Below are 124,314 nucleotides of genomic sequence, written 5' to 3' on the forward strand. Positions count from 1 at the left end.
TTCCCTCACTACCGCCCACACACCGCCCCCAGCCTGACCCTCACTACCACCCACACACCGCCCCCAGTCTGACCCATACTACCACCCGCACACTGCCCCCAGCCTGACCCTCACTGCCACCCACACACCGCCCCCAGCCTGACCCTCACCTCTACCCATACACTGCCCCCAGCCTGACCATCACTGCCACCCACACACTGCCCTCAGCCTGACCCTCACCTCCACCCACACACCGCCAACATCCTGACCCGCACTACCACACACACACTGCCCCCAGCCTGACCCTCACTGCCCCCCACACATCGCCCTCAGCCTGACCCTCACTACCACACACTCCGCCCCCAGCCTGACCCTCACTACCACCCACCCATTGCCCCCAGCCTGACCCTCACTGCCACCCACACACCGCTCCCAGCCTGACCCTCACTGCCACTCAAACACCTCCCTCAGCCTGACGCTCACTGCCACCCACACACCGCCGCGAGCCTGACCCTCACTGCCCCCCACAAATCGCCCTCAGCCTGACCCTCACTACCACACACTCCGCCCCCAGCCTGACCCTCACTACCACCCACCCATTGCCCCCAGCCTGACCCTCACTGCCACCCACACACCGCTCCCAGCCTGACCCTCACTGCCACTCAAACACCTCCCTCAGCCTGACGCTCACTACCACCCACACACCGCCGCCAGCCTGACCCTCACTACAACACACATACCGTCCCCAGCCTGACCCTCACTACCACCCAACACACCGTCCCCAGCCTGACCCTCACTACCACCCACACACCGCCCCCAGCCTGACCCACCATGCCACGCACACACCGCTCCCAGCCTGACCCCCACTGCAACCCACACATCACCCCAGCCTAACCCCCACTACCACCCACACACCGCCACAGCCTGACCCTCACTACCACCCACACACCGCCCTCAGCCTGACCCTCACTACCACCCACACAGCGCCCCCAGCCTGACCCTCACTACCACCCACACAGCGACCCCAGCCTGACCCTCACTACCACCCACACAGCGCCCCCAGCCTGACCCTCACTACCACCCACACACCGCCCCCAGCCTGACCCTCACAACCACCCACACACCACCCCGAGCCTGACCCTCATTGCCACCCACACACCGCCCCCAGCCTGACCCTCACTACCACCCACTCACCGTCCCCAGCCTGACCCCCACTACCACCCACACAGCACCACCAGCCTGACCCTCACTGCCATGCACACACTGCGCCCAGCCTGACCCTCACTACCACCCACACACTGCCCCCAGCCTGACCCTCACTACCACCCACAAATCGCCCCCAGCCTGACCCTCACTACCACCCCACACCGCCCCCAGCCTGACCCTCACTACCACCCACTCACCGTCCCCAGCCTGACCCCCACTACCACCCACACAGCACCACCAGCCTGACCCTCACTGCCATGCACACACCGCCCCCAGCCTGACCCTCACTACCACCCACTGCCCCCAGCCAGACCCTCACTACCACCCACTCACCATCTCCAGCCTGACCCTCATGCCGTCCACTCACCGCCCCCAGCCTGACCCTCACTACCACCCACACACTGCCCCCAGCCTGACCCTCACCGCCACCCACACACCATCCCAAGCCTGACCCTCACTACCACACACTCACCGCCCCCAGCCTGACGTCACTACCACCCAACCATTGCCCCCAGCCTGACCCTCACTGCCACCCAAACACCGCACCCAGCCTGACACTCGCTATCAACCACACACCACCCCCAGCCTGACCCTCACTACCAACCACACACCACCCCCAGCCTGACCCTCACTACCAACCACACACCGCCCCCAGCCTGACCCACACTGCCACCCACAAACCGCCCCCAACCTGAACCTCTCTGCCACCCACACACCGCCCCCAGCCTGAACCTCACTACCACCCACTCACCGCCCCCAGCTTGACCCTCACACCAACCACACACCGCCCCCAGCCTGACCCTCACTACCACCCACACACAGATCCCAGCCTGACCCACACTACCACCCACACACCACCCCCAGCCTGACCCTCATTGCATCACACACACCACCGCCAGCCTGACCCTCACTGCCACCCACACACCGCCCCCAGCCTGACCCTCACCTCCACCCACACACCACCCCGAGACTGACCCTCACTACCACCCACTCACCGTCCCCAGCCTGACCCCCACTACCACCCACACAGCACCACCAGCCTGACCCTCACTGCCATGCACACACTGCGCCCAGCCTGACCCTCACTACCACCCACACACTGCCCCCAGCCTGACCCTCACTACCACCCACAAATCGCCCCCAGCCTGACCCTCACTACCACCCCACACCGCCCCCAGCCTGACCCTCACTACCACCCACTCACCGTCCCCAGCCTGACCCCCACTACCACCCACACAGCACCACCAGCCTGACCCTCACTGCCATGCACACACCGCCCCCAGCCTGACCCTCACTACCACCCACTGCCCCCAGCCAGACCCTCACTACCACCCACTCACCATCTCCAGCCTGACCCTCATGCCGTCCACTCACCGCCCCCAGCCTGACCCTCACTACCACCCACACACTGCCCCCAGCCTGACCCTCACCGCCACCCACACACCATCCCAAGCCTGACCCTCACTACCACACACTCACCGCCCCCAGCCTGACGTCACTACCACCCAACCATTGCCCCCAGCCTGACCCTCACTGCCACCCAAACACCGCACCCAGCCTGACACTCGCTATCAACCACACACCACCCCCAGCCTGACCCTCACTACCAACCACACACCACCCCCAGCCTGACCCTCACTACCAACCACACACCGCCCCCAGCCTGACCCACACTGCCACCCACAAACCGCCCCCAACCTGAACCTCTCTGCCACCCACACACCGCCCCCAGCCTGAACCTCACTACCACCCACTCACCGCCCCCAGCTTGACCCTCACACCAACCACACACCGCCCCCAGCCTGACCCTCACTACCACCCACACACAGATCCCAGCCTGACCCACACTACCACCCACACACCACCCCCAGCCTGACCCTCATTGCATCACACACACCACCGCCAGCCTGACCCTCACTGCCACCCACACACCGCCCCCAGCCTGACCCTCACCTCCACCCACACACCACCCCGAGACTGACCCTCACTACCACCCACACACCGCCCCCAGCCTGACCCTCACCTCCACCCACACACCACCCCTAGCCTGACCCTCACTGCCATCCACACACCGCACCCAGCCTGACCCTCAATGCCGCCCACACACCGCCCCCAGCCTGACCCTCACCTCCACCCACACACCGACCCGGCCTGACCATCACTACCACCCACACAGCGCCCCCAGCCTGACCCTCACTACCACACACTCACCGCCCCCAGCCTGACCCTCACTACCACCCAAATATTGCCCCCAGCCTGACCCTCGCTACCACACACTCACCGCCCCCAGCCTGACCCTCACTACCACCCAAACACCGCACCCAGCCTGACCCTCGCCATCAACCACACACCACCCCAAGCCTGACCCTCACTACCACCCACACACCGCCCCCAACCTGACCCTCACTGCCACCCACACACTGCGCCCAGCCTGACCCACACTACCACACACACACCGCCCCCAGCCTGACCCTCACTGCCACCCACACACCGCCCCCAGCTTGACCCTCACTACCACCCATACACTGCCCCCAGCCTGACCATCACTGCCACCCACACACTGCTCTCTGCCTGACCCTCATCTCCACCCACACACCGCCCCCAGCCTGACCCTCACTACCACACACACACCGCCCCCAGCCTGACCCTCACTACCACACACACACCGCCCCCAGCCTGACCCTCACTACCACACACACACCGCCCCCAGCCTGACCCTCACTACCACCCACACACGGTCCCCAGCCTGACCCTGACTACCACCCCACACCGCCCCCAGCCTGACCCTCACTACCACCCACTCACTGCCCCCAGCCTGAACCTCTCCGCCACCCACACACCACACACAGCCTGACCCACACTAACACCCACACACCGCCCCCAGCCTGACCCTCACTGCGTCACACACACCGCCCACAGTCTGACACTCTCTACCGCCCACAAATCTCACCCAGCCTGACCCTCACCTCCACCCACACAACGCCCCCAGCCTGACCCTCACTACCACCCACACACCGCCCCCAGCCTGACCCTCATCGCCACCCACACACCGTCCCCAGCCTGACCCTCACTGCGTCACACACACCACCGCCAGCCTGACCCTCACTGCCACCCGCACACCGCCCCCAGCCTGACACTCACCTCCACATACACACCACCCCTAGCCTGACCCTCATTGCCATCCACACACCGCACCCAGCCTGACCCTCACCGCCACCCACACACCGCACCCAGCCTGACCCTCACTACCACCCACACACCGCACCCTGCCTGACCCTCACCGCCGCCCACACACTGCCCCCAGCCTGACCATCACTAGCACACACACACCGCCCCCAGCCTGACCCTCACTACCACACACACACCGCCCCCAGCCTGACCCTCACTACCACCCACCCATTGCCCCCAGCCTGACCCTCACTGCCACCCACACACCGCACCCAGCCTGACCCTCGCTATCAACCACACACCACCCCCAGCCTGACCCTCACTACCAACCACACACCGCCCCCAGCCTGACCCTCACTGCCAACGACCCACCGCCACCAGCCTGACCCTCACTACCAACCACACACCGCCCCCAACCTGACCCTCACTGCCACCCACACACAGCCCCCAACCTGACCCACACTACAACCCACTCACCGCCCCCAGCCAGACCCTCACTACCACCCAAACACCGCCCCCAGCCTGACCCTCACCTCTACCCACACACTGCCCCCAGCCTGACCCACACTGCCACCCACACACCGCCCCCAGCCTGACCCTCACCTCTACCCATACACTGCCCCCAGCCTGACCCGCACTACCACCCACACACTGCCCCCAGCCTGAACCTCACTGCCACCCACACACCGCCGCCAGCCTGACCCTCACTGCCCCCCACAAATCGCCCCCAGCCTGACCCTCACTACCACACACTCCGCCCCCAGCCTGACCCTCACTACCACCCACCCATTGCCCCCAGCCTGACCCTCACTGCCACCCACACACCGCCCCCAGCCTGACCCTCACTGCCACTCACCTACCATCGCCAGCCTGACCATCACTGCCACTCAAACACCGCCCTCAGCCTGACCCACACTGCCACCCACACACCGCCGCGAGCCTGACCCTCACTGCCCCCCACAAATCGCCCCCAGCCTGACCCTCACTACCACCCAACACACCGTCCCCAGCCTGACCCTCACTACCACCCACACACCGCTCCCAGCCTGACCCCCACTGCAACCCACACATCACCCCAGACTAACCCCCACTACCACCCACACACCGCCACAGCCTGACCCTCACTACCACCCACACACCGTCCTCAGCCTGACCCTCACTACCACCCACACAGCGCCCCCAGCCTGACCCTCACTACCACCCACACAGCGACCCCAGCCTGACCCTCACTACCACCCACACAGCGCCCCCAGCCTGACCCTCACTACCACCCACACACCGCCCCCAGCCTGACCCTCACTACCACCCACACACCACCCCGAGCCTGACCCTCATTGCCACCCACACACCGCCCCCAGCCTGACCCTCACTATCACCCACTCACCGTCCCCAGCCTGACCCCCACTACCACCCACACAGCACCACCAGCCTGACCCTCACTGCCATGCACACACTGCGCCCAGCCTGACCCTCACTACCACCCACACACTGCCCCCAGCCTGACCCTCTCTACCACCCACACACTGCCCCCAGCCTGACCCTCACTACCACCCACACACTGCCCCCAGCCTGACCCTCACTACCACCCACACACCGCCCCCAGCCTGACCCTCACTGCCGCCCACAAATCGCCCCCAGCCTGACCCTCACTACCACCCCACACCGCCCCCAGCCTGACCCTCACTACCACCCACACACCGCCCCCAGCCTGACACTCACTACCACCCAGACACCGCCCCCCAGCCTGACCCTCACTGCCACTCACACACCGCCCCCAGCCTGGCCCTCACTACCACCCACACACTGCCCCCAGCCAGACCCTCACTACCACCCACACACTGCGCCCAGCCTGACCCTCACTACCACCCACACACTGCCCCCAGCCTGACCCTCACTGGCACCCACACACCGCCCCCAGCCTGACCCTCACCTCTACACACACACCGCCCCCAGCCTGACCCTCACAGCCACTCATACACTGCCCCCAGCCTGACCCTCACTACCACCCACACACTGCTCTCAGCCTGACCCTCATCTCCACCCACACACCGCCCCCAGCCTGACCCTCACTACCACCCACACACGGTCCCCAGCCTGACCCTGACTACCACCCCACACCGCCCCCAGCCTGACCCTCACTACCACCCACTCACTGCCCTCAGCCTGAACCTCTCCGCCACCCACACACCACCCACAGCCTGACCCTCATTGCCACCCACACACCGCCCCCAGCCTGACCCTCACTGCGTCACACACACCGCCCACAGCCTGACACTCACTACCGCCCACAAATCTCACCCAGCCTGACCCTCACCTCCACCCACACAACGCCCCCAGCCTGACTCTCACTACCACCCAAACGCCGCCCCCAGCCTGGCCCTCACAGCCACTCCCACACTGCCCGGAGCCTGACCCTCACTACCGCCCACACACTGCCCCCAGCCAGACCATCACTACCACCCACACACCGCCCCCAGCCTGACCCTCACCTCTACCCACACACCGCCCCCAGCCTGACCCTCACTACCACCCACACACTGCCCCCAGCCTGACCCTCACTGCCACCCACACACCGCCCCCAGCCTCACCCTCACCTCTACCCATACACTGCCCCCAGCCTGACCCTCACTGCCACCCACACATCGCCCCCAGCCTGACCCTCACCTCTACCCATACACTGCCCCCAGCCTGACCATCAAGGCCACCAAAAAATGCCCTCAGCCTGACCCTCACTACCACCCACACACCGCCCCCAGCCTGAACCTCACTGCCCCCCACACATCGCCCCCAGCCTGACCCTCACTACCACCCACACACCTTCCCCAGCCTGACCCTCACTGCCACCAACACACCGCCCCCAGCCTGACCCCCACTGCCACCCACACATCACCCCAGCCTAACCCTCACTACCGCCCACACACCGCCACAGCCTGACCCTCACTGCCACCCACACATCACCCCAGCCTGACCCTCACTACCACCCACACACCGCCCTCAGCCTGACCCTCACTACCACCCACACAGCACCACCAGCCTGACCCTCACTGCCACCCACACACCGCACCCAGCCTGACCCTCGCCATCAACCACACACCGCCCCCAGCCTGACCCTCACTACCACACACACACCGCCCCCAGCCTGACCCTCACTACTACCCCACACCGCCCCCAGCCTGACCCTCACTACCAGCCACACACGGTCCCCAGCCTGACCCTCACTACCACCCACACACCGCCCCCAGCCTGAACCTCACTACCACCCACTCACCGCCCCCAGCCTGACCCTCACTGCCACCCACACACATGCCCCAGTCTGGCCCTCACTGCCACTCCCACACCGCCCACAGCCTGACCCTCACCTCTACCCATACACTGCCCCCAGCCTGACCATCACTGCCACCCACACACCGCCAACAGCCTGACCCGCACTACCACCCACACACTGCCCCCAGCCTGAACCTCACTGCCACCCACACACCGCCGCCAGCCTGACCCTCACTGTCCCCTACAAATCGCCCCCAGCCTGACCCTCACTACCACCCACACATCGCCGCCAGCCTGACCCTCACTACCACCCACACACCGTCCCCAGCCTGACCCTCACTACCACCCACACACCGTCCCCAGCCTGACCCTCACTACCACCCACACACCGCCCCCAGACTGACCCTCACTGCCACAAACACAACGCCCCCAGCCTGTCCCTCACCTCCACATACACACCACCCCCAGCCTGACCCTCACTACCACCCACACACCGCACACTGCCTGACCCTCACCGCCGCCCACACACTGCCCCCAGCCTGACCATCACTACCACCCACACACCGCCCCCAGCCTGACCCTCACTGCCACCAACACACCGCCCCCAGCCTGACCCTCACTACCACCCACTGCTCCCAGCCAGACCCTCACTACCACCCACACACCGCCCCCAGCCTGACCCTCACTGCCACTCACACACCGCCCACAGCCTGACCCTCACCTCTACCCATACACTGCCCCCAGCCTGACCATCACTGCCACCCACACACCGCCAACAGCCTGACCCGCACTACCACCCACACACTGCCCCCAGCCTGAACCTCACTGCCACCCACACACCGCCGCCAGCCTGACCCTCACTGTCCCCTACAAATCGCCCCCAGCCTGACCCTCACTACCACCCACACATCGCCGCCAGCCTGACGTTCACTACCACCCACACACCGTCCCCAGCCTGACCCTCACTACCACCCACACACCGTCCCCAGCCTGACCCTCACTACCACCCACACACCGCCCCCAGACTGACCCTCACTGCCACAAACACAACGCCCCCAGCCTGACCCTCACTGCCAACCAAACATCACCCCAGCCTGACTCTCACTACCACCCACACACCGCCCCCAGCCTGACCCACACTACCACCCACACACCGCCGCCAGCCTGACCCCCACTACCACCCACACAGCACCACCAGCCTGACCCTCACTGCCATGCACACACCGCCCCCCAGCCTGACCCTCACTGCCACTCACACACCGCCCCCAGCCTGACCCTCACTGCCACCCACACACCGCCCCCAGCCTGACCCTCACTACCACCCATACACTGCCCCCAGCCTGACCATCACTGCCACCCACACACTGCTCTCAGCCTGACCCTCATCTCCACCCACACACCGCCCCCAGCCTGGCCCTCGCTACCACCCACACACTGCCCCCAGCCAGACCCTCACTACCACCCACACACTGCGCCCAGCCAGACCCTCACTACCACCCACACACTGCCCCCAGCCTGACCCTCACTGCCACCCACACACCGCCCCCAGCCTGACCCTCACTACCACCCATACACTGCCCCCAGCCTGACCATCACTGCCACCCACACACTGCTCTCAGCCTGACCCTCATCTCCACCCACACACCGCCCCCAGCCTGACCCTCACTACCACCCACACACGGTCCCCAGCCTGACCCTGACTACCACCCCACACCGCCCCCAGCCTGACCCTCACTACCACCCACTCACTGCCCCCAGCCTGAAACTCTCCGCCACCCACACACCACCCACAGCCTGACCCTCATTGCCACCCACACACCGCCGCCATCCTGACCCACACTAACACCCACACATCGCCCCCAGCCTGACCCTCACTGCGTCACACACACCGCCCACAGCCTGACACTCACTACCGCCCACAAATCTCACCCAGCCTGACCCTCACCTCCACCCACACAACGCCCCCAGCCTGACCCTCACCGCCACCCACACACCGTCCCCAGCCTGACCCTCACTGCGTCACACACACCACCGCCAGCCTGACCCTCACTGCCACCCGCACACCGCCCCCAGCCTGACCCTCACCTCCACATACACACCACCCCCAGCCTGACCCTCACTACCACCCACACACCGCACACTGCCTGACCCTCACCGCCGCCCACACACTGCCCCCAGCCTGACCATCACTAGCACCCACACACCGCCCCCAGCCTGACCCTCACTGCCACCAACACACCGCCCCCAGCCTGACCCTCACTACCACCCACTGCTCCCAGCCAGACCCTCACTACCACCCACACACCGCCCCCAGCCTGACCCTCACTGCCACTCACACACCGCCCCCAGCCTGACCCTCACCTCTACCCATACACTGCCCCCAGCCTGACCATCACTGCCACCCACACACCGCCAACAGCCTGACCCGCACTACCACCCACACACTGCCCCCAGCCTGAACCTCACTGCCACCCACACACCGCCGCCAGCCTGACCCTCACTGTCCCCTACAAATCGCCCCCAGCCTGACCCTCACTACCACCCACACATCGCCGCCAGCCTGACGTTCACTACCACCCACACACCGTCCCCAGCCTGACCCTCACTACCACCCACACACCGTCCCCAGCCTGACCCTCACTACCACCCACACACCGCCCCCAGACTGACCCTCACTGCCACAAACACAACGCCCCCAGCCTGACCCTCACCTCCACATACACACCACCCCCAGCCTGACCCTCACTACCACCCACACACCGCACACTGCCTGACCCTCACCGCCGCCCACACACTGCCCCCAGCCTGACCATCACTAGCACCCACACACCGCCCCCAGCCTGACCCTCACTGCCACCAACACACCGCCCCCAGCCTGACCCTCACTACCACCCACTGCTCCCAGCCAGACCCTCACTACCACCCACACACCGCCCCCAGCCTGACCCTCACTGCCACTCACACACCGCCCACAGCCTGACCCTCACCTCTACCCATACACTGCCCCCAGCCTGACCATCACTGCCACCCACACACCGCCAACAGCCTGACCCGCACTACCACCCACACACTGCCCCCAGCCTGAACCTCACTGCCACCCACACACCGCCGCCAGCCTGACCCTCACTGTCCCCTACAAATCGCCCCCAGCCTGACCCTCACTACCACCCACACATCGCCGCCAGCCTGACGTTCACTACCACCCACACACCGTCCCCAGCCTGACCCTCACTACCACCCACACACCGTCCCCAGCCTGACCCTCACTACCACCCACACACCGCCCCCAGACTGACCCTCACTGCCACAAACACAACGCCCCCAGCCTGACCCTCACTGCCAACCAAACATCACCCCAGCCTGACTCTCACTACCACCCACACACCGCCCCCAGCCTGACCCACACTACCACCCACACACCGCCGCCAGCCTGACCCCCACTACCACCCACACAGCACCACCAGCCTGACCCTCACTGCCATGCACACACCACCCCCAGCCTGACCCTCACTACCACCCACTGCCCCCAGCCAGACCCTCACTACCACCCACTCACCACCCCCAGCCTGACCCTCATGCCGTCCACTCACCGCCCCCAGCCTGACCCTCACTACCACCCACACTCCGCCCCCAGCCTGACCCTCACTACAACCCACTCACCGCCCCCAGCCTGACCCTCACTACCTCCCAAACACCGCCCCCAGCCTGGCCCTCACTGCCACTCCCACACTGCCCCGAGCCTGACCCTCACTACCACCCACACACTGCCCCCAGCCAGACCATCACTACCACCCACACACCGCCCCCAGCCTGACCCTCACTACCGCCCACACACTGCCCCCAGCCAGACCATCACTACCACCCACACACCGCCCCCAGCCTGACCCTCACTACCACCCACACACTGCCCCCAGCCTGACCCTCACTGCCACCCACACATCGCCCCCAGCCTGACCCTCACCTCTACCCATACACTGCCCCCAGCCTGACCATCACTGCCACCAAAAAATGCCCTCAGCCTGACCCTCACCTCCACCCACACACCGCCAAAAGCCTGATCCGCACTACCACCCACACACTGCCCCCAGCCTGAACCTCACTGCCACCCACACATCACCCCAGCCTAACCCTCACTACCGCCCACACACCGCCACAGCCTGACCCTCACTGCCACCCACACATCACCCCAGCGTGACCCTCACTACCACCCACACACCGCCCTCAGCCTGACCCTCACTACCACCCACACACCACCCCCAGCCTGACCCTCACTACCACCCACTGCTCCCAGCCAGACCCTCACTACCACCCACACACCGCCCCCAGCCTGACCCACACTACCACCCACTCACCGTCCCCAGCCTGACCCCCACTACCACCCACACAGCACCACCAGCCTGACCCCCACTGTCATGCACACACCACCCACAGCCTGACCCTCACTACCACCCACTGCCCCCAGCCAGACCCTCACTACCACCCACTCACCACCCCCAGCCTGACCCTCATGCCGTCCACTCACCGCCCCCAGCCTGACCCTCACTACCACCGACACACCGCCCCCAGCCTGACCCTCACTACCACCCACACTCCGCCCCCAGCCTGACCCTCACTACCACCCACACTCCGCCCCCAGCCTGACCCTCACTACAACCCACACGCCACCCCCAGCCTGACCCTCACTACCACCCACACACCGCCCCGAGCCTGACCCTCACTACCACTCACACACCGCCCCCAGCCTGACCCTCACTACCGCCCACACACTGCCCCCAGCCAGACCCTCACTACCACCCACACACTGCCCCCAGCCTGACCATCACTGCCACCCACACACTGCCCTCAGCCTGACCCTCACCTCCACCCACACACTGCCCCCAGCCTGACCCTCACTGCCACCCACACACCGCCCCCAGCCTGACCCTCACCTCTACCCATACACTGCCCCCAGCCTGACCATCACTGCCACCCACACACTGCCCTCAGCCTGACCCGCACTACCACCCAAACACTGCCCCCAGCCTGAACCTCACTGCCACCCACATACCGCCGCCAGCCTGACCCTCACTGCCCCCCACAAATCGCCCCGAGCCTGACCCTCACTACCACCCACACACCACCCCCAGCCTGACCCTCACTACCACCCACACTCCGTCCCCAGCCTGACCCTCACTACCACCCACACACCGTCCCCAGCCTGACACTCACTGCCACCCACACACCGCCCCAGCCTGACCCCCACTGCCACCCACACTTCACCCCAGCCTCACCCTCACTACCGCCCACACACCGCCACAGCCTGACCCTCACTGCCACCCACACATCACCCCAACCTGACCCTCACTACCACCCACACACCGCCCTCAGCCTGACCCTCACTACCACCCACTGACCCCAGCCAGACCCTCACTACAACCCACTCACCACCCCCAGCCTGACCCTCATGCCGTCCACTCACCGCCCCCAGCCTGACCCTCACTACCACCCACACACCGCCCACAGCCTGACCCTCACCGCCACCCACACACCACCCACTGCTTGACCCTCAATACCACCCACACTCCGCACCCAGCCTGACCCTCACTACAAACCACTCACCACCCCCAGCCTGACCCTCACCGCCACCCACACGCCACCCCCAGCCTGACCCTCACTACCACACACACCCCACCGCCAGCCTGACCCTCACTGCCGCCCACCCACCAAACTCAGCCTGACCCTCACCGCCAACACACTGCCACCATCCTGACCCTCACTACCACGCACACACCGCAACCAGCCTGACCCTCACTGCCACCCACACACCACCCCAGCCTGACACTCACTGCCATCCAAACACCGCCCCCAGCCTGACCCTCACCTCCACCCACACACCGCCCCCAGCCTGACCCTCACCGCCACCCACACAACGCCCCCAGCCTGACCCTCACTACCACCCACTGACCGCCCCCAGCCTGACCCTCACCGCCACCCACACATCACCCCCAGCCTGACCCTCTCCTCCACCCACACACCGCCCCCAGCCTGACCCTCACCGCCACCCACACATCACCCCCAGCCTGACTCTCACTACCTCCCACACAACGCACCCAGCCTGACCATCACTGCGTCACACACACCACCGCCAGCCTGACCCTCACTGCCACCCAAACACCGCCGTCAGCCTGACCCTCACTGCCACCCACACACAGCCACCGTCCTGACCCTCACTACCACGCACACACCGCACCCACCCTGACCCTCACTACCACCCACACACCGCCCCCAGCCTGACCCTCACTACCACCCACACACCGCACCCAGCCTGACCCTCACTACCACCCACACAGCACCACCAGCCTGACCCTCACTGCCACCCACACACCGCGCCCAGCCTGACCATCACTACCACCCACACACCGCCCCCAGCCTGACCCCCACTGTCACCCACACACCGCCCCCAGCCTGACCCTCACTACCAACCACACACCGCCCCCAACCTGACCCTCACTGCCACCCACACAAAGCCCCCAGCCTGACCCACACTTCCACCCACACCCCGCCCCCAGCCTGACCCTCACTGCCACCCACTCACCGCCCCCAGCCTGACCCGCACTACCACCCACACACCGCCCCCAGCCTGGCCCTCACTGCCACTCCCACACCACCGCCAGCCTGACCCTCACTGCCACCCAAACACCGCCCTCAGCCTGACCCTCACTGCCACCCACACACCACCCCCAGCCTGTCCATCACTTCCACCCACTCCCCGCCCCCAGCCTGACCCCCACTACCACCCAACACACCGTCCCCAGACTGACCCTCACTAGCACCCACACACCGCCCCCAGCCTGACCCTCTCTGCCACCCACACACCGCCCCCAGCCTGACCCCCACTGCCACCCACACATCACCCCAGCCTGACCCTCACTACCACCTACACAGCGCCCCCAGCCTGACCCTCACTACCACCCACACACCGCCCTCAGCCTGACCCTCACTAACACCCACACACTGCACCCAGCCTGACCCTCACTACCACCCACACAGCGCCCCCAGCCTGACCCTCACTACCACCTACACAGCGCCCCCAGCCTGACCCTCACTACCAGACACACACCGCCCCCAGCCTGACCCTCACTACCACCCACCCATTGCCGCCAGCCTGACCCTCACTGCCACCCACACACCGCACCCAGCCAGACCCTCACTACCACCCACACACCGCCCCCAGCCTGACCCTCACTACCACCCACTCACCGTCCCCAGCCTGACCCCCACTACCACCCACACAGCACCACCAGCCTGCCCCTCACTGCCATGCACACACCGCTCCCAGCCTGTCCCTCACTACCACCCACTGCCCCCAGCCAGACCCTCACTACCACCCACTCACCACCCCCAGCCTGACCCTCATTCCGTCCACTCACCGCCCCCAGCCTGACCCTCACTACCACCCACACACCGCCCCCAGCCTGACCCTCTACGCCACCCACACACCACCACCAGCCTGGCCCTCACTACCACCCACACTCCGCCCCCAGCCTGACCCTCACTACAACCCACTCACCGTCCCCAGCCTGACCCTCACTACCACACACACACCGCCCCCAGCCTCACCCTCACTACAACCCACTCACCTTCCCCAGCCAGATCCTCACTGCGTCACACACACCACCGCCAGCCTGACCCTCACTGCCGCCCACCCACCAAACCCAGCCTGACCCTCACCGCCAACACACTGCCACCATCCTGACCCTCACTACCACGCACACACCGCAACCAGCCTGACCCTCACTGCCACCCATACACCACCCCTAGCCTGACCCTCACCTCCACCCACACACCGCCCCCAGCCTGACCCTCACCGCCACCCACACAACGCCCCCAGCCTGACCCTCACTACCACCCACACACCGCCCCCAGCCTGACCCTCACAGCCACCCACACACCGTCCCCAGCCTGACCCTCACTACCACCCACACACCGCCCCCAGCCTGACCCTCACTGCCACCCACACACCGCCCCCAGCCTGACCCTCACTGCCACCCACACACCGCCCCCACCCTGACCCTCACTACTACCCACTCACCGTCCCCAGCCTGACCCTCACTACCACCCACACACCGCCCACAGCCTGACCCTCACTACAACCCACACAACGCACCCAGCCTGACCCTCACTACCACCCTCACACCAACCCCAGCCTGACCCTCACTGCCATCCACACACCGCCCCCAGCCTGACCCTCACTAACACCCACACACCGCACCCAGCCTGACCCTCACTACCACCCACACACCGCCCCCAGCCTGACCCTCACCGCCACCCACACACCACCCCCAGCCTGACCCTCACTACCACCCACACTCCGCCCCCAGCCTGACCCTCACTACAACCCACTCACCGCCCCCAGCCTGACCCTCACCTCCACCCACACACCGCCCCCAGCCTGACCCTCACCGCCACCCACACAACGCCTCCAGCCTGACCCTCACTACCACCCACACACCGCCCCCAGCCTGACCCTCACCGCCACCCACACAACGCCCCCAGCCTGACCCTCACTAACACCCACACACCGCACCCAGCCTGACCCTCACTACCACCCACACACCGCCCCCAGCCTGACCCTCACTACCACCCACACACCGCCCCCAGCCTGACCCTCACTGCCACCCACACACCGCCCCCAGCCTGACCCTCACTGCCACCCACACACCGCCCCCACCCTGACCCTCACTACTACCCACTCACCGTCCCCAGCCTGACCCTCACTACCACCCACACACCGCCCCCCAGCCTGACCCTCACTGTCACCTACTCACCGCACTCAGCCTGACCGTCACTGCCACCCACGCACTGCCCCCAGCCTGACCCTCACTACCACCCACACACTGTACCCAGCCTGACCCTCACTACCACCCACGCACTGTACCCAGCCTGACCCTCACTACCACCCACACACTGCCCCCAGCCTGACCCTCACTGCCATCCACTCACCGCACCCAGCCTGACCCTCACTGCCATCCACTCACCGCCCCCGGCCTGAACCTCTCCGCCCACACCGCACACAGTCTGACCCTCACTGCCACCCACACACCGCCGCCATCCTGACCCTCACTACCGCCCACACACCGCCCCCAGCCTGACCCTCACCGCCACCCACACAACGCCCCCAGCCTGACCCTCACTACCACCCACACACCGTCTCCAGCCTGACCCTCACTGCGTCACACACACCACCGCCAGCCTGACCCTCACTACCACCCACACACCGTCTCCAGCCTGACCCTCACCGCCACCCACACACCGCACCCAGCCTGACCCTCAATGCCGCCCACACACCGCCCCAAGCCTGACCCTCACCTCCAACCACACACCGCGCCCAGCCTGACCATCACTACCACCCACACAGCGCCCCCAGCCTGACCCTCACTACCACCCACACACCGCCCCCAGCCTGACCCTCACTACCACCCACACACCGCCCCCAGCCTGACCCTCACTACCAACCACACACCGCCCCCAACCTGACCCTCACTGCCACCCACACAAAGCCCCCAGCCTGACCCACACTTGCACCCACACCCCGCCCCCAGCCTGACCCTCACTGCCACCCACTCACCGCCCCCAGCCTGACCCGCACTACCACCCACACACCGCCCCCAGCATGGCCCTCACTGCCACTCCCACACCACCGCCAGCCTGACCCTCACTGCCACCCAAACACCGCCCTCAGCCTGACCCTCACTGCCACTCACATACCGCCGCCAGCCTGACCCTCACTGCCCCCCACAAATCGCCCCTAGCCTGACCCTCACTACCACCCACACAACGCCGCCAGCCTGACCCTTACTACCACCCACACACCGCCCAAAGCCTGACCCCCACTGTCACCCACACACCGCCCCCAGCCTGACCCTCACTACCAACCACACACCGCCCCCAACCTGACCCTCACTGCCACCCACACACCGCCCCCAGCCTGACCCTCACTACCAACCACACACAGCCCCCAGCCTGACCCACACTGCCACCCACTCACCGCCCCCAGCCTGACCCGCACTACCACCCACACCCCGCCCCCAGCCTGACCCTCACTGCCACCCACTCACCGCCCCCAGCCTGACCCGCACTACCACCCACACACCGCCCCCAGCCTGGCCCTCACTGCCACCCACACACCGCCCTCAGCCTGACCCTCACTGCCCCCCACAAATCGCCCCTAGCCTGACCCTCACTACAACCCACACACCGCCCCCAGCCTGACCCTCTCTGCCACCCACACACCGCCCCCAGCCTGACCCCCACTGCCACCCACACATCACCCCAGCCTGACCCTCACTACCACCCACACACCGCCCTCAGCCTGACCTCACTAACACCCACACACTGCACCCAGCCTGACCCTCACTACCACCCACACAGCGCCCCCAGCCTGACCCTCACTACCAGACACACACCGCCCCCAGCCTGACCCTCACTACCACCCACCCATTGCCGCCAGCCTGACCCTCACTGCCACCCACAAACCGCACCCAGCCAGACCCTCACTACCACCCACACACCGCCCCCAGCCTGACCCTCACTACCACCCACACACCGCCCCCAGCCTGACCCTCACAGCCACCCACACACCGCCCCCAGCCTGACCCTCACTACCACCCACACACCGCCCCCAGCCTGACCCTCACTACTACCCACTCACCGTCCCCAGCCTGACCCTCTCCGCCACCCACACACCGCCCACAGCCTGACCCTCACTACCACCCTCACACCACCCCCAGCCTGACCCTCACTGCCATCCACACACCACCCCCAGCCTGACCCTCACTACCACCCACACACCCCCCCCGCCTGAACCTCACCACGATCCACACAGCGCCCCCAGGCTGACCCTCACTACCAGCCACACACCGCCCCCCAGCCTGACCCTCACTGTCACCTACTCACCGCACTCAGCCTGACCGTCACTGCCACCCACACACCGCCCTCAGCCTGACCCTCACTGCCACTCACATACCGCCCCCAGCCTGACCGTCACTGCCACCCACGCACTGCCCCCAGCCTGACCCTCACCTCCATCCACACACCATCTCTAGCCTGACCCTCACTACTGCCCACACATCGCCCCCAGCCTGACCCTCACTACCAGACACACACCGCCCCCAGCCTGACCCTCACTACCACCCACCCATTGCCGCCAGCCTGACCCTCACTGCCTCCCACAAACCGCACCCAGCCAGACCCTCACTACCACCCACACACCGCCCCCAGCCTGACCCTCACTACCACCCACACACCGCCCCCAGCCTGACCCTCACAGCCACCCACACACCGCCCCCAGCCTGACCCTCACTACCACCCACACACCGCCCCCAGCCTGACCCTCACTGCCACCCACACACCGCCCCCAGCCTGACCCTCACTGCCACCCACACACCGCCCCCACCCTGACCCTCACTACCAACCACACACCGCACCCAGCCTGACCCTCACTACCACCCTCACACCACCCCCAGCCTGACCCTCACTGCCATCCACACACCACCCCCAGCCTGACCCTCACTGCCACCGACTCACCGCCCCCAGCCTGATCCTCATCGCCGTCCACACACCGCCCCCAGCCTGACCGTCACTACCACCCACACACCGCCCCCAGGCTGACCCTCACTACCACCCACACACCCCCCCCGCCTGAACCTCACCACGATCCACACAGCGCCCCCAGGCTGACCCTCACTACCAGCCACACACCGCCCCCCAGCCTGACCCTCACTGTCACCTACTCACCGCACTCAGCCTGACCGTCACTGCCACCCACACACCGCCCTCAGCCTGACCCTCACTACCACCTACTCACCGCCCCCAGCCTGACCCACACTGTCACCTGCTCACCGCACTCAGCCTGACCGTCACTGCCACCCACGCACTGCCCCCAGCCTGACCCTCACTACCACCCACGCACTGTACCCAGCCTGACTCTCACTACCACCCACGCACTGTACCCAGCCTGACCCTCACTCCCACCCACACACCGCCCCAGCCTGACCCTCACTACCACCCACTCACCTCCCCAGCCTGACCCTCACTTCCACCCACGCACCGCCCTTAGCCTGACCCTCACTACCACCCACATGCCGCACCCAGCCTGACTCACACCACCATCCACCCACTGCCCCCAGCCTGACCCACAACGTCATCCTCACACTGACCTCAGCCTGACCCTCACCGCTGCCCACATCCCGGCACCAGCCTGATCGTCACCACCATCCACCCACTGCCCACAGCCTGATCCTCACCACCATCCACCCACTGCCCCCAGCCTGACCCACGCCGACGTCCAAACACTGCCCCCAGCCTGACCCTCACCTCCATCTAAAACCGCCCCCAGCCAGACCCACACCAACGTACACACACCGCCCCAGGCATATCCCTCACCGTCGTCCACACACCCCCCCAAACCTGATCTTCACCGCCGTCTCCACACGGCCTCCGGCCTGACCCTCACCAGGGGCTGGAGGGAGGCAAATGTAGTTCCTCTCTTCAAGAAAGGAATTAGGGAAATTCTGGGCAATTACAGACCAGTCAGTCTCACATCTATCGTCTGCAAGGAGTTAGAAAGGATTCTGAGGGATCGGATGTATGACCATCTGGAAGAGCGTGGTTTGATTAAAGGCAGTCAGCACGGCTTTGTGAGGGCAGGTCATGCCTCACAAATCTTATTGAGTTTTTTGAGGATGTTACTAGGCAGGTTGATGAGGGTCGAGCTGTGGATGCTGTGTATCTTGACTTCAGTAAGGCATTTGATAAGGTTCCCCATGGTAGGCTTGTTCAGAAGATCAGGAGGAATGGGATACAGGGAAATTCTGTTTGGATACAGAATTGGCCGGCCAACAGAAGACAGCGAGAGGTAGTGGAAGGAAGATATTCTACCTGGAAGTCTGTGGTGAGTGGTGTTCCACAGGGCTCTGTCCTTGGGCCTCTACTGTTTGTAATTTTTGTTAATGACTTGGATGTGGGGATTGAAGGATGGGTCAGCAAGTTTGCAGATGACCTAGAGGTTGGAGGTATCGTTGACAGTATAGAGAGGGATGTTGTAGGCTGCAGCGGGACATTGACAGGATGCAGAGATGGACTGAGAGGTGGCAGATGGAGTTGAACCTGGATAAATGCGAGGTGATGCATGTTGGAAGGTCGAACTTGAAAGCTGAGTACAGGATTAAGGATAGGATTCTTGGCAGTGTGGAGGAACAGAGAGATCTTGGTGTGCAGGTACATAGATCCCTTAAAATGGCTACCCAAGAGGACAGGGTTGTTAAGAAAGCACATGGTGTTTTGGCTTTTATTAACAGGGGGATTGAGTTTAAGAACCGTGAGATCTTGTTGCAGCTCTATAAAACTTTGGTTAGACCGCACTTGGAATACTGGGTTCAGTTCTGGTCACCCTATTATAGGAAAGATGTGGATGCTTTGGAGAGGGTTCAGAGGAGGTTTACCAGGATGCTGCCTGGACTGGAGGGCTTATCTTACGAAGAGAGGTTGACTGAGCTCGGAGTTTTTTTCAGTGGAGAAAAGGAGGAGGAGAGGGGACCTAATTGAGGTATTCAAGATAATGAGAGGCATAGATAGAGTCGATAGCCAGAGACTATTTCCCAGGACAGAAATTGTTAACACGAGGGGTCACAGTTTTAAGCTGGTTGGAGGAAAGTATAGAGGGGATGTCAGAGGTGGGTTCTTTACACAGAGAGCTGTGAGAGCATGGAATGCGTTGCTAGCAGCAGTTGTGGAAGCGAGGCCATTGGGGATATTTAAGAGACTGCAGGACATGCATATGGTCACAGAATTTGAGGGTTTGTACATTAAGTTTACGTTCCATAAGGATCAATGGTCGGCACAACATCGTGGGCTGAAGGGCCTGTTCTGTGCTGTACTGTTCTGTGTTCTATGAAGTGTATCTGTACCTTTCGACCATCTGCACCCTGTACTGACAGATAGTGCTCCCTCAATACCTTAGAAACCATCCCCCAGTATGTTTATCCCCAAAACACCTCGTAAACCTGTTTGTCAACTTTCAGCAGAAGCAGCCTCAGGGCATTGAACACAGACTGAATGACTCAGTGACGCTTGGATCAGGTCAGATCAAATTCTCAAGCAAACAGATGGCTGGGGATATTCAGTAACAACGGTGAGGAGAGAGAGGAACAATTCACATTTCAAGGGACCCTTACTCAAAACGGTCTGTTCTGAAGGAGCTTTCCCGCAGAAATCACTGGATTGAAAGGTAAACTCTGTCTGTCTCTTTCTCCCTCTCCCATCAGAGATGCTGCCGGACATGCTTAGCTTCTTCAGCAATCTCTGTATTGATGTTTCAGGTCTCCAGCGGGTCCGTACAGATTGGTTTTAGTGTTGAATTCTCAAGCTTGCTCTGTTCAAGGGATTGAACCCCTCGGCTACAAAGGGGGGTCAGTTACCTCAGCTAACAGGTTTGTGATGTCAACATTGTTGGTTCAAACTCTATCATGTCTGAAATTACCATGAAGGCCCCTGATTCTCAACCTCGCCCCTCCCCTGAGGTGTGTGACCCACCAGGCCTCTCTCTCTGACAGGACAGCAGCTCTCGGGTCCTCCTGGTCTATACTAACTTCCCAACTTTAAAAAGGACACTCCAGGAAGAGAGCTCTTTACATGGTTCAGGTCAAAATCCTGGAGCTCCCTCCCTGACATCACTGTGGGACACCCAAGGACTGCAGCAGGAGAGTACAGCTCACCCCCACCTTCCAGGTAACTATTAGAGGGGGTGGGAATCACATGCAAGCCCCATTTGAAAATAAGTTTATTACAGGGTGACGGTGGATGGTCACTAAGACTGTTTCTGTACCTGTGCTGCAATCAGCATAACGATGAAGCAAAGGGTGGGTTGAAGATGACAATGATAGCCTTTCGTAGGTTGGTGTTTATTGGAGTTTGTATCGACAGTATGAATGTTTGAGCACTTATTCAAGGGCATGCAGGTAGCTGCCAGAGGAAGTGATGGGGGCTGGTACAATTGTGACATTTGAAAGCCATCACGACGAGTATGTGAATAGGAAGGGTTTAGAGGGATATCAGCCAAGTGCTAGCAAATGGAACGAAATGAGATGAGAATATCTGGTTGGTATGGTCGCGTTGTATAGGAGGGTCTGTTTCCAAGCTGTGCATCTCTGTGACTCTGTGCCTCTGAATAGTCTATTACAGAGAGTTTCAGACAGGGCCTGGTTTCTGTGTCTCGCTCATACTTCCTCAGAATCTGCAAACCCTATGTCTCCACATTTCCACAAGACTCCATGAAATAGAAAAAAGACGGTCAGTGCTGAGGGAGTGCCGCGCAGTCTGAGGGTCAGTACAGAGAGAGTGCTACACTGTCAGAGTTTCAGTACTGAGGGAGTGCTGCACTGTCTGAGGGTCAGTACTGAGGGAGAGCTGCACTGTCAGAGGGTCAGTACTGAGGGAGTGCTGCACTGTCAGATGGTCAGTACTGAGGGAGTGCTGCACTGTCAGAGGGTCACTGCTGAGGTAGTGCAGCACGGTCAGAGGGTCAGTACTGAGGGAATGCTGCACTGTCAGACGGTCAGTCCTGAGGGAGTGCTGCACTGTCAGAGGGTCAGTACTGAGGGAGTGCAGCACAGTCAGAGGATCAGTTCTGAGGGAGGGCCGCACTGTCAGAGGGTCAGTACTGAGGGAGTGCTGCACTGTCAGAGGGTCAGTACTGAGGGAATGCTGCACTGTCAGAGGGTCAGTACTGAGGGAGAGCTCCACTATCAGAGGATCAGTACTGAGGGAGTGCTGCGCTGTCAGAGGGTCAGTACTGAGGGAATGCTGCACTGTCAGTGAGTCAGTACTGAGGGAGTGCTGCACTGTCAGAGGGTCAGTACTGAGGGAATGCTGCACTGTCAGAGGGTCAGTACTGAGGGAGAGCTGCACTATCAGAGGATCAGTACTGAGGGAGTGCAGCACTGTCAGAGGGTCAGTACTGAGGGAGTGCTGCACTGTCAGAGGGTCAGTACTGAGGGAGTGCAGCACAGTCAGATGGTCAGTACTGAGGGAGTGCTGCACTGTCAGAGGGTCACTGCTGAGGTAGTGCAGCACGGTCAGAGGGTCAGTACTGAGGGAATGCTGCACTGTCAGACGGTCAGTCCTGAGGGAGTGCTGCACTGTCAGAGGGTCAGTACTGAGGGAGTGCAGCACAGTCAGAGGATCAGTTCTGAGGGAGGGCCGCACTGTCAGAGGGTCAGTACAGAATGGAGTGTTTCACTGTCAGTGAGTCAGTACTGAGGGAGAGCTGCGCTGTCAGAGGGTCAGTACTGAGGGAATGCTGCACTGTCAGTGAGTCAGTACTGAGGGAATGCTGCACTGTCAGAGGGTCAGTACTGAGGGAGAGCTGCACTATCAGAGGATCAGTACTGAGGGAGTGCAGCACTGTCAGAGGGTCAGTACTGAGGGAGTGCTGCGCTGTCAGAGGGTCAGGACTGAAGGAGTGCCGCGCAGTCTGAGGGTCAGTACTGAGGCAGAGCTGCACTGTCAGTGGGTCAGTACTGAGGGAGTGCAGCACTGTCAGAGGGTTAGTACTGAGGGAGAGCTGCACTGTCAGAGGATAAGTGTGGAGGGAGTGCAGCATTGTCAGAGTGTCAGTGTGGAGGGAGTGCAGCACTGTCAGAGGTTCATTACAGAGAGAGTGCTACATTATCAGAGGGTCAGTACTGAGGGAGCGTTGCACTGTCAGTGGGTCAGTACAAAGAGAGTGCTACACTGTCAGGGGATCAGTACTGAGGGAGTGCTGCACTGTATGAGGGTCAGTACTGAGGGAGAGCTGCACTGTCAGAGGATCAGTGTGGAGGGAGTGCCGCATTGTCAGAGTGTCAGTGTGGAGGGAGTGCAGCATTGTTCAGAGGTTCATTACCGAGAGAGTGCTACATTATCAGAGGGTCAGTACTGAGGGAGCGTTGCACTGTCAGTGGGTCAGTACAAAGAGAGTGCTACACTGTCAGGGGATCAGTACTGAGGGAGTGATGCACTGTATGAGGGTCAGTACTGAGGGAGAGCTGCACTGTCAGAGGAATAGCGTGGAGGGAGTGCAGCTTTGTCAGAGGGTCAGCACTGAGGGAATGCTGCACTGTCAGAGGGTCACTGCTGAGGTAGTGCAGCACGGTCAGAGGGTCAGTACTGAGGGAATGCTGCACTGTCAGACGGTCAGTCCTGAGGGAGTGCTGCGCTGCCAGAGGGACAGTACTGAGGGAGTGCCGCACAGTCTGAGGGTCAGTACTGAGGGAGAGCTGCACTGTCAGAGGGTCAGTACTGAGGGAGTGCAGCAATGTCAGAGGGTCAGTATTGAGGGAATGCTGCACTGTCAGAGGGTCAGTACTGAGGGAGAGCTGCACTGTCAGAGGATAAGTGTGGAGGGAGTGCCGCAGTGTCAGAGGTTCATTACAGAGAGAGTGCTACATTATCAGAGGGTTAGTACTGAGGGAGCGTTGCACTGTCAGTGGGTCAGTACAAAGAGAGTGCTACACTGTCAGAGGATCAGTACTGAGGGAGTGCTGCACTGTCTGAGGGTCAGTACTGAGGGAGAGCTGCACTGTCCGAGGGTCAGTACTGAGGGAGTGCAGCACTGTCAGAGGGTCAGTACTGAGGGCGTGCTGCACTGTCAATAAGTCAGTACTAAGGGAGTGCAGCACTGTCAGAGGGTCAGTACTGAGGGCGTGCTGCACTGTCAGAGGATCAGTTCTGAGGGAGAGCCGCACTGTCCGAGGGTCAGTACTGAGGGAGTGCTGCACTGTTAGAGGTTCAGTACCGAGGGAGTGCTGCACTGTCAATAAGTCAGTACTGAGGGAGTGCTGCACTGTCAGAGGGTCAGTACTGAGGGAGTGCTGCACTGTCAGAGGGTCAGTACTGAGGGAGTGCTGTTCTGTCAGAGTGTCACCTCTGATGGAGTGCTACACTGTCAGTGGGTCAGTTCTGATGGAGAGCTGCACTGTCAGAGGTTTTGTCCTGAGATTGGGCCACACTGTCGGAGGGTCAGTACAGGGTCACTTCCACACTGTCAGAGAGTCAGTACAGAGGGAGTGCATCACTATCAGAGGATCAGTGTGGAGGGAGTGCAGCATTGTCAGAGGGTCAGTGTGGAGGGAGTGCAGCATTGTCAGAGGGTCAGTGTGGGGGGAGTGCAGCATTGTCAGAGGGTCAGTGTGGAGGGAATGCAGCATTGTCAGAGGGTCAGTGTGTGGGAGTGCAGCATTATCAGGGGTTCAGTATGGGGGAGTGCAGCATTGTCAGAGGGTCAGTGTGGAGGGAGTGCAGCATTGTCAGAGGGTCAGTGTGGAGGGAGTGCAGCTTTGTCAGAGGGTCTGTGTGGAGGGAGTGCAGCATTGTCAGAGAGTCAGGACGGGGGGATTGCTATGCAGGGAGAGAGTCAGCAATGATGAAGTGCATACTCTCTGCTGGTCAGTGCTGATGGATGGCCATGCTGTCAGAGTGTTGCACTGTGAGAGGGTTACTACTGAGGGAGCGCTGCACTGTGAAAGGGTTAGAACTGAGGGAGCACCGCACACTGAGGGGTTTAGTACTGAGGGATCACCGCGCTGTGAGAGGGTCAGTACTGAGGGAGCGCCACACTATGTGTCCGATAGTCAGTACTGAGTGATTGCTGCATTGCCAGAGGGTCAGTACTGAGAGAGTGATGGACTGTCAAAGGGTCATTACTTAGGGAGCGCTACTTGGTCAGTGTGTCAGTTCTGAGGGTGTTGTTTCAGAGGGTCATTACTGAGGGAGTGCTGCACAGTCAGAGGGTCAGTACTGAGGGAGAGCTGCACTGTCAGAGAATCAGTGTGGAGGTCGTGCTGCACTGTCAGAGGGTCATTTCAGAGAGAGTGCTACACTATCAGAGGGTCAGTACGGAGGGAGCGTTGCACTGTCAGACGGTCAGTACAGAGTGAGTGCTGCACTGTCAGAGGGTCAGTGTGGATGGAGTGCAGCATTGTCAGAGGGTCAGTAGTGAGGGAGTGCTGCACTGTCAGAGAGTTAGTGCTGAGGGAGTGCTGCACTGTCAGAGGGAGAGTGCTGAGGGAGTTCTGCACTGTCAGAGAGAGACTGCTGAGTGAGTGCAGCACTGTCAGAGGGTCTGTATTGAGGGAATGCTGCACTGTAAGAGGGTCAGTACTGAGGGAATGCTGCACTGTCAGACGGTCAGTTCTGAGGGAGTGCTGCACTGTTAGAGGGTCAGTACTGAGAGAGTGCTGCACTGTCAGAGGGTCAGTACTGTGGGAGTGCAGCACTGTCAGAGGATCAGTGTGGAGGGAGTGCAGCACTGTCAGAGGGTCAGTACTGAGGGAATGATGCACTGTCAGACGGTCAGTACTGAGGGAGTACTGCACTGTCAGAGGGTCAGTACTGAGGGAGTGCTGCATTGTCAGAGTGTTACTTCTGAGGGAGTGCTGCACTGTCAGAGGGTCAGTACTGAGGGAGTGCTGCATTGTCAGAGTGTCACTTCTGAGGGAGTGCAGCACTGTCAGAGTGTCAGTCCAGAGGGAGTGCTGCACTGTCAGAGGGTCAGTACTGAGGGAGTGCTGCACTGTCAGAGGGTCATTAATAAGGGAGTGCAGCACTGTCAGAGGGTCAGTACTGAGAGAGTGCTGCACTGTCAGAGGGTCATTACTAAGGGAGTGCTGCACTGTCAGAGGGTCATTACTAAGGGAGTGGTGCACTGTCAGCGCATCAGTCTGAGGGATTCCTGCATTGTAAGGGAGTCAGTACTGAGTGAGTGCCACACTGTCAGATGCCCTGAATGGCCTAATTTCTGCTCTCATGTCTTGTGGTCTACGAGGAATATCTGGAATTGTTCAGTACATTGCTGCTTCTGCGTCCTACAGACCCTGCTCAGCAATGATTCCCGTGTCCAGATTCCAGAGACTGGGTTCAAACAGACCGCCTTCATTTGGTTTTTGAACTTGAAGAGGTTCCATCCTCTTTTCCCAGGGTTGGAGGGTTCGGTTCACGTGACTGACCTGCCAGCTCAAAGGGATATTTTCATGCTGCAGGGCTGAGGTTTATTCCTCAGCTTCCGTCTGCTCATCCCAAATGGATCCCACTGCCCCACACTCAGCACAGTCGTGTGTTCCTTATTTCTGAGCTTCCCAATGCTCATCCACTTCCAGAATGACATCCACACTCCTCCAAACCGTATTGCAGGGTAATTGCCTGGGAGAGAGGAGGGCTAAGAGGGGAAATAAAAATCTGAAAGGACCTTACAGTGACATTAAGGGTGAATTGATAATGAGAGAAAGAGTAGGCTGTGGAAGACAGTGAGAGTTTGTGCATGGACCCAGAGGGTGTAGTGAATGGATGCATTTTGTCAGTGCTCACTGGGACAGGGTTGATAATAAATCGTGGAGATGCTCTGTGATATAATTAAATGAGTAAACATATATATAGAGAGAGAGATGGTTCTGAGTGGTCTGGCCTTCTTACAACCCAATAAATCTCCAAAGACGGTGGAAATGTATCTCAGTTTACCGAATGAGGTGATGGAGGAAGTAGCAGGTACACGAGCAAACATTTCCAAATCCTCTCTGGCCACAGGAGGGGTGACGGCAGACTGACCATGTGGTACTGTTATTCAAGAAGGAGCATGGGATATACCAGGCAGCTCCAGGCCAGTCAGGCTAATATCGTGGGTGGGACGTCTGTTGGAAGCAATTTTGGGAGATAGAATTAATCAGCATTTAAAGAGACTGGAGTTCAGGAAGAACAGTCAGAATGGTTCTGTTAAGGGGAGGTCGGGTCTGACCAATGGGATTGCACTGTTTAAGGAGGTGACCAGGTGTGTAAATAAGGGCAATACTTTCCTGTCGCCTGCTTGGAGGTCAGTGAGGCTTTTATCAGGACCCATACCGGAAACCGATAGTGAACATAAAAACTCAAGATCCAAGGAATTTGGCGCAGAATGCTGAGTGGCAGGAAGGAGACAGTGACGGCCCAATGAGAAATCTCTGTCCGTTCATGTCTCACTGTTGGGGTCTTGCTGATGTGGCTGATAGAAAAGATTTAGGTTTGAATGGTGGATGGTTAATCATTGGGTTCATGAATGATATGAAGATTGGTTGGGTGATAAATACTGAGGAGGATAGCCTTAGGTTACAGAAGGATAGAGATGGCCTTGTCAGATGGACCGATCAGTGACAACGGGTGAGGTGCCTGAAGACTGGAGGGTGGTTAATGATGGGCCATTATTGAAGTAAGGCTGCAAGGAACAGCCATTGTACTATGGAGCTGTGAGCCTGATGGCAGTGGTGGGTCAGCTGTTGGAGGGCATTCTGAGAGACAACTTACATACATTTGGAAAAGCAAGAATTGATTAGGGATGGTCAGCTTGGCTTTGTTTGTGGAAATGGTGTGTCCAAATTGATGGAGCTTTTGAAGGGATGACCAAGGAGACAGATGAGATGTTTTCACATGGGAGACTGCTTAGTAAAAGGTTAGATGAGATGACATCCAGGGAGAGAGGACAGCACGGTCCCTCAGTGGTTTGATTCTAACTCCCGGTGACTGTCTGTATGGAGTTTACACATTCTCTCTGTATCTGTGTGCGTTTCCTCCGGGTGATCCAGTTTCCTCCCAAAGCCTAAAGATGCCATGGGAAATGTAGCATTCCCGGGATCGAGTAGAGGATGTGAGTCTGGGTGGGATGATGTTCAGACAGTCAGAGTGGGGCCAATGGACGGAATGGCTTGCTTCTACACTGTAGGAATTCTAAAATTAATCCAGAGAGACAAGTCATGTTCTGGGAACATGGGCTCCAATCTTGAACAGGGGTGGATGTGGGTCCTTACCGTCTGAAGGGGTTTGAACACAGTCTGAGGGGGGAGCTGGGCTGAGCCCTGAAGTGTTGAGGGTGTGAATGTTTTGTGGAGCTACTGTCTGAGGGGCTTTGGGGGTTAACACAACAAAGTGGTGCTTTCAGAGGTACTGAGGGGGCACTCTCTGAGGTACTGAGGGAGCACTCTCTGAGGTACTGAGGGAGCACTCTCTGAGGTACTGAGGGAGCACTGTCTGAGGTACTGAGGGAGCACTTAGATATTGAGGGAGCACTTTCTGAGGAATTGAGGGAGCACTTTCTGAGGAATTGAGGGAGCACTTTCTGAGGTATTGAGGGAGAACTATCTGAGGTATTGAGGGAGCAAAGTCTGAGGTACCGAGGGAGCACTTTCCGAGGTACCGAGGGAGCACTTTATTAGGTATTGAGGGAGCACTATCTGAGGTATTGAGGGAGCACTATCTGAGGAATTGAGGGAGCACAATCTGAGGAATTGAGGGAGCACTTTCTGAGGAATTGAGGGAGCACTCTCTGAGGTACAGAGGGAGCACTCTCTGAGGTACTGAGGGAGCACTCTCTGAGGTACTGAGGGAGCAATATCTCAGGTATTGAGGGAGCAATATCTCAGGTATTGAGGGAGCACTGTCTGAGGTATTGAGGGAGAACTAAGCAAGGTATTGAGGGAGAACTAAGCAAGGTATTGAGGGAGAACTAAGCAAGGTATTGAGGGAGAACTATCTGAGGTATTGAGGGAGCACTTTCTGAGGTATTGAGGGAGCACTATCTGAGGTATTGAGGGAGCACTATCTGAGGAATTGAGGGAGCACTATCTGAGAAATTGAGGGAGCACTATCTGAGGAATTGAGGGAGCACTTTCTGAGGAATTGAGGGAGCACTATCTGAGGTATTGAGGGAGAACTAAGCAAGGTATTGAGGGAGAACTATCTGAGGTATTGAGGGAGCACTTAGATATTGAGGGAGTACTTTCTGAGGAATTGAGGGAGCACTTTCTGAGGAATTGAGGGAGCACTATCTGAGGTATTGAGGGAGAACTATCTGAGGTATTGAGGGAGCACTTAGATATTGAGGGAGCACTTTCTGAGGAATTGAGGGAGCACTTTCTGAGGAATTGAGGGAGCACTTTCTGAGGTATTGAGGGAGCACTATCTGAGGAATTGAGGGAGCACTATCTGAGGAATTGAGGGAGCACTATCTGAGGTATTGAGGGAGAACTAAGCAAGGTATTGAGGGAGAACTATCTGAGGTATTGAGGGAGCACTTAGATATTGAGGGAGCACTTTCTGAGGAATTGAGGGAGCACTTTCTGAGGAATTGAGGGAGCACTATCTGAGGTATTGAGGGAGAACTATCTGAGGTATTGAGGGAGCACTTAGATATTGAGGGAGCACTTTCTGAGGAATTGAGGGAGCACTTTCTGAGGAATTGAGGGAGCACTATCTGAGGTATTGAGGGAGCACTATCTGAGGAATTGAGGGAGCACTATCTGAGGAATTGAGGGAGCACTTTCTGAGGAATTGAGGGAGCACTATCTGAGGTATTGAGGGAGAACTAAGCAAGGTATTGAGGGAGAACTATCTGAGGTATTGAGGGAGCACTTAGATATTGAGGGAGCACTTTCTGAGGAATTGAGGGAGCACTTTCTGAGGAATTGAGGGAGCACTATCTGAGGTATTGAGGGAGAACTATCTGAGGTATTGAGGGAGCACTTAGATATTGAGGGAGCACTTTCTGAGGAATTGAGGGAGCACTTTCTGAGGAATTGAGGGAGCACTTTCTGAGGTATTGAGGGAGCACTATCTGAGGAATTGAGGGAGCACTATCTGAGGAATTGAGGGAGCACTTTCTGAGGAATTGAGGGAGCACTATCTGAGGTATTGAGGGAGAACTAAGCAAGGTATTGAGGGAGAACTATCTGAGGTATTGAGGGAGCACTTAGATATTGAGGGAGCACTTTCTGAGGAATTGAGGGAGCACTTTCTGAGGAATTGAGGGAGCACTATCTGAGGTATTGAGGGAGAACTATCTGAGGTATTGAGGGAGCAAAGTCTGAGGTACCGAGGGAGCACTTTCCGAGGTACCGAGGGAGCACTTTCCGAGGTACCGAGGGAGCACTTTCTGAGGTATTGAGGGAGCACTATCTGAGGTATTGAGGGAGCACTATCTGAGGTATTGAGGGAGCACTATCTGAGGAATTGAGGGAGCACTTTCTGAGGAATTGAGGGAGCACTATCTGAGGTATTGAGGGAGAAATATCTGAGGTATTGAGGGAGCAAAGTCTGAGGTACCGAGGGAGCACTTTCTTAGGTATTGAGGGAGCACTGTCTGAGGTACTGAGGGAGAACTAAGCAAGGTACTGAGGGAGAACTTTCTGAGATATTGAGGGAGCACATTCTGAGGTATTAAGGGAGTACTATGCGAGTTATTGAGGGAGAACGTTCTGAGGTATTGAGGGAGCACTTTCTGAGGTATTGAGGGAGCACTTTCTGAGGAATTGAGGGAGCACTTTCTGAGGTATTGAGGGAGCACTATCTGAGGAATTGAGGGAGCACTATCTGAGGAATTGAGGGAGCACTATCTGAGGAATTGAGGGAGCACTTTCTGAGGAATTGAGGGAGAACTTTCTGAGATATTGAGGGAGCACTTTCTGAGGTATTGAGGGAGCACTTTCTGAGGTATTGAGGGAGCACTATCTGAGGAATTGAGGGAGCACTATCTGAGGAATTGAGGGAGCACTTTCTGAGGAATTGAGGGAGCACTTTCTGAGGAATTGAGGGAGAACTTTCTGAGATATTGAGGGAGCACTTTCTGAGGTATTGAGGGAGCACTTTCTGAGGTATTGAGGGAGCACTATCTGAGGAATTGAGGGAGCACTTTCTGAGGAATTGAGGGAGCACTTTCTGAGGAATTGAGGGAGCACTATCTGAGGTATTGAGGGAGAACTTTCTGAGATATTGAGGGAGCACTATCTGAGGAATTGAGGGAGCACTATCTGAGGAATTGAGGGAGCACTTTCTGAGGAATTGAGGGAGCACTTTCTGAGGAATTGAGGGAGAACTTTCTGAGATATTGAGGGAGCACTTTCTGAGGTATTGAGGGAGCACTTTCTGAGGTATTGAGGGAGCACTATCTGAGGAATTGAGGGAGCACTTTCTGAGGAATTGAGGGAGCACTTTCTGAGGTATTGAGGGAGCACTTTCTGAGGTATTGAGGGAGCACTATCTGAGGAATTGAGGGAGCACTATCTGAGGAATTGAGGGAGCACTTTCTGAGGAATTGAGGGAGCACTTTCTGAGGAATTGAGGGAGCACTATCTGAGGTATTGAGGGAGAACTTTCTGAGGTATTGAGGGAGCACTTTCTGAGGTATTGAGGGAGCACTATCTGAGGAATTGAGGGAGCACTTTCTGAGGAATTGAGGGAGCACTTTCTGAGGTATTGAGGGAGAACTTTCTGAGATATTGAGGGAGCACTATCTGAGGAATTGAGGGAGCACTTTCGGAGGAATTGAGGGAGCACTATCTGAGGTATTGAGGGAGAACTTTCTGAGATATTGAGGGAGCACTTTCTGAGGTATTGAGGGAGCACTTTCTGAGGTATTGAGGGAGCACTATCTGAGGAATTGAGGGAGCACTTTCTGAGGAATTGAGGGAGCACTATCTGAGGTATTAAGGGAGAACTTTCTGAGATATTGAGGGAGCACTTTCTGAGGAATTGAGGGAGCACTTTCTGAGGAATTGAGGGAGCACTTTCTGAGGAATTGAGGGAGCACTATCTGAGGTATTGAGGGAGAACTTTCTGAGATATTGAGGGAGCCCATTCTGAGGTATTAAGGGAGTACTATGCGAGTTATTGAGGGAGAACTATCTGAGGTATTGAGGGAGCACTTTCTGAGGTATTGAGGGAGCACATTCTGAGGAATTGAGGGAGCACTTTCTGAGGTATTGAGGGAGCACTATCTGAGGAATTGAGGGAGCACTATCTGAGGAATTGAGGGAGCACTTTCTGAGGTATTGAGGGAGCACTTTCTGAGGTATTGAGGGAGCACTTTCTGAGGTATTGAGGGAGCACTATCTGAGGAATTGAGGGAGCACTATCTGAGGAATTGAGGGAGCACTTTCTGAGGAATTGAGGGAGCACTATCTGAGGTATTGAGGGTGAACTTTCTGAGATATTGAGGGAGCACTTTCTGAGGTATTGAGGGAGCACTTTCTGAGGTATTGAGGGAGCACTATCTGAGGAATTGAGGGAGCACTATCTGAGGTATTAAGGGAGTACTATGCGAGTTATTGAGGGAGAACTATCTGAGGTATTGAGGGAGCACTTTCTGAGGAATTGAGGGAGCACTTTCTGAGGTATTGAGGGAGCACTATCTGAGGAATTGAGGGAGCACTATCTGAGGAATTGAGGGAGCACTTTCTGAGGAATTGAGGGAGCACTTTCTGAGGTATTGAGGGAGCACTATCTGAGGAATTGAGGGAGCACTTTCTGAGGAATTGAGGGAGCACTCTCTGAGGAATTGAGGGAGCACTATCTGAGGTATTGAGGGAGAACTTTCTGAGATATTGAGGGAGCACTTTCTGAGGTATTGAGGGAGCACTATCTGAGGTATTGAGGGAGCACTATCTGAGGAATTGAGGGAGCACTTTCTGAGGAATTGAGGGAGCACTTTCTGAGGTATTGAGGGAGCACTATCTGAGGAATTGAGGGAGCACTTTCTGAGGAATTGAGGGAGCACTCTCTGAGGAATTGAGGGAGCACTATCTGAGGTATTGAGGGAGAACTTTCTGAGATATTGAGGGAGCACTTTCTGAGGTATTGAGGGAGCACTATCTGAGGTATTGAGGGAGCACTTTCTGAGGTATTGAGGGAGCACTATCTGAGGAATTGAGGGAGCACTATATGAGTAATTGAGGGAGCACTTTCTAAGGAATTGAGGGAGCACTATCTGAGGTATTGAGGGAGAACTTTCTGAGATATTGAGGTAGCAATATCTGAGGAATTGAGGGAGCACTATCTGAGGAATTTAGGGAGCACTTTCTGAGGAATTGAGGGAGCACTTTCTGAGGAATTGAGGGAGCACTATCTGAGGTATTGAGGGAGAACTTTCTGAGATATTGAGGGAGCACATTCTGAGGTATTAAGGGAGTACTATGCGAGTTATTGAGGGAGAACTATCTGAGGTATTGAGGGAGCACTTTCTGAGGTATTGAGGGAGCACTTTCTGAAGAATTGAGGGAGCACTTTCTGAGGTATTGAGGGAGCACTATCTGAGGAATTGAGGGAGCACTTTCTGAGGAATTGAGGGAGCACTTTCTGAGGTATTGAGGGACCACTTTCTGAGGTATTGAGGGTGAACTATCTGAGGAATTGAGGGAGCACTATCTGAGGAATTGAGGGAGCACTTTCTGAGGAATTGAGGGAGCACTATCTGAGGTATTGAGGGAGAACTTTCTGAGATATTGAGGGAGCACTTTCTGAGGTATTGAGGGAGCACTTTCTGAGGTATTGAGGGAGCACTATCTGAGGAATTGAGGGAGCACTATCTGAGGAATTGAGGGAGCACTTTCTGAGGAATTGAGGGAGCACTATCTGAGGTATTGAGGGAGCACTTTCTGAGATATTGAGGGAGCACTATCTGAGGAATTGAGGGAGCACTATCTGAGGAATTGAGGGAGCACTTTCTGAGGAATTGAGGGAGCACTTTCTGAGGAATTGAGGGAGCACTATCTGAGGTATTGAGGGAGAACTTTCTGAGATATTGAGGGAGCACATTCTGAGGTATTAAGGGAGTACTATGCGAGTTATTGAGGGAGAACTATCTGAGGTATTGAGGGAGCACTTTCTGAGGAATTGAGGGAGCACTATCTGAGGAATTGAGGGAGCACTTTCTGAGGAATTGAGGGAGCACTTTCTGAGGAATTGAGGGAGCACTATCTGAGGTATTGAGGGAGAACTTTCTGAGATATTGAGGAAGCACATTCTGAGGTATTAAGGGAGTACTATGCGGGTTATTGAGGGAGAACTATCTGAGGTATTGAGGGAGCACTTTCTGAGGTATTGAGGGAGCACTTTCTGAGGAATTGAGGGAGCACTATCTGAGGTATTGAGGGAGAACTTTCTGAGATATTGAGGGAGCACATTCTGAGGTATTAAGGGAGTACTATGCGAGTTATTGAGGGAGAACTATCTGAGGTATTGAGGGAGCACTTTCTGAGGTATTGAGGGAGCACTTTCTGAGGAATTGAGGGAGCACTATCTGAGGTATTGAGGGAGAACTTTCTGAGGTATTGAGGGAGCACTATCTGAGGTATTGAGGGAGAACTTTCTGAGATATTGAGGGAGCACATTCTGAGGTATTGAGGGAGCACTTTCTGAGGAATTGAGGGAGCACTATCTGAGGTATTGAGGGAGAACTTTCTGAGATATTGAGGGAGCACATTCTGAGGTATTGAGGGAGCACTTTCTGAGGAATTGAGGGAGCACTATCTGAGGTATTGAGGGAGAACTTTCTGAGATATTGAGGGAGCACATTCTGAGGTATTAAGGGAGTACTATGCGAGTTATTGAGGGAGAACTATCTGAGGTATTGAGGGAGCAAAGTCTGAGGTACCGAGGGAGCACTTTCCGAGGTACCGAGGGAGCACTTTCTTAGGTGTTGAGGGAGCACTTACTTAGATATTGATGAAGCACTTTCTTAGATATTCAGGGAGTAATTTCTGAGGTACTGAGGGAGGACTTTCTGAGGTACTGAAGGAGCACTTTCTGTGATATTGAGGGAGCACTATCTGAGGAATTGAGGGAGCACTTTCTGAGGAATTGAGGGAGCACTTTCTGAGGAATTGAGGGAGAACTTTCTGAGATATTGAGGGAGCACATTCTGAGGTATTAAGGGAGTACTATGCGAGTTATTGAGGGAGAACTATCTGAGGTATTGAGGGAGCACTTTCTGAGGAATTGAGGGAGCACTATCTGAGGAATTGAGGGAGCACTTTCTGAGGAATTGAGGGAGCACTTTCTGAGGAATTGAGGGAGCACTATCTGAGGTATTGAGGGAGAACTTTCTGAGATATTGAGGGAGCACATTCTGAGGTATTAAGGGAGTACTATGCGAGTTATTGAGGGAGAACTATCTGAGGTATTGAGGGAGCACTTTCTGAGGTATTGAGGGAGCACTTTCTGAGGAATTGAGGGAGCACTATCTGAGGTATTGAGGGAGAACTTTCTGAGATATTGAGGGAGCACATTCTGAGGTATTAAGGGAGTACTATGCGAGTTATTGAGGGAGAACTATCTGAGGTATTGAGGGAGCACTTTCTGAGGTATTGAGGGAGCACTTTCTGAGGAATTGAGGGAGCACTATCTGAGGTATTGAGGGAGAACTTTCTGAGGTATTGAGGGAGCACTATCTGAGGTATTGAGGGAGAACTTTCTGAGAAATTGAGGGAGCACATTCTGAGGTATTAAGGGAGTACTATGCGAGTTATTGAGGGAGAACTATCTGAGGTATTGAGGGAGCACTTTCTGAGGTATTGAGGGAGCACTTTCTGAGGTGTTGAGGGAGCACTATCTGAGGTATTGAGGGAGAACTTTCTGAGATATTGAGGGAGCACATTCTGAGGTATTAAGGGAGTACTATGCGAGTTATTGAGGGAGAACTATCTGAGGTATTGAGGGAGCACTTTCTGAGGTATTGAGGGAGCACTTTCTGAGGAATTGAGGGAGCACTATCTGAGGTATTGAGGGAGAACTTTCTGAGATATTGAGGGAGCACATTCTGAGGTATTGAGGGAGCACTTTCTGAGGAATTGAGGGAGCACTATCTGAGGTATTGAGGGAGAACTTTCTGAGATATTGAGGGAGCACATTCTGAGGTATTAAGGGAGTACTATGCGAGTTATTGAGGGAGAGCTATCTGAGGTATTGAGGGAGCAAAGTCTGAGGTACTGAGGGAGCACTATCAGAGGTATTGAGGGAGAATTATCTGAGATATCGAGGCAGCACTTTTTGTGGTATTGAGGGAGCATTATCTGAGCTATTCAGGAATCACTTTGAAGTATTGAGGGAGCATTATCTGAGGTATTGAGGGAGCACGTTCTGAGGTACTGAGGGAGTAATTTCAGAAGTATTGAGGGAGCACTGTCTGAGGGACTGAGGGAGCACTTTCTGAGGTATTGAGGGAGCACTTTCTGAGGTATTGAGGGAGCACTTTCTGAGGAATTGAGGGAGCACTATCTGAGGTATTGAGGGAGAACTTTCTGAGATATTGAGGTAGCACTATCTGAGGAATTGAGGGAGCACTATCTGAGGAATTGAGGGAGCACTATCTGAGGAATTGAGGGAGCACTTTCTGAGGAATTGAGGGAGCACTATCTGAGGTATTGAGGGAGAACTTTCTGAGATATTGAGGGAGCACTTTCTGAGGTATTGAGGGAGCACTTTCTGAGGTATTGAGGGAGCACTTTCTGAGGTATTGAGGGAGCACTATCTGAGGAATTGAGGGAGCACTATCTGAGGAATTGAGGGAGCACTTTCTGAGGAATTGAGGGAGCACTATCTGAGGTATTGAGGGAGAACTTTCTGAGATATTGAGGGAGCACTATCTGAGGAATTGAGGGAGCACTATCTGAGGAATTGAGGGAGCACTTTCTGAGGAATTGAGGGAGCACTTTCTGAGGAATTGAGGGAGCACTATCTGAGGTATTGAGGGAGAACTTTCTGAGATATTGAGGGAGCACATTCTGAGGTATTAAGGGAGTACTATGCGAGTTATTGAGGGAGTACTATCTGAGGTATTGAGGGAGCACTTTCTGAGGTATTGAGGGAGCACATTCTGAGGAATTGAGGGAGCACTTTCTGAGGTATTGAGGGAGCACTTTCTGAGGAATTGAGGGAGCACTATCTGAGGAATTGAGGGAGCACTTTCTGAGGAATTGAGGGAGCACTTTCTGAGGAATTGAGGGAGCACTATCTGAGGTATTGAGGGTGAACTTTCTGAGATATTGAGGGAGCACTTTCTGAGGTATTGAGGGAGCACTTTCTGAGGTATTGAGGGAGCACTATCTGAGGAATTGAGGGAGCACTATCTGAGGTATTAAGGGAGTACTATGCGAGTTATTGAGGGAGAACTATCGGAGGTATTGAGGGAGCACTTTCTGAGGAATTGAGGGAGCACTTTCTGAGGTATTGAGGGAGCACTATCTGAGGAATTGAGGGAGCACTATCTGAGGAATTGAGGGAGCACTTTCTGAGGAATTGAGGGAGCACTTTCTGAGGTATTGAGGGAGCACTATCTGAGGAATTGAGGGAGCACTTTCTGAGGAATTGAGGGAGCACTCTCTGAGGAATTGAGGGAGCACTATCTGAGGTATTGAGGGAGAACTTTCTGAGATATTGAGGGAGCACTTTCTGAGGTATTGAGGGAGCACTATCTGAGGTATTGAGGGAGCACTTTCTGAGGTATTGAGGGAGCACTATCTGAGGAATTGAGGGAGCACTATCTGAGGAATTGAGGGAGCACTTTCTGAGGAATTGAGGGAGCACTATCTGAGGTATTGAGGGAGAACTTTCTGAGATATTGAGGTAGCACTATCTGAGGAATTGAGGGAGCACTATCTGAGGAATTGAGGGAGCACTTTCTGAGGAATTGAGGGAGCACTATCTGAGGTATTGAGGGAGAACTTTCTGAGATATTGAGGGAGAACTTTCTGAGATATTGAGGTAGCACTATCTGAGGAATTGAGGGAGCACTATCTGAGGAATTGAGGGAGCACTATCTGAGGAATTGAGGGAGCACTTTCTGAGGAATTGAGGGAGCACTATCTGAGGTATTGAGGGAGAACTTTCTGAGATATTGAGGTAGCACTATCTGAGGAATTGAGGGAGCACTATCTGAGGAATTGAGGTAGCACTTTCTGAGGAATTGAGGGAGCACTTTCTGAGGAATTGAGGGAGCACTATCTGAGGTATTGAGGGAGAACTTTCTGAGATATTGAGGGAGCACATTCTGAGGTATTAAGGGAGTACTATGCGAGTTATTGAGGGAGAACTATCTGAGGTATTGAGGGAGCACTTTCTGAGGTATTGAGGGAGCACTTTCTGAGGAATTGAGGGAGCACTTTCTGAGGTATTGAGGGAGCACTATCTGAGGAATTGAGGGAGCACTATCTGAGGAATTGAGGGAGCACTTTCTGAGGAATTGAGGGAGCACTATCTGAGGTATTGAGGGAGCACTTTCTGAGGTATTGAGGGACCACTTTCTGAGGTATTGAGGGAACACTATCTGAGGAATTGAGGGAGCACTATCTGAGGAATTGAGGGAGCACTTTCTGAGGAATTGAGGGAGCACTTTCTGAGGAATTGAGGGAGCACTATCTGAGGTATTGAGGGAGCACTTTCTGAGATATTGAGGGAGCACTTTCTGAGGTATTGAGGGAGCACTATCTGAGGAATTGATGGAGCACTATCTGAGGAATTGAGGGAGCACTTTCTGAGGAATTGAGGGAGCACTTTCTGAGGAATTGAGGGAGCACTATCTGAGGTATTGAGGGAGCACTTTCTGAGATATTGAGGGAGCACTATCTGAGGAATTGAGGGAGCACTATCTGAGGAATTGAGGGAGCACTTTCTGAGGAATTGAGGGAGCACTATCTGAGGTATTGAGGGAGAACTTTCTGAGATATTGAGGGAGCACATTCTGAGGTATTAAGGGAGTACTATGCGAGTTATTGAGGGAGAACTATCTGAGGTATTGAGGGAGCACTTTCTGAGGTATTGAGGGAGCACTTTATGAGGAATTGAGGGAGCACTATCTGAGGAATTGAGGGAGCACTATCTGAGGAATTGAGGGAGCACTTTCTGAGGAATTGAGGGAGCACTTTCTGAGGAATTGAGGGAGCACTATCTGAGGTATTGAGGGAGAACTTTCTGAGATATTGAGGGAGCACATTCTGAGGTATTAAGGGAGTACTATGCGAGTTATTGAGGGAGAACTATCTGAGGTATTGAGGGAGCACTTTCTGAGGTATTGAGGGAGCACTTTCTGAGGTATTGAGGGAGCACTTTCTGAGGAATTGAGGGAGCACTATCTGAGGTATTGAGGGAGAACTTTCTGAGATATTGAGGGAGCACATTCTGAGGTATTAAGGGAGTACTATGCGAGTTATTGAGGGAGAACTATCTGAGGTATTGAGGGAGCACTTTCTGAGGTATTGAGGGAGCACTTTCTGAGGAATTGAGGGAGCACTATCTGAGGTATTGAGGGAGCACTTTCTGAGGTATTGAGGGAGCACTTTCTGAGGTATTGAGGGAGCACTTTCTGAGGAATTGAGGGAGCACTATCTGAGGTATTGAGGGAGAACTTTCTGAGATATTGAGGGAGCACATTATGACGTATTAAGGGAGTACTATGCGAGTTATTGAGGGAGAACTATCTGAGGTATTGAGGGAGCACTTTCTGAGGTATTGAGGGAGCACTTTCTGAGGAATTGAGGGAGCACTATCTGAGGTATTGAGGGAGAACTTTCTGAGATATTGAGGGAGCTCATTCTGAGGTATTGAGGGAGCACTTTCTGAGGAATTGAGGGAGCACTATCTGAGGTATTGAGGGAGAACTTTCTGAGATATTGAGGGAGCACATTCTGAGGTATTAAGGGAGTACTATGCGAGTTATTGAGGGAGAACTATCTGAGGTATTGAGGGAGCAAAGTCTGAGGTACCGAGGGAGCACTTTCCGAGGTACCGAGGGAGCACTTTCTTAGGTGTTGAGGGAGCACTTACTTAGATATTGATGAAGCACTTTCTTAGATATTCAGGGAGTACTTTCTGAGGTACTGAGGGAGGACTTTCTGAGGTACTGAAGGAGTACTATCTGAGATATTGAGGGAGCACTTTCTGAAGTACTGAGGGAGCACTTTGAGATATTGAGAGAGCACTATCTGAGGAATGGAGGGAGTATTATCTGAGGTACTGAGGGAGCACTATCAGAGGTATTGAGGGAGAATTATCTGAGATATCGAGGCAGCACTTTTTGTGGTATTGAGGGAGCATTATCTGAGCTATTCAGGAATCACTTTGAAGTATTGAGGGAGCATTATCTGAGGTATTGAGGGAGCACGTTCTGAGGTACTGAGGGAGTAATTTCAGAAGTATTGAGGGAGCACTGTCTGAGGGACTGAGGGAACACTTTCTGAGGTATTGAGGGAGAACTATCTGAGATATTGAGGGAGCACTTTCTGATGTACTGAGGGAGTACTTTATGAGGTACTGAGGGAGAAATTCCTGAGATATTGAGGGAGCACTGTCTGAGGTATTGAGGGAGCACTGTCTGAGGTATTGAGGGAGAACTACCTGAGGTATTGAGGGAGAACTACCTGAGGTATTGAGGGAGCACTTTCTGAGGTATTGAGGGAGCACTATCTGAGGTATTGAGGGAGAATTATCTGAGATATTGAGGGAGCACTTTCTGAGGTACTCGGAACACTTTCTGAGGAATTGAGGGAGCACTTACTTAGATATTGTTGGAGCACTTTCTGAGATATTGAGGGAGAACTTTCTTAGATAGTGAGGAAGCACTGTCTGAGGTACTGAGGGAGCACTGTCTGAGGTACTGAGGGAGCACTGTCTGAGGTACTGAGGGAGCACTGTCTGAGGTATTGAGGGAGCACTGTCTGAGGTATTGAGGGAGCACAATCTGAGGTATTGAGGGAGCACGATCTGAGGTATTGAGGGAGCACGATCTGAGGTATTGAGGGAGAACGATCTGAGGTATTGAGGGAGAACGATCTGAGGTATTGAGGGAGCACTTTCTGATGTACTGAGGGAGGACTGTCTGAGGTATTGAGGGGGCACATTATGAGGTATTGAGGGAGCACTTCGTGAGGTACTAAGGGAGAACTATTTGAGGTATTGAGGGAGAACTACCTGATGAACTGAGGGAGAGCCATCTGAGATATTGAGGAGGCAGTTTCTGGGGTACTGAGGGAGCACTTTCAGAGGAATTGAGGTAGCACTTTCTGACATATTGAGGGAACACTTTCTGAGGTATTGAGGGAGCATTTTCTGAGGTACTGCGGGAGAACGATCTGGGGAATTGAGGGAGCATGATCTGAGGTATTGAGGGAGCACATTCTGTGGTACTGAGAGAGCATTTTCTGAGGTATTGAGGGAGAACGATCTGAAGTATTGAGGGAGCACTATCTGAGGTATTCAGGAAGCACTATCTGAGGAATTGAAGGAGAACTATCTGAAGTATTGAGGGAGCACTTTCGGAGATATTGAGGGAGCACTTTCTGAGGTATTGAGGGGCACTTTCTGAGGTTTTGAGGGAGCACTTTGTGAGGTACTGAGGGAGAACTATTTGAGGTATTGAGGGAGAACTACCTGAGGTACTGAGGGAGAGCCATCTGAGATATTGAGGAGGCAGTTTCTGAGGTATTGAGGTAACACTTTCTGAGGTACTGAGTGAGCACTTTCTGAGATACTGAGGGAGCACTATCTGAAGTACCGAGAGAGCACTTTATGAGGTAATGAGGGAGCACTGTCTGAGGTATTACGAGAGCACTTTTTGAGGTATTGAGGGGGCACTTACTGAGGTACTGAGGGAACAATTTCAGATGTACTGAGGAATTGAGGTATCACTTTCTGAAGTATTGAGGGAACACTTTCTGAGGTATTGAGAGGGCACTTTCTGAGGTATTGAGGGAGCATTTTGTGAGGTATGGAGGGAGACCTTTTTGAGGTATTGATGGAGAACTACCTGAGGTACTAAGGAAGCACTTTGTGAGGTACTGAGGGAGAACTATTTGAGGTTTTGAGGGAGAACTAACTGAGGTACTGAGGGAGAGCCATCTGCGGTATTGAGGAGGCAGTTTCTGGGGTACTGAGGGAGCACTTTATGAGGTATGAGGGAACACTGTCTGAGGTATTAAGAGAGCACTTTTTAAGGTACTGAGGGGGCATATATGAGGTACTGAGGGAGCAATTTCAGATGTACTGAGGAATTGATTTAGCACTTTCTGGGGTATTGAGGGAACACTTGCTGAGTTACTGAGGGAACACTTTCTGAGGTATTGAGGGAGCACTTTTTGAGGTACTGAGGAAGAACTATCTGGGGAATAGAGGCTGCATTATCTGAAGTATTGAGGGAACACTTTCTGAGGTACTGAGGGAACACTTTCTGAGGTACTGAGGGAGAAATATCTGGGGAATTGAGGGAGCACTTTCTGAGTTACAGAGGGTGCAATTTCAGATGTACTGAGGAGTTGAGGTAGCACTTCCTGAGGTATTGAGGGAACACTTTCTGAGGTACAGTGGGAACACTTTGAGGTATTGAGGGAGCACTTTCTGAGGTACTGAGGGAGAACTATTTGAGGTATTGAGGGATGAACTACCTGAGGTACTGAGGGAGAGCCATATGAGATATTGAGGAGGCAGTTTCTGGGGTACTGAGGGAGCAATTTCAGAGGAATTGAGGTAGCAATTTCTGAGGTATTGAGGGAGCATTTTCTGAGGTACTGAGGGAGAACTATCTGAGGTATTGAGGGAGAACTATCTGAGGGATTGAAGGAGCACTTTCTGTGGTACTGAGAGAGCATTTTCTGAGGAATTGAGGGAGCACTGTCAGAGGCATTGAGGGAGCATTTTCTGCGGTACTGAGGGAGAACGATCTGAGGTATTGAGGGAGAACTATCTGAGGGATTGAAGGAGCACTTTCTGAGTGTATTGAGGGAGAAATATCTGAGGTACTGAGGGGGCACTTTCTGAGGTAGTGTGGGAGCACTTTCTGAGTTACTGAGGGAGCGCTGTCTGAGGTATTGAGGGGCACTTTCTGATGTACTGAGTTAGCACTTTCTGAGGTACTGAGGGAGAAGTATTTGAGGGATTGAGGGAATACGATCTGATGTATCGCGGGAGTACTTTATGAGGTATTGAGGTTGAACTATCTGAGATATTGAGGGAGCATTTTCTGAGGTATTGAGGGAGCACTTTCTGAGGTACTGAGAGAGCGCATTCTGAGGTTATTGGGGAACACTGTCTGAGGTTATGAGGGAGCACTTTCTGAGTTATTGAGGGAGCACTATCTGAGGTATAGAGGGAGCACTTTCTGAGGAACTGAGGCAGCATTCTTGGGGTATTGAGGGAGCACTATCTGATGTACTAAGGGAGCACTTTCTGATGTACTGAGTTAGCACTTTCTGAGGTACTGAGGGAGAAGTATTTGAGGTATTGAGGGAATACGATCTGAGGTACCAAGAGAGCACTTTCTGAGGTACTGAGGGAGCACTTTCTGAGGTACTGAGAGAGCGCATTCTGAGGTTATTGGGGAACACTGTCTGAGGTACTGAGGGAGCACTTTATGAGGTACTGAGGGAGAACTATCTGAGGTACTGAGGGAGAACGATCTGAGGAATTGAGGGAGCACTTCCTGAGGTGCTGAGAGAGAACTATTTGAGGTTTTGAGGGAGAACTATCTGAGGTACTAAAGGAGCACTTTGTGAGGTACTGAGGGAGAACTATTTGAGGCATTGAAGGCGAACTACCTGAGGTACTGAGGGAGATCCATCTGAGGTATTGAGGAGGCAGTTTCTGGGGTATTGAGGGAGCTCTTTCTGATGTGCTGAGAGAGCACTTTCTGAGGCAATGAGGAAGTACTTTATGAGGAATTGAGGGAACACTTTCTGAGGAACTGAGGGAGAACTATTTGAGGTATTGAGGGAGAACTACCTGAGGTTCTGAGGGAGAGCCATCTGAGATATTGAGGATGCAGTTTCTGGGGTACTGAGGGAGCACTTTCAGAGGAATTGAGGTAGCACTTTCTGTGGTACTGCGGGAGAACTATCTGGGGAATTGAGGGAGCATTATCTGAGGTATTGAGGGAGCACATTCTGAGGTACTGAGAGATCATTTTCTGATGTATTGAGGGAGCATTGTCAGAGATATTGAGGGAGCATTTTCTGAGTTACTGAGGGAGAACCTTCTGAGGTATTGAGGGAGAAATATCTGAGGTACTGAGGGGGCACTTTCTGAGGTACTGTGGGAGCACTTTCTGAGTTACTGAGGGAGCGCTGTCTGAGGTATTGAGGGAGAAATATCTGAGGTACTGAGGGGGCACTTTCTGATGTCCTGTGGTAGCACTTTCTGAGGTACTGAGGGAGAAGTATTTGAGGTATTGAGGGAATACAATCTGACGTATTGCGGGAGCACTTTCTGAGGTATTGAGTTTGAACTATCTGAGATATTGAGGGAGCATTTTCTGAGGTATTGAGGGAGCACGTTCTGAGGTATTGAGGGAGCACTATCTGAGGTATTGTGGGAGCACTTTATGAGGTACTGAGTGAGCACTTTCTAAGGTTATTGGGGAACACTGTCTGAGGTTATGAGGGAGCACTTTCTGAAGAACTGAGGCAGCATTCTTGAGGTACTGAGGGAGCACTATTTGATGTACTGAGGGAGCACTTTCTGATGTACTGAGTTAGCACTTTCTGAGGTACTGAAGGAGAAGTATTTGAGGTATTGAGGGAATACGATCTGACGTATTGCGGGAGCACTTTATGAGGTATTGAGTTTGAACTATCTGAGATATTGAGGGAGCATTTTCTGAGGTATTGAGGGAGAACTACCTGAGGTACTGAGGGGGCACTTTCTGAGGTCCTGAAGGTGCACTTTATGAGGTTCTGGGGGAGCACTGTCTGAGGAATTGAGGGAGCAATTTCTGAGGTACTGAAGGAGAACTATCTGAGGTACTGAGGGAGAACTATCTGAGGAATTGAGGGAGCACTTTCTGAGGTACTGAGGGTGAACTATTTGAGTTACTGAGGGAGAACTATCAGAGGTGCTAAAGGAGCACTTTGTGAGGTACTGAGGGAGAACTATTTGAGGTATTGAGGGAGAACTATCTGAGGAACTAAGGGAGCACTTTTTGAGGTACTGAGGTAGAACTATTTGGGGTACTGAGCGAGAGCCATCTGAGGTATTGAGGAGGCAGTTTCTGGGGTACTGAGCGAGCACTTTCTGAGGTGCTGAGAGAGCACTTTCTGAGGCACTGAGGAAGTACTATATGAGGTATTGAGGTAGCACTGTCTGATGTACAGAGGGAGCAATTTCATATGTACTGAGGAATTGAGGTCGCAATTCCTGAGGTATTGAGGGAATACTTTCTGAGTTACAGAGGGAACACTTTGAGTTATTGAGGGAGCATTTTCTGAGGTACTGAGGGAGAACTGTCAGGGGAATTGAGGGAGCATTATCTGAGATATTGAGGGAGAACTATCTGAAGTATTGAGGGAGCACTTTCGGAGATTTTGAGAGAGCACTATCTGAGGTATTGAAGGAGCACTATCTGAGGCATAGAGGGAGAATTATCTGAAATATTTATAAAGCAATTTCTGAGGTATTGAGGTGGCACTTTCTGAGGTACTGAGGGAGAACTATCTGAAATATTGAGGGAGCACCATCTGAGGGATTGAGATAGCACTTTCTGAGGTACTGAGGGAGCACTTTCTGAGGTACTGAGGGAGCACTTTCTGAGGTACTGAGGGAGCACTTTCTGAGGTATTGAGGGAGCACTTTCTGAGGTATTGAGGGAGCACTTTCTGAGGTATTGAGGGAGAACGATCTGAGGTATTGAGGGAGCACTTTCTGATGTACTGAGGGAGTACTTTATGAGGTACTGAGGGAGGACTGTCTGAGGTATTGAGGGGGCACATTATGAGGTATTGAGGGAGAACGATCTGAAGTATTGAGGGAGCACTATCTGAGGTATTCAGGAAGCACTATCTGAGGAATTGAAGGAGAACTATCTGAAGTATTGAGGGAGCACTTTCGGAGATATTGAAGGAGCACTTTCTGAGGTATTGAAGGAGCACTATCTGAGGTATAGAGAGAGAACGATCTGAAATATTGAGGGAGCAGTTTCTGAGGTATTGAGGGGCACTTTCTGAGGTTTTGAGGGAGCACTTTGTGAGGTACTGAGGGAGAACTATTTGAGGTATTGAGGGAGAACTACCTGAGGTACTGAGGGAGAGCCATCTGAGATATTGAGGAGGCAGTTTCTGAGGTATTGAGGTAACACTTTCTGAGGTACTGAGTGAGCAATTTCTGAGATACTGAGGGAGCACTATCTGAAGTACCGAGAGAGCACTTTATGAGGTAATGAGGGAGCACTGTCTGAGGTATTAAGAGAGCACTTTTTGAAGTATTGAGAGGGCACTTTCTGAGGTATTGAGGGAGCATTTTGTGAGGTATGGAGGGAGACCTTTTTGAGGTATTGATGGAGAACTACCTGAGGTACTAAGGAAGCACTTTGTGAGGTACTGAGGGAGAACTATTTGAGGTATTGAGGGAGAACTAACTGAGGTACTGAGGGAGAGCCATCTGCGGTATTGAGGAGGCAGTTTCTGGGGTACTGAGGGAGCACTTTCTGAGGTATTGAGCGGGCACTTTCTGATGTATTCAGGGAGCATTTTCTGAGGTACTGAGGGAGCACTTTCTGAGGTAATGAACACTTTCTGTTGGTTTTGAGGGAGCATTGCTGAGGTACTGAGAGAGCACTGTCTGAGGTACTGAGGGATCACTATCTGAGGTATTGTGGGAGCACTATCTGAGGTAGGACTTTCTGAGGTATTGAGGGAGCACTTTCAGACATATTGAGGGAGCACTTTCACATGTATTGAGGGAGAACGATCTGAGGTATTGAGGGAGCACTATCTGAGGTATTGAGAGAGCACTTTCTGATGTACTGAGGGAGTACTTTATGAGGAGTGTCTGAGGTATTGAGGGGGCACTTCGTGAGGTACTAAGGGAGAACTATTTGAGCCTTTGAGGGAGAACCATCTGAGGTATTGAGGGAGAACCATCTGAGGTATTGAGGGAGAACTACCTGAGTTACTGAGGGGGCACTTTCTGAGGTACTGTGGGAGCACTTTCTGAGTTACTGAGGGAGCGCTGTCTGAGGTATTGAGGGAGAAATATCTGAGGTACTGAGGGGGCACTTTCTGATGTCCTGTGGTAGCACTTTCTGAGGTACTGAGGGAGAAGTATTTGAGGTATTGAGGGAATACAATCTGACGTATTGCGGGAGCACTTTCTGAGGTATTGAGTTTGAACTATCTGAGATATTGAGGGAGCATTTTCTGAGGTATTGAGGGAGCACGTTCTGAGGTATTGAGGGAGCACTATCTGAGGTATTGTGGGAGCACTTTATGAGGTACTGAGTGAGCACTTTCTAAGGTTATTGGGGAACACTGTCTGAGGTTATGAGGGAGCACTTTCTGAAGAACTGAGGCAGCATTCTTGAGGTACTGAGGGAGCACTATTTGATGTACTGAGGGAGCACTTTCTGATGTACTGAGTTAGCACTTTCTGAGGTACTGAAGGAGAAGTATTTGAGGTATTGAGGGAATACGATCTGACGTATTGCGGGAGCACTTTATGAGGTATTGAGTTTGAACTATCTGAGATATTGAGGGAGCATTTTCTGAGGTATTGAGGGAGAACTACCTGAGGTACTGAGGGGGCACTTTCTGAGGTCCTGAAGGTGCACTTTATGAGGTTCTGGGGGAGCACTGTCTGAGGAATTGAGGGAGCAATTTCTGAGGTACTGAAGGAGAACTATCTGAGGTACTGAGGGAGAACTATCTGAGGAATTGAGGGAGCACTTTCTGAGGTACTGAGGGTGAACTATTTGAGTTACTGAGGGAGAACTATCAGAGGTGCTAAAGGAGCACTTTGTGAGGTACTGAGGGAGAACTATTTGAGGTATTGAGGGAGAACTATCTGAGGAACTAAGGGAGCACTTTTTGAGGTACTGAGGTAGAACTATTTGGGGTACTGAGCGAGAGCCATCTGAGGTATTGAGGAGGCAGTTTCTGGGGTACTGAGCGAGCACTTTCTGAGGTGCTGAGAGAGCACTTTCTGAGGCACTGAGGAAGTACTATATGAGGTATTGAGGTAGCACTGTCTGATGTACAGAGGGAGCAATTTCATATGTACTGAGGAATTGAGGTCGCAATTCCTGAGGTATTGAGGGAATACTTTCTGAGTTACAGAGGGAACACTTTGAGTTATTGAGGGAGCATTTTCTGAGGTACTGAGGGAGAACTGTCAGGGGAATTGAGGGAGCATTATCTGAGATATTGAGGGAGAACTATCTGAAGTATTGAGGGAGCACTTTCGGAGATTTTGAGAGAGCACTATCTGAGGTATTGAAGGAGCACTATCTGAGGCATAGAGGGAGAATTATCTGAAATATTTATAAAGCAATTTCTGAGGTATTGAGGTGGCACTTTCTGAGGTACTGAGGGAGAACTATCTGAAATATTGAGGGAGCACCATCTGAGGGATTGAGATAGCACTTTCTGAGGTACTGAGGGAGCACTTTCTGAGGTACTGAGGGAGCACTTTCTGAGGTATTGAGGGAGCACTTTCTGAGGTATTGAGGGAGCACTTTCTGAGGTATTGAGGGAGCACTTTCTGAGGTATTGAGGGAGAACGATCTGAGGTATTGAGGGAGCACTTTCTGATGTACTGAGGGAGTACTTTATGAGGTACTGAGGGAGGACTGTCTGAGGTATTGAGGGGGCACATTATGAGGTATTGAGGGAGAACGATCTGAAGTATTGAGGGAGCACTATCTGAGGTATTCAGGAAGCACTATCTGAGGAATTGAAGGAGAACTATCTGAAGTATTGAGGGAGCACTTTCGGAGATATTGAAGGAGCACTTTCTGAGGTATTGAAGGAGCACTATCTGAGGTATAGAGAGAGAACGATCTGAAATATTGAGGGAGCAGTTTCTGAGGTATTGAGGGGCACTTTCTGAGGTTTTGAGGGAGCACTTTGTGAGGTACTGAGGGAGAACTATTTGAGGTATTGAGGGAGAACTACCTGAGGTACTGAGGGAGAGCCATCTGAGATATTGAGGAGGCAGTTTCTGAGGTATTGAGGTAACACTTTCTGAGGTACTGAGTGAGCACTTTCTGAGATACTGAGGGAGCACTATCTGAAGTACCGAGAGAGCACTTTATGAGGTAATGAGGGAGCACTGTCTGAGGTATTAAGAGAGCACTTTTTGAAGTATTGAGAGGGCACTTTCTGAGGTATTGAGGGAGCATTTTGTGAGGTATGGAGGGAGACCTTTTTGAGGTATTGATGGAGAACTACCTGAGGTACTAAGGAAGCACTTTGTGAGGTACTGAGGGAGAACTATTTGAGGTATTGAGGGAGAACTAACTGAGGTACTGAGGGAGAGCCATCTGCGGTATTGAGGAGGCAGTTTCTGGGGTACTGAGGGAGCACTTTCTGAGGTATTGAGCGGGCACTTTCTGATGTATTCAGGGAGCATTTTCTGAGGTACTGAGGGAGCACTTTCTGAGGTAATGAACACTTTCTGTTGGTTTTGAGGGAGCATTGCTGAGGTACTGAGAGAGCACTGTCTGAGGTACTGAGGGATCACTATCTGAGGTATTGTGGGAGCACTATCTGAGGTAGGACTTTCTGAGGTATTGAGGGAGCACTTTCAGACATATTGAGGGAGCACTTTCACATGTATTGAGGGAGAACGATCTGAGGTATTGAGGGAGCACTATCTGAGGTATTGAGAGAGCACTTTCTGATGTACTGAGGGAGTACTTTATGAGGTACTGAGGGAGGAGTGTCTGAGGTATTGAGGGGGCACTTCGTGAGGTACTAAGGGAGAACTATTTGAGCCTTTGAGGGAGAACCATCTGAGGTATTGAGGGAGAACCATCTGAGGTATTGAGGGAGAACTATCTGAGTTACTGAGGGAGCACTTTCTGATGCACTGAGGGATCACTTTCTGAGGTATTAAGGGAGCACTTTCTGAGGTACTGAGTGAGAACTATCTGAGGTATTAAGGGAGCACTTTGTCAGATACTGAGGAAGAACTATTTGAGGTATTGAGGGAGAACTACCTGAGGTACTGAGGGAGAGCCATCTGAGGTATTGAGGAGGCAGTTTCTGAGGCACAGAGGGAGCATTTTCTGAGGCACAGAGGGAGCATTTTCTGAGGCACAGGGAGCATTTTCTGAGGCACAGAGGGAGCACTTTCTGAGGGATTGAGGGAACACTTTCTGAGATACTGTGGGAGCACTTTGAGATATTGAGGGAGCATTATCTGAGTTACTGAGGCAGCACTTTCTGAGGTACTGAGGGAGCTCGTTCTGAGGTAGTAAGGGAGCACTTTCGTAGGTACTGTGTGAGCACTTTCTGAGATATTGGGGGAGCCCATTCTGATGTAGTGAGGGAGCACTATCTGTGGTACTGAGAGAGCACTTTATGTGGTATTGAGGTAGCAGTGTCTGTGGTATTAAGAGAGCACTTTTTGAGATACCGAGGGGGCACTTTCTGAGGTACTGAGGGAGCAATTTGAGATGTACTGAGGAATTGAGGAAGCACTTTCTGAGGTATTGAGGGAGAACTTCCTGAGGTACTGAGGGAGAACTATCTGGGGAATTGGGGGAGCATTATCTATGGCATTGAGGGAGCACTTTCTGAGGAAATGAGGGAGCACATTCTGGGGTACTGAGGGAGCACTTTCTGAGGTATTGAGAGAGCATTTTCTGAGTTATTGAGGGAGCACTTTCTGAGGTATTTAGGGAGCATTTTCTGAGGTACTGAGGGACAACTATCAGGGGAATTGAGGGAGCATAATCTGAGATATTGAGGGAGCAGATTCTGAGGTACTGAGGGAAATCTTCTGAGGTATTGATGGAGCAATTTCTGAGGTACTGAGGGAGAACTATCTGGGGAATTGAGGGAGCATTATCTGAGGTACTGAGGGAGCAGTTTCTGGGGTATGGAGGGAGCACTGTCTGAGGTATTGAGGGAGCACTGTCTGAGGTATTGAGGGGGCACTGTCTGAGGTATTGAGGGGGCACTGTCTGAGGTATTGAGGGAGAACTATTTGAGGTATTGAGGGAGAACTATCTGAGGTACTGAGGGAGAACCATCTGAGGTACTGAGGGAGCACTTTCTGAGGAACTGAGGGAGCACTTTCTGAGGAATTGAGGAACACTTTCTGAGGTTTTGAGGGAGCATTTCTGAGTACTGAGAGAGCACAGGCTGAGGTAATGAGGGATCACTATCTGAGTAATTGTGGGAGCACTATCTGAAGTACTGAGGTAGGACTTTCTGAGGTATTGAGAGATCACTTTCAGAAGTATTGAGGGAGCACTTTCAGACGTATTAATGCAGCACTTTAACAGGTATTGAGGGAGAACTATCTGAGATATTGAGTGAGCATTTTCTGAGTTATTGAGGGAGCACTTTCTGAGGTATTTAGGGAGCACTTTCTGAGGTACTGAGGGACAACTATCAGGGGAATTGAGGGAGCATAATCTGAGATATTGAGGGAGCAGATTCTGAGGTACTGAGGGAAATCTTCTGAGGTATTGATGGAGCAATTTCTGAGGTACTGAGGGAGAACTATCTGGGGAATTGAGGGAGCATTATCTGAGGTACTGAGGGAGCAGTTTCTGGGGTATGGAGGGAGCAGTTTCTGGGGTATGGAGGGAGCACTGTCTGAGGTATTGAGGGAGCACTGTCTGAGGTATTGAGGGAGCACTGTCTGAGGTATTGAGGGGGCACTGTCTGAGGTATTGAGCAAGCACTTTCTGAGGTACTGAGGGAGTACTATTTGAGTTATGGTGGGAGAACTATTTGAGGTATTGAGGGAGAACTATCTGAGGTACTGAGGGAGAACCATCTGAGGTACTGAGGGAGCACTTTCTGAGGAACTGAGGAACACTTTCTGAGGTTTGGAGGGAGCATTTCTGAGTACTGAGAGAGCACAGGCTGACGTACTGAGGGATCACTATCTGAGTAATTGTGGGAGCACTATCTGAGGTACTGAGGTAGGACTTTCTGAGGTATTGAGGGATCACTTTCAGACGTATTGAGGGAGCACTTTCAGACGTATGAATGCAGCACTTTAACAGGTATTGTGAGAAAACTATCTGAGATAGTGAGTGAGCATTTTCTGTGGGATTGAGGGAGAACGATCTGAGGTATTGAGGGAGCACTTTCTGATGTATTGTGGGAGCTATTCTGAGGTATTGAGGGAGAGCTATCTGAGGTACTGAGGGGCACTTTCTGAGGTATTGAGGGAGCACTTTCAGAGGTACTGCGGGAGAACTATCTGGGGAATTGAGGGTAAATTATCTGAGGTACTGTGGGAGCACTTTCTGAGGTACTGAGGGAGCACTTTCTGATGTATTGTGGGAGCACTTTCTGATGTACTGAGGGAGCACATTCTGAGGTACCGAGGGAGCATTATCTGAGGTATTCAGGGAGCACTTTGAGGTACTGAGGGAGAACTATCTGAGGTACGGTGGGAGCACATTCTGAGGTACTGATGGAGCACTTTATGAGGTACTGGGGGAGCATTGTCTGTGGAATTGAGGGGGCACTTTCTGATGTATTGTGGGAGCTATTCTGATGTACTGAGGGAGCACTTTCTGAGGTATTCAGGGAGCACTTTGAGGTATTGAGGGTGTACTATCTGAGGGACTGAGGGAGAATTATAGAAGGTACTGTGGGAGCGCTATCAGAGGTATTGAGGTCGTACGTTCTGAGGTATTCAGGGAACACTTTCTGAGGTACTGAGGGAGAACTATTTGAGGTATTTAGGGAGAACTATCTGAGGTACTGAGGTAGCAGTTTCTGAGGTACTGAGGGAGCACTTTCTTAGGTACTGAGGGAGAGCCATCTGAGGTACTGAGGGAGCACCGTCTGAGGTATTCAGGGAGCACTTTCTGATGTACTGTGGAAGCACTTTCTGATGTACTGTGGGAGCATTTTCTGAGGTACTGAGGGAGCACTTTCTGAGGTACTGAGGGAGAACTATTTGAGGTATTGAGGGGGAACTTTCTGAGGTACTAAGGGAGCACTTTGTGAGGTACTGAGGGAGAACTATTTGAGGTATTGAGGGAGAACTACCTGGGGTACTGAGCGAGAGCCATCTGAGGTATTGAGGAGGCAGTTTCTGGGGTACTGAGGGAGCACTTTCTGAGGTAATGCGGGAACACTTTCTGAGGTACTGAGTGAGCAATTTCTGAGATACTGAGGGAGCACTATCTGAAGTACTGAGAGAGCACTTTATGAGGTAATGAGGTAGCACTGTCTGAGGTATTAAGAGAGCACTTTTTGAGGTACTGAGGGGGCACTTACTGAAGTACTGAGGGAGCAATTTCAGATGTACTGAGGAATTGAGGTTGCACTTTCTGAGTTACTAAGGGAGAACTATCTGGGGAATTGAGGGAGCATTATCTGAGGTACTGAGGGAAATCTTTCTGAGGTATTGAGGGAGCACTTTCTGTGGTACTGTGGGAGAACTATCTGGGGAATTGAGGGAGCATTATCTGAGTTACTGAGGGAGCACTTTCTGAGGTATGGAGGGGGCACTGTCTGAGGTATTGAGGGGGCACTGTCTGAGGGATTGAGCAAGCACTTTCTGAGGTACTGAGGGAGTACTATTTGAGGTATTGTGGGAGAACTATTTGAGGTATTGAGGGAGAACTATCTGAGGTACTGAGGGAGAACCATCTGAGGTACTGAGGGAGCACTTGCTGAGGAATTGAGGAACACTTTCTGAGGTTTTGAGGGAGCATTTCTGAGTACTGAGAGAGCACAGGCTGAGGTACTGAGGGATCACTCTCTGAGTAATTGTGGGAGCACTATCTGAAGTACTGAGGTAGGACTTTCTGAGGTATTGAGGGATCAATTTCAGACGTATTAATGGAGCACTTTAACAGGTATTGAGGGGGAACTATCAGATATTGCGTGAGCATTTTCTGAGGTATTGAGGGAGCACTTTCTGAGGTACTGAGGGAGCACTTTATGAGGTATTGAGGGAGTACTATCTGAGGGACTGAGGGAGAACTATAGAAGGTACTGAGGGAGCGCTATCAGAGGTATTGAGGTGGTACGTTCTGAGATATTCAGGGAACACGTTCTGATGTACTGAGGGAGAACTATTTGAGGTATTGAGGGAGAACTATTTGAGGTACTGAGGTAGCAGTTTCTGAGGTTCTGAGGGAGAATTTTCTTAGGTACTGAGGGAGAGCTATCTGAGGTACTGAGGCAGCACCGTCTGAGTTATTGAGGGGCACTTTCTGAGGTATTGAGGGAGCACTTTCTGAGTTACTAAGGGAGAACTATCTGGGGAATTGAGAGAGCACTTTCTGAGGTACTGAGGGAACACTTTCTGAGGAACTGAGGAACACTTTCTGAGGTTTTGAGGGAGCATTTCTGAGTACTGAGAGAGCACTTTCTGAGGTACAGAGGGATCACTATCTGAGGTATTGTGGGAGCACTATCTGAGGTAGGACTTTCTGAGGTGTTGAGGTATCACTTTCTGAGGTATTGTGGGAGCACTTTCAGACGTTTTGAGGGAGCACTTTAACATGTATTGAGGGAGAACTATCTGAGATATTGAGTGAGCATTTTCTGAGGTATTGAGGGAACACTTTATGAGGTGCTGAGGGAGCACTTTATGAGGTGCTGAGGGAGCACTTTATGAGGTGCTGAGGGAGCACTTTCTGATGTATTGAGTTGGCACTTTCTGAGGTATTCACGGAGCACTATCTGAGGTTCTGAGGGAGCACTATCTGAGGTTCTGAGGGAGCACTATCTGAGGTTCTGAGGGAGCACTATCTGAGGTATTGGGGGAGCACTATCTGAGGTATTGTGGTAGCACTTTCTGAGGTAATGAGGAAGCACTTTCTGAGTTACTGAGAGAGCGCTTTCTGAGGTTATTGGGGGACACTATCTGAGGTTATGAAGGAGCACTTTCTGAGGAACTGAGGCAGCATTCTTGAAGTATTGAGGGAGCACTTTCTGAGGTACTGAGCGAGCACTACTTGAGGTATTTAGGGAGCACTTTCTGAGGTACTGTGGGAGAACTAGCAGGGGAATTGAGGGAGCATAATCTGAGGTATTGAGGGAGCACTTTCTGAGGTATTGAGGGAGCACTTTCTGAGGTATTGAGAGTGCACTTTCTGAGGTACTGAGGGAGCACGGTCTGAGGTATTGAGTGAACACTGCCTGAGGTATTGAGGAAGAAATACCTGAGGTACTGAGGGAGCACTTTGTGAGGTACTGAGGGAGAAATATTTGAGGTATTGAGGGAGAACTACCTGAGGTACTGAGGGATAGCCATCTGAGGTATTGAGGAGGCAGTTTCTGGGGTATTGAGGGAGAACTTTCTGAGGTACTGAGGTTGCACTATCTGAGGTATTGAGGGAGCACTTTCTGAGGAACTGAGGCAGCATTCTTGAGGTACTGAGGGAGCGCTTTCTGAGGTACTGAGGGAGCGCTTTCTGAGGTACTGAGGGAGCACGTTCTGAGATACTGAGGGAGCACGTTCTGAGATACTGAGGGAGCACATTATGAGGTACTGAGGGAGCACTGTCTGAGGTATTGAGGGAGAAATACCTGAGGTTTTGAGGGAGAACTATCTGAGGTTTTGAGGGAGAACTATCTGAGGTATTGAGGGAGAACTATCTGAGGTACTGAGGGAGCACTTTCTGATGTATTGAGGAAGCACTTTCTGATATACTGAGGGAGCACTTTATGAGGTACTGAGGGAGCACTTTATGAGGTACTGAGGGAGCACTGTCTGAGGTATTGAGGGGGCATTTTCTGAGGTATTGAGGGAGCATTTTCTGAGGTACTGAGGGTGCACTTTCTGAGTTACTGACGGAGAACTATTTGAGGTATTGAGGGAGAACTATCTAAGGTATTGAGAGAGCACTTTGTCAGGAACTGAGGGAGAACTGTTTGAGGTATTGAGGGAGAACTATCTGGTGCACTAAGGGAGCACTTTGTGAGGTACTGAGGGAGAACTATTTGAGGTATTGAGGGATAACTACCTGGGGTACTGAGCGAGAGCCATCTGAGGTATTGAGGAGGCAGTTTCTGGGGTATTGAGGGAGCGCTTTCTGAGGTACTGTGGGAACACTTTCTGAGGTACTGAGGGAGCACTATCTGAAGTAAGGAGAGCACTTTATGAGGTAATGAGATAGCACTGTCTGAGGTATTAAGAGAGCACTTTTTGAGGTACTGAGGGGGCACTTACTGAAGTACTGAGGGAGCAATTTCCGATGTCCTGAGGAATTGAGGGAACATTTTCTGAGGTACTGAGGGAACATTTTCTGAGGTACTGAGGGAACACTTTCTGAGGTACTGAGGGAGAACTATCTGGGGAATTGAGGGAGCATTTTCTGAGGTATGGAGGGAGCAATTTCTGAGGTAAGGAGGGAGCAATTTCTGAGGTATGGAGGGAGCACTGTCTGAGGTATTGAGGGAGCACTGTCTGAGGTATGGAGGGAGCACTGTCTGAGGTATGGAGGGAGCACTGTCTGAGGTATTGAGGGGGCACTGTCTGAGGTATTGAGGGGTCACTTTCTGAGGTATTGAGCGAGCACTTTCTGAGGTACGGAGGAAGTATTATTTGAGGTATTGTGGGAGAACTATTTGAGGTATTGAGGGAGAACTATCTGAGGTACTGAGGGAGCACTTTCTGAGGAACTGAGAAACACTTTCTGAGGTTTTGAGGGAGCATTTCTGAGTACTGAGAGAGCACATTCTGAGGTACTGTGGGATCACTACCTGAGTAATTGTGGGAGCACTATCTGTGGTGTTGAGGGATCACTTTCAGACGTATTGAGGGAGTACTTTCAGACGTATTAATGGAGCACTTTAACAGGTACTGAGGGAGATCTATCTGAGATATTGAGTGAGCATTTTCTGAGGTATTGAGGGGGCACTCTCTGAGGTATTGAGGGAGCACTCTCTGAGGTATTGAGGGAGCACTCTCTGACGTATTGAGGGAGAACTATCTGAGGTATTGAGGGAGCACTTTCTGATGTATTGTGGGAGCTATTCTGATGTACTGAGGGAGCACTTTCTGAGGAAATGAGGGAGCACTCCCTGAGGTATTCAGAGAGCACTTTATGAGGTATTGAGGGAGTACTATCTGAGGGACTGAGGGAGAACTATAGAAGGTACAGAGGGAGCGCTATCAGAGGTATTGAGGTGGTACGTTCTGAGGTATTCAGGGAACACTTTCTGAGGTATTGAGGGAGAACTATTTGAGGTATTGAGGGAGAACTATCTGAGGTACTGAGGTAGCACTTTCTGAGGTACTGAGGGAGCACTTTCTTAGGTACTGAGGGAGCACTTTCTGATGTATTGTGGGAGCACTTTCTGAGGTACTGAGGGAGAACTATGTGGGGAATTGTGGGAGCATTATCTGAGGTACTGAGGGAGCACTTTCTGATGTACTGAGGGAGTACTATCTGAGGTACCGAGGGAGCATTATCTGAGGTATTCAGGGAGCACTTTCTGAGGTACTGAGGGAGAAATATCTGAGGTACTGAGGGAGAACTATCTGAGGAATTGTGGGAGCACTTTGTGAGATACTGAGGGAGCACTTTATGAGGTACTGAGGGAACACTTTCTGAGGTACTGAGGGAGCACTTTCTGAGGTACTGAGGGAGCACTTTCTGAAGTGCCGAGAGAGCACTTTATGAGGTAATGTGGTAGCAGTGTCTGAGGTATTAAGAGAGCACTTTTTGAGGTACTGAGGGGCACTTACTGAGGTACTGAGGGAGCAATTTCAGATGTGCTGAGGAATTGAGGTTGCACTTTCTGAGGTATTGAGGGAACATTTTCTGAGGTACGGGGGAACACTTTCTGAGGTACTGAGGGAGAACTATCTGGGGAATTGAGGAAGCATTATCTGAGGTACTGAGGGAGCACTTTCTGAGGTATGGAGGGAGCACTGTCTGAGGTATTGTCAGAGAATATTTGAGGTATTGAGGGAGAACTATCTGAGGTACTGAGGGAGCACTTTTTGAGGAATTGAGGAACACTTTCTGACGTACTGAGCGAGCACTTTCTGAGGTATTGAGGGAGCACTATCTGAGGTATTGAGGGAGCACTATCTGAGGTATTGAGGGAGCACTGTCTGAGGTATTGAGGGGACACTGTCTGAGGTATTGAGGGAGCATTGTCTGAGGTACTGAGGGAGCACTATCTAAGGTATTGAGGGAGAACTATCTGAGGTACTGAGGGAGCACTATCTGAGGTACCGAGAAAGCACTTTATGAGGTATTGAGGTAGCACTGTCTGTGGTATTAAGAGAGCACCTTTTGAGATACCGAGGGGGCACTTTCTGAGGTACTGAGGGAGCAATTTCAGCTGTACTGAGGAATTGAGGAAGCACTTCCTGAGGTACTGAGGGAGAACTATCTGGGGAATTGAGGGAGCATTATCTGTGGTATTGAGGGAACACTTTCTGAGGAACTGAGGGAATACTTTCTGAGGTATTGAGGGATCACTATCTAAGGTATTGTGGGAGCACTTTTTGAGATACTGAGGGAGCACTTTCTCTGGTATTCAGGGAACATTTTCTGAGGTACTGTGGGAGCTCTTTCTGGGGTACTGAGGGAGCACTTCTTGAGGTATTGAGGGAGCATTTTCTGAGATACAGAGGGAGACTTTCTGAAGGATTGAGGGAGCACTTTCTGAGATATAGACGGAGCACCTTTTTAGATATTGAGAGAACACTTTCTGAGGTATTGAGGGATCATTGTCTGAGGTACTGAGGCAGCACTTTTTGAGGGATTGAGGGAGCACTTTCTGAGGTAGTAAGCGAGCACTACCTGTGGTACTGAGAGAGCACGTTATGAGGTATTGAGGTAGCACTGTCTGTGGTATTAAGAGAGCACTTTTTGAGATACTGAGGGGGCACTTTCTGAGGTACTGAGGCATAAAGGGAGCACTTTGTGAGGTACTGAGGGAGAACTATTTAAGGTATTGAGGGAGAACTACCTGAGGTACTGAGCGAGAGCCATCTGAGCTATTTAGGGGGCAGTTTGTGGGGTACTGAGGGAGCACTTTCTGAGGTACTGAGGCGCACTTACTGAGTTACTGAGGGATCAATTTCAGGTGTACTGAGGAATTGTGGGGGTACTTTCTGAGGTATTGAGTGAAAACTTTCTGAGGTACTGAGGGAGAACTATTTGAGGTACTGAGGGAGAACTTTCTGAGGAACTGAGGAACACTTTCTGAAGTTTTGAGGGAGCATTTCTGAGTACTGAGAGAGCACATTCTGAGGTACTGAGGGATCACTATCTGAGTAATTGTTAGAGCACTATCTGAGGTACTGAGGTAGGACTTTCTGAGGTATTGAGGGATCACTTTCAGACGTATTGAGGGAGCACTTTAACAGGTATTGAGGGAGAACTATCTGAGATATTGAGTGAGCATTTTCTGAGATATTGAGGGAGTACTATCTGAGGGATTGAGGGAGAATTATCTGAGGTACTGAGGGAGCGCTGTCAGAGGTATTGAGATGGTACGTTCTGAGGCATTCAGGGAGCACATTCTGAGGTACTGAGGGAGCACTATCTCAGGTTTAGAGGGAGCACTTTCTGAGGAAATGAGGCAAAATTTTGAGGTATTGAGGGAGCACTTTCTGATGTATTGTGGGGGTTTTCTGATGTACTGAAGGAGCACTTTCTGAGGTATTGAGGAGCACTTTCTGTGGTATTGAGGGAGCACTGTCAGAGGTATTGAGGTGGTACGTTCTGAGGTATTGAGGGAGCACTTTCTGAGGTACTGAGGGAGAACTACCTGAGGTACTGAGGGAGAGCCATCTGAGGTATTGAGGAGGTGGTTTCTGGGATACTGAGGGGGGTATTTCTGAGGTGCTGAGAGACCACTTTCTGAGGTACTGAGGGAACACTTTCTGAGGTATTGAGGGATCACTTTCTGAGGTATTGAGGGATCACTTTCTGAGGTATTGAGGGATCACTTTCTGAGGTCTTGAGGGAGAACTATTTGAGGTCTTGAGGGAGAACTATTTGAGGTCTTGAGGGAGAACTATTTGAGGTCTTGAGGGAGAACTATCTGAGGTCTTGAGGGAGCACTTTGTGAGGTACTGAGGGAGAACTATTTGAGGTATTGAGGCAGCATTTCCTGGGGTACTGAGGGAGCACTTTTTGAGGTATAGAGGGAGCATTTTCTGAGATACAGAGGGAGCACTTACTGAGGGATTGAGGGAGCACTTTCTGAGATATAGAGGGAGCACCTTTTTAGATATTGAGAGAGCACTTTCTGAGGTATTGAGGGATCATTGTCTGAGGTACTGAGGCAGCACTTTCTGAGGGATTGAGGGAGCACTTTCTGAGGTAATAGGGAGCACTTTCGGAGGTACTGAGTGAGCACTTTCTGAGATATTGAGGGAGTTCTTTCTGAGGTAGTGAGGGAGCACTATATGTGGTACTGAGAGAGCACTTTATGAGGTATTGAGGTAGCACTGTCTGTGGTATTAAGAGAGCACTTTTTGAGGTACTGAGGGGTTACTTTCTGAGGTACTGAGAAATTGAGGAAGCACTTTCTGAGGTACTGAGGGAGAACTATTTGGGGTATTGAGGGAGAACTACCTGAGGTACTGAGCGAGAGCCATCTGAGGTATTTAGGGGGCAGTTTGTGGGGTACTGAGGGAGTACTTTCTGAGTTACTGAGGGAACACTTTCTAAGGTATTGATTGAGCACTATCTGAGATATTGAGGGAGCACTATCTGAAGTACCAAGAGAGCACTTTATGAGGTAATGAGGTAGCACTGTCTGAGATATTAAGAGAGCACTTTTTGAGGTACTGAGGGGGCACTTACTGAGTTACTGAGGGAGCAATTTCAGGTGTACTGAGGAATTGTGGGGGTACTTTCTGAGGTACTGAGGGAGAACCATCTGAGGTACTGAGGGAGTATTATTTGAGTTATTGTGGGAGAACTATTTCCGGTATTGAGGGAGAACCTTCTGAGATACTGAGGGAGAACCATCTGAGGTACTGAGGGAGCACTTTCTGAGGAACTGAAGAAAACTTTCTGAGGTTTTGAGGGAGCATTTCTGAGTACTGAGAGAGCACATTCTGAGGTAATGAGGGATCACTACCTGAGTAATTGTGGGAGCACTATCTGAGGTATTGAGTGATCACTTTCAGAAGTATTGAGGGAGCACATTAACAGGTATTGATGGAGAACTATCTGAGATATTGAGGGAGCACTTTCTGAGGTATTGAGGGAGAAGTATCTGAGGTATTGAGGGAGCACATCCTGAGGTATTGAGGGAACACTTTCTGAGGTACAGAGGGGGCACTTTCTGAGGTACAGAGGGAGCACTATCTGAGGTATAGAGGGAGCACTTTCTGAGGAAATGAGGCAACATTTTTGAGGTATTGAGGGAGCACCTCCTGATGTATTGCGGGAGTACTATCTGAGGGACTGAGAGAGAACTATCTGAGGTACTGAGGGAGCGCTGTCAGAGGTATTGAGGTGGTACGTTCTGAGGTATTCAGGGAGCACTTTCTGAGTTACTGAGGGAGAACTATCTGAGGTAGTGAGGGAGAGCCATGAGAGCTATTGAGGAGGCGGTTTCTGGGGTACTGAGGGAGACCTATCTGGGGAATTGAGAAAGTGTTATCTGAAGTACTGAGGGAGCACTTCCTGAGGTACTGAGGGAGCACTTTCTGAGGTATTGAGGGAGCGCATTCTTACGTATTGAGGGAACACTTTCTGAGATATTGCCGGAGCATTTTCTGAGGTACTGAGGGAGCACTGTCTGAGGTACTGAGGGAGCACTGTCTGAGGTACTGAGGGAGCACTGTCTGAGGTACTGAGGGGACACTGTCTGAGGTATTGAGGGGACACTGTCTGAGGTATTGAGGGGATACTGTCTGAGGTACTGAGGGAGCACTATCTGAGGTACTGAGGGAGAACTATCTGAGGTACTGAGGGAGCACTATCTGAGGTACCGAGAAAGCACTTTGAGGTATTGAGGTAGCACTGTCTGTGGTATTAAGAGAGCACTTTTTGAGATACCGAGGGGGCACTTTCTGAGGTACTGAGGGAGCAATTTCAGCTGTACTGAGGAATTGAGGAAGCACTTCCTGAGGTACTGAGGGAGAACTATCTGGGGAATTGAGGGAGCATTATCTGTGGTATTGAGGGAGCACTTTCTGAGGAACTGAGGGAGCACATTCTCGAGTACTGGGGGAGCACTTTCTGAGTATTGAGAGAGCACTATCTGACGTACCGGGGGAGAACAATCTGAGGTATTGATGGAGAACTATCTGAGATACTGAGGGAGAACCATCTGAGGTATTGAGGGATCACTATCTAAGGTGTTGTGGGAGCACTTTTTGAGATACTGAGGGAGCACTTTCTCTGGCATTCAGGGAACATTTTCTGAGGTACTGTGGGAGCTCTTTCTGAGGTACGGAGGGAGCACTTTTTGAGGTACTGAGGGAGCAGTGTCAGAGGGATTGATGGGGCACTTTCTGAGGTATTGAGGGAGCGCTATCTGAGGTATTGCGTGAGCATTTTCTGATGTAATGTGGTAGCACTTTCTGAGGAACTGAGAGAGCACATTCTGATGTCATTGGGGGAGCACTGTCTGAGGTTGTGAGGGAGCACTTTCTGAGGAACTGAGGCAGCATTTTTGAGGTATTGAGGGAGCACTATCTGAGGAATTGAGGGAGCATGATCAGAGGTACTGAGGGAGAACTATCTGAAGTACTGAGGGAGCAGTATTTGAGGTACTTTGGGAGCACTATCTGATGTTCTGTGGGATCACTTTCTGATGTACTGAGGGAGCACTTTCTGAGGTATTGAGGGAGCACTGTCTGAGGTTTTGATGGGGCACACTCTGCGGTACTGAGGGAGAACTATTTGAGTTATTGAGGGGGACCTATCTGAGGTATTGAGGGAGCACTTTCTTAGGTACTGAGGGAGAGCTATCTGAAGTATTGAGGGAGCACTTTCTTAGGTACTGAGGGAGAATTATTTGAGGTAATGAGGGAGAACTACCTCAGGTACTGAGGGAGAGCCATCTGAGGTATTGAGGAGGCAGTTTCTGGGGTACTGAGGGAGCACTTCTTGAGGTATTGAGGGAGCATTTTCTGAGATACAGAGGGAGACCTTCTGAAGGATTGAGGGAGCACTTTCTGAGATATAGACGGAGCACTTTTTTAGATATTGAGAGAACACTTTCTGAGGTATTGAGGGATCATTGTCTGAGGTACTGAGGCAGCACTTTTTGAGGGATTGAGGGAGCACTTTCTGAGGTAGTAAGCGAGCACTACCTGTGGTACTGAGAGAGCACGTTATGAGGTATTGAGGTAGCACTGTCTGTGGTATTAAGAGAGCACTTTTTGAGATACTGAGGGGGCACTTTCTGAGGTACTGAGGCATAAAGGGAGCACTTTGTGAGGTACTGAGGGAGAACTATTTAAGGTATTGAGGGAGAACTACCTGAGGTACTGAGCGAGAGCCATCTGAGCTATTTAGGGGGCAGTTTGTGGGGTACTGAGGGAACACTGTCTGAATTATTAAGAGAGCACTTTTTGAGGTACTGAGGGGGCACTTACTGAGTTACTGAGGGATCAATTTCAGGTGTACTGAGGAATTGTGGGGGTACTTTCTGAGGTATTGAGCGAAAACTTTCTGAAGTACTGAGGGAGAACTATTTGAGGTACTGAGGGAGAACCATCTGAGGTACTGAGGGAGAACTTTCTGAGGAACTGAGGAACACTTTCTGAAGTTTTGAGGGAGCATTTCTGAGTACTGAGAGAGCACATTCTGAGGTACTGAGGGATCACTATCTGAGTAATTGTTGGAGCACTATCTGAGGTACTGAGGTAGGACTTTCTGAGGTATTGAGGGATCACTTTCAGACGTATTGAGGGAGAACTATCTGAGGTATTGAGGGAGCACTTTCTGAGGTACTGAGTGAGCATTTTCTGAGGTATTGAGGGAGTACTATCTGAGGGATTGAGGGAGAATTATCTGAGGTACTGAGGGAGCGCTGTCAGAGGTATTGAGATGGTACGTTCTGAGGCATTCAGGGAGCACATTCTGAGGTACTGAGGGAGCACTATCTCAGGTTTAGAGGGAGCACTTTCTGAGGAAATGAGGCAAAATTTTGAGGTATTGAGGGAGCACTTTCTGATGTATTGTGGGGGTTTTCTGATGTACTGAAGGAGCACTTTCTGTGGTATTGAGGGAGCACTTTCTGTGGTATTGAGGGAGCACTTTCTGTGGTATTGAGGGAGCACTGTCAGAGGTATTGAGGTGGTACGTTCTGAGGTATTGAGGGAGCACTTTCTGAGGTACTGAGGGAGAACTACCTGAGGTACTGAGGGAGAGCCATCTGAGGTATTGAGGAGGTGGTTTCTGGGATACTGAGGGGGGTATTTCTGAGGTGTTGAGAGACCACTTTCTGAGGTACTGAGGGAACACTTTCTGAGGTATTGAGGGATCACTTTCTGAGGTATTGAGGGAGAACTATTTGAGGTATTGAGGGAGAACTATTTGAGGTATTGAGGGAGAACTATCTGAGGTATTGAGGGAGAACTATCTGAGGTCTTGAGGGAGCACTTTGTGAGGTACTGAGGGAGAACTATTTGAGGTATAGAGGGAGCATTTTCTGAGATACAGAGGGAGCACTTACTGAGGGATTGAGGGAGCACTTTCTGAGATATAGAGGGAGCACCTTTTTAGATATTGAGAGAGCACTTTCTGAGGTATTGAGGGATCATTGTCTGAGGTACTGAGGCAACACTTTCTGAGGGATTGAGGGAGCACTTTCTGAGGTAATAGGGAGCACTTTCGGAGGTACTGAGTGAGCACTTTCTGAGATATTGAGGGAGTTCTTTCTGAGGTAGTGAGGGAGCACTATATGTGGTACTGAGAGAGCACTTTGAGGTATTGAGGTAGCACTGTCTGTGGTATTAAGAGAGCACTTTTTGAGGTACTGAGGGGGCACTTACTGAGTTACTGAGGGAGCAATTTCAGGTGTACTGAGGAATTGTGGGGGCACTTTCTGAGGTATTGAGCGAGAACTTTCTGAGGTACTGAGGGAGTATTATTTGAGTTATTGTGGGAGAACTATTTCAGGTATTGAGGGAGAACCTTCTGAGATACTGAGGGAGAACCATCTGAGGTACTGAGGGAGCACTTTCTGAGGAACTGAAGAAAACTTTCTGAGGTTTTGAGGGAGCATTTCTGAGTACTGAGAGAGCACATTCTGAGGTAATGAGGGATCACTACCTGAGTAATTGTGGGAGCACTATCTGAGGTATTGAGTGATCACTTTCAGACGTATTGAGCGAGTACTTTCACACGTATTGAGGGAGCACATTAACAGGTATTGATGGAGAACTATCTGAGATATTGAGGGAGCACTTTCTGAGGTATTGAGGGAGAAGTATCTGAGGTATTGAGGGAGCACATCCTGAGGTATTGAGGGAACACTTTCTGAGGTACAGAGGGAGCACTTTCTGAGGTACAGAGGGAGCACTATCTGAGGTATAGAGGGTGCACTTTCTGAGGAAATGAGGCAACATTTTTGAGGAATTGAGGGAGCACTTCCTGATGTATTGAGGGAGTACTATCTGAGGGACTGAGAGAGAACTATCTGAGGTACTGAGGGAGCGCTGTCAGAGGTATTGAGGTGGTACGTTCTGAGGTATTCAGGGAGCACTTTCTGAGTTACTGAGGGAGAACTATCTGAGGTAGTGAGGGAGAGCCATGAGAGATATTGAGGAGGCGGTTTCTGGGGTACTGAGGGAGACCTATCTGGGGAATTGAGGGAGCGTTATCTGAAGTACTGAGGGAGCACTTTCTGAGGAACTGAGGAACACTTTCTGAGGTTTTGAGGGAGCATTTTTGTGGTAATGCGAGAGCACTGTCTGATGTACAGAGGGATCACTATCTGAGGTATTGTGGGAGCACTATCTGAGGTAGGACTTTCTGAGGTGTTGTTGGATCATTTTCAGTCGTATTGAGGGAGCACTTTAACATGTATTGAGGGAGAACTATTTGAGATATTGAGTGAGCATTTTCTGAGGTATTGAGGGAACACTTTCTGAGGTACTGCGGGAGAACGATCTGAGGTGCTGAGGGAGCACTTTATGAGGTATTGAGGTGGCACTTTCTGAGGTATTCACGGAGCACTTTCTGAGGTATTGTGGTAGCACTTTCTGAGGTAATGAGGAAGCACTTTCTGAGTTACTGAGAGAGCGCTTTTTGAGGTTATTGGGGACACTATCTGAGGTTATGAGGCAGCACTTTCTGACGTACTGAGGGAGCACGGTCTGAGGTATTGAGGGAGAAATACCTGAGGTACTGAGGGAGAACTATCTGAGGTTTTGTGGCAGAACTATGAGGTATTGAGGGAGCACTTTCTGATGTACTGAGGGAGCACTTTCTGAGATACTGAGGGAGCACTTTCTGAGATACTGAGGGAGCACTTTATGAGGTACTGAGGGAGCACTTTATGAGGTACTGAGGGAGCACTGTCTGAGGTACTGAGGGAGCACTGTCTGAGGTACTGAGGGAGCACTGTCTGAGGAATTGAGGGGCACTGTCTGAGGAATTGAGGGGGCACTGTCTGAGGAATTGAGGGGGCACTGTCTGAGGAATTGAGGGGGCACTTTCTGATGTACTGAGGGAGCACTATCTGAGGTACTGAGGGAGCACTATCTGTGGTACCGAGAGAGCACTTTATGAGATATTGAGGTAGCACTGTCTGTGGTATTAAGAGAGCACTTTTTGAGATACCGAGGGGGCACTTTCTGAGGTACTGAGGGAGCAATTTCAGCTGTACTGAGGAATTGAGGAAGCACTTCCTGAGGTACTGAGGGAGAACTATCTGGGGAATTGAGGGAGCATTATCTGTGGTATTGAGGGAGCACGTTCTGAGGAACTGAGGGAGCACATTCTCGGGTACTGGGGGAGCACTGTCTGAGTATTGAGAGAGCACTATCTGACGTACCGGGGGAGAACAATCTGAGGTATTGATGGAGAACTATCTGAGATACTGAGGGAGAACCATCTGAGGTGTTGAGGGAGCATTTTCTGAGGTACTGAGGGAGCACGTTCTAAGGAACTGAGGGAATACTTTCTGAGGTATTGAGGGATCACTATCTAAGGTATTGTGGGAGCACTTTTTGAGATACTGAGGGAGCACTTTCTCTGGTATTCAGGGAACATTTTCTGAGGTACTGTGGGAGCTCTTTCTGGGGTACTGAGGGAGCAGTGTCAGAGGGATTGATGGGGCACTTTCTGAGGTACTGAGGGCGCACTATCTGAGGTATTGCGGGAGCATTTTCTGATGTATTGTGGTAGCACTTTCTGAGGAACTGAGAGAGCACTTTCTGAGGTTATTTGGGGGAGCACTGTCTGAGGTCATGAGGGAGCATGATCTAAGTTACTGAGGGAGAACTATCTGAAGTACTGAGGGAGCAGTATTTGAGGTACTGAGGGAGCACTATCTGATGTTCTGTGGGATCATTTTCTGATGTACTGAGGGAGCACTTTCTGAGGTATTGAGGGAGAACTATTTGAAGTATTGAGGGAGACCTTTCTGAGGTATTGCGGGAGCACTTTCTGAGGTATTGAGGGAGAACTATCTGAGGTATTGAGGGAGTACATTGTGAGGTACTGAGGGAGACTTATTTGAGGTATTGAGGGAGAAATACCTCAGGTACTGATGGAGAGCCATCTGAGGTATGAGGAGGCAGTTTCTGGGGTACTGAGGGAGCACTTCTTGAGGTATTGAGGGAGCATTTTCTGAGATACAGAGGGAGACTTTCTGAAGGATTGAGGGAGCACTTTCTGAGATATAGACGGAGCACGTTTTAGATATTAAGAGAACACTTTCTGAGGTATTGAGGGATCAATGTCTGAGGTACTGAGGCAGCACTTTTTGAGGGATTGAGGGAGCACTTTCTGAGGTAGTAAGCGAGCACTACCTGTGGTACTGAGAGAGCACGTTATGAGGTATTGAGGTAGCACTGTCTGTGGTATTAAGAGAGCACTTTTTGAGATACTGAGGGGGCACTTTGAGGTACTGAGTGAGCAATTTCAGGTGTACTGAGGAATTGAGGAAGCCCTTTCTGAGGTACTGATGGAGAAGTATTTGAGGTATTGAGGGAGAACTATCTGAGGTATAAAGGGAGCACTTTGTGAGGTACTGAGGGAGAACTATTTAAGGTATTGAGGAAGAACTACCTGAGGTACTGAGCGAGAGCCATCTGAGGTATTGAGGAGGCAGTTTGTGGGGTACTGAGAGAGCACTTTCTGAGGTACTGTGGGATCACTTTCAGATGTATTGAAGGAGCACTTTCAGACGTATTGAGGGAGCACATGAACAGGTATTGATGGAGAACTATCTGAGATATTGAGGGAGCACTTTCTGAGGTATTGAGGGAGAAGTATCTTAGGTATTGAGGAAGCACTTTCTGATGTACTGAGTTCGCACTTTCTGAGGTACAGAGGGAGCACTATCTGAGTATAGAGGGAGCACTTTCTGAGGAAATGAGGCAACATTTTTGAGGTATTGAGGGAGCACTTCCTGATGTATTGCGGGAGTACTATCTGAGGGACTGAGGGAGAACTATCTGAGGTACTGAGGGAGCGCTGTCAGAGGTATTGAGGTGGTACGTTCTGAGGAATTCAGGGAGCACTTTCTGAGTTACTGAGGAGAACTACCTGAGTTTGTGAGGGAGAGCCATGAGAGCTATTGAGGAGGTGGTTTCTGGGGTATTGAGGGAGGTCTTTCTCACGTGCTGAGAGAGCACTTTCTGAGGTCCTGAGGGAAAACTTTCTGAGGTCCTGAGGGAAAACTTTCTGAGGTACTGAGGGAGCACTATCTGAGGTACTGAGGGATCACTTTCTGAGGTACTGAGGGATCACTTTCTGAGGTACTGAGGGATCGTTCTCTGAGGTACTGAGGGAGAGTTCTCTGAGGTACTGAGGGAGAACTATCTGAGGAATTGATGGAGCACATTATGTGGTATTGGGGGAGCAATTTCTGAGGTACTGAGGGTGCACTATCAGAGGTACTGAGGGAGCACATTCTGAGATATTGAGGGAGCACTATCTGAGGAATTGAGGGACCATTATCTGAGATATTGAGGGAGCATTTTCTGGTGTACTGCGGGAGCACTATCTGAGGAATTGAGGGAGCATTATCTGATGTATAGTGGGTGAACTTTCTGAAATATTGAGGGAGCAATTTCTGAGGTACTGAGGGAACACTATCTGAGGTACTGAGGAAGCACTTTCTGAGGTATTGAGGGATCACTTTCTGATGTATTGAGGGAGCACTTTCAGAAGTATAGAGGGAGCACATTCTGAGGAATTGAGGGAGAATTATCTGAGGTATTGAGTGAGCACTTTCTGAGGTACTGAGGGAGAACTATTTGAGGTATTGAGGGAGAACCATCTGCGGAACTGAGGGAGCACTTTCTGATGTCCTGACGGAGCATTTTCTGAGGTACTGAGGGAGAACTTTCTGTGGTACTTAGGGAGCACTGTCTGAGGTATTGAGGGGCACTTTCTGAGGTATTGAGGGAGCAGTTTGAGATACTGAGGGAGAACTATCTGAGGTACTGAGGGAGAACTATCTGAGGAATTGAGGGAGCACTTTCTGAGGTACTGAGGACGAACTATCTGAGGTACTGTGGGAGTAATTTCTGAGGTATTGAGGGAGAAGTGCCTGAGGTACTGAGGGAGAGCCATCTGAGGTATTGAGGGAGCACTGTCTGAGGTGCCGAGAGAGCACTTTCTGAGGTACTGAGTGAGCACTTTCTGAGATAGTGAGGGAGCACTTTCTGTGGTACTGAGGGAGCACATTATGAGGTATTGAGGTCACACTGTCTGAGGTATTAAGAGAGCACTTTTTGATGTACTGAGGGGTCACTTTCCGATGTACTGAGGGAGCAATTTCAGATGTACTGAGGAATTGAGGTAGCACTTTCTGAGATATTGAGCGAACACTTTCTGAGGTTCTGAGGGAACAAATTTTGGAGTACTGAGGGAGAACTTTCTGAGGTATTGAGAGTGCACTTTCTGAGCACTATCTGAAATATAGGAGGAGCACTTTCTGAGGAATTGAGGTAGCATTTTTGAGGTATCGATGGTGCACTATCTGAGGTATCGATGGTGCACTATCTGAGGTATCGATGGTGCACTATCTGAGGTATCGATGAGTGCACCATCTGAGGTATCGATGAGTGCACCATCGATACCTCAGATAGTGCACCATCGATACCTCAGATGTGCACTGAGGTATCGATGGTGCACTATCTGAGGTATCGAGGGTGCACTATCTGAGGTATCGAGGGTGCACTATCTGAGGTATCGATGGTGCACTATCTGAGGTATCGAGGGTGCACTATCTGAGGTATCGAGGGTGCACTATCTGAGGTATCGAGGGTGCACTATCTGAGGTACTGAGGGAGCACTTTCTGAGGTATCGATGAGTGCACCATCTGAGGTATCGATGAGTGCACCATCGATACCTCAGATAGTGCACCATCGATACCTCAGATGTGCACTGAGGTATCGATGGTGCACTATCTGAGGTATCGAGGGTGCACTATCTGAGGTATCGAGGGTGCACTATCTGAGGTATCGATGGTGCACCATCTGAGGTATCGATGAGTGCACCATCTGAGGTATCGATGAGTGCACCATCGATACCTCAGATAGTGCACCATCGATACCTCAGATGTGCACTGAGGTATCGATGGTGCACTATCTGAGGTATCGAGGGTGCACTATCTGAGGTATCGAGGGTGCACTATCTGAGGTATCGATGGTGCACTATCTGAGGTATCGAGGGTGCACTATCTGAGGTATCGAGGGTGCACTATCTGAGGTACTGAGGGAGCACTTTCTGAGGTACTGAGGTACTGAGGGAGCACTTTCTGAGGTACTGAGGTACTGAGGGAGCACTTTCTGAGGTACTGAGGTACTGAGGTAGCACTTTCTGAGGTACTGTGGGAGCACTATCTGAAATATAGGAGAAGCACTTTCTGAGGAATTGAGGTAGCATTTTTGAGGTATCGATGGTGCACTATCTGAGGTATCGATGGTGCACTATCTGAGGTATCGAGGTGCACTATCTGAGGTATCGAGGGAGCACTACCTGAGGTATTGAGGGAATAGTTTCTGAGGTACTGAGGGAACTCTTTCTGAGGTATTGAGGGAGCACTTTCAGAGGTACTGAGGGAGCACTTTCTGAGGTATTGTGGGAGCACTATCTGTGGAATTAATGGAGCATTATCTGAGATATTGATGGAGCATTTTCTGAGTTATTGAGGAATAACCTTCTGAGGTACTGAGGGAACTCTTTCTGAGGTATTGAGGGAGCACTTTCAGAGGTACTGAGGGAGCATTATCTGAGGTACTGAGAGAGCGCTTTCTGAGGTATTGTGGGAGCACTATCTGTGGAATTAATGGAGCATTATCTGAGATATTGATGGAGCATTTTCTGAGTTATTGAGGAATAACCTTCTGAGGTACTGAGGGAACACTTTCTGAGGTATTGAGGAGAACTATCTGAGGTATTGAGGGAGAACTACCTGAGGTACTGAGGGAGAGCCATCTGAGGTATTGAGGACGCAGTTTCTGGGGTATTGAGGGAGCACTTTGAGTAACTGAGGGAGCACTTTCTGAGGTATTGAGGTAACACTTTCTGAGGTACCGAGCGAGCACTTTATGAGGTATTGAGGTCGCACTGTCTGAGGTATTAAGAGAGCACTTTTTAAGATACTGAGGGATCACTTTTTGACGTACTGAGGGAGCACTTTACGAGGTTCTGGGGGAGCACTGTCTGAGGTATTGAGGAGGCAGTTTCTGGGGTATTGAGGGAGAACTTTCTGAGGTACTGAGGGAGAACTTTCTGAGGTACTGAGGGAGCTCTTTCTGAGGTACTGTGGGTGCACTATCAGAGGTAGTGAGATAGCGCTTTCTGAGGTTATTGGGGGAGCAATGTCTGAGGTTACGAGGGAGCACTTTCTGAGTTATTGAGGGAGCACTATCTGAGGTACTGAGGGAACACATTCTGTGGTACTGAGGGAACAATTTCTGCGGTATTGAGGGAGCACTTTCTGAGGTATTGAGGAATCACTTTCTGAGGTATTGAGGGAGAACTATCAGAGGTATTGAGTGACCACTTTCTGATGTATTGTGGGAGCTCTTTCTGATGTACTGAGGGAGCACTATCTGAGATATTGAGGGAGCACTATCTGAGATATTGAGGGAGCATTATCTGAGGTATTGAGGGAGCACTATCTGAGATATTGAGGGAGCACTTTCTGAGGTATTGAGAGATCACTGTCTGATGTATTGAGGGAGCACTTTCAGAAGTATAGAGGGACCACATTCTGAGGAATTGAGGGAGAACTATCTGAGATACTAAGTGAGCACTATTTGAGGTACTGAGGGAGAACTATTTGAGGTATTGAGGGAGACCTATTTGAGGTATTGAGGGAGAACCATCTGCAGAACTGAGTGAGCACTTTCTGAGGTACTGTGGGAGCACTTTCTGATGTCCTGACGGAGCATTTTCTGTGGTACTTCGGGAGCACTGTCTGAGGTATTGAGGGGCACTTTCTGTGGTATTGAGGGAGCACTTTGAGATACTGAGGGAGAACTATCTGAGCTACTGAGCGAGATCTATCTGAGGAATTGAGGGAGCACTTTCTGAGGTACTGAGGGAGAACTATCTGAGGTACTGTGGAAGCACTTTCTGAGGTATTGAGGGAGAAATATTTGAGGTATTAAGGGAGAACTACCTGAGGTACTGAGGGAGAGCCATCTGAGGTACTGAGTGAGCACTTTCTGAGGTATTGAGGGAGCACTTTGAGTTATTGAGTTTGCACTGACTGAGGTATTAAGAGAGCACTTTTTGAGGTACTGAGGGGTCACTTTCTGATGTACTGAGGTAGCAATTTCAGATGTACTGAGGTAGCAATTTCAGATGTACTGAGGTATTGAGGGAGATCTTTCTGAGGTATTGAGAGAGCACTTTCTGAGGTACTGATGGAGAGCCAGCAGAGGTATTGAGGAGGCAGTTTCTGGGGTAGTGAGGGAGCACTTTCTGAGGTATTGAGGGAGCACTTTCTGAGGTACTGTGGGAGCACTATCTAAGGTATAGAGGGAGCACTTTCTGAGGAATAGAGGCAGCATTTTTGAGATATTGAGGGAGCACTATCTGAGGTATTGATGGAGCATTATCTGAGGTATTGAGGGAACACTTTCTGAGGTACTGAGGGAACTCTTTCTGAGGTATTGAGGGAGCACTATCTGTGGAATTAATGAAGCTTTATCTGAGATATTGAGGGAGAATTTTCAGAGGTATTGAGGAAAAACATTCTGAGGTAATGATGGAGCAGATCTGAGGTACTGAGGGAGCACTATCTGTGGAATTGAGGGAGCACTATCTGGGGAATTGAGGGAGCATTATCTGAGGTATAGTGGGTAAACTTTCTGAAATATTGAGGGAGCAATTTCTGAGGTACTGAGGAAGCACTTTCTGAGGTATTGAGGGAGAACTATCTGAGGAATGGAGGGAGCAGTTTTTGAGGTACTGAGTGAGCAATTTCAGGTGTACTGAGGAATTGAGGAAGCCCTTTCTGAGGTACTGATGGAGAAGTATTTGAGGTATTGAGGGAGAACTATCTGAGGTACTAAGGGAGCACTTTGTCAGGTACTGAGGGAGAAACATTTGAGGTATTGAGGGAGAACTACCTGAGGTACTGAGGGAGAGCCATCTGAGGTATTGCGGAGGCAGTTTCTGGGGTATTGAGGGAGCACTTTCTGAGGTACTAAGGGAGCACTTTGTGAGGTACTGAGGGAGAAATATTTGAGGTATTGAGGGAGAACTACCTGAGGTACTGAGGGAGAGCCATCTGAGGTATTGCGGAGGCAGTTTCTGGGGTATTGAGGGAGCACTTTCTGAGGTACTAAGGGAGCACTTTGTGAGGTACTGAGGGAGAAATATTTGAGGTATTGAGGGAGAACTACCTGAGGTACTGAGGGATAGCCATCTGAGGTATTGAGGAGGCAGTTTCTGGGGTATTGAGGGAGCACTTTCTGAGGAACTGAGGCTGCATTCTTGAGGTATTGAGGGAGCACTTTCTGATGTACTGAGGGAGCACTTTCTGATGTACTCAGTTAGCACTTTCTGAGGTACTGAGGGAGCACTGTCTGAGGTATTGAGGGAGCACTGTCTGAGGTATTGAGGGAGCACTGTCTGAGGTATTGAGGGAGCACTACCTGAGGTATTGAGGGAACACTTTCTGAGCTATTGAGAGAGCGCTATCTGAGGAATCGTGGGAGCATTATCTGAGATATTGAGGGAGCATTTTCTGATGTACCGCGGGAGAACAATCTGAGGAAGTGAGGGAGCATTATCTGAGGTATAGTGTGTGAACTTTCTGAAATATTGAGGGAGCAATTTCTGAGATCCTGAGGGAGCACCATCTGAGGTCCTGAGGAATCACTTTGAGGTATTGAGGGGGCACTTTCTGATGTACTGAGGGAGCACTATCTGGGGAATTGTGGGAGCATTATCTGAGGTACTGAGGGAGAACTATTTGAGGGTTTGAGGGAGAACTATCTGAGGTACTAAGGGAGCACTTTGTGAGGTATTGAGGGTGAAATATTTGAGGTGCTGAGGGAGAGCCATCTGAGGTATTGAGGAGGCAGTTTCTGGGGTATTGAGGGAGCTCTTTCTGAGGTACAGAGGGAGCACTTTCTGAGGTACTGAGGGTGCACTATCTGAGGTACTTAGGGCGAACTATTTGAGGTATTGAGGGAGAACTATCTGAGGTACTGAGGAAGCACTTTCTGATGTACTGAGAGAGCGCTTTCTGAGGTTATTGGGGGACACTGTCTGAGGTTATGAGGGAGCAGTTTCTGAGTTATTGAGGGAGCACTTTCTGAGGTATTGAGGGAACACTTTCTGAGGAACTGAGGCAGCACATTCTGAGATATTGAGGGAGCACTATCTGAGGAATTGAGGGAGCATTATCTGACATATTGAGGGAGCATTTTCTGATGTACTGCGGGAGCACTATCTGAGGAATTGAGGGAGCATTATCTGAGGTATAGTGGGTGAACTTTCTGAAATATTGAGGGAGCACTGTCTGAGGTACTGAGGAAGCACTTTCTGAGGTATTGAGGAATCACTTTCTGAGGTATTGAGTGAGAACTATCTGAGGTATTGTGGGAGCTCTTTCTGATGTACTGAGGGAGCACTATCTGAGGAATTGAGGGAGCATTATCTGAGGTATAGTGGGACAACTATCTGAAATATTGAGAGAGCAATTGCAGAGGTATTGAGGGAGTACTATCTGAGGAACTGAGGAAGAACTTTCTGAGGTATTGAGGGATTACTTTCTGATGTATAGAGGGAGAACTTTCAGAAGTATAGAGGGAGCACATTCTGAGGAATTGAGGGAGAGCTTTCTGAGGTATTGAGAGTGAACTATCTGAGATATTGAGGGAGCATTTTCTGAGGTACTGAGGGAGAAATATTTGAGGTATTGTGGGAGAACTACCTGAGGTACTGAGGGAGTGCCATCTGAGGTATTGAGGGAGCACTGTCTGAGGTATTGAGGTCGCACTGTCTGAGGTATGAAGAGAGCACTTTTTGAGGTACTGAGGGGTAACTTTCTGATGTACTGAGGGAGAAATTTCAGATGTACTGAGGAATTGAGGTAGCACGTTCTGAGATTTTGAGCGAACACTTTCTGAGGTAGTGAGGGAACACATTCTGGAGTACTGAGGGAGAACTTTCTGAGGTACTGAGGGAGCAATTTCTGAGGTACTGAGGGAGAACTATTTGAGGTATTGAGGGAGAACTACCTGAGGTACTGATGGAGAAACATCTGAGGTATTGAGGAGGCAGTTTCTGGGGTATTGAGGGAACACTTTCTGAGATACTGAGGGAGCACAATCTGAGGTATAGAGGGATCACTTTCTGAGGTACTGTGGGAGCACAATCTGAGGTATAGAGGGATCACTTTCTGATGAATTAAGACAGCATTTTTGAGGTATTGAGGGAGCACTACCTGAGGTATTGAGGGAACATTTTCAGAGGTACTGAGGGAACTCTTTCTGAGGTATTGAGGAAGCACAATCTGAGATATTGAGGGAACATTTTCAGAGGTACTGAGGGAGCATTATCTGAGGTATTGTGGGAGCACTATCTGAGGTATAGTGGGTGAACTTTCTGAAATATTGAAGGAGCAATTTCTGAGGTACTGAGAGAGCACCATCTGAGGCACTGAGGGTAAATATCTGAGGAATGGAGGGAGCACTTTCTGAGGTACTGAGGGAGAACTATCTGAGTTACTAAGGGAGTACTTGTGAGGTACTGAAGGAGAAATATTTGAGGTATTGAGGGAGCACTGTCTGAGGTGCAGAGAGGGCACTTTCTGAGGTACTGAGGCAGCACTTTCTGAGGTATTGAGTTCGCACTGTCTGAGGTATTAAGAGAGCACCTTTTGAGGTACTGAGGGGTCACTTTCTGATGTACTGAGGAAGCAATTTCAGATGTAATGAGGAATTGAGTAGCACTTTGAGGTATTGTGGGAACACTTTCTAAGGTACTGAGGGAGAACTCTCTGAGATATTGAGGAAGCACATTCTGATGTACTGGGGGAGAACTATCTGAGGTGCTGAGGGAGCACTGTCTGAGATATTGAGGTGGCACTTTCTGTCCACCCTCCCTGTCCCCCTGTCGTCTGTCCCCCCTCTCTCTGTCACCACTCTCTCTATCCCCCCCTCTGTCCCCCTCTCTCTGCCCCCCTGTCTTCTGCCCCCCCTCGCTCTGTCCCCCCCTGTCTGCCTCTCTCTGTCCCCACTCTCTCTGTCCCCCCCTCTGTCCCCCTCTCTCTGTCCCTTCTCTCTCTATTTCCCCTTCTTTCTGTCCCCCCTCTCTCTGTTCCCATCTCTCTCTGTCCCCCCTCTCTCTGTCCCCCCCGCTCTCTGTTCCCCTCTCTTTGTCACCCTCACTCTGTCCCCCACTCTCTCTGTCCCCCACCTCTCTGTCCACTCCGGCCCCACGTCTCTCTGTCCCCCTAAGTCTGTTCTCCTCTCTCTGTCACGCCCCTCTCTGTGCACCCCTCTCTCTGTCCCCTCGCTCTCTTTTCCACTGTCTCTGTCACCCTCACTTTTTACCAACTCTCTCTGTGCCCACCTCTCTGTCCACCCCGGCCCCACGTGTCTCTGTCCCTCTAAGTCTGTTCTCCTCTCTCTGTCACCCCTCTCTCTGTCCCCTCCTCTCTCAGTCCCACCCTCGCTCTGTCCACCCTCCCTGTCCCCCTGTCTTCTGTCCCACCTCGCTCTGTCACCCCCTCTGTACCCCTCACTCTGTACCCCACCTCTCTGTCCACCCCGTCCCCACATCTCTCTGTCCCTCTAAGTCTGTCCTCCTCTCTCTGTCACACCCCCTCTCTGCCCCCTCTCTCTGCCCCCTCTCTCTGTCCCACCCTCGCTCTGTCCACCCTCCGTGTCCCCCTGTCTTCTTTCCCCCTCGCACTGGTCCCCCTCTCTCTGTCCCTCCTCTCTCTCTGTTCCCCTCTCCCTGCTTCCCCCCCTCTGTCCCCACTCGCTCTTTCCCCCGTCTCTCTATCCGACTCTCTCTGTCCCCGCGTCCCCGCGCTCTCTGTCCACCCCTCTCTGTCCCCCCCGTCTGTTCTCCTCTCTGTCCCCCGTCTCTGTCCCCCTCCCTCTATCCCCCTCTCTGTTCCTCTCCCTCTATCCCACACTCTCTGTCCCCCTCACTCTGTCCCCCATCTCTCTGTCCCCCTCTTTCTGTTTCCCTCCCTCTGTCCCCTTTTCACTGTTCTCCTCTCTCTGTTCCTCTCTCTCTGTCCTGCCTCTCACTGTCCCTTCTCTTTCTGTCCCCCCTCTCTGTCCCTCCTCTCTCTCTGTCCCTCCTCTCTCTCTGTCCCCCTCTTTCTGTCCCCCCTCTCTGTCCCCCTCTCTCTGTCCCCGACCACTCTGCCCCCCGTCCACCCTTTCTCTGTCTCCCCCCTCTCTGTTACCCTCTCTGTCCCCCTCTCTCTGTCCCCCTCTCTCTGTCTCCCCTCTATCTGTCCCCCTCACTCTGTTCCTCCTCTCTCTGTCCCCCACCTCTCTCTCCCGCTATAAGTCCCCACGTCTCTCTGTCCCCCCCTCTCTCTGTCCCCCTCTCCCTGTCCCCCCCCTCTCCCTGTCCCCCCTCTCCCTGTCCCCCCTCTCCCTGTCCCCCCTCTCCCTGCCCCCCCTCTCCCTGCCCCCCCTCTCCCTGTCCCCCCTCTCCCTGCCCCCCTCTCCCTGCCTCCATCTCTTTGTCCCCCTCTCTCTGCCCCGACTCTGTCCCCCCCTCTCTGTTCCCCTTCTCTGTTCCCCCTCTCTTTGTCACCCTCACTCTGTCCTCCACTCTCTCTGTCCCCCACCTCTCTGTTCCCCCCCATCTCCCTGTCTCTCTGTCCCCCTAAGTCTGTCCTCCTCTCTCTGTGATCCCCTCTCTGTCACCCCCCTTCTCTGCCCCCCCTCTCTCGGTCCCACCCTCGCTCTGTCCACCCTCCCTGTCCCCCTCTCTCTGTCCCTCTCTCTCTGTTCCCCCCTCCGTCCGTTCCCACTCGCTCTGACCCCCCGTCTCTCTGTACCCTCTCTCTCTGTCCCCCCGTATCCCTTTTTTTGTCCCCCCCTCTGTCCCCATCTCTCTATTCCCCCCCCGTCCCTTGTCTTTCTGTTCCTGTCTCTCTGTCCCCTTCTCTTTATCCCCCTCTCTCTATCCCCACTCTCTCTATTCCCCTCTCTCTGTCCCCCCTTCTTTCTTTCCGCCCTCTCTCTAACACCCTCACTCTGTCCCCCACTGTCTCGTCCCGCACTTTTCTGTCCCCCCTCTCTGTCCCCCCCTCTCTGTCCCCCCCTCTCTGTCCCCCCCTCTCTGTCCCCCCTCTCTGTCCCCCCCTCTCTGTCCCCCCCTCTCTTTCCCCTTTTCTCTGTTCTCCTCACTCTATCGCCGTATCTCTGTCCCCCTCTCTCTGTCCCCCCCTCTCTGTCTCCCTCCATCTGTACCCGTCTCTCTGGCCCCCTCTCTCTGTACCCCCCCTCTGTACCCCCCCTCTGTCCCCCCCCTCTGTCCCCCCCCTCTGTCCCCCCCCCCTGCCGCCACCCTCGGCCCCCCCCGTCCCCCCCCTGTCCCCCCTCCGTCCCCCCCCCGTCCCCCCCCCGTCCCCCCCCTCTGTCCCCCCCCTCTGTCCCCCTCTCTCTGTCCCCCTCTCTTTCCCCTTTTCTCTGTTCCCCTCACTCTATCGCAGTATCTCTGTCCCCCTCTCTCTGTTCCCCTCTCTCTTTCCCCCTCTTTGTCCCCCTCCTTGTCCCCCTCCCTCTGTCCCCCTCTTTCTCTCTGTCCCCCCTCTCTCTCTGTCCCCCCTCTCTCTCTGTCCCCCCTCTCTCTCTGTCCCCCTTCTCTCTCTGTCCCCCTTCTCTCTGTCCCCCTTCTCTCTGTCCCCCTTCTCTCTGGCCCCTTCTCTCTGGCCCCCTTCTCTCTGGCCCCCCCCTCTCTGTCCCCCCCCTCTCTGTCCCCCCCCTCTCTGTCCCCCCCCCTCTGTCTTCTCTCTCTGCCGTCTTCTCTCTGTCCCGTCTTCTCTCTCTGCCGTCTTCTCTCTCTGCCGTCTCTCTCTCTGCCGTCTTCTCTCTGTCCCCCCTTTCTCTGTCCCGTCTCTTTGTCCCCCTCACTCTGTGCACCCTCGCTCTCTCCCCTCTCTCTCTGTTCCCCTCTCTTTTTCCCCCCGCCCCCCTCTCTCCGTACCCTCTTCTCTGTCCCCCACACTCTGTCCCCTCTCTCTCTGTTCCCCTCTCTCTGTTCCCCTCTCTCTGTCCACCTTCTCTCTACCCCCTCTCTCTGTCCCTCTCTCTCTTTCCCCCCTCTATCTGATCCCCCCTCTCTGTGTCTCCTTCTCTCTGGCCCCTTTTCTCTGTTCCCCCTCCTCGTCCTCCCCTCTCTCAACCTCTCCCTCTGTCTCACTTCCCTCCCTCTCCCCCTCTCTCGCCCTTCCCACCCTCCCTCACTTCTCTCGTATTCTCCATCCCTCTTGTCCTCCCCTCCCTCTCCCCCTCTATTGCCCTCCCTCTCACTCGTGCTCCCCTCTTTCCCATCCCCTCTCTCACCCTTTTTCTTCCTCTCACCCTCCCCTCCCTCCCTCATCTCTCTCACCCTCCCCTCCCTCCCTCCCCCTTCTCGCCCTCCCTCTCTCCTTCCCCTCACTCGCCCTCCTCTCTAGCCTCCTTCCTTCTCTCTCCTCTCTCGCCCACCCCTGTCTCACTCCCCTCTCTCGCCCTCCCCTACCTCTCCCCCTTGTCTCGCACTCCCCTCTCTCGTCCTCAATTTCCTCCCCTCTCTCGTCCTCCTCTCTCTCACCTTCACCCTTCTGTCGCCCTCCCCTCCATCCCTACCATCTCTCGGCCGCTCCCTCCCTCTTGCCCTCCCCTCTTAACCCTCCCTACTTTCTCGTCCTCCCCCCGTCTCGCCCTCCCCTCCCTTCCCTCTCCTCACTCGGTCACCCCTCTCTCGCCATCTCCTCTCTCGCCCTCCTCTCTCTCGCCCTCCTCCTCTCTCGCACTCCAGTCTCTCGCCCTCCCCCCCTCTCCCTCCCCCTCTCCCCTCCCCTCTCTCCCTCTCCCTCCCTCGTGCTCTCTCTCTTGCCCTCCCCTCCCTCACTTCCCTGTCTCATCCTCCCCTCTCTCAACCTCTCCCCTCTCTCTCTCCCTCCCCTACCTCCCTCCCCTCTCTCGCCCTCTCCCTCTCCTTTTCCTCCCCTCTCTCGCTCTTCCCTCTCTCCCATCCCCTCTTTCGGCCTCTCCCTCCCTCTTGCCATCCCCTCCCCTCCCTCCGTCCCTCTCTCGCCCTCCCCTCTCTCACCCTATCTCTCACTTGCCCCCTCTCTCTCCCCTCTCCTTCACTCTCTCTCCACCTTCTCTCACTCTCAACCGCCCTCAATCGGTGTCTCTCTCTCTCTCCCCCCCCCCTCCGTTTCTCTCTGACTGAATCGCTCTCCCTCCTGTCCCTCCCTCCCTCTCTCTCAGACACACTCTGTCTCCCTGGTCCTTCCCTCTCCCTCTGACCCAGACTGGGGGGTGTGGGGTTGGTTGGTCGTGAGGCTGCGTGTGGGGGGGGGGGCGGGGTGAGGTGGGGGTGAGATGGGGTAGAGATGGAACTGCTGGAGGAGACAGAGACAGCAGGACAGAGAGTGTGAGGGTGAGGGGACAGGGAAGATGTAGGCAGGTGGAGAAACCGGGGTTGGGGGGTTGTGTGTGAGAGGGGAACGAGGGAGAGTGAAGAGGAGAGAGTGAGTGTGAGAGAGAGAGAGAGAATTGAGGAGAAAGAGTAGGGGAGAGGTAATGGGGAGGCTGGGTTGGAGTTGGGGGGACAGAGGGAGTTAACCCCAGCTCCTGAGCTCAGGGGGCGGTGCCCTCCCCTTCCCTGAGGACCAGGACTTGGGGCTGAGTCTGTCTCTCTCCAGCTCAGCTTCTCCAACACAAAGACACACAACAACATCGGTCCCTCTGCTGCTCGGCACGCTTTCATCAGCATTTTTATTGGTTACAAATGGAAGTGATGGATACAGTCAGTGGGATGGTGCCTTTTCTCACTGGCCCCTGAGTTGTGAGAAACATTGAAATGTTTCCCTGTAACCCCCCTGTCGGATAAGGAGGGACAAACCAGCGCTCCCCTCAGTCTGTTACCATAGCGACAGGCTGCTCCATCGCTGAAACACTGAACTGAAATGAGAAAATCCCGGATGGTGTGATTAATGAGGGAATTTGATGGATGGATGGATTTGGGTGAAGGGATATTTCAGCACATTCTTCAGCTGCTGCCTGAACTTAGTCTGGGTCACGGCATAAATCGCGGTGTTTGTGCAGCAACTGAGGAGCTGCAGCATGAAGCCCAATTCCTGCACAAAGGGATGGAGATACACAGAGTATACCCAATATTATACATCCGGTACCATATAGAATACAGCATTAACGTTGACCATAACAGGATGAAATTGGCCGAGATCACAAACAGTAAAATGATGGATTTTTTTCGGTTTCTCATTTCAGTGTCAGACTGAGCGTCCCCATTGGTGTGAGCGCGGAGTCTCCTGCGGGCTCTGCTGGTCACTAAAATGTGTCTGACGGTGAGAACATTGAGCAGCAGAATCAGGAGAAATGGGACCCCCGGGGTTAGAATGTGGTGGAGGAACTCGATTGTGACCCAGACACTGGAGACTCGAACAGCGACTGTTACATCACAAAACCAGGGGGCGTTCACCAGCCAATACCGAGCCGTGAGCATAAAATACCAGGAAATGTTCTTTAAACAGCTCAGCACAGTCACTGCTCCCAGAACCACAGCCGCCGTTTTCTCACTGCAATATTTACTTTTCAGCTTCTGGCAACAAATGGCCACAAACCGATCAAAGGTGAAAGTGACGGTGAACCAGACAGAGCAGTCAGTGGCTGCATAAAGCAGGACGGCGTGGATATTACACACGGGGACGGAGACCCTCAGGAAATAAAACTGTTCCCATAAACAATGGGAATGTGTCTCAGGATCAGGTCGAGGATAATGACCAGGAGATCCGCCGCTGCCATGGCCCCCAGGTAACGTCTGACACATGGAGACAATCCACAATCTTTATAAAGCAGGACGTAGATGGTCACTACGTTAACTGTGAGGAAGGAAAACAAACCCATTATCCATCAGCCTGGAGGCAAAGGGACCCGTTTGATCGGGGACCCAGTGAGATTTTCAAATGTGTCCCTGTATTCAGGGATTTATTAAAATAATTGGAGCTGGAATAACAAATGGGATGGTCGGAATTACTGACAAAAATGTGACATAAACCACAAGAAACCCTCCCTCCCCAAACACACAGAGACACATCCATAATGACAGATGGTTTCTAGAACATTCCCACACACTCGATCACTCGAGAGCAGACACAGGTCACTCCTTCCCAGTTCCTAATACGGAGGGTGGAAACGTTGCTGTCCTGAAGGATTCTCTCCCAGTTTCCTGAAGACAGACGGAGTTTGGGAATTTCTGTATTTTGGTCTAAATTGTGGTCGATCCTGTGTTGTGGAGAAATGTTAACGCAGGGAAAACGTATTCCCCCCTTTAACTGCCTGAGGGGCCTTCGGAACAGTGTCTCCTTCTCCCTGGAACGGGATCTCTTCCCTCGGGATCTTATCGTTTGTTCAATTCACTGACGTCCGGCCGTTCACAAACAAACAACGTCAGGGACAGAACGTTCCGGGGAATGTCAGTTATAGAATGTCAGGGACAGAACGTTCCGGGGAATGTCAGTTATAGAATGTCAGGGACAGAACGTTCCGGGGAATGTCAGTTATAGAATGTCAGGGACAGAACGTTCCGGGGAATGTCAGTTATAGAATGTCGGGGACAGAACGTTCCGGGGAATGTCAGTTATAGAATGTCAGGGACAGAACGTTCCGGGGAGCTCCCTCACCGTCCATCACCTTTCACCCCCCATCCACCCCACCACCATGATTTTCTGTGCACAGGCTACATACCTGTCCAGTACCGGGAGCTGTGCAGGCCACAGCAGGGCAGTAATGTGTGAACCTGGAACAAACATCCATCCAGCACATCCCACATCATTGCATTATCTATAAACCTCAACCAGACAGTCTGACCAGCACAGAGAGCTGTGCAGTGATCACCCGTGAATTCATCTGTAACCCAGGAGCAGTTACCCTCCCAGCATGTAGGGCTGTGTACCCCACCCCAGTGCATTGATCTGTAACCCAGGAGCAGTTACTCACCCAGCATGTAGGACTGTGTACCCCACCCCAGTGCATTGATCTGTAACCCAGGAGCAGTTACTCACCCAGCATGTAGGACTGTGTACCCCACCCCAGTACATTGCTCTTTAACACTGTGTTAGATCCTTGCCCAGTGAGGGGAAGCTTGCAGCCCATGCTGGAAGTGACAGGAAGTACAGCTCCCACCCATTTCCAGCTCCATATCGATATTGTGCACTGACAAGGGGGTGCTGTGGGTGTGAACATCACTGCCAGAGAGAGATGGCGGGGGAATCAGTTTAAATATCACCACATGGGAGGGGTTTGGGGTATAGACAGAGAGGGGGAGACTGAGAGACAGTGTCATGGACGGATGTGTTCCCAGGTTTCAGAATGCTGAAATGTAGACACTTTGGTAACAACCTGTAACATGAGCCAGTCTTCCCAGGAAAGATGGAAAAAAGGAAGATTGGTGTGAGGTGAAATGATGGAGAGTTTTGGATGAGCATTTGTTCTACAGCTTTGTAAATGGGAGTAGTTACAACAGAATCTCTGACTCACTGGGCTGATTCTAACACTAATTTGCCTCAGTGTCATTCTCATTGAGTGTGACAGAGAGATTATCTGTACGAGGCCAAGCTAGATTCCTGGTGCTATCTTATCAAACACAACTCATTGACTACCCCCCCCCCCCCACCATGGTGTCCCTCTCATTCAATGCCAGCCCGATTCTCCCACCCATCATGGCTGGAGGGACTCACAGTCGCCCGGGTGCACCTGGATATTCCGTGACCCGTGGCACTGGTGCCATCTTAAAAAGGCCAATGGGCACACGGTTGAGATTTCTCAGCTTGGAGCTGCCCTGCACAGTTTACCCCGAGCATGGCAGATAAGGGGCAATTACACCACGGTTTGTCGACTGAGGCACAGAGGTCCTGGTGGATGGGCTAGTACAGAGGGTGACCATTCTCTTCCCAGAGGGAGCCACACCACCAGACCCACTGAGCATGGTCTAAGCTCCCCACCCAGCTCAGTGCAGTATCTGCGGTCTGAAGAATTGTCCAGCAATACAAGACAAGCATCAATAACCTTCCCCGCTCTGTCAGGATAAGGGTCACTGTATTCTCTCTGCTCCCTCACACTCACGGTATATCTGTTATAGCACCGACCCCCAAACAAAGCTCCTGTTCATATACACCCAGGGCCCTCTGTTCCTGCAGCCCCTTTATAATGACACAGCCTGTTTTAAACTGTCTTTCTTTATCTTTCATACCAAAGTGCATCACCTCACACTGCTCTGCATCGATCCCCGTCTACCAGCGTGTCACTGTCCTGTTAGAGTTCCACACTGTCCTCCAAAGATTTACAATTCTTGCAGGTTTGGTCCCATTTACAAACATTGAGATTGTCACAGTGTCACAGTCCCCATGAAACAACTGAAATCCTGCCCCACACACAGGAGTGTGAGCAAGTGAAATACTGATATATTCCCACGGACAGAGTCGAATAATGACATACTGTCAATGGAATAACAAAAGTCCTAACACATACGAGACAGAGTAGATGAAATATTGACAAACCACAGAGCAAGAGAAATCCGGATAGGTTCCACTTATCTATATTCATCAGGGTATAATGGGATGAAGGTGAAAGTGTGTACTGTATCTTTAAGCGAGGGTGAATGCTGCTCTGAACTGGGAGCTTACAAGTCCCTGTGATATGAGAGGATGGCAGACCCAGAAACAGTATATTACTGTAGAGCTGGGTCGGGTTATAAGCAGTTAAGAGATAGAGGGTCTTTCAGTTCACTTTCAGTGTTAAAAACTACATTGTTGTTTTTATTTAAACAGCGGAATTTGGGAGTTCTCTGTCACTCATATTTTAACAGTTTTCGAGGCGAATTGAGCATTTATTTATGTTTAGTTTAAGTTACCAGATGAGATCTATGCCGTGTCCTAACAATTGCTGAGTGTGTATCTGTGTGTCTCTGTGTGGGGCAGGTCTGGCAGTCTCTGTGGTGCTGAAAGTGATGCAATGCCACCCTCTGCTGGTCTCCTCACGCCACTGCACAGGCATTGGTAGAGGGTGAAAACCAACAGGGATTCACTCAGACAGGGGGAGGGAGAGGGCAGCTGCTCACAGCACCATCCAAACTGATGTCTTATCCATGTACTGATCTAAATGTCCTTTAAACGTTGTAACTGTCCCTGTTTTCACCACTTGCTCTGCAAGTTCATTCCACACACAAGCCAGCTTCTGTCTAAAATAATTACCTTTCCTAAATTTTGTAAATCGTTTTCCACACGCCTCAAAATATCCCTCCGTTTTGAATCCCCAACTCTAGGGAAAAGACATCAGCCCTTCAGCTTATCTGTACCCCTCATTATTTTATAAACCTCTGCAAAGTTACCCCTCCATCTCATACTCTCCAGTGAAAAATGTTCCAGCCGATTCAGCCTCTCCTTATAGCTCAATCCCTCCATTTCCAGCAACATTCAGGTTAAACTCTTCTGAACCCTCTCCAGCTTAATAATATCAAGGTCAATAATATCAAAGTGAATAGTCAATGTATTTTATAAGGGGAGTGGAGATCAAAACTAGAGGACATAGTTGTAAGAGGAGAAACATTTAAAAGTGACCTAAGGGGCAGCTCTTTCACCCAGAGGGTGGTGTGCCCATGGAATGAGTGGGCAGGATGCCCAGACTGGACACAGTATTCCGGAAGAGGTCTCACCAATGTCCTGTACAACCTCAACATGACGTCCCAATTCCGATACTCAAAGGTCTGACCAATTAGGAAAGTGTGCAAAACACCTTCTTAATCACATTATATATATGAGGTGCGCATTTTTAAGAATACTACCTGACGGCCTTTGTCTCTGTCCTACAGCACTGCCAAAGACCCTACCTCGCATTAATCCAAACTAAACTCCATCTGCCACGCCTCGGCCAGTGAGTGATATTACCACCTCCTCACCTTCCCCGTTTAATTTTAAAATGCCCACCCCTCTCCAGGAGGCCTGCACACTCTGGCCTTGATTTTCACAAAGACCCTGAGCTTGGTTTGCCTTGTGTGGTTAGAGGGAGGAGGGACAGATTGCAGACACAGTCAGTGGGGAGGAGAGGCTGGACAGCAATCAGCGGCCTGGTATCATTTCATGGTTTTAGGCAGTGGGCAGACACACTTGAGAGTTGGGTTATACTGATCGGTGTTTTGGGACCAGAAATTATGGTCTTTCTCCGTGTCTGGTGTTCAGTAATAAATATCTATTTGAGACCCTTCATTGGGCAGAGTGTGTCTGCAGGATTTCTTTCCCTAATATTGCAGACTACAGATAATAGCGATTAAAGATGTTCATAGTTAATTTCTATCTTGCACTTGTTTAACAAAACAAAATGTTTTGTGTAGCTCAGTAATGGTAACCTGATTATAATAAATCCACACCGAGCTGAACGCTGTACCTTAAAATGTGACCCAAAATCTGGGTATAGTAGTGTAGTGGGTAGTGTCCCTGTCTCTGAGCCATGGCTCTGGGGTTTGATTCCAATTCCTGACATTGTGTGGTAGTGTTCCTAGCTCTGGACCAGAAGGTGTGGATTCATGTCCTGCCTGTTGCAGAGGTATGTTACAGCATGTCAGGACAGGCTGATGAACAAACAAACAGGAGAATAATGTTACAGCTTTATGGGTATTGCCGAGTGGTGCTCGTGTCCCTACCTCCGGGTACAAAGGTCTAGGTGTAAATCCCACAGCAGTGTCTCCTAATATATCTGAACAAACTGATGAAACTGGGTTTAGAATTGTGACTTGATGGAGAAAGAACATGTGTCGGTGTTGAATGTCAGCATTTCGGCCCGGGATTATTGAAAATACAGCCATTCGTGTTGATTGGAGTCACATTTTACAGCAGGAAAGGTTTATAAAATCAGAATGGTCATGGATAGGGTTTGTAGTCAAGGTTTTCCCCAGGTTAGAGGCGTCCAAAACTAGAGGATATTGATGGAAAGTGAGAGGGAAAAGGTTTTGAAGATACCTAAGGGGCACCGTTTAACCCAGACGGTGGTGTGTGTATGGAATGAACTGCCAGAGGAAGTGGTGGAGGCTGGTACAAATACAGCATGTAAAATGCATCTGGATGCTGACAGACCTGCTGAGCTTTTCCAGTAATTTCTGTTTATGTTAGAACAAAGCATTTATTTAAACACCGGTATCTGTGTTAACTGTTTGGATACAAAATTGGCTGGCCAGCAGAAGACAGCGAGTGGTAGTGGAAGGAAAATATTCTGCCTGGAAGTCAGTGGTGAGTGGTGTTCCACAGGGTTCTGTCCTTGGGCCTCTACTGTTTGCAATTTTTATTAATGACTTGGATGAGGGGATTGAATGATGAGTCATCAAGTTTGCAGATGACACGATGGTTGGAGGTGTCGTTGACTGTATAGAGGGCTGTTGTAGGCTGCAGCAGGACATTGACAGGATGCAGAGATGGGCTGAGTGGTGGCAGATGGAGATGTGATGCATTTTGGAAAGTGGAATTTGAAAGCTGAGTACAGGATTAAAGACAGGATTCTTGGCAGTGTGAAGGAACAGAGAAATCTTGGTGTACAGGTACATAGATCCCTTAAAATGGCCACCCAAGTGGACAGGGTTGTTAAGAAAGCATATAGTGTTTTGGCTTTCATCAACAAGGGGATTGAGTTTAAGAATCGTGAGATCTTGTTGCAGCTCTATGAAACTTTTGTTTGAACGCACTTGGAGTACTGTGTCCAGTTCTGGTCACCATATTATAGGAAAGATGTGGATGCTTTGGAGAGGGTTCAGTGGAGGTTTACCAGGATGCTGCATGGACTGGAGGGCTTATCTTATGATGAGAGGTTGACTGAGCTCGGACTTTTTTCATTGGAGAAAAGGAGGAGGAGAGGGGACCTAATTGAGGTATTCAAGATTATGAGAGGCATAGATAGAGTCGATAGCCAGAGACTATTTCCCAGGGCAGAAATGGCTAACACGAGGGGTCATAGTTTTAAGCTGGTAGGAGGAAAGTATCGAGGGGATGTCAGAGGCGGGTTCTTTATACAGAGAGTTGTGAGAGCATGGAATGCGTTGCCAGCAGCAGTTGTGGAAGCAAGGTCATTGGGGACATTTCAGAGACTGCTGGACATGCATATGGTCACAGAAATGTGAGGGTGCTTACATGAGGATCAATGGTCGGCACAACATGGTGGGCTGAATGGCCTGTTCTGTGCTGGACTGTTCTATGTTCTATGTATTCTGAATACATTAAACATTTTATTTTTAATGACGCAGGGCCATATAACCGTATCTTCAAATCGACCGAGACCGTTTTCTGTTCAGGTTATGGCTCCGTGTATGACAGCAGCAATGATGCACCGACATGGAACAGGGAATGTGATGGAGACATAGTTTGGACAATGTACAAGGAGACCTCACATGGTCCAGTTTGGGAGAGAATGACATTATTGTGTGATTTAACTCAGAGAGGGAGAAAGTGTCATCTGCCTGAGAAGAAACGGCCCATTGCACTCTCTCTCCTTCATTATTCCTCATCACAGTAACGTGTACGAGCTAAAACAAAACTCTACTATTATTGTTACCATTCTTATTTTTATAGAATCCCTGCAGTGTGGAAACAAGCCCTTCAGCCCAACAAGTCCATACTAACCCTCCAAAGAGTAACCTTCTCATGCCCTTACATTTACAACTGACTAGTTACCTAAAGTAGAAATCGCTGAACACTATGGACTATTTGACCAATACACTTTAATTATACAGCTTTGGGAGGAAACGGGAGAATCCATCAGAAACTCACGTAGACAAGGGGAGAAGATGCAAACTCATGCAGATAGTCGCCCGAGGCTGGAATTGAACTCATGTCCCTGATGCTGTGATGGAACAGTGCGAACTACTGAGCCACTGTGCTAACCTGGGACCTCCTGCCAGCCTAATGCAAAGGGAATTCAGCCAAATCTAACTCTCCCAGGAGTAGAATACCTTCAGAAGCAGAATAACATTTTGGACAATCTCTCAATTTTTCGTTTTTGTCATTAGTTACATTAATATTTGGACAAGGTTCTTTCAATGTGAAATTTCAGAGATTTTGTTTGTGTGTGTGTGTGTGTGTGTGTGTGTGTGTGTGTGTGTGTGTGTGTGTGTGTGTGTCAGTGTTTTTAGAACGGGAAATATCGATTCTTTATTTGCAAACAGTTTGCCATTCAGCATTCCATCATAGTTGGAGTAATGTTGCTCTGGATCATAAACGTGCTATTTGAACAGATTAAAGAAACTAGCCTGACTTGGTCCTAAAACTGACCCTGACCCAGTCTGAGACTGATATCATCGGCCATATCACCGACCTGGTTACATTTAACATTTGTTGTGAGCAGTGGAGGAGTGGGACGAGAAATGGGATTGGTGAGCCTGATGTCGGTGGTGGGTGAGCTGTTGGAGGTGATTCTGAGGGATAGCATTTACATACATTTGGGAAGGTAAGGGCTGATCGGAGTAGACAACATGGCTTTCTGCATGGGAAATCATGTCTCATTAATTTGATTGAATTTTATGAAGAGGTAACAAAGAAGATTGATGAGGGCAGTTTGGTAGACATTGTCTATATGGACCTCAGCAAGGTGTTCATGACATTCCGATTGGTAGGCAGATTAGTAAGGTTCGGTCACATGGGATACAGAAGAAGCGAGTCACAGTTGGCTTGAAGGGAGAGGGGTATTTTTCAGACTGGAAGCTTGTGAGCAGACATTATACACTTAATGGTAAGGGCCTGGTGAGTGTTGTGAAACAAATGGACTTAGGGCTGCAGGTGCATTGTTCCTTGAAAGTGGAGTCAAATGCAGACAGTGCGGTACAGAACACGTTTTACAAATTTGCCTTAATCAGTCAGAGCATTGAGTATAGGGGTCGTGGTGGCATGTTGTATCTGTACAGGATGTTGGTGAGGCCACTTTAAGAATACTGCGTACAACTTGGTTGTCAGCTGAAAAGATTTACACGGATGTCCCAGGACTGGAGGTTTGAACTTTAGGGAGAGGTTGATTAGTTTGAGGTGTTTCCCCCTGGAGTGTCAGAGGCTGAAGGGTGACATTATAGAGGTTTATAAAATCATCAGGGGCATAGATATTCTGAACAGCCATGTTCCGCTCCCCAGGTAGGGGAGTCCAGAACAGGAGAGCACATGTTGAAGGGGAGAGGGCGAATAATTTAGAAGGGACCTGAAGATAAATGTTTCACACACAGAGTGGTGGGTGTACAGAAAGTGCTGTCAGAGGAAGTGGTGAAGGCGGTTACAATTGCACATTTAAAAGTATCTGAAAGAGGAGGGATATTGGCCAAATGCTGGCAAATGGGACTGGATCAGGCTTGATATCTGATCGGAGTGAACAGATTGGACTAACGGGTCTATTTCTATTCTGCATGACTCTCTGATTCTATAAGAGGGATGACAAAAAATTCTGAAATTACCTTTCAAATCCGAATCCTCTTCACTGGAAGTTTCTCGTGCCTCTCTGTTCACATTGATTGACAGTTGGGTTACTGAAATATTTGACAGAAAACTGAGTCATGGATAATGGGACACAGACAGGAAAGTGGGGCTGAGACCACAACCTGATCAGCCATAATCTTAGTGCCTGGTGGAGAAGGTTCAAAATGTTTAATGACTCACTCCTGTCCCTCAATCCCATGTTCCTGTGTTCCATTCAGCCCATTAAACCTGTTAGGCAGGATCATTTAGAGGCTACTTACTTCTATAACCTGGTGCACAGAAACAGAGGAGATCATTCGGCCCTTCAAGTCTGTCCCACATACTTTGAGGTGATTTGAGAAATGTAATTGTAAAACCCAGGCTGGGTATGAAAGAGGCCCCTCATCTCTCTTTACAGAGCTTCCCCTCTCTGAAACTTGTGCTCCATTTGTTGGTCATGTTGTAGACTCTAATTCACTGTGAATACAGACCCATACCTCACCCAGAGATGGCTCACAAAATCCTCTGGTCTCCCTGACGGCAACATTCAATACCAGAACATTCATGAAAACTACACCCACTAACTTTCCAATAACACAATGCGAGGACATCAGACAATGTTCAGAATAATTTGACGCCCCCATCAGCTTCTGAACTGGACTGTGTCCATGTGCAGCAAAACATGGACTCCATTGAGGCTTGTGCTTTTAAAGAGTCCGTAACATTCATATAGAGGACTGTCTGACACTGCACATTGCCGCAGTAAAATAAGAGTTCATTCCGCACCTCACACTGGTTTCACAGGAATATGAGGAAGTCGGTCAGCCCATTGACACTATTAGAGAAGAACAGGGACAGCCCATTCAGTGCCTCCAACATATTACTCAGGAAGAGAAGGATTCTAGTGTGATGGGCCACACCAAAGCCCCTCGATAATATTTGAAGGTGGTAGCCTAGACTCTACTATTTTCTTATTTTAAAGAAAATATAAAGTGTCTGTTCCAGATGCAATGTGACTGGTCAAGCAACACGGTGTGAAGCAAAACACCATTTACTTAAACACGATAAATAAAATAAAACCAAAGGAAGAGCAATCTAGAATAATGTAATTATATTGGACAAGTTAACAGAATAAGAGATCTAGGAACTATCACTAATGAACTGTTCCAATACTGGAAAATCACATGGACACAGCCCTTGGCAAAAAAGGAATATTCAGACACTGAATGACACAAATATTTCTCCAATTCAGGATTTAAAAACAGCACCAAGAGAAAATTCATACAGAGTAGCTGCCAGGAGACATTCACTAAAGTTTTCAACTCGGTGGAGACCCCAATAATTTCTGATGTTACTGAGAAACCAAAACCCAGAAATCCTAATCGGTGAGAGCTGACCACACCCATTCCATCTGCATTAAAATAAACCCAAGGCTTCGCTAACTGTTACGCAAGTGGTCCTAACTAGCCAGCTTGGTAACGGTCATTCAATCTCTCTCGTAAAAGAAACCAGAACAAAATAACCTCTAAAAGCTACAGCATCATCACACTAGTCAGCACATCGAGCTGTCATACAGGAACCAGGGGTAACCCAATCAGGCCCTTGGCCCTGTCCAATCGGACGAGGAAGAAGCCAGTCAGTCCCTTGAGTCACTTACACAGGAACAGTAGGAGGCCATTCCCACCTCAATGCACTTACACAGGGGCAGAATGAGCTAATTGATGCTGATTCCTGATGAATGGCTTATGCTCGAAACGTCGATTCTCCTGCTGTGCTTTTCCACCAAACCACTGTCTACTCTGTTCTTCAGCATCAACAGTCCTCACTGTCTCCTAACTGATGCTCTAACATGGTGACCAGGTGGAGCAGAGGCTGCACAGACAGACTGCTCCACGTTGTTCCTCGTAGCTCCGTCAGTCATGATACACACGTGGGACTTTAACACGGTTTTCTAGTGGTGAGGAGGGAAGCCATATGTCTTGTGTGAAGTCACAAGAAGGCAGCTTCCATCTCCGAGAAGCCAGCCTGGTGTTCTCTATGTAGGGTGGAAGCTAGTGGGAATGGCTACCTGTTTCAGATGGAAGGTATTGTGGCTGCTGTTGGGGATTGTGAGGAACATAACGTTCAGTATGGGTTCACACGCCGACTGCACAATAACGTGGGGAGAGTTAATTTAGGCATATAAACTATTAGGAAAGTCAGGTTAGACTGATGAATGGACTCTCTAAGATCAAATAATGCTGATCTTGTTGATGTTGATCTTGTCTAGTGCACGTCCTGTTCAGTGTAACCTGTATGCCTTACTCTGTCCAAGCCTATTTCCATCCTATGATCTGTCTGGCCTTGCTTACTATGATCTGCCTCCACTGCTAATAAATAAAGTGTTTCCCTGTACTGAGTTACCCGTGGCAATAAATCAAACCAATAACTCCTGGGTAAAGTATGGAATGTCTGTTTTGGAAATAAGAGACCCCTGCCACTCCGCATGTTTCAGCATCACCATTTCTTCGTCTCTCACACTCTACAGGTTAAACACTCAGCTTCCTCACTCTATCCTCATGTTACCATCATCCGTATCTGTGGTACGGGAATCCTTCCTTACAAAGGGCATCAAATCCGTACAGAGTGCCCCAAATACTCTCTCAGCAAGGTTCTACAACAGCTGAAAGATGGCTTTACTTATGTACTCGAATCATCTTACAATGAAGGACAGCATGCCATCGACTGCACCCATTACTTACACAGGGTTTGATTCAGAGCAGTCAGCATAGACAGCATAGATCATGCTTCCCAAATTTCTTAGAGGCCTTTGATGAGGTTTGATAAGTTTCCACATGGCAGGCTGCTCAGGAAGGTTCCAAAACGTAGAATGCGTGGGAACTGTCCAATTGGATACACAGTTGGCTTGATGGTAGGAAGGGGAGGGTTTAGTGGAAAGATGCTTGTCAGACTGGAGGCTGGGTCCATTGCTGTTTGTTATCTATGATCTGGTTGAGAATGTACAAGGCATGATTAGTAAGTTTGCAGATGTCACTAAAGTAAGTGGGAGCATGATCAGTGAGGAAGTTTATCAGAATTTGCAGCAGGACCTTAATCAGTTGGGGAAATGGGCCGACAAATGGAATTTAATATAGAAGCGTGAGGTCTTGCATTTTGGAAATTCAAATCAAGGTAGGAGTTTCATGGTGAATGGGAGGGCCTTAAGGGGTGCAGGGGGCAGAGAGATCTTGGTGCTCAGGTGCACGGTTCCCTGAGAGTGGAGTCACAGGTAGACAGGGCAGTGAATAAGGCATTTGGCACAATGGCCTTCATCAGGCAGGATATTGAGTATAGAAGATGGGAATTTATGCTGCAGTTATACAGGACTTCGTTAAGGCCGCACTTGGAGTATTGTGTTCAGGTTTTGTCGCTTTGTTTAAGGTAGGATGTTATTAAAGTAGAAAGAATACAGAAGAAATTTACAAGGATGTTGCCAGGACCCAATGATCTGAGTTATAGGGAGAGGTTGGACAAGATAGGACATTTTCTTTAGCGTGTAGGAGACTGGGGGAGTTGTTATAGAGCTGTATAAAATCACGAGGGGTATGGATAGGGTTAATGCTCTCAGTCTTTTTCCAAGGTGTAGAGAATCGAGGACGAGAGAGGATCAGTTTAACGTTAGAAGGAAAGGAATAAAAGGGAACCTAAGGGGCCACTTCTTTCCACAGAGGCTGGTACGTGGATGAGCTACTCGCAGATGTAGTTGAGGGGGGTAAATTAACAACATTTCAAAAGCATTTGGATAAATATCTGTATAGGAAAGGACTGGAAGGATATGGGCCAACTGCAGGGAAATGGGGTGAGCGGGGATGGACATTTACAAGGTGGAGTCGAACCCCTCTGTTAATTAAAACCAAACACCCAGAAAAGCTCACCTCACCTCGTAATCTGTTAAAATATGAGCGACACAGACCTCCTTTTAAACAAAACTTAACAAGTTAGTTTCTTAACCTTAATAGTGAACACTAAACAACAACAATTCACAAATGCAAGTCCCTCTTCTTAGCTACTTACTATCTGACTCGAACTCTGTAAAAATATGCTGTTCCAACAACCCACATATTAAACATTACAATCCCATGACCATACAGTCTCTATCTTCCCCGTTGTCTTCACTCTTTCAGCTGCATCTCCCCGGGTCATCTTTTTATTGCAAGTAGGTTTGACATGAACATGTGTCTTTGAGAGAGTGTGTTTGAGATGGTCAGTTAGCACTCCTGCTCGACAGCAGTTGCTCTCCTGTTGGATGGCAGTAGCTCTCCCTCCAGTGTTCAAAATGCTGGGTTTATATACTCCCCATGATATAATAATTATCATAATTTGATTGCTTTCCAGGTGTCCAAACAATAATATTCAAATTCTGTTGGCATCTGTTATCCTGAGCGTTATTTAAACTCTTTAGTTACATTTGAATGGCTATCAAAACAGCAAGCAAAACTCAGGAATCCATTTCTCAGCTAATGGTGACATGTGGAACAGTGTGACCTTCAGCTGGCATCTGTGGCTTTAATTTCTATTCAGCAAAACCCGATCTGTTTTAAAGTGTCCATATATGTTTTTGTCTTCATAACATCTCCCCGCTTCAGAAAATAAAATGAACTAGCAGAATGAAAAGATGGCTACATTTGTTTTCCTCTAACTCTTAATCCCAATTTTATGAAATACCAAAGTGTTAATCTCAGTTATATCATTCATATTAATTCTGTACACCAATACAACACTGGAATAAGTCAAAACTTATCTACACTTTTTCCTTTAAATCCACGAAAACACATCTGCTATCACATTATAGGAGCCACAGCATGTACATTTTGTAAGTTTAAAGTCGGTAAGGTAAGACTCCAATGACGTAGTCTCATATTCTGGTCTGTAAATATTCCAAAAAATGCGAGAGATTTGTCGTTGTCCACAACTATCTCCGACAATTTGTTTGTCATATACACATTAAAATATTGTCACGCCAGTGTGGAACTTAATCATTCTTGTTCAATAAGTAACCTATCGGGGTGTCCATTTTAATTTTAAAATTTTATCTTTATGTTAATAACGTTCAACAATATGTTCTGATGCATTTTCTGTGTGTGTGCATGTGTATGTGTGTGTATGTATCTCTGTTGTACGTCCATTAGCCTTTCAGGACGGAACACCTCTGCCTGTTCAGGTTTTTCCTGCACCGTTACATCAAACAGGGTGTCAGTTCACTGAGCATCAACTCCTTTGTCTTTTTCGTTCGTTTTTCCTTCCTGCTGTAATTTATGACAGTGGGATCTTGTTACTACACAGTCTGGAAAAAATCCTGAATAATTTTCTATTAACTCACCAATTCCCTCATCTTCCTTTGGCTTCTCCACCACAAGGGGTGCCTCTCCCACCTCGCCTCCTGCTAAATCGTTCCCAAGAACAAACTCTATTCCTAGAACAGACACTCTGTTACTCACTGTCACTGTTACTTCCCCAACCTTGATTTGGCATTCCATCCTGATGTTACACAAGGGAATGCTTAACTTCTGTCCCCATTTCACAAGTTATCAAGCTCTTGATTAACATGTCAGAAAGAGTGAAAAAAAACTTTCATCTCGTACTATTAGAGGGTGAGAGAAAGTGAGGGCGGCAGATGCTGGAGATGAGAGTTGAAAAGTGTGGGGCTGGAAAAGCACAGCATGTCGGCAGCATCCAAGCGGCAGGTGCATTGACGTTTTGGGCATACGTCCTTCATCAGGAAAGTGGGGCGTAAGGGAGGGGGAAGGAGGTTGAGAAATAAATGGGTGGGTGGGGGTGGAGCTGGGTGAAAGGGAGCTTGGAAGGCGATTGGTAGATGCAGGTGGGGTGTGATGGTGATATGTTGGAGAGGGGGGTGATAGGACACCTATCGATGGTAGGACAGCTGGAACCCTCAACCTGTACAGCATCAACGTTGACTTCATCAAATTCCAAATCTCCCCTCCACCAACCTCTTCCAGATCCAACCGGTCAACCTAGCACCGCCCTCTTGAACTGCCCTAACAGGCCATCTTCCTTTCCACCTATCGACTCCACCCTCCCCTCCGACATATCACTATCACTCCTACCTACATCATCTTATTGCCTTCCCAGTGACCCTCCCACCAGCTCAGCTACTACTCTCGTATTTATCTTCCAGCCCCCTTGTCCGCCCACCACGTTCCGGACGATGGGTTTCTGCCTGATATTCGATTGTCCTGCTGTTCGTACGCTGCCTGATCTGTTGTGCTTTTCTGGCGCCTCACTTCCCAACTAATAGAGAGTGAGCAGATCCCTTATCTCACAAAATTATAATTTCTTATCCTTCTCCCCCTGTTCTTTCTGAGTAAACTTTATCCACAGAGCTGAATTCTTTACAGAGATCAGGCACTGCCTCCATACCCAGCCCTTGCCTAGGTTGTGCAATGTCCTGCAGCTCCTCGGCTGCACTTGGGGTTTCCTTTACCAGTTTCACTAATGTCACTGGCTTAGCCTCTTCTACCGCATCTTTCCCCAAAGTGCCTTCTTTAACGCCCAGCACGGTGTGTCCCAGCTTACTGCAGTGATAACAACTTTTTCCCTGTGCCCTTCTTAAACCATCGGCACTGTAATATTATGTGTTCCACTCCCTTACAGTGAGAGCACCTGAGGCCTTTCACCACCTTTCAACCCCCTTTGGCTTCTTTCTTCACCTGTGGTAAACTATTATGAGCTACTGTTCGCTTTGTAATGTGTGATCTTCCCTTCTCCCAATTTCTATCCCCCACAGGATGAAATTCCTGCCAGAAGCTAAATTTCATCACATGCCACAATTCATATTTACCTGCCATTTCTGCCGCACTTTTCACTTCTTGAACTTTCTATTCATTCACATGAATTCTTACTATCTCTGCAAGTGAGTCTTTTAACTTCTCCAGCAGATTAATCTTCCTTCAAGCCTGACAGATCTTATCCATTTTTAAGGCCATAACCCACCTATCAAAATGACTGTGGTTAATTCTTTCAAACTCAATATAAGTCTGACCTGGTTCCGTCTTTATTTTTCCGAATTTCTGTCTATATGCTTCTAGTACCAATTCATAACTAATCAAAATAGCCAATTTGACATCTTGATAATGTCTGGATTCCTCGTCTGACAGCGCTGCACATACCTCACTAGCTGTGCCCACCAGATTAGTCTGAACTAGCATTACCCATAAGTTCACTGGACAGGTCATCTGCCGTGTCATTTTTACAAATGAAATAAAAAAAGATTTTGACATTTTTCTCACCGAAATATGGCAAGTTACTAACCTAGTTGAATACATCCCTACGTTCTCCCTTCATCTCCATCTTGTTAATTTAACTTTCTTACCTAATTCCCAACTTCTGAATTTCAATTGCCCTCTCTAATTCTTTCTCTTCACTTTCTCTTTTTTCTCTCTCTGTTTCCGCCCCTTTACTTATCTTCTAACTCCAGTCGCCACATTTGCAAGTTAAGTTTTTATAACTCTACTGCAGTTGCCTATTTCTCTGATACATCAAAGTGCTTGACCAACTCCATTACAATTCCAGCTTCCCTTTTCTCCATGGTTAAACCCAATTCCTACCTATTGGCTCATTCTAAAAAATGTCCTCCTTCTGTATTTCGAAGTTTCCTTGGAAAATTCGGGAACCTCTTCAGTAATGTTAAAAGTCATTTCCCTCACTTTTCATTTAACCAACCACAAGTAACAAAATTAAACGAATTTTCCCAATGGTTTCATTTGAAGTTCAAAGTTGCAATGAGTTGGAATTTGCTGGGATCTGTTGTTTCACAGATCTGTTCAAGTCTGTCCAAATGCCATATGGCAAGGCCCCAAACTGTTATAACATCAATGTCAAACCCCTCTGTTAATTAAAACCACATACCCAGAAAAGCTCACCTCACATCATAATCTGTCAAAACGTGAGCGACAGAGAACTCCTAAATTCCACTAATAAACAAAAAAAAACAATTTATATGTATGCAAGTTAGCTCACTGAGCTTGACAGTATGTTTTCAGAAGTTTCGTCACCATGACTATGTTTCTTACATTGGGTGATGCCATTTCCGGTTATTTTAACAATAGTATGTAGACAGAATCTAAATTGATGAGTTTATTGATGGACTTCTGCTTAGAATACCATTTCTCTAAGAAGGTCCTTGCGTGTCTTAGTATGTGTGTGTGCTTTGTCCCAATCAAAGTGGTGCCCTTCTTTGTCTGTATGTATGGAACATAGTGATAGTGCGTTATGTCTTTTGATGACTACTTGGTGTTCATGTATCCTCGTAACACGACAACAGGACAGTTTCAATGGTGGAAAAAAGATTTTATATACACTGTTTAATCAATGTGTGTGTGTGCAGATAAGTCACAAATGATGTATAAAATTTATAAAATATTAAAACATTATTTGATCCTCTCAACGTTCCCTCTTTTTCTGGGATTCCCAACTCTAATTTCTCATTCTTACCAGGATGTGTGCTCCAAATTCTTGATTCTGGTGTCCCAACTTATTTCAATATGTTGGCCTGCTGGGTTCTTTCCAAAGCTAATGTCTGTCATATCATTGCAGACAAATGTTCTGGCATCAGACTTAGCATTTGAACATAATACTCTGCTGTACGTGCACTGTACAAAGGATCACAGCACACAGACATTGCCAAAGTATTGGGGGATGTTCATCTGCTTCTTTCGAGAATGTGGTTTTCTCATTTTCCATATCTCCATATCTATATCCTCTCTCTCTTGTTCTCCCTTTGTAGCTGGTTTAGAATTCCACCAATTATTCTTCGTGTCCCATCTCTCAAAGCTCCTTCTTTTAGTTTACATCTCTTCAAGATGTAATGTGGTTATAATTAAGCAATGCCACTACAAAGACATGCGGGAGGAACTGTCCAGAGTTAATTGGAAGGGGAGCTGAGCAGGAAAGACCATGGACCAGCAATGGGCGGAGGTTCTGGGGATAATTTGGAAGATAATACAAGAAATGCAACCCCAAGAACATGAAACATACTCATGGGAGGACAAGGCAGCCATGAGTGTTAAGGCATCAATTCAAAAGAGAAAATATACAATGTGGTGTAGATGATTGGGAATCCAGAAAATTCATTGGCTCTGAAACTACATAACTCTGGTATCACTGACACTACAGAGCTCTTAATCATGGTCAGGGAAAGAAACAGAGGAAAAATAATCGCTTAAACACAGAAGATTGTATTTCTCAAGGAAAAAGACTCAGGTGAATTAAACATTTTAATTAAGATCAGTTAAGTACTTTTGCAGAATGTGTCAGATTGAAAGCAAGACCCGGGGAGACAGACCCTCAGCAGAATGAGAGTTTGAAAATTGAAGTATTTCCTCATCAGAAACCAGGTTAGGTCACTGAGTGCAGGGCTGATGGGTGAATGGGTCTCAGTGAGAATTGGGGAACAGACAGCAGAATTGCATTGCAGATATTGCAGCTGGAAACTGTGTATTCATGTAGTGCTTTAGACCACAGCAGCGGGAGAAGCAGAACAGCATCCAACCACAACCTGTAACTTTTTGCCAGGGTAACACCTCAGTCTGCCATTACCATCAACACCATCTATTGCTCAGTGACGAGTGTGGGTGAACATGTCAGAGTCAGAATCACATGATCCTTAACCTGATATTAACTCATTAAAGCTACTGGACTTGACCAACAGATCAGAACGAAGCCCTGCAGTCCTGCCACATTCAGTTATAAATGGTGATGGACGCTTAAACAAATAGCTGGAGGAGAGGGCTCCACAAACATCCCCATCCTAAATAATGGAACAGACCTGCACATCAGTGTAAAAGAGAAGGATGTTTTATCTGCACCAACTTCTGCCAGAAGTGTTGAGTCGATGATAATCATCACCCACGCCATGATGCCCACAAAATCACAGATGCCAGTCTTCAACTAATGTGATTCGCTGCACGTGACATGAAGAAACAGCTGAACACAGTAGATATGACACAGGCAATGGGCCCTGACCCCATTCCTGCAATAGGACTGAAGACTTGTGCTGCGCAACAAGCCGTGTCCATGGGGGAGCTGTTTAATTCCATCTCCAACTCTGACATGTCCCTGGCAATGTTGAAAATTACTCAGGTAAGTCCCGTTCCCTAAAACGGGAATAATTACAATCTGATCATTTACCACCCCCTCCGTCCCATCACCACAGTCAAATTGGTGGGAGTTCTTTTTGACAGAGTTGTCAAGCAGCACAGAAATACCCTGCTCAGTGTTGTCTCTGACAAGTCCCCATGTGGAGATGGTGCTGTTGTGGAAATGTCACTGGATTACTAATCCAGACCAGGCTAATGCTCTGGCAGCAGGTGGAAGTTAAAGGCAATTAATAAAATATCGAGATCTAAAACCTGGGTTCAGTAACAGTGACCTTGAAGACAATATCGATTGTAAACAGAATTTCCTTCTCCAATGTACTTTTAGGAAGTGAATCTCCCGTGATTTCCTGGGCTGGCCTAAAACTGACTCCAAAGACCCTGACATGTGGTAAACATTTCAATGGTCTCTGAAACGGCCAATCAAGGCACTCATTTGTATCAAACTACTCCAAGGACTGAAAGGATGAAACCGGACTGAACATCCGGCCTCAGCATCAGTGTCGGAAAAGGGAATGAGAACACAGTCCTGTCGACCCTGCAGAGACCTCCTTCTTAACATCTGAGAGCTTGTGACAACATTTACCGAGCTTTCCCACAGACTGCACAGAAACAGCGGGAAAGGAGTAGGTCATACAACACATTGAGCCTCCCCCATTCTAGTTCATGGAAAAAATCTCCTCAATGCAATTACCCCACACGATATACATATCCGTTAATGTGAGTAACCTTGGGAAGCTATAAAATAGGAAATGCAGTAGTACGTTTGGTCCATTGAGTTTGCTAACCAATTCCATGTAATGAAGGTTGGCCCTTCATTTCCGCCCCGTACTCCTGCTTTCCCACCATCCCTTTACTGTCTCTGAATCCTTATTTATAAGTGTCTTGGTTTCCAGGTGCAAGCCAATTCCCCATGTTCACCAGTCAGTGAGTGCAGACATTTATTCTCATCTCATTGCAGTGTGACCTGCCTTACCTAATACTGTGGTTCCTTGTTTTAGTCATCCCAGCCAGGGGAATATCATTCCTGCTGTTAATGTGTCTCACCCTGTCAGAGTTTTGTATATTTCACTGAGATCTCCACTCATTTTCCTAAACCCCATGGAATATTGGCCCAGTCACCCCAAACTCTGCTCCCACAACAAGCTCGTCATCCCAGATATCAGTCTGGTCATCCTTCACTGCTCTCCCTCAATGTCGAGTTTGTCCTTTATTAGGTAAGGAGACCAAGCCTGCACACAATGCTGCACAATGTTCGAGATGGGATGTCTCCAAAGGTCTGTACAGCTGCAGTAACACACCCTTTCTCCTGGACTCACATCCCCCTGAAATGAAGGTCAACACACCATTTATCTTCTTTACTGCTTTCTGTTTCTGCAATATTGCTTTCAGCGACATATGTACAAGGATATGCAGATCCTTTTCCGTGTTATAGCTCCCCACTTGGTGGGTCTGTGTACACTGGTCAGCGTGTCAATGCCATGCCCAGTATTGACTTCTGGTTACAGAACTCACTGCGCTGCAGGGACCTCAGAGGTTGATGCAAAAGGAAACAACAAAAAGGAGCATATGTCCCTTTGTAAATCAATGTGTTTCAACCAATCCTTTTCAAATTGTAGGATTCCAGTTTATCATTTCCACCAAAGGGCACACCGTCACCTCTATCCACATTGTTTTCCATCTGTCACGTATTTACCCATTCACTCCATTTGTCTTAGTCTTCTTTGTGCTTTTTTACATCCTCCGCACCCACTCACAATCCCACATCCATTAGTGCTGTCAGCAGGCTAGGATGTATTGTATCTGATTCCAGCAACCAAATATTTAAAGGACATTGTGAATAGCTGGGCCCCATGCACCGATCTCTGTGATATCTCAGCAACAGTCCTCTGTTAATTTCTATTTCTGTATTTCGTCAATCTGGGTGTCACTGGCTGGGCCAGCATTTATTGCCTGTCCCTAGTTGCTCTTGAGAAGGTGGTGGTGAGCTGCCTTGTTGAACACTGCAGTCCACCTGCTGTGGTTGACCTCCAATGCCATTAGGGAGAGAATCCCAGGATTCTGACCCAGCGACTGTGAAGGAGCTGTGATATATTTCCAAGTCAAGATGGTGAATGGCTTGGAGGGGAACCTAAAGATGATGGTATTTACATACATCTGTAGCCCTTGTCCTTCTAGATAGATGTGGTCATGAATTGGGAAGATGGTTTCTGAGGATCTTTGGTGAATCATTTCATTGCAGCATGTGGATCATAAAACACTGCTGCTGCTGCGCGTTGATGGTGGAGCATTGTGGATGAAGGGACAGTCAAACTGGCTGCTTTGTCCTGGATGGTATAAAGCTTCTGGAGTGTTGTTGGGGCTGCACTCATCCAGGCAAACTGGGAGTCTTCTGTCACACTTCTGACCTATATTGTATTGACATGCATTGTAGATGATGGACAGAATGTGAGTTACTCACCGCTGCATTCCTAGCTTCGGACTTGCTCTTATAGTTACAGTGTTCATGTGGGGAGACCAGTGAGTTTCTGAGCAATGATTACCCACCAGGACTTTGATACTGGGGGATTCAGTGATAGTACCACCATTGAATGCCAAGGGGCAGGTTAGATTGTATTTTATTGGTGATGGTCATGGTCTGGCATTCGTGTGGGCTGAACATTACTTGCCACTTGCCAGCCTGGATACTGTCCAGATCTTGTCGTGTTTGAACATGGACTGCTTCAGTATCTGAGGAGCCACAAATGTTGCAGAACATTGTACAATCATTGGCGAACATCCCCACTTCTGACCTTAACATGGAGGGAAGGTTATTGATGAAGCAGCCCTGAAGAAGTTTCTGTTCACTGCTCGAGGGACTCCTACAGACATGGAGCTGAGTTGACTGTCCTTCATCAACCATGACCATCTTCCTATGTGTCAGGTACGATTCTAACCAGCCGGGATTTTGCCTCTGATACCCATTGAATCCAGTGTTGCTAAAGCACCTTGATACCACACAAGGTCGAATGCAGCCTTGATTTAAAGGGCTATCACTCTCACCCTACCTTTGGAATTCAGCTCCTTTGTCCATGTTTGAATCAAGGTAATGAGGTCAGGAGCTGAGTGGCCCTGGTGGAGCCCAAACTGGGCGTCATTGACAGGGTATTGATGAGCAGGTTGCTGCTTAAAAGCACTGAGACCTTCCACCACTTTACTGATGATCGAGAGTAGACTGATGTAGTAGTAATTGGCTGGATTGGATTTGTTCTGCTTTTTATATACAGGAGATACTTGGGGTAATTTTCCACATAATCAGGAAAAGCCATTGTTGTAACTGTATTGAAACAGTTGGCTGGGGGAGTGGCAAGTTATGGAGCACAAGTTTCCAGTAATATTGCCAGAATGTTGTCAGAGTATGGACCCCATAGAGTATCCCGTATCTCCAACCGTTTCTGGATATCGCATGGACTGAATCGAATTGGTTGATGACTGGTAACTGAATTGCTGAGGACCACTGGAGGAGGCTGAAATGGATCATCCACTCAGCATTTCTGACTGAAAGTTGTTACGAGTGCATCAGCCTTATCTTATACACTGAAGTGCTGGGCTCTTCCATCATGGAGGAAGGCGTTATTTGTGAAACCTCTTCCTCCAATGAATTGTTTAATTGTTTCCAACGTTTCTCGACTAGATGTGGAAGGACTGCAGAGCTTAGATCTGAACCGTTGCTTGTGGGATCACTTAGCTCTGTCTATCACTTACTGCTTATGCTGTTTGGCCCACGAGTAGTCCTGTTTGGTGGCTTCACCAGGCTGACACTTCATTGTCAGGTTTGCCTGGTGCTGCTCCTGCCATCCTGCACATCCATTGAACCAATGCTGATCCTCTGGATTGATGGTAATTGTTGCGAGGGGGATATGCCAGGTCATGAGGTTGTGTGGCTGTACAATTCTGCTCCTGTAGATGAACCACAGCACCTTATGGACACCCAGACTTGAGCTGTTAGATCTGTTCGAAGTCTGCCCTATTTCGGACTGTGATAGTACCACCCAAAATGGTAAATGTTATTCTCAATGTGCAGGTGTGACTTTGTCTCCACAATGACTATGCGGTGGTCACTCTTACCGATACTGTCATAGGCAGATACTTCTGCAATTGGCAGATTAGTAAGGCTGTGGTCAAGTGTATATTTTCCTCTTGTTGGTTCCTTCACTGCCTGCCGCAGAACCACTCTAGCAGTTATATCCTTTAGGACCCAGCCTTCTCGATCAATAATGCTGTAGCTGAGATACTGTTGGTGGTGAACATTGAAATACCCCACCCAGAATGCTACCCTCAGTGCTTCCTCCAAGTGTTGGTCAGCAGGGAGGAGTACTGATACATCAGTTGAGAGATGCTGGTACTTGGTAATCAGCAGGAGGTTTCCTTTCCCAAATGCAAACTAATGCCATGGGATACGGAGTCACTGTTGAGGACTCCAAGAGCAATTCCCTTCTAACTGCATCCCACTGTGCTGCCACCTCTGCTGTGTCCATCCTGCTGATGAGACAGGACATATCCGGGGAAGGTGATCGGGTGTCTAGGTCATAGTCATACTCACAGAATCATACCTTACAGACAATGTCAGGCTGTTGCTTGATGAGTCTGTTTATTTCTATTCACTGTTTACTGCCAGCTGTCCCATTCTCGAAACATGTCCATATATTAGCCCCAATCCACTCAGATTTGATACTGCAAATTGGGCTTGGAGCTTTACCAACATTTTCCTAAAAATCAAAATGTTTTACATCCATTACTGCTCTTTCGTTTGTCAGCCAGTCTGCTTCTCAAACATAATTCCCATTTCATAAATCTATGTTAGTGTTGTCTATGACTATTACTTTCAGCCACAATAATTTCTGCTAAACCATTTACTTACTATGTTCTATGTTCCACGTACTCTATCATTTTCCCACATCAGACTTAGTTTTCCTTATATTGTTAGAAAGTTTCGTGAAGACAGAACTGAAGTAGTGGCTTCATAGTTCTGCCATTTCCCTGTCCCACATTCTCCATTCTCTGGTTCCAAACTGTAAGGAAACTACACTTGTTGTCTCATATTTCTCACATAATTTAACAAGCTATTACAGTTCACACGTATAACCCTTATGAATATAACTCTTCAGAAACCCATAAATTCCTGCCTTAAAATGCTCCAATAATTGACCTTCCACATGGTGCACTCACAGGAGCAAAGACTCTGTGCCAACAGAAGTACAGCACGATCTATATTAGTCCCACTTTCTACAGCAGTCCCATAGCCTGGAATGTTATGACGCTTCCAAGTGCTTGTCCAAGTACTTTTTAACGATTGTGAGGTTACTCGTGATAATTCCCCTCTCAGGAAGTAATCCCAGAAGCCCACACCTCGAGGTGAAAAAATGTTTAAATCATCTCTGAGCCTCAAACTTTTCACTTTAAAAGCCTGCTCCTTTGTTCTTGACCCTCTGACTAAAAGGAACAGCTGCTGTCTATCCCCCTGTCCGTGTCGCTTATAATCTTATCCTTCTGAATCACTGACTCCTCAGCTTTCTCTGCTCCAAAGTAAACAACCCGAGCTTATCCAGCCTCTCTCCATAGCTGATATGCTCCATCCCAGGGAACGCCCTGGTGAATCACCTCTGCACCCTCTCCAGTGCAATCACATCCTTCCTGGAATGTGGCTCCCAGAGCTACATACAGTATTCCATTTTGGCCGAACCAAAGCCCTGAAAGCTCTTATAATCTACGCCCTGATTAGGAAACACAACACTCAAGGTCCAATTCTTAACTAGTCCATTAACCTGCCCAGGAGAAAGTGAGGACTGCAGATGCTGGAGATCAGTGCTTAAAAAATGTGTTGCTGGAAAAGTGTAGCAGGTCAGGCAGCATCAAAGGAGCAGGAGAATCGCCGTTTCGAGCATAAGCCCTTCTTCAGGAATCTGCCCAAAACATCGATTCTCCTTTTCCTTTGATGATGCCTGACCTGCTGAGCTTTTCCAGCAACACATTTTTAAGCATTAACCTGTCCAGTCACATTCAGGGATGTGTGGAGAAGCACAATCTGAGCTTCCTAGTGTGCTGCCATTCATTGAGTCCTCCCCTGCCTGGTTCCTTCTCCCAATGTGCATCACCTCATATTTATCAGGGTTACATTCTATCTGTTATTGATCTGCCCATCTGACCATTTCATCTGCATCTTCCTGTAACTTAAAGCCTTCCTGCTCACTGCGAACCAACTGGTCAATCTTTATGTCAAACGTACACTTACTTATCACACCTCCCTGCCTCTCCACCTAGCCCCCTCCACATTCACATTTGTTTTTGTTATGAATAACACAAACAATAAGGGACTCAGCACTGATCCCTGTGGTACACCAGGGGACACTGGTCTCCAGTCACACAAACAGCCTTCTCTCACTACCCTCTGCCTCCTGCCACTAAGACAATTTTCGTTGTAACTTGTCAAGTTATCATTTATATTGTGAGATTTTACATTATTTTTCAGTTTCCCAGCTGGAAATTTGTCAAAGGCTTTCCTACAAAGCTAAAGAATCGACCTCCTCAAACTAATTCAATCAAATCCATTAGATGTCACTTCCTTCTGATAAAGTCATGATGATTATCCCTGATCAGACCTTGCGACTCTGATTGGAGTTCAATTTTCTCCTTCCCTATTTTCTCCAGTAGTTTCCTTAACAGTGACCTAATACCCGCTCGTCTATAGTTCCCTGGTCTATCTCTCCCACCCGAACTGTGAAGTGGAATCGTGTTAGCAGTTCTCCAGTTCTCTGGAACCTCCCCTTTGGTCAGATCCTAATTAAAATATTCAGTCAGGGTCTTTCCTCCTTTCACCCCAACAGCCGCCTGTGATACAACTCATTCAGACATGGAGATAGGTCCAAATTTATACAGAACAAAGCCTCAAATCCTGTTTCGTATTTTACATCAATCTGTTCAAGAGTTTCCCCGTCCATCTCCTTGAATTCTGTACTTGTCTTCTCCGTCCCTAAAGTAAAATAGATGCGAAGGTCTCATGTAACAATCCATCAATGTTCTCCAGCTTGACACACAGATTGCCCCTTTGGTTTCTAATGGACACTAACTGTTTGCTGATTATTCTGCTCTACTTGTCCGTGTAGAATATCGTGGGATTCTCCCAGATCTCGCCTACTTGTACTTCTCCATGTCCCTGTTATTCAGTCCCCTCTGTGTTTCTAAGTTTCACTGCAACCACCTCTCATGTTTCAAAACTCGAGATCACAGGGTGAGTTTCCACATCAGAAAATCTTGCCGTTTTAGGGATGAATCTGAATAATACCTTTTGCAGTTCCTCTGTAGTCAATATCTTATTTCTTAGATTGGGATTCCGAACAATACAAAATACTCTCATGAACACTCGATACAACTGGTGCATGACGTCTTCTATATTCCAATTACAATCACCTGAATGTAAAACTAATTTTTTCTTTGCTATTTTCATATGTTCTTCCTAATACCTCTCGCTTTAACTTTTCTTATGAGCTTACTTTGTGAGTTTTTTAAAAAAATCTCATGAATATTCAACTCTACGTTATCCATTGGTTCTTCATTGCCTCTGTCCACAAGAATCATCTTCAAACCATTCCAAAGAAAATGTTTGCCACTTCTGGTTTTCCTTTCATCGGTATATTCCCACACTCCCAAGTGATGTTATTACCTTCTACATATGTAGTCGCATGTTCTTTGTAATCGAGTCCAACAGACACCCGACTGCGGATGACAAGATAACTGCTCTGTAGTTCACCCCTCTCCATCTTCATCCTTTCTTAAATGGTTGGATAATATTTGTAACCTTTGCCTTATACAGATTGGCTAAATGACTTTCGAGAATGTGTCGCAAGATAAAGTAAAAATCCGCGATGCAATCAACATGTCTATTGCTGCTTCCTCATAAATCCTTGTATGAAGTACATCTGGTCTGTCAGATTTATAAATATTCAATCCAGCTTTCTTTTCAAAGATGACCTCAACATTGATCAGAATAATCTTAGACTTTACTTACATAAGTCCCATGGCCACTTGGTATTTCTGGAAGAATTTCTGGACATTCTTCCAATGAAGATAGATGCAAATAAACTGTTTCTTTTCCCTGAGATTTCTCTGTTCTCTGCAATAAACTATCCTGAACGCACACCAACTGTTCCACATTTGACCACGTTTTTATTTTTTTTCATACCTTGATAGACGCTTTTTAGCAGTTTTTATGTTTTTCTTTCGTTTGCATGCTTTTTCTCTTTTCTATTTTCTTCTCAGTTTCTTGGTCATCCTTTGCTGGGTCCTACATTTCTCTGAATCCACTGGATTACTACAACTTGGCATTTTTCTAAGCTGCTTCCTTTCATCAAATAGGTAAGTGAAGGTGGGGTTGAAAGTGATACTCGGAGAGGAGGGTGGACCAGATTGATAGCAAGGAAGGTGGACGCATAGGAATGTACAAAAGTGCGGTGCTGACTTGGAAGGTTGGAGTGGGATAGGGTGGGATTAGGGGAAATGGGGAAATCCACTATGATCCCCTGTGTTTGGAGGGTCCCAAGGCAGAAGAGGAGGCTTCCTTCCTGCTGGCTTCTGGTGGCTCGGGTTTGGCGATGGAGCAGCTCCAGGCCCCTCATGTCCTTGGCAGAGTGGGAAGGGGAGTTAAAGTGCTCAGCCGCAAGGCGATGGAATTGTTCAATGTGGCTATCCCAGAGATGTACTCTGAAATGTTCCACAAGGTGACCTTCTGCCTCGCCAATGTAGAGAAGAACACATTGGGTTCAATGGATGCAGTAGATGAGGCGGTCCGTCTCCCTTCATCACCTATCACTTTCAACCCCACCTTCATCTACCTACTGCAATCCCTGCTAACCTCTCCCCTACCTCACCCCCTTCTCATTTATCCCTCAGCCCCCTTGGCCCATAAGCTTCATTCCTGATGAGGGGCTTATGCCCGAAACATCGATTTATCTGTTCTTAGTATGCTGCCTGACTGTGCTTTTCCATCACCACACTCTTCGCCTCTGATCGCCAGCATCTGTAGTCCCGACTTTCTCCTCACACCTTGATGGCTTGCATGACTCAGATTTATAAGAGTTACTTCAAATAAAACAAAAACTGTCGTGTACTCAAACAGCATAAAAGAAAACCAGTACATTGTGGTCACTGTTCCCAAAATGTCCTTTCCAGCAAATTTTTCAATTAGCTCTTCTGATCACTCAACACCAATTCCTAAATCAACTGATATCGAGCTCAGTGCTTAACATAATGCTCATGTAAACCATCTCACACGTGGTCATGAAATCCATTTTTCCCAGCATTAGCATTCAATTGGTTAGCAGAGTTTAGATATAACTTAAACAGTACATTATCACTGCAGTAGCCACAAATGTGTATAACTCATTTCCTGTTTTATAACATGTCCAACATTTGCATTGCAGCTTTCACTTTGATATATAACTCCCATCAATGTTTGCTCCTCCTTTCTGTTTTTTTTAATCACCACCTTACTAGATTCTGTGGAATCTGAGCGATGAGGGCTCTGGGGAGATTGATGGTAGAGATCATCTCGCCACATCATTTATGATCTTCTCAAACAATAATTACTCCAGATCTCCCGTAAGGCTGATGGAGTAGAGAAAGACAATGATCTTCCAACAATGCTCTGTATCCCCCCAGAGAGCTGAGACAGCTCTAACCTGGGTGGGAATCTTCCAGCAGGCCGGTAAAGTGTTGCTGCTGCTGTACAGGCTCTTAGTGAGATCACATCTGGAGTAGTGTGTACAGATTTAATCTCTTCAATGAAGAAGGGATGTTGTTATATTGGAAGCAGATCAGAGATGGTTCCCTCAACTGATTCCTGCAATGAAGTTGCTAGCTTATAATGAAATGATGATCAGGTTGACCCAGTAGCCATTGGAGTTTACAAAGATTAAAGATGATCTTATTTGAACATAAATGGCAGAAGGAGTGAACGAGTGAAGTGAATTACACAGATAATGGAGGAATCCATTCCGTTCTCCAGCCTGTTACACAGGAACAACAGGAGGATATTCAGGCCTTCGACCCTGTTACACCAAAACAGGACGAGGCTATTCAGCCCCTGGAGCCTGATATACATTTAGAGAAGGAGGCCAATCAGCCCCTCGAGCCTATAACATTAGGCCATGCTGCACCAGTATCCTGTTAAACAGCAACAGGATCAGTCCATTCAGCCTCCTCAAGTCTGTAACATAGGAACTGGAAGAGGTCACACATTGACTGGAGATTGTTACACTGGGATAACAGGAGGCCATTCAGACCAACCGAGCCTATTGCAAGGGAATTGGATAAGAATTAAAAACTATCTGACAGTTCTTTCATGAGAAAGGAAGAGACAATTTAGACACGTGTCTGTTGTGTGGGAACAAGAGAAGAACAATCCATCCCTCGGTCCCATCTCCGGGATACATGAGGAGACCGTTCAGTATTTCTACCTGTTATGGAGAAGTATGAGAAGACCCATCAGTCCCTCAAAATGTTACACAGCAACAGTAAGATTCCATAATCTCCCAATCCTCTAAAGCATCAACAGGAGGATGCCATTCTGGCCTTGGAGATGGCAACATGTGAACACCAGAAAGACGTCAGCCTATCGAGTGTGTACACCAGCAGGATAATGAGTCCATTCAGCGACACGTGGCTCTTACACAGCATTTGGACCAAATCTCTTAAAAACGTATGCCTTTTAATCAGGAATTCAAAGAAAATGTAAAGCTTTTCGAAAGGGAAGAGCTTGTAATAATGGTATACATTATGGATGAAAGTGTAACAATAAACTATTGTAATTTAAGGCAAATTGGTAGAGTCCATTGTTCAGGACATTTGCAAAGTTAAACCACAATTCATCTGAGTCGACATGGTTTTACGAAGGCTAAACCGTGTTTGAATTGTTTGCTTGAGTTATTTGAAGATGTCACAAACAAGGTGGGTCATGGGAATCCTGGAGATGGAACATATCTAGTCTTCCTGAAGGCATCGGATATGTCGCTTCTCCAAAGAGTAAGTGGTAAGATCAGACAACATGGGTCTAGGAGTAATATATTAGCTTGGATGGAGGATTGGTGAAGCAACAAAATGGAGTCAGATGGAATAAATGTATAATTTTCTTTTGACAAATGTAATTTGTGGGGTGCCATTGATTTCAGGACTCATGCCTCAACCATTTGTGATCGATGGAATGACTGTACTCTGTTGATGGGATAGAAAATACGATGCCACATTTTCAGATGACACTAACATCGATGGGAAATTACTTCAGAATGATGGTGCAAGAGATTTTGAATCTATATGGATAGGTTGGGTGAATGGGCCAACATTTAGCAAGGAAAATTAAAGTGAAGAAATATTGGGATTTTAGGGTGTATGTTTGCTCGCTGATCTGTGGGTTTGATATCCAGACATTACCTGGCGAGGTAACATCATCAGTGGCGACCTCCAAGTGAAGCGAAGCTGTTGTCTCCTGCTTTCTATTTATATCTTTCTCCTGGATGGGGTTCCTGGGGTTTGTGGTGATGTCATTTCCGGTTCGTTTTCTGAGAGATTGATAGATGGCATCTAAATCTATATGTTTGTTTCTGGCGTTGTGTTTGGAGTACCACCACAAAGAAAAGCCACCATTTCGACTGGGACAACACATCTATCCTAGGACAGGCTAAGCAAAGACATGCCAGAGAATTCCTACAGGCCTGGCACTCCAACCACAACGCCATAAACAAACACATAGATCTAGTTGCCATCTATCAACTCCTCAGAAAACGAACCGGAAATGACATCACCACAAACCCCAGGAACCACATCCAGGAGAAAGATATAAATAGAAAGCAGGAGACAACAGCTTCGCTTCACTTGGAGGTCGCCACCATTGATGTTATCTCGCCAGGTAATGAAACGTCTGGATATCAAACCTACAACTCAGCCAGCAAACCAACATCCTAAATCTCAACCTGAGCTACAAACCTTCACAAACTTTGCAAAAGCCATGAGCGCAACACGCTACAACTTGCCAGTAGATGGGAAAGGAATGCCATCCGAGAGAGTTCCACTCGCAAACAGCTGTACTTCCTGCATGAATGTTTAAGAAAACAACTACTGCCAAAATGTCTGCAATATAAACACCGATAAAAACACCTCAAGCCAAAAGTTTAACAGAACAAAACGGCCGCAGAATGCTCCGAGAATTAATCAATGACGCCCACCACAGACTCTGAAAATACAAACGGGAAATTGCGCGCCATAAGCCGTTATTCAAACAAGCAACAAACCAAGTATGGTCAGACGTGATAGAACAAGCCATCAACACCAAACACCGACAAAGACAGATAAAGAAAAATCGGGACGTGAAGAAAAAACTGGACAAACTCACAAAAAAAACACAAAACCGCTAACACAGGGGCATGGATAAAGAACTTATCAGACCGGACCCTATCAGACACAGAAAAAGCGGTACTAGTCAAAGGATTAAATTTCAATTACCGAGCCGCTGACAAGAAGGAATTACTAGCGGCATTAGAAACCACATTGAAGGGCAACAATCTCATGGAAGAAACACAACAAACGATCAGACAGATAGTTGCACCTATTCTCAGCCGAAAGAGGGAAGGAAAACAAACTGACCACACAAGAAAAGAAAGCCCTAGAAAACCTCAAAAAAGACAAAGACTTCATTGTATTACCTGAAGACAAAGGTCGCTCACAGTCATCCTGAACAGAAGGGACGACATCGAAAAATCTAATGCACTACTCGCAGGTACCAACACCTACCAACAGGTGGCGCTTTACCCGACCACACAACTAGGAAGCAAAATTACTTATCTCCTAAGAACATTACACAATTCCGGACAATTAAACAAGACAGAATTCCAGAAAATGAAACCCGATGGGACCAATACCCCACAATTCTACGGACTACCAAGAATCCATAAACCAGGAGCCCCCCTCAGACCCATAGTCGCACTACCCAGAACACCAATTTACAGACGAGCCAAAGAACTACACGCAAGACTAAAATACCTAGTAGAAGAGTCACAACACTCCATCCACTCCACCCAGGAAGTCCTAAAAATCATCAAAAACGCCAACATAGAGGAAGACGATGCAATGATCTCATTCGACATAACAGCACTGTTCACCTCCATTAATATCGACCTGGCAACGGAAACACTTACAACACTTTTAGAAGAGACCATCACACACACACCAACCACCATCAATCACATTACCAAAGAAAATATCATGAAGCTAATGGACCTGTGCCTCACCACCCACTTCACCTTCAAAAACATAGTCTGCAAGCAAACCAACGACACACCCATGGGATCTCCACTTTATCAGGATTCATAGTAGAAGCGGTAATGCAAGGACTAGAAACAGCCCTACCAATCATCAAACCAAATATCTGGGTTCGCTACGTAGATGACACTTTTGGCATCACGAAATGAAACAAGATAGAAGAGACATTTAACATCATCAACAACACTCTCACAGGCATAAAGTTCACCAAGGAGGAAGAAACCGACAACAAACTCGCATTCCTGGACTTCACAGTCGAAACAAAGGACAATGGAGAACTACAAACCTGCATATAGAGAGAACCGACAAACACTGACCAAATACTTAACTACACCAGCAATCATCTCAACACACACAAATGAAGCTGTATCAGGACCCTATTCCAACGAACTCAGACGAGATACGCAAAACAGCGAGAACCACCTATACGACGTATTCAAGACGAACGGATACTCAAGAAATACAGTGCGCAGATTCCTCAAGGACAAACCACGACAATCAGACCAAACACAGCCAGAAACCCTAACCACCTTACCATACATCAAAGAAGTTTCAGAAATGACAGCCAGACTACTGAGACTCATCGGAATCCTAGTAGCACACAAACCCACCAACACTCTCAAACAAAAACTAACAAACTTAAAAGACACAGTACAACCCATGGACAAAACCAATGACATCAACAAAATTCCATGCAAGGACTGCCACAAACACTTCGTAGGACAAACAGGAAGAAAGTTAACCACCAGGATACACGAACACCAGCTAGCCACAAAAAGACACGACCCTCTCTCCCTCGTAGCCCTACACACGGATGAAAAAATCCACCCTTTTGACTGCGACAACACATCTACCGTGGGGCAGCTAAGCAAAGGCATGCCAGAGAATTCCTAGAGGCCTGGCACTCCAATCACAACGCCATAAACCACACATAAATCTAGATGCCATCAATGAACTCCTCAGAAAACGAACCGGAAATGACATCACCACAAACTCCAGAAACCACATCCAGGAGAAAGATATAAATAGAAAGCAGGAGACAACAGCTTCGCTTCACTTGGAGGTCGCCACTGATGATGTTATATAGCCAGGTAACGAAACGTCTGGATATCAAAACTACAGCTCAAGGAGCAAACATACACCCCAAATCTCAACCTGAGCTACAAACCTTCACAAACCTTGAGAAAAAAAAATGGTGCTATTCAAGTTGGCCAGTATTAATGGAGAGACAAATTATTATCTAAATGGCGAGAAAGTTCAAAGTGCTTAGGTGCAGAGGGATCTGGATGTCTGCTTGCATATCACAGAAAACCTGCATGCGGGTACTGCAAGTAATGAGAAATGCAAACATAATTTCAGTGTTTACTTATAAAAGGACAGAGTAGGGAGTGTTGGTGTAGCTATGCAAGGCATTAGTGAGGCTGCAACTGGAGTACAGTTTGGGTGTCCTGCAGAATGAGATATTTCCATTGGAGGCAATTCAGAAGAGCTTCATTCGATTGATTCCATATTTGAAGTGTTTGTCTTATGAAGGGAAATTGAGCAGTTTAGGCCGATACGCTCGAGTTTATAAGAATGAAAGGAAATCTCATTGAGTTCTGTAAAATTCGAAAAGTAATTGAAAGTGTAGATGTGGGTGGATTTTGTTTTCATGTGGCGCAATCTACAACAAGAGACTAGAGTTTTAGGATTGAGAGATGGCAGGAAATTGGAACAGAGGCCGCGTTGACATCAGCCTCATCGAGCGGTTGGATTCCTCACAAATTCTCCTAGTTCTTATTCAACTGTTGGACTGTGTTGTATAGGAATGAGGGAGGATTGGGTATCATGCAGGAAGCAGGCACTCAGGATAAAGCAGTTAGAGAGAACAGTGACCAGCGCTGGGTTCTCAACTATTTACATTCTATATTAATGATCAGGAAGATGGAACAGATATACAGATGCTGAGTTTGGTGATGTCGCTGTGATAAGCAAGAGATTACTTTATGAAGAGAGGGTGGAGAGTCTGCAAATAGATTCAGAGAGGTAAAGACAATAGATAATAGTTTGTCAGGTGGAATCTAACATGATATACCCTGTCATTTCATTTACAGAAATAATGGAAGGCAGTATGTTACTGAAATGGAGAGGGATTACAGGACCTAGTAATACTGTGTACTGGGAGGTTCACTCAGACCCGTTCAGAAATGGCAGGTTTTGCTCCATCCCTGATTGTCAGCTCCCAGACACTCCAAGTGACCACATTGCTCTGCGTACACATGGAATACTTTGATGTGATTGATTGATGGTGGGGATGGTGTTTGAAACCTGCATCAAGAGGATGTCCTTTATCCAAGATATATTCATTTCTTACCACGTGGAGACCCGATGACGATGAAAATGCCTGACTGCTTCTGAATGAAGAGGCCATGACTGCTACCAGGACAGTGGGTATTCACCAACATGATATACTGTGCATGCATTACATTAATAGAGAGAGAAATCCTTCAGTTCCTCTACCTCTCCCCATTGACATGGGTACTCTGCAGATGCACTGTACACCATCGGAAATCCCACTATACTGGATATACCCGGAAGCTCCCTGCTGTGGGAGAAACAATGTATTTACCTCATCCACCATGTATATCCTCCATCACCGAATGGTGACATTGATGTTGAGATATTGGGAAATGATGGATGTGTCACCTTGTCCAGCCTGGAATGTTCTGGATCATAGAAGCTGTATGAGAAACAGTAACCCTAACAGCCACTGCCAGCATCATCCTCCCCTGGTGTGAAACTGCAGGTCGTGTTGAAGGAGGTGGAGGTGATACCATTCTATGACCAGCTCCTTGTTCAATCAGTGTCCCCTCACACTCTGCTCCTGGGTTAAGTGAAGCTTGGGAAGCTGTACCTGGAAAACCCAATGTGGATACAGCAGATCCCTTTCCCACACACACTCACTGCGTGGTTTCAGAGTTCCCCTCTCTGCAGCCTCTGCTCCATTTGTTGTTCATGTAACAGACGCAGATGCTGCATCCAGCGTTGGGTCACCAAATCCTCAGGTCTCCCTGCATGTCTGAGGCAGCTCACAGCACAACCTCCAGCAAACCATCCCCAGCCCCTCCACTTAATTTTCAATTACAGGAGTCATCACAAATCCCTTGGCTACAAGTGTTGTGGACCAGTCCAGATCTCCCCAAAATATTTTTAAGAAGGCTGCTTAGACCCAAAACCTTTCCTTATTTTGAATATAGATGGGAGGTGTGCGTTCCAGATATGTTGTGACTGGTCAAACCACTCAACATTAAGCAAAATATAATCTATTCAAATGCTTTAGTTAAAATAAAATCAAAGAAAAGAATATTTTGGGAGAGCTTATATGTTGGAACACTTACATAAACACTAGATACCGTACCCTCTTGGTTTACACTGCTTTGCTTTGTATATTCAAATGCAGATCCTTACAGCAGTTTGCCAATCCTGGAGGTTACAACATCAACAAAGAGCTCAGAGAGAAAAGCATTTCGGATCATGTATTGAAACTTCCAACCCTTCTGGGATCCCCAGCAGCTTCTGAATGCTGCAGCTAAAAACAAAATGAGGAAACCTGGTCTGGGAGAGCTGGCCACTGTCCTTCCATTGTAACCACCGTTTTAATGAAACCTAAAGGCTTTCTCAGTTAGTTACTTAAACTGTTTTCAGACAGCAGTTCTGCACCTCTGCCTTTAAAACGTCTCTTCAAAAAAAAACAATAGTAAATAAACGTTTTATAATGATAATATCTTCACAACTCATTCTTTAATAAAATAATCCATCAATGCACAAATGTGGATTCCTTTTAGACCTCCTAATCTTCCTCTATTAGCAGACTGAAATGCATATATATTACATTGACTCTGAGCATACAAATATTCACAACTATTTCGATTTCAGTCATTTTACTCCGGCCACAGAATGCCTTTGTCTTTCTTCATCCAAGTCTCCACAAGATGTCAAAACTTAGGTTTTCTCGTCCTATCACCTGTATAATTTCAAATTTAATGGCAGCAATAATAAGCTCAATCGAAACAGACTGGTATCCTTCTCCCTAAATTTCTCCAAAAACTTTAAGGGGTCACGATCAGTGAAAAAGATTTGTCTCATGTATGTTATTGGCAATGTAAATCTGAAATGTTGGAACGCCAACATCAAGCCGAAGGCCTCCTTCCCCATTGTGAAATAAATCTGTTAATGTTTCTGCTGGACCCACCAACCACACGTTACATAATGGAGCACTCCTCATCTTTTCAATAGTCCTTCTGAATGACATAGCTCCCCATGTCTCCGTGTAAAAGAATTATATGTTTCCGTCCCTCTTAATGCTGTAACCTCTTTACCTGCTACTACTGGCCTATGCCAGTAAACCTTACTTTCACAGGTATATGTTTTAAGAAGATCTCACACATTCTTCAATCTCTCACAGAATCCAAGCTTTGATTTCTGAACTCAATCAGCATCATCAGCCATTTCAGCTTCTCACCTTGCCATTTTAACTCTCAGCTCTTCCACACGAGTTCTCACGACTGCAGGAAGTGAATTGTTGAACTTCTCCAAAATAAGAATCTCTCTAAGAGTGTCATAGGTTTGCTCAGTTTTTAATACCCTTACCCACCTTTCAAAATTACTTTGTTTGATCCTTTCAAACTCAATGCGCGTTTAACCAGAGACCCTTTTTTAGATTCCTGTAATGCTGTCTGTCAGCTTCTGGCCCAAGTTCATATGCACTTTCAGTTGGCATACTGGCCACTCCATACTGGCCAGATACCTCCTCCGATAGGGATGCAAATACCTATCCGCCTTGTTTGGATCAACTAAATCCACATGGTCACTGGTGTCTGCATTTGCTTAGCTACTTCTCAAACGAAATTCAAAAGGCTTCCCCATCCTTCTCATCAAATTTGGAGAACGCCTGGATGCATTTAAACAGATCCCCATTAGGCCATTGTTTACAATAGGGTTGCTCAACCTCACTAACCTCCTCATCCAGCCGACCGTCTATCTTCATCTCCGCCCTCTCTGTCAACTTTATTCTCTAATTGCTAACTTCTTAAGTTGAAACTCTCTGCTTTTCTTCTGCCCTTTTTTTCTCTTTCTTCTTCATTTCCCTTTCTTTTATTTCTACTTTTCATCATAATTCAAACTGTTTCAATTCCTTCTCATTTTCAAAGTGCCTCATTTGAAATTGAATTCCAGCCATTTCCAAAGAGTCTGATGGCGTTTCCACCAAATGTAATTGCCGAGCTATAGCTGTAATTATCTCTCATTTTCTCACAGACAATCGCAAACCCAACTCCAGCTTGTCTGTCAATTCCTACAGTTTTGCCTTCATTACCTGTTGTAAAACCCCCAACTTCACTTTTCCACACCCAGAGAATTCTTGGTGACTGAATCTTTATACAAAAAATACCAACCGAATTCAACATAGGGAAAAAAGACACTAGCAACTACCATACGCGACCTTTGAACCCAATAGTCTCCTGGTGCATACTCTCCAGTGTCTGCATGAGCTTATTCTGGATGCTTTGGTTTCCTCCCACAATCCAAAGATGTACATGTCAGGTGTATTGGCCATGATAAATTGTTCATAGTTTTCAGGGATGTGTGGGTTAGGTGCCTTAGTCGGGGTAGATGTGTAACAATAGGGTAAAGGAATGGGTCTGGGTAGGTTACTCCTCGTAGGGTCGGTGTGGACATGTTGGGTCGAATGGCCTGTTTGCATACTGTATGGATTGTAATTCTAAACCCAATTTGGTATTATCGACTTAGAACCAGACAAGAGACCCCAGTTTGCTATAGACCAATCAGACCGCCTCAAACTATTTTAAGAAGGTAGCTTGGATGCCAATCTTTCCTTATTTTAAAGGTAGATGTGAAGTGGGAGTTCCAGATGTGATGCTACTAGTCAAACCACTCACCATTAAGTAAAACGCAATATATTTAAACACTCTAATGAAAATCCAGACAAAATGAAGAGGAATTTAGAATAACTTAAATATTGGAAATCTTAACGGAATAATGGATGCAGTACCTTCTACAAATGAACTGTTCCAATATACTAACATCACCTAAACTCACCCCTTGGTAAAAAGGAACATTCAGGCATGTGTTCTTGCATACAGTTCTCCAATCCAGGAGGAAACAGCATCAAGTGAGGTTCCAGAGAGAATAGCAGCTCGGGATAATTTACTAAAACCTTCCAACCTTCTGGGACCCCAAGCACCTGGTGATTGTTATAGCTACAATAAAAAGAAACCTAGAAAGCCTGGTCTGTGCCAGCTGGCCATTGTTACTACAATTTATTTTTAAAAACCCTAAAAGCCCGGTAATTTATTTACTTGAGCCGTTTTCAGTAGGCAGTTTGGCCTTTAAGATCTCTTACTAAAAAAAGGATAAAATAAACTTTTATTAAAAAAAAAGTGACAGCATTATCAGGCAATCAGGTGCATGGTCCTTTACTCAGTGGGCTCCTCGTGTTACTGATCACAAGATCACCAGAGAGGGACAGCCACAGGTACTGACCAAGTTACAACGATGTTTCTCATAACTTCTGAAACACGCCTATCCATGGACCATCATATGGGACATACCAGGAAGTGAACAACCGCTTATCACACCCCATTTCATTATTTCTGAGCTACACAATGCCAGCACTCGATACAGTAGGGAGCCAAAACCCAAGGCCAGGGAAAGATACAAAAGGACAGAGAGATTCACATTAAAGACTGAAACAGACAGTTAATTAACTAAAAAGATGTTGTGGAAATATGGGGAAAAAGTCAGGCAGTGGGACTAATTGGAGAAGTGAGATCTTCGTGAGTAAAATTACAAGAATGAGAACATTCAATAAAGGCATTGCCAGATAAGCTGAAATGGTTTGTTACATCAAATTCTGAATCTGCTTCACAGAACATCACAAACAAACATAAACTGGACAAGATAACAGCCCTTTCGGAGAGCTGTGCTGATCATGCTCGCGTGTTGCTCAGTAAATTGCACTATCTGCCCAGTATGAGAGTATTGCAAACTTTGCTATCATGTCCTAAAAATATATCACATCAGGTTACTGCCTCCATGGGAAGGTTTGCTCTCTCTGCTTGTGTGTGTGTGTTCATCAGGGAGAGAGAGAGAGAGATGTGTGTGTGCGCGTGATTGACGTGGTTAAATGGAAACTCATTGTCTGAGAAAGAACGCACATTGAAGAAAACAATTTTAAATACGAACAACTGGCAGGCATTTGTTAATCCACAGAGAGAACGAGAGAAGTTTCATGGACAATGAGGTAAAGTGTTTGAGAAAGTTAAAATAAAGGCATTGCCAGACACAACAGCATATACGTCAGCGTGCATGAAATGACAGATGGATGGGAGTTTAGTGTGAGTTTGAATCAGATTTGTTTGGGGCAGGTTTGACGCCGGAGCATCAGCAGCAGAATCTTGCCTTCATTAAGACTGTATTTCATATCTCAAGATTAAAAATACAGCAGATGGAATGAACCAGTGAGACATATTCTGGAGTGATGTGTATCTCAAGTTAGAGAAATGGTCCAAGGAATGGTGTCAAGAATCAGCTCAGTGTCAAAGGGATCTACCACATTGTAGACGTTCCAGTTCTGCTGCAGATATTGTCCAGGATGGGATGGAAACAGTAGAGAAGTGGAGTTTGTAACCAGAACAGTAGACAAGGACCTCCATGCCCTTAACAGCAAAGGCAAGATATATTGAATTATGGTTTCTCCCCGGAAACAGAATAGGTCAATAATAGAGCCCCTAGTAACATTGCCAAGCAGAGAGCGAGACAATAAATTGAACACCTTCATTGATGTCAGTAGTAGTGGTCTTAAAGTGAATATCTGGACTGAGAGATTCCACAGGAACAATAATTTTGGCAGAAGTGTAGACTATATGAAAAAACAATAATATAGTGATAACTGGTATTATAGAAAACAAAATCTGGACAGTAACACTCACCAGGAACACCAACGATAGCCAGGTAGGGATAATAGAAGTATTGAAAAATGAGAAGAGCGTAATAGATCTGCGATGATAATGACAACCAATCAAATGCAGAAAAAAACCAAACATAATTGGATAAGCGCCTGTCTATTGTTGGAATATTCCTGTCTAATGTTCTCAGATTCTGATCCATT

At 49.6% G+C, this 124,314-nt stretch overlaps 1 long non-coding RNA gene across 3 annotated transcripts; it reads left to right on the forward strand.

Moving 5' to 3' along the window:
* Positions 1 to 21,672: 21,672 nt before the first annotated feature.
* LOC132814146 (uncharacterized) lies at positions 21,673 to 97,319 on the forward strand. Of its 3 annotated transcripts, none has more exons than XR_009644325.1 (4): positions 21,673 to 21,883; positions 21,975 to 22,085; positions 83,778 to 83,992; positions 90,948 to 97,319. It is a non-coding gene; the product is annotated as an uncharacterized LOC132814146 (long non-coding RNA). The 3 variants fall into 3 exon arrangements; XR_009644324.1 differs by lacking the exon at positions 90,948 to 97,319 and adding an exon at positions 90,787 to 90,927; XR_009644323.1 differs by lacking the exons at positions 21,975 to 22,085; positions 90,948 to 97,319 and adding an exon at positions 90,787 to 90,927.
* The last annotated feature ends 26,995 nt before the right edge of the window (positions 97,320 to 124,314 follow it).

This window comes from Hemiscyllium ocellatum, unplaced genomic scaffold (genome assembly GCF_020745735.1).
Source record: "Hemiscyllium ocellatum isolate sHemOce1 unplaced genomic scaffold, sHemOce1.pat.X.cur. scaffold_694_pat_ctg1, whole genome shotgun sequence".
NCBI lineage: Eukaryota > Metazoa > Chordata > Chondrichthyes > Orectolobiformes > Hemiscylliidae > Hemiscyllium > Hemiscyllium ocellatum.